Source organism: Sciurus carolinensis, chromosome 3 (assembly GCF_902686445.1).
Source record: "Sciurus carolinensis chromosome 3, mSciCar1.2, whole genome shotgun sequence".
In the NCBI taxonomy this organism is placed as follows: domain Eukaryota; kingdom Metazoa; phylum Chordata; class Mammalia; order Rodentia; family Sciuridae; genus Sciurus; species Sciurus carolinensis.
Window position 1 is genome coordinate 138,588,238 of NC_062215.1, and position 114,510 is coordinate 138,702,747.

The following is a 114,510-nucleotide window of genomic DNA, read 5'->3' on the forward strand; positions in this document are numbered from 1 at the left end:
TTTGATATTAGTGAAGATTATCATAAAAGTAAGCCAAATCTCTGACTTACATGGTTCAAATATGGTGAGAATTCCACTTCCTCTCATTTTACTTCTTGGCATCGAGTGAGGAAAAGGGCTGAAGCTCTGGGCTAACCTTTTATTTTCAGCTTGATAGAAGGTAGGCCTGGAAGAATCAGAGGTAAACTCATGAAATGTCTGTGATTTCAGGTGAGATCTGGACAAAATATATTCTTTCTGGCCCATAAATTGTTCACCACATTTTCCCAAATTTCCTACTGAATTATTAGAAATATGTCAAGTATCAGTAGTAATAACACGAACATTGACAATTCATTTAAAAGTGTAATTTTACTTGCTTTTAGAGTTTGTATTTTTGTGTTAGGTGCTAAGCCTCTAATTTAGTACTTATTTACTTGGTTGTATAGGAGTTATGTGCTACTATCCAGCTGCAACAAGCCAGGTGCTCACAGATCTTCATGTGTCAGGGACTATGCTGGAAATTTCCAAGATTAGGGGTCAGTCCCATTATCATGTACAACTATAATGCACCAATAAAAAATGTGGAAAGAGAGAGAAAAAAAAAAAAAGAGTCGGTGTCCTTGACGTATAGCAAGCTTGACAAAGACAGCAGGTGGGACTGTATCAGTGTCCCTTAGGCAAATTGTCTCCACATAATCACTGGCTTCCTCACAGAACCCTATTCTCCTCATCCTATGTTTCCTTCCTCTCCCAATCATTTGGGAGAACCACCTTCGGCAAGAGTCTATGCAGTAGCTTCTTCCTGCTCTGGTACAGAGTCTGCAGCAGCACAATAGCCCTCATGCTCTATGGAGCACCATTCTGTAGGAGGGGTACGAAACAATAGGAACCCGAGAAAATTACTTTTTGTGTTTATCTCATTTCTGTACATCACAGAAAACAATGCATTTGTCATCTTTAACAGTGTTATTTAAAAACACTCTCTGCTTCCTTTCTTTTTCTGTTTCTAATTCTTGTTTCTTGGTTATTTGTTCTCCAAGGAGGAGGAAGAAATAGGTTCTAAACTAACTAGAAAATATGGGAGAAGGAAAGAGAACTCACTAAAGTAGGGTGCAAGGCTGGAGCTGCCAGAATAGAAATTATTTGTTTGGGCTGGTGTTAGTTCAAAGGCAGGGAATGTACTTACCATGCTGGATCTGATCTCCAGTATTGCAGTAAAAATAACAATAATTGCTTGACATAGAAATGTGTAGCTGCAACCATAGGGCAGAAGTGAGCAGTCCTAGCATGTATTCCCTAGTTCTGGAGACCTGTGTTCCTGCTTCCTGTCACTTGATCAGCTCTGGTGCCCACCTGTGAATGTTGCTCTGAAGGTTAAGGAAATACAATCGTCATGAATTGAGTTGTCTCCCCTCAACATTCTGGTACCTCAGAATATGTTTCCTTATTTGGACATGAGACTGTTGCAAGTGTAATTAGTTAAGATGAGGTAATGAGTAGGGTAGGCTAATAATCCAATATGACTGGCATCTTTATAAAAAGTGGAAATTTGGAGACAAGCCTATATACAGAGAGAATGCAAGGTGAAGACTGAAGTTATGCTTCCACAAGCCAAGGGACTACTAGAAGCTAGGAGAAAGACCTGGAAACAGTACTTCCCTAGAGCCTTCAGAGACAGTATGGCTCTGCCCACAACCTTGATCTTGGGTTTCTGGCATCCAGAAAATGAAGCAAGGGATTTCTGCTGTTCTGTGGTGCATGATCGTCACCCAAGCAAACCAATACAACAGTGTGGCAATGACAGGCTTGTACTAGTCCTGATTAGTGTCCCTGTTAGGGTGCTGGTTTGGTGGAACTAAGAAGTGTGCACAATTTAATCCAAACATCTAGAATGAAACCCATGTATACTGATAACAGGCACATACATAGGACATAAATAAAAACACTGCAACAATCTGAACAATTCCATGACAATAATGATATTGAACCTACTTTCTGTGGTATTTAATACAAAAAATAAAAACCAGTGATCACTGTTGAATTTTTCAATGCCAAAGGATATGAATTTCCAAATAAGAGGGCAATCCCAATAGGTGACCACTCCAGGTCACTTCATTCTATAATTCAGCTCAGTCAACATTTATTAGCCTGACCAAGTTCCAAGGACTCTAAGCAATGATAACAGAAAAAAAAAGCATCAGACACAAGCCATGTTCTTAAGTAGCTTGTTACTTGTAGCTAATAAGGAAGGCAAAATCCTGGGAATTTTTTCATTTATTAACCTATATGGGACTCCATCCATTATACTCTGGACTATTCAACTCTTAGCTTCAGGTGATGAAAACACTACTAAAACTGGCTAAAACAAACACACAATCCATGAGGGGTGGTATTTTAAGAAATTCACTCATGTGCTTATGAGGGAAATGTGTAGGGTAGGCCAGCAGGCTAGAATTCAGATTAAGAGCTGATATTACAGTTTTTAGTTCAAATTCTGCAGGGCATTAAGCCCAACCAAGGTTCTATTGTAGTCTGTAGTATTCTTTCTTTTTTGGGAAACTTTAGTCTTTGCACTTAAGGCCTTCAACTGATTGGATGAGGGCCTTCCACATCAGGGAGAGTTATCTACTTTACCCAAAGTCTACTAACAAATGTAAGTCATATGTAAAAACAAACAATAAAAAAAAACCCAACAAAAGAAACAAAAAGACCCCCAAAACCCACAGCGACATCTAGACTGGCGTTTGACCAAACAGCCTATGCAAGCTGACACATGGAATTGACCATGACAGGGAGAGTGGAATCCAGGGAGTACCATGAAGTCATCAGGGATGTACCCCTCCTCATCTTTACTACTTTTTTGGTGTAGGCTTTGATTGACCTGTCTTCCAGATGTTTCCATTTCTGAACCAATCACTGTGGCCAAGGGAGTACATTTTTCTGGCTGGGCAGAGAATGGAGAAATGGGCTGTGATGTTGCAGAAGAAGGGTTGTGGGCAGTTGAAATCATTAGATGGATCCCACTGACGGGAGATAAGGCAGAGGGGAATGCAGTTTTGAAGGGAACAGAAATATTTTGTGCAAAAGTAGTCCTTGGGTATTTAAAGGTAGGAAGGATAAGAAATAAAGGAAGACTATCTGGAGAGTCCTATATACTCCTGCCTCAGGACGTGGCTGGGATATCACCAGAGACCACTTGTAACCAATGGGATTAAACTCATTACATTTAAACTACCTTTGAATCATATGAAATTTTCCTTTGAGGAAAATTTAGTTTTTTTTTCATTGATTTAAAGTCAGTAATCTCTGTTCTTCTGAGCACAGAATTGCTTTTAATTAGAAATGCATGACATTTAAAATTATTTAAATACAAATATTTTTACACCAAGGGGTGTGGAATGTGGGGTGTGGGATGTAGGGATGGAAGCAATGAATTTTTTTCCTATGCAAAAACCCTGCTGGAAAAATATTTTCCCTTAGTCATCATTCTGAAAATCATCCCTCTCAGGGATGCTTGTTATTTAAAATTAAAAAGAATTGGCATTTGGAGATTTTTGAATAATTTAGCTGGACTTGTTTCAATGATTACATAATGGCTGCAAATAGGTCAGGCCTCAGTTATTTTGGGGAATCTAAATATACTTGTTTATGTGGCCATCACCTCCCCCACCCTCATCTTTTATATGCACCCCTTAACCACCTCCACTTTTTCCGCACTGGAAGCACACTGAGGGCAGAGCTAGCTTTTATTCATCTCACTCCCTGGCATCTCGGTGGTGTCTAGCATCTTGCATACAGTGTCTTTCTGTGTGTTGAATTGCACTGATGTCTGGGAAGCTCTGGCATTTCAGAAGGTTCTGAAATTCTCAGAGAACAAAGTTCTTGGGTTGGTTCTAGGATGCTTCTAAAATTCTCAGAGAACAATGCTCCTTTACAACAAAGTCAATAAAACAACAGCTTCAAAAATTTCTAGAAGTGCGGCTGCCAACAATGGCATCTTAAAAGAAACATCTTACATGCAGCTAATGTCAGTCAAATATTGGAAACCAACTCAGGGCTAAATCTGAAGTGTGTTTTCTGTGTCTTCATTCTTCACTTTAAAAAAACAAAAAACTTCTCTTTTTAAACAACTCTCCCAATCATTCATCTATTTTTACTGTTCATATCTCCCCTACTGTTTTTGTTCCTTCATCTTTTCAGAATAGGAAATGACTTCATTTTTATCATTTTAATTTAATCAGCTGATTATTAGTTAGGAATTAATGAATTTCATTAACTTTTTGTTCTATTATAAAGAGAAAAGATATGTCACACCTGCGAGGAAATCCAGGTATGAATAAGCAGAAAGGGATGGTCCTTCTGCCGGGTTCCTCCCTTCTCATTCTGAAGGGGTTGGAAAAGATCGTAGACAGGCTTAGGCTGAAGACCAGCTCAAACACCACAGTGATTTTACTCCTTTGAGGGTGATGATGGGATGAAATGGAAAAGGTATATGGTCTCTTTCCTACCCCAAGCACCTACTTCTAGAACATAAAGATCCCTTTCTCGAGGAATGGTCATTCCGCCTTGCCTTAACCCAAGCAATTTGAGCGAATAGTCTCTTCCCTTGCTTCTTTTCCTCTTTTAAACACAGGTCAGTCACCTCGCTTATTCTTCAAGTCAGTCATTTCTGACCATAGGGCTTGAACAACAAAAACTACAACATGCCAACTCAGCCCAGCAGTGCTGGGAGCTTGCATACACTATTGCTGATCTGCACACAAACACAAGGTAATATTGTTTCTATTTTGTGTGTGAGGTTCAGAAAGGCTCTGTTCCATCCTCACGTGCTTACAGCACTAAGTGGTAGTCAGGGATCTTGGGTCCCTTGAGTTCTAAAGCCCATGTCCACTGCACCACTCTAAAGGACCACTCTGCCTCCCAAATGTGTGACATCTTGGATCACGTCATCATGCCTACTGTATGATTTCTGTTCCAAGTGAATGTCCCTGGGGCACTTTACATTCCAAGTGATAAAAATGGAATGTTAAACTACGACTATGTTCTTAGTTTTGTTAATTCAGTCAAGTTGCCTAGTTGTTTAAACTAGAAACCTGGGACCCTTGATTGTATTTCTAATCTTTAGATAATTATAATTAATAATTTTGAAATAATCTTTAGAACTTGGTGAGCAAATGAGAAAAGGGAGTGAGAAAAAGAGAACAATCGAGAGTCCCAAGATGTTATAGGTTAGGGAGACAGCAGAATAACGGTATTGTCATTCTTTTTTTAATGACTGCTAGGTGATATTAAGCCATATCTGGGAGGCAGAGTGGTGCTATGGATGTGGAATCTTTGGAGGTTTGAATGACAGAACAATGAGAAGTCTTAGAAAAGGAAAATTGAGAGTCCGGCAAGAGATCTTTCTCTTTCTCTTTCTCCCTCTTCTCTCTCTCTGTTGCTATAGTTTGAGTGTGTCCCCCAAAGTCCCTGTGTTGAAACTTAATCCCCAATGCAATAATGTTAATAGGTAGAACCTTTAAGGAGTGATTAGGTCTTGAGAGCTCTGCCCTTTTGAATATATTAATGCTATTATCTTGAGAGTGTGCTCCTGATAAAAGGATAAATTCCCTCTTCTTCCTCCTTGTCGTCCTCCTCCTCCACCTCCTAATGCTCTCTTGCCCTTCCAACTTAAACCATGGGACAATGCAGCAAGAAGGCCCTTCCAGATACATGACCCTCAACCCTGGACTTCCCAGCTTTCAGAACTATTTGAAATAAATCCCCATTCTTTATAAATTATTCAGTCTCAGGGATTCTGTTACATAAGTACAGAACAAAGACATCTGCCATGATGACCCTGACTCCATGGCTGGTTTCCAACCTACTAGTTTTGCTTTTGCAACTGCTAAACTTTTCATTTTCTCTTCCCATATGGTCACCTATTCATACACCAAGGCCAAGTTCAAATACCATTCTACTGTAAAACCCTCCCTGATTTCTCTGGAAAACAGATTCTTTGTACTTCCATAGTTCTTAACATATACCTTGATTATAAGAATACATAACATTGGGATGGGGACATAGCTCAGTGGTAGAGGGCATACGAGGCCCCGGCTTCAACACCTAGCACTTCAAGAAAATATAAATAAACCATTACACATGGAATATCTTTTGATAGTGTACCTCTTATCCCCACTGGAGTGAGAACTCTGTGGGCAAAGATCTTGTATCATCTGCATGTGGCATAGATGTCTTGCATTGTTTCTGGACACCACAGAACTTCAATAAATATTGTTGGGTTGAATTTAGTTGAAGTGTTACCTGAGGAATGAGTTTCATAATGCCCATCCAGTCTTGTACTTGTACTTAAATAACTACTCACAGTTAAGCTGAAGGCTGAGCAAAATAGGGAAGATGTCAAAGTTTGTCTTTTCTGTCTGTGGCCTCTCCTATTTTCCTATTAGTAACAACAGCCCCTCGCCTCCTTTTAGATTCCTACTACATATTTGCTCTGTCCCCTTCCCCATATCAGGAATCATCACTTATATCTCAATAGAAACTCCCAGCTCTGCTGCACACTAGGGGGATCCCAGTTCTTTACCTGCCTGAATATTTTCTCTTCTAACACGGAGCTAATAGTAACCCTGGCTCCTAGGGTTGCTGTGGAGTTTCAATATGAAATTCCAAGTAAAGTACTTACACCATCCATGGAACATTAATAATGCCCCAGTTAATGGTTTTTAAAAACTGCCTTGTTTATATAGGCATGATAACTCTTCCCAATGCATTTTCTTTAAAAATGCTATTTAATTGTGGAATGAATGATCTCTTATTAAAGAAATCTGTTAAATTAATATCTATTAACAACTTTCTTGTTGCCTGGCTCCTACTTTGTACTCGGAAAGCAGGGAAGACGGCTCACTCCCTGCACTATGATGCATGCAGATCCACAGAGTTCCCAGGACAGGGGCTGCCATGTGAAGGGTATCCAGAGCTCAAAGCAGAGGCATCTGATATAACACATGAGGGTGCTGAGGTAAAGTTTTCCAAGAAGGGGTTCACTAAGATGGAATCAGTGTGAGGAGGGCAATCTCATTACAGGAAACATGAACAAAGGGACAGAAGTCAGATGGGGTTTGACAAAAGAGAAGTGACATCTGGCTCAGTCATAGCTTGGTTGTGTTCAGGAGGAAGGAGTCAGAAAGACGAGTCTAGAAAGATAAGCAGGTGGCCAAATCCTCAGGGGCAATAACAGCAAGTCAGCAGGGAAGGTATGGACTCTATTCTTGTAGCCCAGTAAATCTTCACTGTTTGTATACGGGTATCACCATCAGCTTTTAAAAATACCAAGGTGCCTAGACAATCACATATGAATCACTATGGTATACTCAATAAATCACAAGGCGTCTTCTGTAAAAAGCTTCCAAAGTAATTCTTATATATGCCTAATACTGACACCTGCTATAATTAAACCCATGAAGTCACATTAACCCAGGTCTGGTTGCAAAGGTACTCAGTGTAATCATAGACCTTTAGAATTAGGAAGAAAATGAAAGCACATCTGGTCCTAGGTGCTATTCTTTTTTTTTTTTCTTCTTCTTTTTTTCCTTTGCTCTTGGGGATTGAACTCAGGGTACTCTACCACTGAACGACATCCAAGTCCTTTTTATTTTATTTTGACACAGAGTCTTGCTGAGTTACACAGGCTGGTCTTGAACTTACAATCCTCTTCCCTTAGCTTCCCAGGTAGCCGGGATTATAGGTATCTGCCACTGCACCTAGCTCTATTCTTGTATTTTTTAGATTAAATAATTAAGTTATTATAGCAAAATATACATAAAACTTTTCACTTTATTTTTGAGTGTATAGCTCAGAGGTATTAATTATACACACTGCTGTGCAACATCCATTTCCACAAATTTCATTACCCCAAACTGAAGCTTTGTACCAACTAAACTCCCTATTCCTTCATCCTACAACCTCTTGCAAATACCATTCCATTTGCTGTCTCTCTGAATTTGACTTATCTAGGTTCCTCATACAAATAGAATCACACATTATTGACTTTTTGTGATTGACTTATTTCACTTAGCCTAATGCCCTCAAGATTCACCCAGGTTGTAGGATGTGTCAGGGTTGCCTTCCTAAGGCTGAATAATATTCCATTGTATATACATACCACATGTTGATTTCCCTTCATCCGTTGATGGATATTTGGGCTATTAACCATCTTTTGGCTACAGTGAATAATTCTGTTGTGAAACTGGTGCACAAATATCTGAGTCTCTGTTTTAAATTATTTGGAGAATATGCTCAGAAGCGAAATTGCTGGTTTATACACTAATTCTTTTCTAACGTTTTGTGGAGCCATGCTGTCTTCCACAGTAGCAGTACCATTTTAGATTCTTATCAGCAATGCATAACAGTTCCAATTTCTCCACATCCCAACCAACATTTATTTCCTGGCCATCCCAATGGGTATAAAGTGGTATCTCTTGTGATTTTGATTTGCATTTCCCTAATAATTAGTGATGTTAAGCATCTTCTATGGGTTTATTGGTATCTGTGTATCTTATTTGGAGAAATGTCTATTTAAATCATTTGCCCATATTTTGATTTTTTTGACCATTGAGATGTAGAAGTTCTTTATATATTCTGGATATTAATCCCTTATCAGATATATGGCTTGTAAATATTTTCTTCTATTCCACAGGTTGCCTTTTCACTCTGCTGATAATGTCCTTGATGTGCAAAGGTTTAGATTTTGAAGCCAAATCCATCCATTTTTCATCTGCTGCTGTGCTCCATGTCTATTTTACAGACTTGCACACTCAGTCCCACAGGCTGGGTCTCCGGGAGGCCGGCTCTGGAATGAAGCCTGGTGTGCAGGTCTCAGGAGGGCTCCTGGCACCACCACCTGTTGGAGAGAAGGGAAGGAAGCACAGATAGAGGGAGAAGCCAGGCTGTGATGTAGTCTCAAAGAAAGCCTCAGCTGACCCCACAGTGAACTCTGAAGCTGAAGTGGGTTTTCAGAGATGTCCCATGTTGGGGTGAAGGTTTAATCTTCATATTTGACCAGTCATTAGATATAGGGTGCTACCAGAAAGAGGAGTGGTAAGGGTTGGGTCAGGCAGTTCTCCTGAGCCCAGACAATTCTTGTTTTTTTTTTTTTTTTTTTTTTGGGGGGGGGGGAGGGATACTGGGGATTGAACTCAGGGGCCCTCGACCACTGAGCCATATCCCCACTCCTATTTTGTATTTTATTTAGAGACAGGGTCTCACTGAGTTGCTCAGCGCCTCACTTTTGCTGAGACTAGCTTTGAACTCAAGATCCTCCTGCCTCAGTCTCCCCAGCTGCTGGGATTACAGGCATGCACCGTGGCCCAGACAATTCTTAAGAGGACTGATAGCTGAGTGCTGTAATTAGAGGGAATATATTTTGCATTCCTGGAGGGGATGTGGGTGATCTTTGCAACCATTACAGTTGCAAAGAGTTCTCCTACATAATAGGAAAATAAACCAATCCAAGTGTTTTCTTCTGCCACACTGTCAACATAGAACACTGCAGGTCATCAAAATGGATATGGGGTTTTGGTTTTTTTTTTCCACATTGACAAATTCTCTGACACCAACTGGGTGTTCTATAATTTAACTCTATTCTGACACTAACAAAAGTTAGTCTGTGTGGATTCTACAGGTCAAGGGCTCAGTACCATAAAACTTTCCTCAATTTCAAATGCTGATCACAAGCTCAGATTCTAATCTTGCCTCTGACTGACCAGCTATAAATTAGAAGTTCCTGAAACCTCCTCCTCAGGTTTGATCATTTGCTAGAAGGCCTCACAGAACACAGGAAAATTTGTTTACAAGTTTAGCAAGGAAACCCTTATGTTCACCACCAGTTTATTATCAAGTATGTTACAAAAGATACAGATGAAGAACCATTTGGAAACAATGACTAGGGCAGTATGAGGGAGGGACATGAACTTTCCATTCCCTTTTAGAGTTGTGCCATCCTCCTAGCATTTCTAGCAACCTGGACCTCTCCAAACCCTTTCCTTTGGGTTTTCACGGAAAACATCATCACGATTGATTAAACCATTGTCCAATAGTGATTAACTCAATATTCAGCCCCAAATCTCTCCCCTCTCTGGGGGCCAGGGGATGGGGGATGAAAGTTTCAACCCTTTAATCACACTGTTGTTTCCCCAGGTAACCCAGCCCCCGCATCCTGAGTCTATCAAGGAACTCCTAGTTGTCAGTTATTTCATGAGCAAGCAAAAAGACATTTATTGCTTAGGAAATTCCAATGGGTTTAGGAGCTGTGTGCTAGGAAACAGGGCAGGGGGAATGCAGAGACCAATTGTATATTTCTTATTATTTCACGTCTCCTCTTGCTTGCTTTGCTCTTGTGGAGAGGGCATGCCATTGGTACTCGAATATAATTTAGAGAAGAATCTAAATTACAGGAATCCCACGTCACCTCCCACTTGCCATTTCTGATCTTTTCCTTTCCCATATACAACATTGTAGTGTTACCGTTGCCCTTCTGTTGATATCTGCAATTTTATTTTATGCCCCCGGGGTCCCTGCCATGTTAAGCCTTTCCTTGCCCAAGTCATACGCAGCAGGAATGGGGGCAGAATGCAGCTGCTCAAATCCTCAAGCATGGATGGGGTGAAGGAAGAGTAGAGACATGTTGGTATAAAATACCTGGATGCAGAAATCCCCGGCCCAAGGGCATGGGCTCAGGTACTGAGGGGAAGAAATTGAATCACACAGATGATGAAAAAGTTAAGGAAAAAAAGAGAAAAGGATAACAGTGCTATTGTTTGTATGTGGTTGGTCCCCCTCCCCCCGCCCGGGGTTCACCGAGCCTTGGTCCTCTGTGTAGTGGTATAGAGGTGGGAGGACGTTAAGCAGTTGAGCCTAGTAATGGAATATCACTGAGGCAACACTCCTCTGAAGAGATTAAGGTAGTTCTTATGGGAGCCCTTGATTAGTTTAAAAGAGTGACTATAAAATTAACAAGCCGGGCTCCACTCCTTCTTTTATCTTCCTGTCTTGCCTGATTACCTTTCACTCTTGCTAGTGCGCCTGCTATTATGATGCTTTTCTTCCAAGAGGCATGTAGCTGGGAACCCTCACCAGAGTTGGTGCCATGCTCTTTGGATTTTCAGCCTCTGAAACTGTGAGTGAAATAAACCTCTTTTCATTTTAAATACCCAGCCTACAATATTTTGTTATGGTAACAGGAAACAGACTATTATAGATGGCTAAGAGATATTTGGCATCAGAAATATAAACTGACCTTGGTTTTAAATATTTAGGAAATGACAAAATGAGAAGAAAAACATTTAAGTGTAATATTTATGTCTAATTATCATGCAGTATAATAATTCCGTATATAATAAAATGTGTTAAAACTTAAATGGTTAAAACCGAATTCTCTCTTGAGTTGTTTGATTGGAACAGTATACTCTCACATAATAAATAATGAGCTGCATAAATTGTGGCTCACACGGTATGAGCTCTTAACACAACCCCACAATATCAGAGGAAATGCTCACTGCAGTGTATCCTCTTGAATAAAAGGAAACTGTATTTTGGGATCCTCTTTCTCCCCCTTAGAGCTCACAGATACAGAATCCATGTGTTGAGTTCCTGACCCTAAACCCTAAGACTTGTTTCTGATAAAAATTTCTTGTTAGTCAGATGTGGTGGCCCACACTTGTAATCTCAACTACTCAGGAGACTGAGGAAGGGGGACCTCAAGTTGAGACCGACCTAAGAAATTTAGCCAAATAAAAAATAAAAGGACTGGATGTTGATCAGTGATCAAGTGTTTGCCTAGTATAATGAGGCCTTGGGTTTAATCCCTACCATCTCAAAAGAAAAAAAAATTCTTGCTAATAATCTTAATGGTATATTATAACTATATTTTGTTATATGTATTCCTAAAAAATTGAATTTTAAATTTTCCTAATATATTGAAATTATTGCATTTATAGATACTTCTATTCCTACTTTAAGTAACCCACCACACCTCAGTTTCTATTGAAGTCCACTACCCATGGCTCTTGCCAAGTCCTATATGTCATCTGAAGTCAAGCTCTATTTGGAGACTAATTTTTTTTTTTCTCCTGAGAAATATTCCTGAGAAAGTATCTTCTGTTTGGAAATGGTTCAGGACAATCCATATGGAAGAACAAGAGATGGATTTTATATTCTTCATTTCCCTCTAGTTTCATGGTTTTAAGGACACTAGAATTTCCTTCAACCTCCAACCTACCATATTCTGTTCCCATCCCTGCCCCAAATTAAATTATTCCTGTCAGAGAGATTGGAAAGATTCACTGAACTAAAAAGCAGTTCACCTGCACAGACTTTCCATTTGACCCCTATTTTATTTCTGGGTGTCATTTTCATTTCTCTCGCAGACCCTATTTATACACTCTACATCCTCTGATGTTTCTCTGGGGAAATTTACTCAGAATAAACCCACAAACGCAAATTTCCTCAAAAATAACTTAACAACTTAAGAAACAAGTCTTGACATTCCCTTTGGGCTGGAGCCTCATTTTTCTCAGAGCACCCATGTGAGAACTGAAATGACTTTTTGGTTGCAGTACAGTCTTCTCTATTCTCATCTGCTTGATCATTGCTATTAAGTATTTAGCCTACATTTTTATGGTTCAATCTTGGAAATGGCTTTTAGAGTTTCATGATTATTTCCTTAATTGTTTCCATTTTTCAGCTTTTACTCTGACATTAGCTACTGCACATTCTTTAAACTGCCCAAAAAGTAGGACCTGAATTGCATTACCAAATGGTACAATGGAAAATCCCTTTCTCTGGATTCTTAGGGAGCCACAGGAGAAACCTCAAGGATGCTGTCTCACCACAGAGCCGGCTAAGAAGCCGGAGACCTGAGCAAGTTCTCTACTTTGCTCACAACTTATCAGGGTGATATCTCATTAAAATCATCCTGCCTTTTGATTGTTTTGCCTCATTGTTTAGCATAGGACAAGTTACAAATCAAGTCTCATCTCCCTTTGCTTTCAGTTCTTCCCTTTTGCCAAATATTCCAAGCAGTTCCTCAGCTATTATCCTGTTTCTAGTGGTTTCCTGGATTCTCCAGGCCAGGATGGAACAATATATCTTTGTAAGAGATATATTGATATCAATCAGTGTGATCAATGGCACTTGATGAAAATCACCTAAACACCTGACAAAGGTACAGCACTGTTGTGTATTTCCATGTATCCCAATCCTTTCTGTTTTCCCCACCCCTTCTCCTCCCTTCCACCAGTCATTAGTAGTTAGGAATAGATTATATCATTTGGGGACAAAGGAGATAATTGCTGATTATCTAACTTTACCTTACTGTGTTATTGAGTTACAGTTTCACCTGAAACGGAGGAAGACCCTTTATTATTCTAAAGTTCTTGTTTCCCCAAAAATTCTTGCCTGAAATGTTGGAGTTGGTGGAATGGAAATAAACCAAGAATAATTTATTTTCTATCACAAATAGTAAAGCTAGTTTTCTAGTCAAAGAGGGGAACTATTAAGACTCACTCACAGCAACCCATTTATTACTTGGCTTTAAAATCACATGAGATGGTCTTTTAAAGATTTTTTAAAATGTTATGGTTTGCTTTTCAGATTGTGATTGTCATACACAAATAATGCAAGACTGAACAGAGTCAAACCTGGGGTGTGTGCAGGGCCAGTTCCAGAAAACAGGAGACATGTAGTGTTTTTATTCTGTTATCTAAGGGAGAGATTCATGGGGCAGCCAAGGGCAGTAATTATGGGTCCCTAGGCTTTACATAAAGCTAAAAGCAAAGTGCTCAAAGTTGAGAGTGGGAGATGAATACAATCCATTGGGGAAAATGGCAAGCTAACAGGCAACAAGTTGGAGAACAGTCACCAACGCCATTCAATGAACTCTTCCATGCTGTGTTTTCCTTGGCTGGAACTGTTTTTTACCTGGGTGGCCAGTCCTCATCGGCTCTTGGGTCTCAGATTCTTAAAGGTACTACCTAGCATCTGGCAGTAGATTGGTGCATCATAATCATCATCAATCAGTAATTCTTTTTCAACAGTGCTGATCAAGTCCTAATATGCCAAATATTCTGGGAACTAAATTCTTAGTTGGATTTGATAAATGTCTTTTCCTTTTAGAAGTTTGTTGAGATATTTTTCTGGAGTTGACACCCTTCCTGACTTCCTAAAGCTTATTTCACATAACATCCATGGCATATGTTGGAACAAAATTCATGCACAATGTACTGCATCCTACAAGCATAAGGATAGAATGGAAAGACGCTATTATATTTACCCACCACAATTGATTGATTGCTTTCTTATGGGTAGTGATAAGGGAGAATGCTTGGGAGAGAGAAGAGAGAGAAAAAGAGTTTCTTCTGTAACATCCAGTCTTTTCTGGGGGTGGGAGAAGAGAACACACACACCTGTTTCTAGGGGGCATTGTTTCCAACCTTATTATAAATAATGGAAAGAACATGAAGTCCCAAAAGAACTTTCACACTTTGTGGGAAGCTGTTCTTATTTAGCAGAATCAGACTAGGTTGAGCCATGTGAGGCAGAGGCCTGGCTTCCAGGAACTGTCGGGAAGTATGTGGTGCTATGTGGGAGTGATACCCTGTCTCCTTCTGGACTTTTCCCCCTAAGAGGATGGGTCCTCTAACTTCACCCTATTCTGTCCATCACAGAAGCAACTCCTCCCAGTCCTTGCCTCCTTTTACCCACATATTATAAATAAAGGAGAGTTGGGTGACTGTTGTTGTAAAGAGGCCAGAGCTGGTATGGCCAGACCCATCACACTCCATCTTTCATAAAAAGAGTGTTGGCTCTTGTGTGTTCATTGAATAGATAAATTTTTTGGGTAAGAGATAGAAAAACTGCTAACATCCTCCTCCAGCAGTTAACCGTTTCCTCCTCCATGTGGGACGTGGCAGAGAGGACCCCCACAACGCTTCATTCATTTTAACACTTCAGCCCTGTCCACCAAAGCCATTTTAAGAGAACCATTCAGGGGAACTGATAAAGGTCATCTATAAAAACCCCAAACTAACATCACACACAGTGAAAGACTGGCTTTTTCTCCTTGTCAAGAAGAAAACAAAGATGTCTGTTCTTACCACTTCTACTCAACACTGTACTGGAGACTCTAACAGGACAATTAAGCAATAAGAAAAAATAAAAGCATCCAGATTGGTGAAAAAAAAAAAGTAAAACTATCTTTATTTGTAGCTGACATGATCTTACATAGAGAAAATACTAAGAATCCATTTAAAAAACTACTAGGGGGTGGGGGGGAAGGGAAAAAATAACAGAATGAATCAAACAACATTGCCCTATGTAAATTTATGATTACACAAATGGTATGCTTTTACGCCATGTACAAACAGAGAAACAACATGTATCCCATTTGTTTACAATAAAAAATAAATAAATAAATAAAATAAATACTAGAATTAATTAACAAATTTAGAAACTTTACAGGACACAAGATCAGTATACAAATATCAATATACTTTTATATTCTAGCAGTGAACAATGTGAAAATGAAATGTAAAAACTTTCATTTAAAATAGCACCAAAAAGAATAAAATGGGAATAAATTTAACAAAATAAATGGAAGATTCATACACTCAGACTACAAAACACCATTGGAAAAAAAATTAAGATCAAAGTAAAGGAAAAGACACCCCATGTTCATGGATTGAGAGACCTAAAATCGTTAAGACAGTTGTAACCCCCAGATTGATCCACAGCTTGATTTTAAATAGGAATTTTAAAACTTACTACAAAGCTGCAGTAATCAAGACAATGTGGTAGTGGCATATTAGATCAACATATAGATAAATGGAATAGTATTGAGAATCAAGAAACAAACCCTCAGATTTGTGGTCAACTGATTTTCTACAAGGAAGTCAGTCCAGACAGTTCAGGGAGAAAGAGTGATCTTAACAAAGGGTGCTAAGACAACTAGGTATTTACATGCAAAAGAAAGAAGCTTGATCCTGTTCATGTATCTTATATAGTAATTACACAAATTAAAGACCTAAATATAAGAGCTAAAATTATAAAACTCTTGGAAGAAAATGTTAGAACAAATTTTTGTGGCCTTGGATTATGGGTATGACACAACACCAAATATAGGCAACAATAAAAATTGGACACCATCAACATTAAAAAAGTTTGTACTTTATTTCAAGAAAGTGAAGACAGGGCTGAAGCTGTAGCTCAGAGGCACGTGCTTGCCGAATATGCACAAGGCCCTGGGTTAAATCCTGAGCACTGAAAAGGAAAAAAACAAACAAAAAACCCATTAAGAAAGCGAAAAGACAAACCACAGAATGGGACAAAATATTTGTAAAACAAGTATCTGAAAAGGAACTGCATGTAAATATATAAAGACTTAACACTTTTTAATATATTTTATATATTAAATATATAATATATTTAATATATTTTAGTAACTATAAAAGAGAAATAACCCAGTTAAAAACTGGGCGAAGAACTTGAACAGATGTTTCTTGAAAGAACCGTCTTGAAATGGATAATAATCACGTGAAAAGATACTCAGGCATCATTACTTGTTAGAGAAATGCAAATCAAAACTGTTGAGGTACTATGTCACATCCACTAGAACGGCTATCATCAAAAAGATGGATGATAACAAATGTTGACAAGGATGTGGAGTAATTTGAAACCTCATTCCTCATTGGTAAGAATGTACCAACTTTGGAAACAGTATGGCAGTTCCTTGAAAAACTAAACATCGAGTTGCCATATAACCTAGTAGTATTAGTTCTAGCTAAACACCCAGGAGAACTGAAAACATATGTACACACAACACTTGTATACCAATGTTCATAGCAAAATAATTGGTAGTTAAAATGTGGAAACAATCTAAATGCTCACCAACTAATGAATAAATAAACATAATGTGGTATATCCATACAAAAGGATATGATCCACTCATAAAAAGGGTGAACATTGAAAGCAGTATGCTGAGTGAAAGGAGGCACATTCTATATGATTCCACTAATATAAATTTGCCCAGAACAGGCAACTCCATAGACAAAGAAAGTACATTAGTGGTTGCCAGTTGTTCCAAGGAGGAGGAATGGGGTATGACTGCTAATGAGTATGGGGTTTCTTTTTGGGGTGAAAATGTTCTGGAATTAATGCTGATAGTTGTACAACTTTGTGAGGATGCTAAAATCACTAAATTTCACATTTAGAAAGGGTGAACTTTTTTGTATGTGAATTGCATCTCAATAAATTATTATTATTATTATTATTTGTGTGTGTGTGTGTGTGTGTGGTGCTGGGGATTGAACCCAGGGCCTCATGCTTGCAAGGCAAGCACTCTACCAGCTGAGCTATCTCCCCAACCAAATAAATTATTATTTTAAAAAGTGAAAAAGAAGGAAGAAAAGAAAAAGTAACAGAGTCAACAGAAACTTATCTAAGATGGTTTAGGACACCATTGCCATACCTGGCTGCTTTAATGCTATCGGGTATTTGCATTAAATAGCTTGTGTTTGTGCTCTTTCTAGTTTTATTTCTTATTTTAATTTGAGGCTTCAGTGCAAGTTAGCAAGCCAAACTGATTTCTAAACATGGGTTTTTGACATGTCTGATTCCATGGCTAAGAGATCTGGATTCAGATAGGAAATCATGAACAAATTAATTTTAACCATAAAGTAACAAATAGTTGGTGTTGAGAGACCCAAATTCTTCTCTAATCCTTCTCTAATTATAGTGTTATTTCCTTGGTAAAACACAGTGATTGTCTTAGTCCATTTGGGCTGCTGTAACAAAAATACTATAGACTGGCTTAAACAACACATATTTATTTCTCAAAGTTCTAGAACTAAGAAGTCCAAGATCAAGGTACAGAAAGATTCAGTGTCTGGTAGGAACCCACCTCCTAGTTGACACATTGCTGTCTTCTCTGTGTCCTTACACAATGGAAACTGGTGAGAAAGCTCTCTGGGGCCTCTTTTATAAGGGCACTAATCCCACTCATAAGGGCTTAACCCTTGTTAGTTAATCATCTCCCAAAGACTTAACCTCCTGATACTATCACATTGGGGTTTAGGATGTTAACTTACGAATCTTGGGGTGGGCACATGCAGCCCATGGTAGTGACATATCAAACTGATGATAGGATCCCTTTAGTGCCAGGTTAATATCCTAGAAATATTCATGTAAAGTTGGAATGAATAATAAATGGAATAAAACACACAGAAATTTAAATGAACCCTGAGGAATGTCCTTTTATATTGCCATATTAAGAATGTTAAAAAAAAAAAAAGTTGTGCCTGTAGGTGTATAATGATTTGGTAGTTAGGCAGCACCCTCCTTTTGAATTGCTCACAATGCTTTATAGCATTTACTTCAGCAATTGTCACAACACCATTGTGGGTGGTAGGCATTGTGCTAACAGTGCAGTACAACTGCAGGTCAGACAACCAAGGGACACACAGTTATCACATGAGCAGTGGAGAGCCCAGGTAGGCGTGCAACCCAGATGGTCCATCTCATAATGCCTCATCTACATCTGACCAAAGTGGCTGCTTCTTACACTGATAACCTCTCTAACAAATAATAGTTTTGAGTTTCCATTATTCTGGATTTTCCAAGTGTGTCTGCCATATCTTAAACAGATGGTCAGTATCACACAATACGACTGTTTTTGATGGTAATAGGAATCACATGGCTTAACACTTCCTGAGAAAAACTGGATTAGATGTTGAAAATTGAACCCCAGCTTTTGAAAAAGTTTTGATTTCATTTCCAGAAATACTGAAAGCCTGAAAAGAGTATTTTGAAATAAATTAGTGTCTACATTTATTATGTCATACAATTTGAGAATTTTAAAAGAAACTATAAGACAAAAAAATACGACGTCCTTCAGAGAACAAAAATTGGCCAAGAGTACAGACTTTATCTATACAATATTTGGGGTCGCAGTTCCTTCAGTGTAAAATAAATGTTTGGACTAACCAATGTTGTATGCCCTGTCTACTAAATGCTTAATTTGGTGATTATGATATTTTCCTCGCTCCACTTGGGCAGGGACATGCATTGCAAGGACAATACTCATTTTTTAAAATAAATTTTTTTAACCAGTATATTCCCCCTACTTAGAACAGTGCCTGGCACACAGCATGTGCTCAGAAATATTTTTTGAATAAATGAATGTCATAATGTTTTGTTTTGTAAGATTTTATTCTTTGGCACACTAACAGTTCAAGTTAAATTTATCATAACAACCCCTCTCAGGAACATATTTGTTGGATTGGTAATGTGTATTTTTCCAGATTTCTTTAATTCCTAGTTTACTGACTGACCCAAAAGGATATTATGCTTTAAAGGTTTCCAAACACCTCTGGGGAGGGAATTCTACACGTGTTCACAGGTTTCTTAACTAAATTTAAAAAGTCTATATCTGCTGTACTTTTAGCATTTAACAAATAATAACATCCATATTACATCAACTCTTCACTGTTTATCTTCTAGAAGTTCTTTTTTATTTTATTTTATTTTATTTTATTTATATCTTTCCTGATTTTATTGCCCTCCTCTCCAGTAGTTATCAGTGCTGACTGTTCTCTTTAGCTCCAAGATTCCTCTAGAAGACTTAGAAGAGATGACCTGTTTGTCCTTGATTTTTGCTTCCAAGGTGCACCACCAAATAGGAACTTCTTAGAGAATGCATACGCTTTAGGGACATCTGTCTCTGTCTCTAACTTTAAAAAATAAAATAATAAAGTTATGTGTTTCCTTCACATATTTAAAAGCCAGAAATAGATTTAGACGTACATGTTTCAATCCGAATGCCAAGCTAATAAGCAGAGCGCAACAGACTGCGGGAGCAGGGCCGCGCCGCCCGCGCCCGAATAGCCGCCCGCGCCGGGCTTTTCCTCCGCCGCCTCCCGCTGCCTGCCCGCGGCCAGCAGCCCTCCCGATCCCCACCAGCTGCTCTCCTGGCAGCTGCGCACTCGCCTCTGGGTCGGCCGTGACGCCTCGTGTTTCTGGGTGTCGTTAAGATCGTAGAACCGCAACATTTTAGACCTGAGTGACTGGATGGATTGCCTCCTAGTACTCCGAATTTCTGCAGATTGTTCACCAGGTTTAGACTCTTAATGCTTCACCATCCCGCACGGCAGACAGTCTGCTCTGCTGGGTTATCTCGGGCGTATTTTGAGTCCTCTTGAAGCAGAGGTCAGTTCTAGATGCCCAGAGACAAGCCTAAGGGGGAACGCCCGCTATGGGTTAGTCTTGCTTCAAGTACAAAAATCTCCTAGACTAGTAATAATGTAGAACCTAACAGTATAACGTGCTTAAACTAGCAGTGCATGCGACACACGTTGTCTCCTAGCAAAGATACAATCCGTTCTGCTACTGTACTCCAGCCTGTTACATACACTGTTGAGTGAAGAGTAGTATCCCTTGGTCTAAATTGTGCCATCTGAATCTCTACCGGGAGATGGGAACTGAGAAATGCTCCTCTCAGTCTGTCCTGGTTTCTCTAACAAGAGAAGATATGCACTCCCCTGAGCTGTGGATTGGCAGTATTTGGAGTTGTGTGCCCTGGGGCAATGAAAACACATCTGCAGGTCTTGCAGGCAGTGAAAAAGGGAAAGAAAAATCTATAGAGAAAATATTGGAAGCAGAAAGAGCAAGGTTCCTGGCTTCCTGACTTATGCTTCTAGCTTCCCAGATTGGGCTGCTCCTACCCTGGTCTTAAGTTCCCTCCTTATGTGCAAAGAAAGTTCTTTCCTAAAACACTGACTCCACAAGTTTTCTGACCACATAGCATAGTCATAATTCTTTCATTGTATCCAAGAATTTGAACTACAATTAAGAACCAGAAGTAATCAGATAACAATATTCAAATAATGGAAGCTGTTTTTGGTCCATAATGGTGCACACATCATTGTCGATTGTACCTCTGACTCTGCTATCTCCTCAAAAAAACCCAAAAAACAAAAAAACCAATAATTCATCAAATACCTATGGGGTAGCTGCTATATCCTTTGTTAAATGCTATAGTTGAAGGTCAAGTGTTGAAGTCTTGAAAGTTCTTGCTTCCTAGAAGCTTTCAATCTCTTAGAAAAGCTACTCTAAAGAATTTAATGGTCTTTTACATTGCTCTCCATATAAACCTCAGTGTTGACTAAGAAATGAGAATATTATTTATTTAATATTTCAAGAAGCCAAGCATGACCATCAGCTACAAAAATCTGAAGAATTTTTAAGACATAATGGGCTTGCATTCTTTTGATGATGTTGGATGAGAGCTTCAGAGTTCTAGATGAGGAGGCAGCAGTGTCTTCTGACGCTTTCCTATTCAACCAGATGAAGCAGATTAGAAACCAGCTGACCTATCAAGCAACCTAACTTCTTTCTGCTAGTTGTGTGAAATAGGTCTTACAGGACATCGACTTCGAAATAATCATGTTGCATTTTTGACTAGGTTTTCTACTTTGACAATATAGCAAAGTCATTTTGATCCAGGAAACAAATCTTAGACAATGTCAGAGACCAGTTATATTATCAAGTGGCTTTATAAGATTCATGTACTGAAATATCTATATTAATATTTTACTAATATTGTATTGATTATATATCAAAGATCACAACCTATGTGTTTTAACATGAATTTGGAGTTCAGAATAGGGTTTATAAATAATCATATATATATTACATATAAAACTCCAGGTACTATATTTATAAACTTAAATTTAGTTTGAAAAAGTTCTGATGACAAAACTTATATAGAATAATAAATACATATCCACCATTCATATTAATAATACATTACTCATGTAATTAAAGGCCTACATACCCCATCCTGAAAACATCCCTTTGCATCTATATCATAGTAAAGAAAATCTTGAACTCTTCTCAAGCATTTATTTATCATATTACATGTGTATTTTGTGCTGTTGTGATCAAAATGCCTGACACAAACAACTTACAAGAAGAAAGATTTATTTTGGCTTAACGGTTTCAGTCCATGTCTTCCAGTTCCATTGCTGTGGGCTTGAGACAAGACAGAAGTCAAGGTAGAAGACTGGCAGAGGAATTATGTTCACCTCAGGCAGCTGGAAAGCAGAGAGAAAGTGAGTCCTTGGGGGCATACCCTTGACCACTCCTTTTAACTAGGCCTTACCCCATATAGTTTCTACCATCTCTCAATAGTTCATTCATATTATTAATTCAAAGAGTGGATTAAATCACTGGTGAAGTTAAGAGCCCTCTTGATGCAATCATTTCCTAAAAGCCCCACCTTTGTACACTGTGCCACTGGTGACCAAGCCTTCCACATGAGTCTTTGGGGAATACTTCATATCCAAACCATAGTGTATTTACAATGTATGTTTGCCAAATTATTAAAGCATATTCAATTCTGCTATAGAAAATAAGAGAAATAAATACATAGGGAGAAAAAATGAAAGTAAGAATCCAAGCAAGTAGCATACAGGACAAGCCAAATTTGTAAAATATGTTAAAGGAGAACAAGTTAGTAACTTGTGAGACATGTTAGACATATGTAGAGTGGAATATTTGTGTAAGGAACATAATTAGAATGAAATGGTGAAAGCAAGGAACACCTAATAGTCATGATACACTAAATATACACGAGGCCCTGAATCATCAAATTTTCATGACATACTGAAGATACTTAAGGCATAGAAAGTATTTGCTATTTTCAAGGTCTTAATTTGGCCAGCCATTGGTTCCTCACACAAGGAATGAATCTTCTGTACAAGAAGTGTAAATAAAACCCATGGTTGCTCATGAGGCTAATTGTTAAGCTCCAGCTATCAGTCAGGTGCACTTGCTCCCAAGACTGTAGAGCAAGCATGTGTTTGATCCAAGCACCTTCTGCCTGTTGGGCTACTTTGCTTAAATCTCAATTCTGGTCCTTGTGAGCATATGCTCAATAAGGTAGGCTGATGTGGAGGGAGGAAAGGAGAGTTGGGTGGTGAGATGGGACCAAGGATTCATGTAGGGTCATTTTTCCATCCTGCCAATACCAGATCTTAAATGGGTTAACCTACCCCCATAACAAGTCATGTGATTTATCTTGTTTTGGTCCATGAGCCTTTCTGTTCTGTGATCTCTTGAATAACTTGCCTGTTAGTATGCTTACAGGCTACCATTGCAGTAAGGTAGCTCCTACCTTTTATAAGTTTTTAATCCACATGTGTAAATATATTCTATACCTTCATCAGCAAGTTGATTTTTTAAATTAAGATATTTGTGAGATTTTTTTTCCATGGTAGATAACATAGATCTACTTTGTTCATTTTCACAATTATATTCACTTACATTTCTCAATTTATTAATAAATTTGGTTGCTTTAATATAGATTGCTCTGGATTTTTTACTGAGCAATCAATGTTCCTGTGAATATTTTTGTATATATCTCCTTGGGCACAGGTGAGAGAGCTTCCTGGAGAATATATCTATGACTGCAGTCTGAGCCAAAGAGTATGTACAAATTGCACTCCAAAGTGTTTGCACCAATTTATACTCTTACCAGGAGTTTGAGTTCCAATGTCTTTATCTTAGCCAATGCTTTGTTGTCAGTTTTTAAGATTTTTGCTGATGTGATGAATAGATGCAGATGCACTTTGCTCACATAGAAGTAGTAATTGTGGCAAGTGAAAAAAAAATCTTAGGGCATATCTTTAGTACTTTATGAAGAAAAAATGTGCAAATTTATGTCAGATTTTTGGACTTTTTCATTCTCTATTTAAGTCCTAATAAGGTTTCCCCTTTCTATTTCCAACACTAGAGGAAAATCACTAGAGGAAAAACAATTCTGCAACAAAATTTGTCATACTTTTTCATAGGGATTAGGGTTTGGAAAAATACCATGTTGGATGCTTTATGTCGAAGAAATATCCTCTGATTATACTGAGACACAAGAAAAATAATTCAGCTGCATCTACGCAAATCAATCATCACTAAGAACATGTCATAATGATAATGATGGTGGGTCAATAGTAGAACTGCTATTACTCACAGGCTGAGAATGCACTTGTTTTAAAAATTCTAGAAAGTTGCTCCCTGTCCCAGAATATCTAACCTAGAGACTTGTTCCTTGCTTAAATTTGGCCATTAGAAGTTAATGTGCTGAGGTTAAAAAAAAATGTTCATATTTAAGAAAACTCCAAGAGAAAATACATCTCTAAGAATACATTTAGTACTTAAAAGTCAGTAGTACCTTATTCATCTCATCTTTTTCAAAAGCACAAAAAGAATGGACACACACCTGCCATTACTAACAGGGTGTAAGATAAAGACCATCCTCAACTTCATTCTTTCCCTTTAACCTGCACATTTTTACAGGCAAATCTCTGTTTATAACATCTTGGTTTTATCTTTTGGAACACTAAAATCCTAACAATATTCTTATGATGTGACCTAGGAAGTCGGCTGGCTTCAGATCCCTTAAGGTAACTGCTTTAAAAAATGCAGATTCCTGAGTTCTAGTATAGGCCTACTCAATCAGTAGTCTGAGAATGAAGCCATAGAATCTTCAATTTCAACAGACAACCCAGCTTGATGTGTTCTTAGTTTTTTTCTAACATTGAGAAGTATAGCATACAAGAGGTACAGAAAACATAAATGTGCAATTCAGTGCATTATTACAAAGTGAACAACCATATTACTATGGCCCAGAACAAGAAGGGAAGCCTTGCTAGCATGTCAGAAAGTTTCCCTTCCACTCACCTCCCTCTCTCTTCCTTAACATTGCTCTGGTGTCCGATGCTCCCAGCATGCTTTTTTTCACTGAAGATGAGAACTTGAGCAACAGTATAAAGTTCACATTGCTTAGCATGTCAGATGAGGGCCCTGAATAATTTGGTCTGTGCAACCTCATCTTCTGCCCTCTTCACATCTCATTTTCAAGTCATTTAGGACCAGTCAAGTTTCACTTTGCAATTATTTCCTTAATTCACTGCTCATGCTGTTTCACTGCCTTCGTGCTTTTGTACTTGCTGAGCAGTGCATACACCTGTCTTTCTATTAAATCTACCCTTCAAGAGCTGTTTAATTGCAGCTCTCTTGTAAGACCTTATGATATTCACCCCACTGCTCCATCCAACACAGAACCATTTCTTTCTTTCTTCCTTTCTCTTCTTTTCTTCCTTTCTTCCTTTCTTTTTTCTTTTTCTCTTTTTAAGGAATATCATTAATGTGTGCAACTGCTCATTTATGTGTCTATTTCCTTTTCCAGATCAGAAATTGGGACGGGTAATTTTTTTTTCTGTTTTAATTCTCTGGTGCATGCGTACAGGCTTAGTGTGTCTCCCTGAGCTAGTGCTTAATTGTTGAACTAGTGAAATCTCCAGGTAGAAATGTCTTTGGAAAAGAATCACACTACAATCCTAACACCTCCAGGTATATTTGGATCAGATCATGTTCTTCCTTATCAGGAAACAAACTTAAGACATCAGGAGCACACTAGGTGCCTGTAGAAAGAGGTGAAAGCAAGTGAAGGAAGAGGGATGGGACACTGCAGAAGGTGGATGAGGGAGCTAGTGATGTTGCCCAGAGCTCTGCCAAAGCCCTGCAGACAGAAGCAGTGGGAGTGCTCCAGGCAGCAATGAGCCCTCCCTCCTTGCCCAGAGGACTCCCAGTTGTCAGATGACTGTGCTGTGTAGAAAGCATGGACTATTCTAGCTTTTTAAAAAATCTTTTCTTGCCTGTAATTGTCTTCATTGGCTGCATCTGCTTCTCTGAGTGTCCATTCTTGCCTGAGAAATGCCACCTTGTAAGTCAGTAACCTGCCTATTTCTTTGACCCTAGCATCAAAACTCCTACCCATCCATAGTATGTGTGAGTAGGAGAGGAAGGCGATAATGAGCCACACAGAGGGCCCTTTTGTAACTGCCTGGGTGCTCAGAGGATCTGATCATAAGCATCTGGGCAGCTAGCCACAGGAAACTTTGAAGCAGTGTCGACAGTCCTTGATGCAAATGAACTCACTTTTGGGCAGACTGAGAGGTTGGAAAGACAGAAACAGGGGAAAAGGCTTGAAATTCATTAAAGTCCAAAAGGATGCCATAAACACTATAATACAGAAAAATCGTCAATAAATTCAAACCCTTTCTATTGTGAAAGTCTGAAAGAGAAAATCATTGGTGGTTTGATTCCTGGGATGTGGGGAGGTGGCTTTGGGTCTGGAGATGATCAAGGTTGGTCTGGAGTCAGCACTCTTGGAAGATGGCTGTATTTGTGAAATGAATGCTAAACCTGCAAACTGCAGTTTTGAAGAGAATGGGCTCCTCTGTCCTCCCCTAAAGAAACACAGTGGCCCATGGACAGGTTCTGCTTTCTGTAGCCAAACAGGGCAAGAAACAGAGGCATCAGAGCCTACCTAAAGGCCAATTCTGTCACTGGGTATGGACACCCAGTGAACATCAATTTATGAACTATAATAGCCCTGGGAGTGCATAGGTTCCTGGAGTAGGACACTCAAGAAGGAGATACAAGCAGACACACGCTTCAGTGATGAATCAGGGGAAAAAAAAGACTAGTTATGGCATCAGATTAAAGTAGTTCAAGCAAGATATACACATATGTATGTATATGACACATGGTAGACTCTTTAAGACATGTAGTTATTGAATGGATAAAGAAACTGTGGCATATATATACAATGGAATATTACTCCGCAATGAAGAATGATAAAATTATGGCATTTGCAGGCAAATGGATGAAATTGGAGAATATCATGCTAAGTAAGATAAGCCAATCTCAAAAAACTAAAGGACGAATGATCTCGCTGATAAGCAGATGAAGACATATAATGGGGGGTGGGAGGGGTTAGCGTTAGGTTTAGGGTTAGGGATAAGGAGTGTGGTAAGAATGAAGGAAAGAAGGACTGTATAGAGGGAAAAGAGGGGTGGGAGGGGTGGGGGGGAAGGGAAAAATAATGAATCAAACATCATTGTCCTATGTAAACGTATGATTACACAAATGGTATGCCTCGACTCCATGTACAAATAGAGGAACAACATGTATCCCATTTGTATACAATAATAATTAAAAAAAAAAAAAGACGTAGTTATATAGGGTTGATTACATACTAGGTGGTCAACACATACTTATTGGGTAAGCTTCTGATTTTGTTGTCCTCTTCAATATTCAATATTGTGGATATAGTACAATTTTTAAAAACATTTTAGTTATATATGGACACAATTAATAAAATGATTTTATTAATTATACATGATGTTGAGGATAGAACCTAGTGCCTCACATGTGCTAGGCAAGCACTCTACAACTAAACTATAACCCCAACCCCAGTTTTGTTTTCATTTTTAACTCATTGTAAACTGCTTTTAAAGCAGGATCTTTGTGAAAGGTAGCATTTAAAGTTTCCCAATTTTTGAAAGTAATGCATATTTATTAAAATTTTGAAAAACTGAAAAAATATAAAGAAAATAAAAATGATCTATAATGTTATCACTCAGAGAAAACTACTGCTAACATTTGGTAAATTTCCCTATTTATTTAGGTAGAGATATTATAGATTTTTCGTCTATTTTAGTTTTACCTATAATATTGAGTATTTAACATAATATCATTACATATTAATTGAATATTTTCTACCATATAGATGTGATATAACTGGTTTAACCAATTATTTTGAATGTTTCATGTTTTAATTTTATAACTAATGTTGTGGAAGATATTCTCTTTAATGTTTATAAATTTGGTATAATATCCTAGAAGTGAATGTTGGATCAAATCCTATGAACACTTGGTTTGATTTGCCAAATTGTTGTTCTAAAGGTTTGTTACTTTTTATCAGCAGTTAAAAGCCCCTAACCTTACCAACACCAAGATGATCTGTAACACTGTCTTTAATGAATATATTTTCCAGTTGGAAAAAACCTCTTTTTGCCATTTTGAGAGATTGATATTACAGTAGGAAATGAAGTAATACAATAAAAGATAGAAAATGAAGAAGTCTGAGTCCTTAAAAGTTTTTACTACTACATATTGTTGTCAATCCTGGGCAAGTGGGAGTCATGGTGTATAAACTGGATAAGCACAACAGTATAATTCAAATGGTAATCATATAACTTCATGATGATATGTGAACATAATCATGTTTGATATTCCTTTATTTCAGTGGTTTAAGATCTCTTATTGTAGAATATGTGTATTGTCCTTTCAAAGTGCTCCTAGTCAGTATTGAGTAATTCGTTGTGACATTTAAATATTTGGTTGTACTTACTGCCTAATATTCTACATTTCTGCTCTTCATATTAGCAGTGTTCAGTATAAATTCATAACCTACAAAAGTCCTCCAGATTAGATGACTTCTAAGATCCTATGTAGTCCCCCCAAAGTCTATAATAGACTATTTTCCCCCTCATAAGTATTTGTGGTTCATCCTGGGAATCTACCATTTCATTTGTTGCTTTTTCTTCTTCTAACAAGGACTGCAATATAAGTTCAAAATTATCAATTTACATATAGAATACTGGAAACTAAACTAGTTGTATATCGAATTTCTGCAAAGTATTTAAACATACTTTGAAAATAAAAAGGTTGAACTAGGTGAACTTTATAATCCTTCATATCCTAAAATTCTATAGCATCTGTAATAAAATGCAATGCATAACAATTTGCTTGACTTTTTTAGAAGAGCAGCTATTTTTAAAGTCACTGCTCTTGAAATAATTATTATATATTCCAATTAGTTTATCTCTAAAAAACTTGTTTTTATCTCCATATATTTAAAAGATATTAAAATTTTCATACACTAAAGATCTATTTAATCTGCAATACAATTTCAAAGTTCAAATTTCATAATACAAAATGAGGGAAATTTTAATTATATTTCTGGTAATATGAATATTTTTCATGACTCAGTTAATTGTAGGGCCACCACCACACAGAGTGGAAAATTTGTTAAGTACAGAATTGTTCTAAGGCAAGAAAAAAAGAATGTGATGATAGAATTATATTGTATTTCAGAGCTTGTAGATCCTAAGCCATAATGTTATTCTTTCTTTCCTCTAAGAACCTTTTAAATCTGTTATGCTTTCTTTTGTTTTGAATCACTGAAGCACTTTAAAGCAAGGAATCTTTGTGAAGTAATAAATTAATGTGCCTTCAGTGAACTTTTCACTCAAATGTCAGAACCACTACTTTCTACATTTTTCTTTCTTATTAACTCTTCAGTTTCACTATGTGGAAATTTTTTTTAAAGAAATTATTTTTTGCAAATGTATTAATCATATATATACATACATATATTTTCTTTCTTTCTTTCTTTTTTTTGGTACTGTGGATTGAACTCAGAAGTGCTTACCTGATGAGTCACATTCCCAGTCCTTTTTAATATTTAGTATTAATCAATGCTTTCATAATAAATAATAAAATCTCCTCTGTAATCTCATATTTTGAAAATCCAATCCCAAACCAATGGACCACATAAATCAATCAATAAATCTAAATGATATTCTGAAACAATTAAAAAAAAACCCAAAATATTTTATTTAGAGACAGTCTCACTGAGTTGCTTAGGGCCTTGTTAAGTTGCTGAGGCTGACTTTGAACTTGCAATCCTCCTGTCTCAGTCTCCTGAGCTGCTGGGATTACAGGCATGCACCACTGCACCAGGTGACTCATTAAAATATTTTTAATGATAATTCTTAAAAAATTCTGTTAAATATGTGTTCACTGAATTCGAGAGCATAAGACGTAATATAGATCTTCTTCCCAAAGGATTTACACTATATTTAAGAAGTTGAACACTAATGAAGCAACTACAGATGCATAAATTACTGTGGGCTTCCTTATGGCACAAAAGAGTACAATAGGAGTAAGGAAAACAACATATTGAGGGACATGGTGGCCAGGGAAGGTGCAGCTGGATCTTCAAAGACAGGATAAAGATATGAGGTAGTGTTTCTGAAACATCCAGAACTGACATTTTTTGGACCTATTGGCATAATAGCTGACACATGGCCTTTGGGACAGAATACTTGGTCTTGTACTCTCGCTCTCCCCTGTGATTCTGACAGTATTTCAGTAGCTCTCATTTCAGTTTCCTGACAGCCATAAGAGATGATGATGTGGGTAACATTATGTGCTCCACAGCACTGTAGCAACGATCAAATGAGTTAACACTTATACACTGCACAGAGTGGTCCTCAATAAATGTTAGTTATTATTTTCTTGCACCACCTAAATAATATTTACTTATAATTCTTATTTTAAATGAACAGATGTTGTATTTATTATGTACAACATGATGTTTTTAAGTATGTTTACATTGTGTAATGAGCAAATCTAGCTAATTGACACATGCATTACCTCACAGTTATCGTTTTTGATCTACTCAGCATTTTTCAAGAATACATTATATTGTTAATTATAATCATCAAGTTGTACAAACTTGATCTTAAACTACAAAATAAAGGAATATCAAACTTATTCCTCCTAACTGAAGATGTATATTGTTTGACCAACATTTTTTTAACTCCTCAACCCCCAACCATCCCAGTCTCTGTTAACCACTATTCTACTCTCCATTTCTCTAAGATCAACTCTTTTAGATTCCACATGAGCAGATCATGTGATATTTGTCATTCTGTGCCTGGGTTATTTCACTTCATGTTCTACAGGTTCATCGATGTTTTTGCAAATGACAGGATTTTGATCTTTTTAAGGGTTGAAGAGTATTCTGTTGTATATGTACATATCACATTTTTTTATCCATCCATTCATCCACTGGACATTTAAGTGCTGCAATAAACATGAGAGTGCAGATATCTCTTTGACATATTGATTTCATTTCCTTCAAATATATACCCAGTAGTGGAATTGCTAGATCATATGGTTGTTATATTTATAATTTTTTGAAAAACTTTTATAGTGTTTTTCATAATGCCTATACTAATTTACAGTCCCACCTTAGTACTTTTCTTTTAAACATTCATGTTCATTTTACTTAAATAAGCCTATTAAAATAATTTCGATATCATTATTTTAAATAGGTAATTAATCCACTTGCTTCAATAGAAGAAAACCATAAAAACAAATACAAAGAAAACAATGGTGTTAAGTTCTAGCCATATACTGAAGCTCTGAGCAGAAGCCTGTCCTCCCTGTTTAAAAAAAAGAATTATTCAGTGCATGTTACAGGGATTAGAGACATACTGGCACCAACTAGCTTTCTTCCTTTAGAAGGACTGAAACAGAACTTGCAAGGGAATAACTTGCTCAGTATGTAATTTAGTGCTATTTAATGCCACCATCCATTTCCATCTTGAATCATCTTAGCATGCTTCCCATGTTTTGGGAGGGCTATTAGAAGATAAAAGGAAGAAACACTGTTCATTTACTATCGACCAGTCTTGCTTTTAAGGGTGTGTTATATGCACTGATTGCCTATTTTCAGTGGCACACATTACATTATATTCTCTTATCGATTTCAACTCCCATTTAAAAGGTCTAGAAAAATATTATTCTTTTACTCCAATTTTTATATTCAAGAGAAAAAATTTGGTTTTCTGAAAGGATAAATAAAATCAGATTTGGTTGTACACCAGGACACATTCCACTGTATTGGTTAAAATTAGAAACAAAGCTGTAAAACAGGCTTCTCTTAAGTCCCTATCTATACGGTAAAAATAAAACCTAACATAACAACCTGGAAAAAGGCCTTCCAATGTTTAAAAAAGTGTTTTCAAAATTTAAAACTGTACTAGTAATATTCATTTAAGCCATCAGAAGGAACTCTGTAATACCCTTGCCTTTGTAGATATTGAATTAAGCCTGGGATGATATTTCTAAATGGTGTTCCTAGGAATAAACATACATTAATAACGGATAAGAAATAATTTGATATATTCCTTAGGCCACTTTTCAAGTGATGTTAAAGTTTAAAACTTGGTATATGTCTTAACCCTTTGTAAATTATTAAAAAAAGAAATCTGTGCCTGATATGTAAAGTGAATTATTAGTAATATTCTAAAAGCAACACCTCAATTTACATACTATTCTATTCTCAGTACTTTATTGGAAATGTTATATGTTTAATAAGAAGTAGATGTACCACACATTTTAGAGACTTCTATTAGGAAATATAATTCATATCAAGAACAACAACAAAATACATAAACTCCATTTGCTAATCAGTTCATGTTGTCCATTTTGTTCAGTAATTCAACAAATATTTATTAAGTAACTACTATGTGTCAACTACTGCTCTAGACACTGGAGATACAGCAATGAATAAAACACCACAATAGGCAAAAACACCTACCCTGTTAGAAATTACATTCCAGTGTCTTTTATGTTTTTATTGAAATGTAGTGTGAAATGTGTATGTTTCCATTTTTAAGAAAATTTATTTTATTGTGATTTCAATTTAAAGGAGTTTTAGGAGAACATCATTATCTTATTCCTCAATTAAAATTAGTATTATATGAAAAAAGCAATAAAAGCAGTAAAAGGAAACAGAACATTTTCCTATGCCTTTTACACTTCTTTTTGTCTTCTTTGTCTTTGCTATTTTATAGAAAAGCCCTGGAACCAGAGAACCATTATATGTCTTTCTGTTCAAGGACCCAACCTTAAACCTACATTTAACTGGAACTCAACAAGTTGTACTGGATAAATGAATAACTTATATAGGTATTTATGGTAACATAAAATCAGGAATAACCAAAACCATTGCATAAATGTTTAACAAAAGATACCCAAATGGTCTGAGTAAGAACTATTTCGCCTGTCCAGGATTGCTTCCAAGAAAATTCTAAAACACTAAAACCTTTTTATCAGAGGCCTTTAGAAAATCAGGCCCTGTAATGTAATTGTTACCTTACAGAATGAATTTGAACCTTTTCCATTTCCTTTAACAAATCACTAGGCCTGGGAGTGGGGAAGATTGTGTGTTGGAGTGGGGAAGGTGGTGTTTAGGAATGAGATGGGTGACAACAAGTGGCAAGGTGAAAATAAAAATTGGGGCTTCATCTGAATTGTCTCATATGCTTCAATACTTTGGAGCAATCATGTTGACTAGTGTTGTCACACAGACATACAGAACTGGATGCCTAAAAGCTTCAAATTTTATATTTTCTTCATTTTCCTTCCTCCCACCAACTCCCCCAGCACCACAGGGCATTTAAGCAAGCAAAGTGGGCCCAAAATGCCATTCTTAATGTGGGAAGAATACACTATCTAAATGTGCCCAGAAAACAAACAAGGAAAGATTTCAGTGTTGAACTGTAGAAACAACCAGTTGCAAGTCAGAGGAAAGAGTAAATGCCCCAACACATTTCCTTTTCAGCATCAAGTTCAGCCAGACATATTCAAGGCCAGGAAGAGGATTTAATGTCATTACTTCCAACTCTTGAAACAATTCCAGTGGAAGGCTCAAAAGTGCAGGTAAGACCACTCATTTCATGACCCATAAATCACTGATTGTACGTACATCTTTATGGAAGAAAGGTCTTTTTCTCTAGCTGTTCAGAATCAACAATGTTTGCAAATCATCAGGATTCCAGAGAGGAATTACAAGAATTTTGCAGATTTCATTGCCTGAACATTCATTAACCTCTACCTTTCCCAAGCAGCTGAGAAATTGCCTACCCTTTATTGTATCATAAAAACCTAAGTTAACTTTCTCTTTAGGATTTACAACAGCAAAAAACATAACAAAACAAAGCAAAACCAAAACCTCTCACAATTATAAAAGCAAAAAGAAATGTTTAGCAGTGATTTCTTCAGTTGAAGAATTTGAGAAAGCAAGCAGGCTTACTAATTTGAAATAATTCAACCACTCCAGACATCCTGTCACTAACGTGAAGAAATTTAACTTTAATGAGGTATATTCCATTATGACATTACTCATTCTTATTTTTGCAAGTTTGAAAAAAAAAAAAAAAAAAAACAGGTTCAGTGCTTTAATAAGGTCTTTTTCTTCCAGTACTGTCATCATCCTATCCATCGCTGCAACAAAATGATGTGGTTTGAAGAATTTCCATCTCAAAGAATGCCTTGTATCCCCATCAGCAAAGTAGGCACACTCTGGGAGACCAGCCAGGATGTGGGAAATGCCTCCTATATAAAACTGGATTCTTAATATGTAATTTGAAAATGGATTCTACCTGTATTGCAGTTGTCTTGTATTAACTAGTGCTCTCTATTCTTCAAGAATATATTAAAACCTGAAATCTTTCATTTTTTCATTCTTCCACAAGAAAAAAAAAATAAAGGAAAACCAGATTTTAAAAGTATTCTAAATATTTAAGCAATAGCTTAAGCACATCTTTGGAGGTGCTTTAGTATTTTCTTTGGCTAAATAAGTTTATACAAAACAAACTCAAAAATTCTGTATTGTGCCTTGGGAGCTCTATTTTGACACACTCCAAGACAAGACAGTAGTCAAAGCAGTACCTCTGGTTAGGTGGTTCCCTTTCCTCCCCTCCCCCATCTCTCCCAACGGTGATGGAGAGAGGGCAAGAAAGGCGAGGCAGATATTCTGTCTGAACGGCGGGTTCTTCCAGCTCCGCGCACCTGCCGCCCCTCCTCCTCCATTCGGTCGCAGCCAACTTCCCGCGGAACACCCAGGCCCACTGCCTCACCTGGCCCACCTGTCAAGCCCATCGCCGCCGCCAGCCTGCGGGGGGCGGGGCGAGCCAGGCGCCCAGATGTGTGGGCGGGGCGCGCTATTTTATTTTGTATTTTAAGTCTGCCTCCTGACTTGGATGTTGGATTTGGCGGGGTGTGCTCTTTGAAATACTATATTGGGAATCTCACACTTAAAAAATAATTTTTTTAAAAAGAATCGCAAACCTTCCGCTCCACTCCGCAGCTTGAGCAGGCCCGAGGCGCGTCCCCTCCTCGCCGCCCCCGTCCCCCTCCATCTCCACAACTCCCCCCTCCCGCCACTGCCCGGAGCGGGACTCGCGGGAGCCGCCCCCTCCCTGGCGCCCACTTGGTTCCTCCCAGCTGCCCTGTGAATGGGCCGCCCTCCGGATTCTGCGGAGGGGGGCGGCGGGAAGAGGCCGAGTCCCGGCCCCGGCGGCCGTCGCCCCCGCCCCCGCCCCGCGGCAGCCCACGCCTGGATCTGCGTCACTCGGCCGCGCGTGGGCGGGAGCCGGAGCGGCGAATGTAGCAAGAGCGGAATCTCCCAATGTGACAGTGCGCGGGGGGTGGAGGCGGCGGCGGAGGCGGGCGGGGGAGGGGGAGGGTGCAGCGCGCGCGGGGAGGGCGGGGGAGGCGCCGCCGCCGCCGCCGCCCGCGCGTTTGAGCCCGGAGGAGCCGCCGCCACCGCCACCGCGGCGGAGCGAGCGCCGTCGGGGCGGGCGGGCAGCAGCGGCGGGCCGGAGTTGGGGGGGAGCAGGGAGAGCGCGCCCACCACCTTCCCTTCCCCCCTCGATGGGAGCGGGGGCGTCCCGGCCGCCGCTGCCGCCTGAGGGAGAGCCGGGGGCCGCCTCTTCGGAGTTGGGGCTGAGCAGTCCACGGGGGAGAGCGCGCCAAGACTGCTGCAGCTGCGGGCCAAGTACGTACCCCAGCCGACGTCCGCAACTCGGGTCGGCCGGGTGCGGGACGCGTTCGCGCTGTGCGGCCGCAGGGCGGGCATCCTGGGGAGCGGGCCCTGCGCGTTCGCCTCCGGAAGGAGAGGGCGGCCTCGGCTTGAGTGGGCGATCCCAAGGATGGCGGTGCACGGGCGCGGGGTGGGCGAGCGCGGCTGCAGCCCCGACTGGTGCGTTTTCCCACCGAGGCGAGAAAGCTGGGGCGCCTGTCCACTCTCCTAACCGGGCCGAGGTCGTAGCGCGGCGCCCTCGGGCATCGTGGGCCGGTGTGGGGTGGTGGCGTTGTAGGTGCGCGCGCCGGCCCCAGAGTTTCAAGCCGTCTTCCCTGGGGGGCAAACTCTTTGTTTACTTTACAAAAGTGCTGCACTTACAGTCTTTTTCCCTTGGGTATCCCCTTCTTCCGAATGTAGTTTTCTTTTTAAAAGAGGAAGGAGAGTTTTGTTTGGAATTGGCTTTCAGAAACTTGGCACCGAGGTGCAGGCAGTGGAGAGACTCAGTGTGCCCCTAATGCCGAGTAAGGGATCTGCAAACATGCTGGATGGAGAGGGGTGCAGAGGTGTGTGACCTTATCGAGGAGAAACATTGAAGTACTACTATCAGATATTTGTGACCTGCAATATCGGGGTTCATAAGCTATGAAACGACACTTAATGTAATATGCCTAAATTGCAGGATCTTGTAGAAAAGGATAGTCGGATTTAGAATATGCATATGTGGATTGTGCAGACCAAGTTTTGCAGTAGGTGATTTGGAGTAATACTAGTTTTGCATATACTTACCCTAGTTCCCTAAGATTCTAGAGGCTTGGGAAATTTGGGGGGTGACCGTTAATTTTCAGTTTCATCGGATAGAGCCGATTTGGAGTAACTTGTCACTTGCCAGTTGGTTTGCCTGTGACGTATCTGGCAACTCTTAAGGAGTGCAGAGATCAGAAGCAGAGAGGGAAATTTTCAGATCTTGTTTGAAAATATTTTGGCAGTTTTAATAGATAATAGATTGCATAGGAACAGAGAAACCGAATTTGAAATAGATTCGTCACATACGAAATGCCTTAGTTAGAAGAGTATACATATAGTGAATTATCTTCTTAGATTTTCACTTTCTGAAATTTCTTCTTGGTTTTACATTCCCAGTTATGACTTTTTATGATTTTCTGTGGGTTTTGAGAAATATTGAAGAGAGAATGCAGAGTACTTACTTTCTGTTTTGGATGGAAGCTCTTGACCTGAAGAGCTACTTCCAATTTAATCAAAGTACCAGTAAAAGTGCCTCTTGGATTCAAGGTATATCCTTTTTTCTTTCATGTGTGTATTATTTGAGACATTTAATATTGTTCTTTCATTAAGTTTAAGAAATTATTTTGTCCCAATAGGATAAACGGGGCTAACATGCAAATAAGGATACAGTTGAGAATTTGTAAATGGCTGGCAAGGTCAACCTTCTTTATTTCTGTTTTGGGTATTAGATATTGGAACATTAGGTCTTGAAAGAAAATAATTTCAAGGAAACTTTGGGAGCTTTCTTGTTTTAATTTTTTAAAAATTATCTTTCACTGAAGCTAATATGCCATCCTCTATTGAAAATACTTTGGTTTTCCTGGAGCTAGTGGTCTCCTGTTACACATGAATGAATCATTAATAGCAGTAATTATAAAAACATGGAGGCACTGTAGATTTTTATTTCATTCTGTCACTTGTGGTTGTAATTCAGATGATGAAAATCCTTAGGAATACTATGGCAGATACAGGTAATTTAGTGCACTTATATGTCTGTTCAATAATTGAATACATCTAATAAATACTTTGTCATTTTTAAAAAAATTATTAATACAGTTGCATAGTTTTAGCTAAACTAAAATTACATCAGAATCATCCTCTGCATTATAGGAAAGTTAGTAGATTTTTGTTCTTGTTATTACTTAGAGAATTGGTTAAAGCATTAGATATTTTCTTGTAACCACATTGTAAGAACATACTGGCTTATTAAGATTTTGGGTGTCTGCACTGTGGGTTCTTTGAATGAAGAAATTATAAGGTCAGGGAAACCTTTGAAGAATTCACTGCTTGAACTTCGATTTTTAAAGTAAAAGACTGGGTTAGAAACAGAAGTATGTCAAGTTTTTGAATCTGTTGACTTAGACTCTGTCCTGAATCTTAGGTCTTATTTATTCAGTTGTAATAAACCTGCAGTGTTTTGTTTTGTTTTTTGTTTGCTATTCAGGTGCATTTTTGGAAATAGAATCTGTAAGATTTACCTTTTAGTATGAAGCTGTGTTCTGCATACCACAGAACCATCATATTTTTGTTACTTTCAAAGAAGTGTCCATTTAACAGTTTAAGATTATGCTATTGTGTAATCATCTCATTTATGCAAATATGTAATATTAAACAGAATAAATAATACCCATTTGAGCATATAAGGTTGCTAGCTCCTTTGCTTTGAATTTATCTTACCTGATTTTTCCATTCTTTTGAACAGAAGGAAGATTAGTGCAGTTATTATACTAAATGCAAATTTCTTTTCTGATCTGACATGTTCAATAACTAATACAATAGTAGAATGTACTTCCTTAAAATTAATAATGGAACAAGTGGGAAATTTGAGAAGTTGATGCTGTGCAAAAATATTAATCTTCATCTTGTGAGAATTCTCACAGCTAAAACATACCATTTAGCTTTCAAATAGTTTGTCATTTCTCAATACTTTGTATTTAGGAGATTGCATGTTAATTTGCATGTTATGTTAATTTTTACGGAGAAACTTCTGAAAAGGTGGCAAAATTTATATAGATTGCCTATGAAGTCTATTTCCAGAGTGCTTTTAATACCTGTTGAATGACTTGACTGTTGGTCGATTGAAGAATTTGTAGCCATTATATGAAATGCTGGTATTTGCTTACAGGTATTAAATTAATGCATAGTTAATGTTATTTAATAACAAAATAAGTCTGATTTACTTTTTAAAAATTTGATATATGAATTTAAACTTGCCCATTGAATACTTTTATTCATTCATAAGAGGGAAGGTCTCAAAGTTTTTTTCCAGCTAAATGATCAATGGAGGTGGCACATTTTAAGTTGCCCACAAGTACCATTAATTAATTAGAAACCATATATCTAATTCACAGCTATAACAGTAAAAAGACCCCAAAGTGGCTTGATTTAAGACATTCCACTGCATGCTTACTAATAAATGTGCCTAGGTAAAAACTTCTTGAAAAGGCCTAGTACCCAGGCCATTCCTGCAGTGTTAAGTAACTCATGAAATTTAACCATTTTAGCTTGAGTTCTATGTTGTAGGAGTAGAATAGAAGTGTGAATTCATTTCCTGGAGTCTCATCCTTTCCTAAGCCAAATTCTGTCTTTGTATAAACCTTTTCAGTTTCAACCTTTAGTGTACCCATTGCATCTTTCTCCCAGGCCACTGTACCCTCAAGCCACATTCTCCTATACTTGGCAGTACTTCAGAAGCTTTAAGTGTAGTCTGTCCTCAAATTTACTTCTTCCTTTGTCCCCATTTCCTATCTTAATCTTTAATTCCCTTAGTATACAGCAGTTCTCATCTAGATGTTAAGAGAAAAACAGTTCAGTGGAACTAATTCACCTTAATCTGTTAATGATTCATGAGCTCCTAACCAAGGTTTTTTACATTTCCTAAGAGTCTTCTATATAAGTCAGGTCTTAACTGGGATTTTGATTTTGATTTCTCTCTGCTTGAAGTCTTTTTTCCTTCATTCTAGGAGTGTCACAGACTTTGTAAAAGTTTACACACACACATATACACGTATGTGCTAAGTTTTTGGGTAATTAGCAATGGTTCCTATAGCATGAAAGGGAAAATATTTAGTGATTATGAATCCATTTAAGTATAATGATTATTTATAAGATAATTATTTGTTGTTTGGGACCAATTTATATTGAATTAATTTTAGAAACACAAAAGGATCTAAGATATTATGACTAAACTTAAATTCTTAAAAATACTGGTCTTAGCTGGGTGAGATGGTACACACATACAATCCCAGTGCTGAGGAAGTTGAGGCAGGAGGATTGCGAGTTCAAAAGCAGCCGTAGCAAAAGCAAGGTGCTAAGCAACTCGGTGAGACCCTGTCTCTGAATAAAATACAGAATAAACCTGGGAATGTGGCTCAGTGGGCAAGTGCCCCTGAGTTCAATCCCCCGTACTCACCCCAAAAAAATGCTGGTCTTGGGTCTGGACTCAGAGATGATGTTATAACACTAACCATGTGCAGTTCCTATATTTGAGAGCACATCCTTTGACCTCCTGGGAAAATAGCCATATTATGAGAATCTATCCAAAGGCCTTCTAAGAAAGAGAAAGTGTTGGGAATGAGAGAATGAGAAGGATTATAGGTAAAGTAACAGGATGTAACAGAATGTACCATTATTAGATTGGCATTTCACTGGGACACCAATTTACCAATTTGTCCCTTTTGAAATATGAAAGGAGGCTTCTGATCAGATTCTGACTCAAACATTGGGTTTCATTAAACAACAACATTTATAGAGATACATAGAACACTTTGTTGGGAATAAAGGTGAATAAAAGATTAATGAGATCTAATTCCTATCCTCTGGATGCTTGTAATTAATAATAACTTGTTCTTCAGAGGTAGATTAAGTCATCTTTGTTCTGTGGCTCCCATGTATGACATGTTGCATAGTGTTTATCACAGTATTTAAGTGTCTGCTTGTCTATCTCCTTCTTAATTGTGTTCTTTATAAAGGATGTCTTTACTCTGTATCCCCAGAACTGACTGAGTGCCTGGCATACTTGAATAAATAAAAAAAATGAGAAAGAAGGAAGAATTGTGGGGTTCAGAGAGGAGAGAGGACACCTACAACCAGGTTGTGTGTGAAAGGTTTTATGGAAAAGGTTGTGGAGGTTGAAGGGAGGATGTCTGGCATTGGGCAGGGAAATGGAAGACACATTTGAGGGATGCCCAGTGGTTCATTTTGGCCTGAGTATAGGGTCATGTTAAGGAACACAGAAGATTTGAAAGATAGGTTTGGATCTGAGATGCCTATCTAAGTAGTTTGGGTTTCTTTTTCTAAGCAGCAGGGAAATTTTGCATAGTTGAGTGAAGATAGTCCTGTGGGAGATAAAGTTGGTATTGCAGTGTGGGATGCATTGAAGGTGAGAAAGCTGTTTTCAAAATTGGGCAAGAAACAATGAGAATCAGAATTAGGTGCTTTTGAAACAAAGAAAAAGGGTGGCATGGCCTAAGGACATGTATATTTGAGGATGGAAGAGGAAAAAGCAAAGATGGAATCCACATTTTTATCAGTCCAGGAAATCAGAAAAGTAGTGTTGCAACTAAAATTGCTGAGGAAGGTGTGAAGAGTAAAGTTGGGAATCCAGAAAATGAGAAGAAAAATGAGATAACGTACTTGCTTTTGTACATACCAAATTTGAGATTTTGACAATCCCCAGGTGGAATTCCATATTCTAGTTCACAAGAAAAATTGGTATTGATGATTCTCAAACTTCTCAGATATGAGGATCACTTTTTAAATGAAAAAAAAAATGCAAACATGATGATTTTACTTTTAGCATTTGTTTATTGATAATACACATACTCTACAAAAAAGCCAAATTTAATTTCTTTTAAATGAGTTTTTATTTGGTTAAATCACTGAAATGTTATTTTACCTTCTTGTGTAAAGTAGACATGTGAGAGGTATCTTTTCCACTACCAGCCAGAGCTTGGTGTACGTTGGGTTTGAGAACATTTTGCAGTAACTACATAGCCCCTGGTTTTGAACATTTGTCCAAACTGTAAATAGAGATTTGGAAGTCATTGCATATAGTGATAATTGAAGCTAGGAATGCTAGAGATCATCAGGGAAGAATATGGACAGATAACAGAAAAGAGACCTAATGTAAAACCTTAGAAGCTGGGTTCATTGATGCACACCTGTAGTCCCAGTACTCTGGAACTGAGGCAGGAGGATCACTTGAACCTAAAAGTTCAAGATCAGCCTAGGCAATATAGCAAGACCCCTGACTTCAAAACAAAACAAAACAAATTTTAGTAAAATTCTTGCACTTAGAACATAATCAAAGAAGGTAGGGAAAACAAAATGATACGTTTACCACAGTCAAATGAAGAGCATTTCAAGGAGTAATTTGCAGCAGAAAGATTAATGAAAGAGGGAGAGACCAGGTGACAACTCAGTAGTTACTTGAGATTGATAGATTGGTGGGGTCAGAAAGCTGACTAGATTGAAGCATCTTTGAAGGAATGATTTTTCTTTTTCCTAGGGACCATGAAAGAGGCTTCTGTCCTATCCTAAATCCTCACATGGCAGCTTGGAGAACATCATAGAAAGGTTTTGTTTCACACAGCAAAGAAGGAGTTGACCAATAAAGTCTTTCTGTATAAAATAGCTCCTTATTTCACTTAGCATAGTTTGAATCTTGCAGTTGACTGGTACTACCTTACAAGGACCCAAAGTGAGATATATTTGTTAAAGTTTTGGAACAAATCATTACCATTTAAAATAGGTAAATGAATAACAAACAACATCAACTGATCTAACTAATCTGTTGTTTAACTCCCCTAATATTGGTCTTTTTATTGGACTGACCAGGATGAGGAATGTATAAACTGGTGTAAATGGAAGTTTGCTGTGCAGGAATAGCAAGGCCTCAGGTTATCTTTCAAGTGTGACAAGAAGGAGTAACTTGTTTCTCTTAATTTCGGAATTTATGGAAAAGTCAGACTCAGCATGGGGTTTCGGGATGTCTTGGAGAAATCAGGTAATAGTTTTCAGCTGAGCAGATTTACTATACTATAAGCTACCTGTATATATTGTGTTAGGACCCTTTATATTTACTTCAGACAAGAGAGAAGATGCAGGTTGAAATTTGCTTTTAACTTATTTGACCTTTATGTTGAAGCATGAATTGTTACAGGTTTTATGAAAACAGAAAATCTCATAAAAGTTTTCTTTTAAATTGAGTCAAGTTAATGTATGAAATGGTGGGTGTTTAAATTATCACAGCAGGCTTTGAAAGGAAACTGAAACATTCTCCTAACAGAAAAGCTTAGGGAAAAAAAAAAAAAAAAACTTTTCCCATCAGTGTGGGCCTTTAAAAAGTCTCCTGGGACTCTGAATAGTTTACTTATTTATCTTTCATCTGTTATCTTGACTTTGGAAATGTATACTTGGTCCTATCAGGCCTTATGGAGTTAGTATAATCCATAACTACTACTTCCTGGTTCATGAGTGCTTTCTCGTAGGAAGTAGGGGGTTTTATTTTTTCTGTGTAAAGAGGAAAAAGAATAAAAGTTAAAAATTGTTGTTTTCTAAAGTAACTACCTTATCTCAATAAGTTTAGGTCTTTTAATTCTCCTTTTATTAAGTTTCTCTTTTAAATTTATCTACCATGTATTTTTTCTTAGATGTTCATTAAAAAATTTCAAAACTATTCTAGATTTTTATCATGTTTTCTATTCCATAATAAAAGGAGTGAGTGTTGGGAAGTTAATTGATCACTCCATAAACCTTGCATAGCAGTTCTTATTAAAAAGGTTATCTATGTACACGTTTATTTATATGTGTTTGTGTGTATTTTTTTTTTCCTATACTCCAGTTGAAAGCATGTGGAGTGATTGTATTAGGTGTATGATGAGAAAGTAAATTTCTTCCACCTCAGACATTTTTTTAGAAACTCTTCTCTTAGGTTTAATGTAAAGGTCTGTAACTCCCAAGGGCTGTGTTTTTGTGGGCTCACATCCAACAGGAAGATAGACTCTTCCTGAATTGGGAGGACAAGCAGATATCATTTAGGTGATTTAGAAAATACAAGGATATTTTTGTCCAGACAACTGAGATGGCATGAACATGAAGATGAACCTAAAGAATGTAGATGATCACAAAATCTGTGGAGTGTGTGTGTTGCTCAGAGGAAATACTGAATAGGGATCTTCTTGTGCAATGTACCTCATTTACTGAAGCCCCAGAGTCTCCTGAGACACAGCCCAGGAACTTGGGAAACTCTTTTTCAGTAGCATCCCAAGGAGAAGTTACTGGACTCTAATTTGATCTTTTTTGAATCTTTTGGAAAGTCAACAGGCCATGTCCATAGTAGCCCTTGAAAATAAAAAAATTTGAGGAGATCACTAGTTGATCAAAACAGATTGTGGATGATAACAAAGGTTCTTGGAGATGGGGCATCTCAGTCCCTTAGTCTTTAGAGTGATGAGGACATGTGTTCTCTTGGTTGAGGTGAGTGAAACTAGAATTTTGTGTAACATTCTGGTTGGTGGCATTTGAAAACAAGTCCCAGGTTTGGTGACTTTTTTGCTTTCAGGGGTGTTCCTTATATTGCTTTGCTTCCATTATATCTTAGTTAACTATTGCTTTGAACCATTTGAGTTGAGAGTGGGTCTTCCATTTTCCTCTGAGGCATGTATTCTTTTAACCTCTGTCATTTTCTCCATAGAGAGTTTCAGGATCCTTTTAATCCTAAAGGTGCATTGATTACAACAAGTTTGTTTCTCTTAAATGGAAGTACTTGGCCAACTCTTTGTATGTGGGAGGTCTCCAGGCAACTGAACAACTTTTGAAGACTGCTAAGAGGTCAAGAAGTACTTTGCTGGATCTTGTTCTGTTTCTTTAAAAACAGGTTTCTCTGTCTTGCTTGGGCTCTAAAAGTATGTTTCTTCTTTGTTTCTGCCCTGGGCTCTCTGTTGCTACTTTGGAGGGCTTACCTACATCTTTAAACCTGATACACACTTAGATTCTATTCTGTTATTTTACGTGCAGGGCAGTTTTACGAAAGCATTCCATTCTGCATTTCACTGCCATCCATTTGGAAAGGAATCCCATTATCATGATTTTTCTGTATGCCAAATACCTGTCATAATTCTAGACTCTCATATGTAATTGCATAGTCACTTCTAACTCTGAAACCATAGAAAGTATCAATAAATGTTAACTTTATCTTCTTTATCATTTATACCTAATTGATCACAAGTCTTGTAACTTATTTGAAGTCTTTTCTTGGTTTCTAAATATATCACCTTCTGTTTTCTTACCTCCAATTCATATTGAAGTTTATTTTCCTTTACCTGCCAGACTAATCTTGGTAATTTTTCTTTATAAAATATGAATACCTATACCTATCTCACAGAGGCTACTGTGAGGATTAGACATGATGTAAGGTAAAGTGTTTGTCATACAGTATAATTCTTACCTCCTGCTAATTTTGACTTATCTTCACTCCACATCTTGGAAACAGCAAAGTGTATACCCTAAAATATGGGCGATGAGCCCTGTGAGCCTTCATCTCCTGCTGACTAGTTATTCTCCTTTAGAAAAATAGGTTAGTTTAGTTACTGATGGTTAGGGTTGTTATAAGTACAAAATAGATAAAGTTAGTATATATAGAGAAAAGTCAGTTGCTGTGCAAATACTGCCTTGTTTTTGTTCTTCTATATTCTTAAATCCTGTAGTGTCTAACCTATTTGGTTTAAGAAGTTTAAAGCAAGTGTGGTAAGTTTTTCCTGTCTTCTTTTTGTAGGTTAAACCCATCCACAGTAATGGCTGCGGCCTTACCCAGGACCCTGGGAGAGTTGCAGCTATATAGAATATTGCAGAAAGCCAATCTGCTTTCTTATTTTGATGCCTTTATCCAACAAGGTGGTGATGATGTCCAGCAACTCTGTGAAGCTGGAGAAGAGGAATTTTTGGAAATCATGGCACTTGTTGGCATGGCTAGCAAGCCCCTTCATGTTAGAAGACTACAGAAGGCTTTGAGAGACTGGGTTACAAACCCTGGCCTTTTCAATCAGCCACTGACTTCCCTTCCTGTCAGTAGCATACCTATCTACAAATTACCAGAGGGATCACCAGCATGGCTGGGAATATCCTGCAATAGTTATGAAAGGAATAGCAGTGTCCGGGAACCTCATTTAAAAATTCCCAAATGTGCTGCCACCACCTGTGTACAGAGCTTGGGACAGGGAAAGTCAGATGTGATGGGAAGCTTAGCACTGCAGAGTGTTGGTGAGTCTAGACTCTGGCAAGGCCACCATGCTACTGAGAGTGAACACAGTCTCTCCCCAGCAGACCTTGGCTCTCCAGCTTCCCCAAAGGAAAGCAGTGAGGCACTGGATGCTGCTGCTGCCCTCTCTGTGGCTGAATGTGTGGAGCGAATGGCCCCCACGCTGCCAAAAAGTGACTTGAATGAAGTGAAAGAGCTGCTAAAAACCAACAAGAAGTTGGCCAAAATGATTGGTCATATTTTTGAGATGAGTGATGATGATCCACACAAAGAGGAGGAAATTCGAAAATACAGTGCAATATATGGCAGATTTGACTCAAAGAGAAAGGATGGGAAACATCTCACACTTCATGAGGTAAGAAGTGTGTCTTTTTCTTTCTGTGCATGTGGTGTGTTGTCATTCCTTAAAGGGAAGTTTGATAATGGTTTTATTTTATTTATTCTTGCATTGCTGGGGTTCAAACCCAGAACCTTGTGTGTGCTAGGCAGGTGCTTTACTATTGAAATACATCCCCAGCCCAAGTTTGGTAATTAGCTTGCAGAAAAAAGATATACTTCCTAAAAGCAATATTAAAAACGGCTTAGGCGTTAGCAAAATAAAACTCATGAAATGAGACTGTATTTATTGTGTGAGGGTTGTTTTGTGTTGAACTCAAACATGTTTGAGCTTTGAAACTACAATGTAAGTTTTAGAGAAATGTCAGAATTTAAGCAGAAGCATAGAGTCTTTGCATTTGTAAGGAGTTTGCTTTTTAATTATGAAATAAAATAGTATTTTAAATATAGTGATGTTTTAAAAAACACCTTTATAGGCTTCTACTATAGAATGTATTCCAACATATAAAATTACTGAATCAAGACATATGTAGATTTTACTCTTAATATTCTGCTAAAATACCTTCTAAAAAACCTGCAACAATTTATACTTCTGCTGTTATGCAAATGTTTAGTTTTCCACATACTTGCTAATAATGCATTTTACATTCTTTTTTATCTTCTATTCAATCTTATAGATGAAAAATTTGTTGCTTAAATTAGTGAGGATGAGTATCTTTCATATGCTTAAGAGGCATTTAACTTTATGTTCATATTCTTTGTTTTGGTATTATAGTTGTCTTTTAAAAAATTGGTAAACATTTTTTATATTTTAAGGATATTAAGCTCTTGTCTTACATTGTAACATTTTCCCAGATTATTGTTTGCCCTTTGACCTTTCAGTGTTTTACCATGTGGAAGTTGACTTTTATATAATCATATTTTCTGATCTTGTCCTATATGGTCTCATTAGTCTTAAGTTTCTATTGCTTCTCTTGTATAGAGTTATTTTAGTTAATGTAGCTTTATAATGTGGTATGCTTTTTAGAAAAGGAAGTACTTCTTCATTAGTATAGTTTTGTAGCTTTTTGTTTTGGTTTTGGTGAGGTAATTTTATACAAATAAAATTTTAGATGCATTTGTTAGATTTATCGAAATGTTGTTGTTTTGATTAGAAATGCCTTAAATGGTAGAAATTAACTTATTTCCAATGAGACCTATATAGGAATACAGTATATGTATTTATTAACATACTTTGTTTTCCTCATTTATGTTATATTATTATTTATTTGTGGTATTTGGGATTGAACTCAGGGTGCTCTACCACTACATCCCCAGCCTGTTTTATTTTTAATTTTGAGACAGGGTCTTGTTAAGTTGCCCAGGCTGACCTTGAAATTGTAATCCTCCTACCTCATTCTTCCCAGTTGCTGGTATTATAGGTGTGTACTATGGCAGCCACCTAGAAATCTCTTATTGACATATATTTTGTACATTTCTTGGTAGGTCAGATATTAAATGTCTAGTATGTATGCTTTTAAATTTCTTTGATTTAAATAGGACATACAAATAAAGGGATATAACCCAAATGAGTTTTTTTCCCTGTTTTTTAAATGACTATCACTGGTTAAGATTTGTATATTAATCTTGTTTTCAACAATTTAACCATTTGGTCTTCTAAATAAACGATTTTATATATGAATACCGGAGCTTAAGATCAAAGAATTAGTTAGCAGAATGACTTAAATCATACTAAGTTTGTGGCTGTATATATGTGTCCCTTTGCAATTGTTAAATTATCATTATTATTTCTACAAAATTGCCTCACTGAAACCTGTGAGTGTATCTACAAGGCATACCTAGCATTATAGTTCAGATGCACTTCGATGCCTTTTTTTTTTTTTTTTTTTTTTTTCTAATTACCTATGAACTGGTAGAGGAATCCAGTTAAAAGGCTGTCTGGGGGCCTGGATTTGTGGCTCAGTGGTAGAGCACTTGGTTAGCATGTGTGAGGCACTGGATTTGATTCTTAGCACCATATATAAATAAATGAATAAAATAAAGGTCTATCAACATCCCCCCCCAAAAAAAAAAAATTATCTGGCTGTCATTAATAGAAAACAAGAGGCAAAACATTAGCAATTTTAGTTTCATGTTTTAATGCAATTTTCATATAATTCTTAAAACAGCACATAAAACACAAAGTTGAGTCAAAAGACTTGTATTTTTATCAAAGTAAAAGTATTTTCAAAAGATTACTTGAAATAATCCAGTCATCCTCACTATAAAAATTCTATTTATAAATATATATATGATTCTATAAATATTTATAAATTTTATAAATAAATATGTATTTATAAATTCTATAAATATATTTTGGTACCAGGCAATGAACCATGGTCACTTAACCACTGAGCCACATCCTCCAGCCATTTTTTATTTTTTATTTTGAGATAGGTTCTCAGGTTCTCACTAAGTTGCTTAGAGCCTCACTTAAGTTCCTCAGAGTGGCTTTGAACTTTTGATCCTCCTGCCTCAGCCTCCCAAGCCATTGGGATTACAGGTGTGTATGGCTGGTCCTGACAAAAAATTCTATTTTTAAAAATATTTTAAAAGTTATTTTTGCACTTGACTTTTCCTCTTTTCCTGAGGGGCTTTTTTTTTGCTTCTTTAGATAAATAGGTATAGATGGTATTTAAGTAATGAGACCATCCTGGGTTTCCTAAAATAAGGTAATAGTCAAAGTGAATGCCAGTAGGCTGAGATGTGTGGGAGTGGGGTCTTTGAAAAATGTGGCTTGTGTTTTCAAAATTTAACTTAGACCACTTGTTACTTATAACTAAAGTTTGTGAATCTAATCTGGTAATATATTTAAGGATAGATGTTTATGAATCAGGAAACTTTTTAAAAACTAGTAACTATTTAAGACTTTGGATAAAATTATAAAATCCTGAGGGAATTTAAAGAATTAAGTGTAACTTTGAGGTACTGGGAAAATTTCTCTTATTTTCATCTATTTAAACCAGAAAGACTTTTTTTTGTTTTTCTAAATTCCTAAGATTAAAGAATGTTACTAGTTTGCCCTTAACTTCCAAATAAGGAAACATGTGACTTAATTCACTGTTGGCTTAATCTCACTGTTCTGAGAATTTTCTTTATAGAACCCTATGGATACTGTTTTTCTTCTTTCAAGACAAAGGACAGTATGTAGATGTGGATGAAAATCAGGAAGTTATCTACTGATAACTTCTGAAGTTATCTACTGAAAATTTTTTTAAACTTTCACAAGTACCTGTGATTTTTTTTCTTATACACTTTTATATTTGTTTCCAAATGTATCATACACTGTTTAGAAAAGGATCATAGTGTGAATCATGTTAAACACATTTTTAAGCTAAAGAATTAGTGATAAATCTTAGGACTTGGCTAGATGTACTCTGCTTTATAGGAGTCACACCATAAAGTTAGTGTCAGGGGTTGATGAGGCTTTAGAACCACACAAGTAGTTGGTGTGGAACAAGTGCTAAAGGACAAACCCAGATGTAGTACTAGAAAGAATTTGCAGCAGCCAGAATATTTTATTTATCCAAAGATAATGTTAACAGACAGTAGGTGCTAAACTAGGTAAGCAGTGTGTCTCGCGTCTTAAGAGAGAGAAACTTAACAGTTGGGAATAACAAGGCAGTAAGGAATATATGCCTGTTGAAATTATACAGGAACTGGGCTGCAAACTGGTTACCAAGACAAGGACCCAGGCCCATAAAATAAACAACCTTGCCAGGCTTATGTTGATTGCCATTATAGTTTTGAGAAGTAAAGGCTGAGATGTTTCAGAGAAATTCAGCTATTTCAGCTTTGAGAGAAGAGGAATCTGGTAGGCCCAGTGACTGAAAAATATTAATAAGTTCTGATGCTGTATTCTGAATTCTTGACTTAGAATGGATAGTTTTTATTTTTTGTTTTGAGAGAGGCTATAACTTGCTTATGACCTCGCTAAGTTGCTGAGGCCAGTAATTTTTAAAAATAAGCTATAGGACTACTAAGGTAGTCTTAAATCACTTGATAAGTTTACAGTTTTTCTCACAATATGCCTGTTTTGTTTGTTTTCAAACTTACTATCGTGAAAGTTGTTTGTTTTTTAGGAACTAATTGTGTCTGTGCATCTGTCTCTTTTTTTACCCCCAAATCAACCTTGCCAGAGGTTTCTCAGCTTTGTTTTATTTTTTTCAGAGATCTGCAAAATAGCATTTGTTTTTGTAAATAAACTTATTGAAAAATAGGCCTTGCCTGTTTATGTATTGTCTGTGTTTGCCTTTAAACTACAGTGGCAGAATTAAGTAGTCGTGACATGAACTAGCCTATAAAGCCTAAAATATTTACTCTTTGGCCTTTTATAGAACCATCCTGCCAACTCCTGATCTCTATGAAGAAGCAGCTTTTAGCTTAGTAGATACTCCTTGTTGTACTATGTGTATGTTTTACTTTCCTATATTTTATTGTTCTAATTTGGGTGTTTAGTTCATCAGTATTCCATCATTCTTATATTTTTAATACGAGCAATCAAAACTACAAATTCTCACTTTGTGTTGATGTATCTTATTCCCAAAGTTTTGGTATGAGGTTATCTTTTTCAGTTCTGATTATTTTTTGTCTTATTATTTCTTTTCTGACCTATAAGTTGTTTAGAAGTGTTTCTTCATTTCCAAATAGGAGCATCCTCCCTGCCAGTTATTTTTCTATGATTTCTAACTGAATTACATTCTGCTCAGGAGATCATGGTTTGCATGATGCCAGCTCTTTATAAAGTTTTTGAGATTTTAATTATGATCCACAGTGTGTAGTCTGTTTTTGATATATGTGGAACAGAATCTTTTGCATTTGTTGGTGGGGTGTTCTCTATGTGTCTATTCTAATAAGCTTATTAACTCTGTTATGCAAATCTCCTGTATTCTTTTGGGGGGGGTCTACTTGCTGTATCAGTAAATAAGAGTTGTGTGTTAAAATCTAGTGTGTTAGTGAAGTTGTCTCTTTTTGCATTGTACAATCATTAATCATTATTAATGCATTTTGCTATAAAGTCTGTTGTTTGATATTACTGTAAGTACATGAGGTCTCTTTCTTAATAATTACCTGTTAGATCTTTTTATCATCCTTTTATGCTAAGCCTTTCTGAATCCTTGTTTTCTCTTGTATCTTTAATAAATACCAATGGTTGAATTTTAAAGAATCTAGTCTGACAATCTTTGTTTTCTACCTAGAAAATTTGTTCCATTTATATTTATTATAATAACTAATATTTTGGACTAATTTTCATCATTTGTTTTCTCTACCTCTTCCTCCCCCACCACACACACACATTTTATATCTTACATCTCAGATTTGTCATCTGGGAGTAGTTTCCTTCTGTCTCAGGTGTATCATTTAGAATTTTCTTAATGAAATCCTGTTGGTGAAAAACACTGTCTTCCCTACCCCACTAAAAAATATCTTTATTTTGCTCTCTTTCTTAATGTCTGTTTATACAAGGTAAATTTTATATTGTCTGTGTTTTTTCACAGATATCATTTTATTGACTTTTAACTTTGTTTAGAAGTTAGTGGTTATTCTGTTATTTATTGTTTTTTAAGTTTTCTATTTGTTTTTGCCCCAATTTCTTTCTCCTGTCCTCTTTGAGTCTCAATTTTACTATATTGCTTTCTAGTTACATTTAGTCACATTTTGTCCCATCATCACAGAAGGGGAACACATAAAAACCTATAGTAGATAATATATAATTATATAATAATAAGGATATAATTATAATATAGTAATTATAATATTAATGTTTATAACCTACAAGCTCTAGATTATTTTTTCAATGTATTTTAATGCACCTGTGTTAATTTCATTAAAATATGTACAGAATTGAAAACTTGGAGTGTAATGGGTTAAATCATGTTTTTGAGGGTTTGATTCAGTTGTTTTTCTGCTAGTTTTCATTTTCGATGCCTGTTTTATGACTTCTGTCCAAGAACTTATATTTCTTGGAATTTACTGTGGGAATGTTTAGAGGCCTGGGAAGAAAGTGGATTCCCTTAGAGGTTATTTGCTTTTAGTTCTACCAGGCAACTAGAGACAATACAACTCTAGGACTTTGAGAAAATAAATCATCATCCTACTTAGTGTGAATTAAGGCCAAAGATCTATTTAAAGGTAGATTCGTTTTTATGAAATCTCAAGAGCATATTTTCTGTTCTCTTAGCACCAAAGTTCAAGACAGGTAATTTTCCTTGCACTCCTCTGGGGCTACAAATGGTTTTCTTATTCACCTATACGTTTTTGTGTGGTGCTTTGAGATTTAGTTTTATGGAGATATATTTTTGTGTAGTGCTTGGAGGTTCAGTTTTATGGAGGAGGGGTCTTAGACCTTTCCTTGTGGGAGGCCCTAGACTTTGCCTTTTTGTCTCTTCCTACACACCCAGCCCTAGGCTATGAAGATTGAAGCTCAGGTTCATCCAGTTTAGCACTTGTATTGAACTTCATCCTTTGAGATACCGCCTTCATTCATTTTGCTTATTCTTTTTCCAGCTCATACAGTATTTAAGATAATGTTTTTCCCCACCCCTATTTTATTCACCATTTTTGGTTGTTTCTTTGCAAGGGGATGGTGGTAATGGTACCTAAGTCTCTGAGTACCAGAAGTGGAAGTCCTGATTGCCTTTGACCCTCCCTATGACACAGCATTTACATAGTATTTTTATGCCAACAATACTTAGAGTTATAATCATTTGATTAAGATTATAATTTTAACTAACCATAAAGGAATTGTTTCCATGTTACCATCCTTTCTGAAAATAAAGACAAGTATCATAAGTTCAGTTTTTAGATTCAGTCATAAATGATAAAAAGCTTACTTTAAAAATTCTTTTACATGATGATACAAACGGAATTTTGGTATTTGGGACCATGAAAATAGGAAGTAAGAGAAATAAGTAAAAACAGTAAGGGAGAATATTATTGTTCTTGAAAAGCTAGCATAGTGTTACATATGGCAACTACTCCTGTTTTGGAGTGTTTTTATCATTTTTTCAAGTATATCATAGTAGTTATTGATTGTTAATTAACCACTAGGGTCCACAAAAATCTAGATAATCCTGACATGCTTTTTAGGGAGATACTTCATAAATCAATTTCTTCCTACAACTTGGGAGTGAACTAAAATGATTTCTCTAGCCTTAGTTTTCTACCAGAAGATTCCTTAAGGGTGGGGAGATTCCAGTCTAGTCTTTTAGTCTGTGGAGCCTGAATGCAGTGACAGTGAATGTGTTATGCTTTTTGTTTGTTTGTTTGTTTGTTTGTTTTCTGGTAGATGATAGAAGGCATACTACTAGAACATTGCTTTTGGTTTATGTTACAAAGTTCTTTTCTGGGGTTGTGCATAAGCTGGTACTTCTAAAATGTTAATTCAAATCTCTTACAGTCAGAGGTTTTCTATAGTAATTTAGATTGAGTGCAAAAAAGCAATTTGAGAAGGGTCTTCAAGGTCACTGTAGCTACTCTCATGCTAAAATTGAAGTTTACTTAGGTTGTCATTCATTAAAGTATATGTTACTTTTAGCTCCAGTAACATTGCACCTTTCAAAAGCACTTAAGGAAGGAATTGATCTCTGATGGTTCTTTAGGAGGAGGGGAAAAGGCTGAAAATAGATTTCTTCCTTCATTTACACTTTTGTATTCGGATACGAGCTTAAAATAGGAAGCTTGGGCTTATTATAACTTTGCTGTCAGTAGCCAAATTAATTGTCTCAGAACAAACCAGTACAAATTATAGTTGGAAATTTGGGGATAAAAATGTTAGATTATCTGTATCATGCCATTGACCATAACACATTTTAGGTGCATTACTTAAGTGAAAAAGTTAAACTATTAGATTAAGTATTGGAGAACATTTATATATTGTTTGTGTGCAAAGAGTGTTTCTTAACATGGCATATAAGGCAAAAACTAATAAGACTAATGTCAGACTGGGTGGGGAGGGAACCACCATATACGATGGAGAGTTAATGTGCTTAATATGTTGATTCCTGAAGTCTGAAGTCTGTAAGAAAATGAAAGAGGCAAATGCCATAAGCAAGTAGATTTTAAAATAAGTCAAAACCATAAGAAAAAAGTTCAGTATTATAGCAGATAAATGCAAATTATAACCAAATGTCTATATTAAAATACACGAAATTGGTAAAACTTTTAAAAGATAATAACCCATGTTGGACAAGATTCTAGGAATGGGCTCTTGATAAAATTGTAACATTATGATGTGGGGTAACTTTTCTGAGGGGTAATTTGGTGGAATGCATAAATTTCTTAAAATTTAGTTCTGTGACCTAACAAGTCTCTGTCAAAAAATAATTAGATATATGTGCAAAAATGCATATGTATGAATATTCTATGTAATGGTGTTTGTAGTACACAGAAAAGTGGAGGTAGTTTAATTTCTAAAGTGAGATTGGTTCAAATAATGTATTTCTTTTTCCTAAAATGGGATATTGTATGTATAGTAAAAAATAATATTATAAAGAACTTTTAAATTTATTTATTAGTCAACAAACATTAAGCATCCAATCCACACCAGATGCATCTGCCAAGTCTCTGCCTTAATATATGATAAAAATAAAAACAAGCATAAGTAATTGAAAATAGAATATTGCAAATCTGTGTATTTCATATATACTTAATGTTTATATGTGTATGGAGAAATATAATTAGATTATATTAAACTATTAGTAGTCATTCTGGATGGAAGGATTACATGCTTGATTTATTTTCTTCATTTATTTTCAAAAAACTTAAATAAGAAAAATTATCATCAATAAAAGTGGGATGCCTGGAGAAAAAGTGAGTATCTGATTTTTTTCTTTAGTGAAAGAAAAACAAGACTAACACTGACTGCCTTGTGCAGGTGTTTCCTCATTTCTTCTTGTTAGAGCCCTTTAAAGTAGTGCTATCATCCCATATGTCTCTCAGAAGACTCTGAGCAGTTTTTGCTTGTCCAAAGTCACATTGCTAGTAAGTGATGGAGGACTTACCTTTTTTTTGGGGGGGGGTAGGGAGTACTGGGGAATTGAACTCAGGGGCACTTGGCCACTGAGCCACATCCCCAGCCCTATTTTGTATTTTATTTAGAGTCATGGTCTCACTGAGTTGCTTAGCACCTTGCTTTTGCTGAGGTTGGCTTGAATTCACAATCCTCCAGCCTCAGCCTCCTGAGGTGGGATTAGAGGCATGTGCCACCATGCCGGGTCTGATCATGTCTTGATTGAGTACATTTCTTGCTTTTAAAGAAAGTTTGATTTTCTTCTTGGTAGTTCACTATATTTAATTAAATGACAAAATTTTCTAGTTTAAATAATTAAAGGTTTTGAGTTTAGGATGATATTATTTTAAATTTTAGTACAAGGTGTTTGGTCAACTAGCAATTCTCTTGAGTATCTAACAATTATTGAATTATGGAAAGGTAGAATTAGATTACTCTTACTAGAGATTAGTCTCCAAGACCATGATTTTTCCAGGATAGCCCAATTTTTGATAACTTTGTTTTACTAAGTGATTTGATAAAAAGTTTAACTAAAATCATTTAATTTTGAATCTAAGAATTTTCATTTCAGTTCACACTTAAAAAATACTGTCAAACCATGTATTTTTAACTTTTAGGAAAGTATTATCACCATATCATACCATCAAATCCTTTGGTTTTTCAAGAAAAATAATGCAGAATATTTTTTACTTTTATTTTTCTTATTATCCATAAACTATATCTAGTCAAAAAAAAGAAGAATAAGAAGAAGAGGAAGAAGATATATAAATAAGTAAAGTAGAACCATGATGACTATTCTGAATAGTTTGGGCTCTGCAAAGTGGTAAATAAGTTGGTTTTCTTCTAAACTTTGGCATTAGGAGTAACCATCCTGATTTTTGTGAATTATGATTTCATTATACAATGATGTGAAATACTTATATTCTTAAGTGATACCTTTTATGTATTGATGAAATATAAATGTTTATGATTTTTATAACTTTATTTTGGATATCTAGCTCACTGTTAATGAAGCAGCTGCCCAACTCTGTGTGAAAGATAATGCCCTGCTTACAAGAAGAGATGAACTTTTTGCCCTGGCTAGACAGATTTCTCGAGAAGTCACCTATAAATATACTTACAGAACCACCAAGTAAGTGTTAACTAATTGGAGGTATTTTTGTATTGCCTGATAGAAGTTGTTCAAAACACCATCCATTGATTGAATATGAGGATTTTTGAAAAGATAGAATTGTGATTTTAATGTTTTTCAAAACATTATTATCAAAACATTATTTTTCAAAACATTGTTAAAAGTGACTTTGTAATTAAATTTAGTCTTTTAACTGGCACATAAAAAGATAAAAATTATGCATATTAAGGGGTGCCATGTGGTGCTTATGATCATTGAATAATGTTTAAATCAAGCATTTATCATTTTTTAATGGTGAAAACATTTAAAATTATTTCTCTATTTTTTGAAATACACAGTACATAATTGTTATTCATGTATCCATAATTGTGTCTACTACCCTACTGTGTAAGTACACACCAGAACTTTTTTCTTCCAACAAAGTGATTTTTGTTGTTTTAATTCTCCTTGTCTTCCTTTCTTTTGAAAGACATAGTTTCCTCGTATGATAATGTTGTTCTTACAGTGGTTTAAACATTTTTCTTATACATATTTTGGGTTTGAGTGTGATGGAATTTAGACAGCTCTTTAGACTTATTTGCATACCCATAACTAAATGAACTTGTCGAACTCTCTGAGGAAATGAAGTGATTCCTTTTGCAAGGTACTTACAGTCTTGAGATTACCTGAATATGAAAAAAGACTATTGGGCAATATTTTAAGGGAGACTGGAATACTTTTACTATTAGTAAATAGAATAATAGAATGAGTTTGAAATAAAAAAATATGAAGTTGAAAAGAATGGTTGGTTTCAAAACTTATTGTAGACACACCATATTCTTCAGCTTATTCTCACTTGATACCTAAGCGTTTTCTGTAGTTATAGGATCATTGTTATTTTATTCACTCGGTGCTATATGAAACCTAATTTCCAGTGCATTGTTTGCTTCTATGAAAGGATGCAAATGAACACTTGTATTAGTGTAACTCTGATTATTTGCTAAATTCACATTTTGAACACCCCTCCCAACCTTAATAAATCAGTCTTTGGGGATGGATCCTTGGAATCTGAAATTTTTAGAAGTATTACAAGTGATTATTATACATTCTGAAGTGTGAAGTTTACTACTATATTATAGGCATTTGGTGTCATTTACCATTGTTTTCTCAAACTCACAGTGGCTTCATTTTCTGCCCTATCTGGGCATCTACATATCTGCCAACAGACATTAGGTAAAATTATATAGACTAAATGAATAGGATAAGAATATACAGCAACATTATAGGATTATTTCCAAGATTTTTTCTTGAAGTTGGATAATCAAAATTGATTTTGTGATTTTTTTTTCATTTCAGTACTGCATTATACAAAACTTTCTGAGTATTTCATTTAGGTGATTTTCTTTAATCAAAATAATGCATGTATATGATGTAAGAAGTCATATAGTACACAGGGTTTATCATGAAAACAGCAGTTCCTGTCCTCCACCACCTTCCCATTTCACACCACAGAAGCAACTGCCTTAAATAATTGTAGCTGTTTCTTTTAGTGTTTACATTTATATTTCTTTTTTAAGTTAAATTTATTTTAAATATATTAATACTTTAATGTAATTTAGAAGCCAAAAATGTAAAAAGTTTGTATAAAAGTTGTACTTTCATTTCTTCCTCTTTTACTCTATTCTACACTTCCCCAGTCTATGAGTTTTAATAGTTTTATTATCATTGTTCCAGTGTTTGTTTATGCATTTACAAACAAATACAAGTAATGCTATCTTTTCATCTTTTTTTTCCAAAACATAAAAGCACGTATCTATGTTGTTTTTGATTTTTATTTAAACGTTTCCTAGAGATCTGTCTATATTAGTACTACATATATATATATTTTTCCTTATTTTTTATAGCTATAGGCATTAATTGTGTGAATGTACCATTTATTTGGTCCAGTGCCCTACTGATAGGCACTTGAGTTGTTTTTAGTCTTCTATTATTAGAAATAATAACATAATAAATGACATCATACATATCATATTTTGTTGATTATGAGATATATTTTTCCACATTTTCACATCTTTTATATTAAGGTATTAATAGTTGCTGACTAGTCATAGTTTAATTGGCAAGAATATTTCAGGGTGGTATAGGAAATAATTGTGTGTCTTAGAATTGATGAAGTGCCATTTCATATGTGTGTTTCTGCCTCTGGGATAGATTCCCCAGCAAAGCGATTTCTAAGAGTAAGTACATTTGTAGTGTCAGTAGATAAACAAAAGTGCATTTTAATGTCATATAACCTTAAGTATTCATATTACATGGTCATTTTAAAAAAATTATTTGTACTGAATTATAAAGGGATATCTGCAGTTTTTAAATTTCTTGGTTTATAATCATTATGAAATATTGAGTGCCTATTCTGTGTATGTGTTTACATTCTACACTTGAAATATAAAATTAATAATAATGGTGTCTGTGTATTCCCCTAATATTAATTTGAAAATGATGAAAAAATACATTTTATTATTTTAATGTTTGATATGAGTATGCCATTTCTTATGTTGGGGTTTTAAGATTTTGTATTTTGGGAGAAGGTTCTAGGCTAAGATGCCCTAGGAATAAAATTTCTTACCTTTTAAAGTTCTTCTCTCCTCTCCCTTTCCCCTTAGGTCAAAATGTGGTGAAAGAGATGAATTATCCCCAAAGAGAATTAAAGTAGAGGTATGGTAACATAGAATATTTTCAGATACTATTAATGTTTACTTTTGTTTTAAGGTGATTTAAAAGAGAGTTTTACTAGTTCAGACAAAAAAAAAAAAAGATGGTCCCCAAAACTAGTGAAAAATGCATTGAAAAACAATATAGAATTTTGTTCTCTGAAGTATATATAGTAATTTGAACCAGCAAACCAAGCAGATTCTTAAAAGGAAACTATTTTGACTACATCGATGTCCATTCAGTGTATCAGGGATTGCAAATTTGTGTTTCTTACAGATTTAAAACTTTGTGGGTTAAACAGTTACTTTTATAATCTTCCTTATATCATTAATCATCAAATGCATTCAGAGGAGCTTTTAGTTCTTTTATATTAACTATCTGAGGGAAATAATTCAGTAGTTGCAAATTATAGAGACCTTAGTGTAACTGAAGCCTTTTGTAGAGGACCATGGTTGAAACTTCTTATTTTAGACTTGCAGGTGGTAAGGTAGGAGTTGAGCAACAAGAATGTGTTTTCTTTGTAGGGCTCTCAGAAGTATAAAATGGTTTCAGAACTATTGTTCTGAAAATCTAGTCTACAGCAGGATGGAAATTTGAAGTCAGATGACTCCTTCTTCCTTTTTCTCTTGGGGTTTGGCACTCTCTTCGCCATCCTATTATTTAATTTCAAGTAAAAGCAAGTGAGTTATGCTTGACTGCCTTAAATTTCCATCATAACCCAATACCTACTATCTATTTGAATGGCAATGATCCTTTATTTATACCAAAGCCAGAATTTTCCTGTAAAAACATGCATTTCTCTCTTGCTTAAATCTTGCCAGTGGTTTTCTCCCGTACCTAGAATAAAATCTAAACTTTTTGGAGGTGTCTAAGATTTTATATGATCTGACTCCAGCTTGCTTCTCTTACCTTGTTTGCTTCTATACTTCCCTATTCTCTTTGTAGTCTAGCTATACTGATCGCTGTTCTGTTCCTGGAATGTGCCATATGTGTTTGTGCCTCAGTACTCTCCTTTGTTCCTGTGCCTTGTTATTGTCTCTAAGTAGCTATAGGTTGCGTCTGAGTTTCTGCTGACTTCTCTGCCTCCCTTTCTGAAAGGGCTTCCTCACTGCAAAAATCATACTCAGTCTATTATGAGGGTTTTTGTTGACTTTCAGAGCACTTACTACTGTTTGGTGGAACTGTTACATATTTGTGTTTAATATCATCTGTACCATTAGATGAGAACAGGGCTCTTATCTGTGTGACCACCATGTATACTGAGTTTGTAACAATGCCTTTCAGTTAATAAAATCTGTTGGATGAAATAATGTATAGGTGTGGATAAGCACATCCAACTTCTAAAAACTGTCCTAAAGCAATAGTTCACAAAGAAGGGAAGCATTTTGTTCCCCAAAAGGCACATCTTTAAAAAATTGTTCTCATACTTGTCATCTACTTTGCTGTTAGCTGTAGAATAAATGTTTAAGATGAGTTAATCTCAGATACCAGTTGGAAAATTTGTTGAAATTGTCCAAAAAACTACATTGAAAATATTCTAACCAGTGAAACACTTCTATCCTATTGCACCTGGGATAAGATCTAAGGGAGTTCTCTGTGCACTTAGCAGTTAATGACTTATTGCTGCTGACAGAGAAGGAAGGTGAACATAGTGAACTTGATGCTGCTAAGGTCTGTGCCATTATTAGAGGGTTTAAAGGAAGGAGATATTAATCCTTCCTAGTGGCCAGGAAGAATAATCATCTGCTAGACCAGAAATACATCCACAACAATTTTTCAGTATTGGTCTTCAATGTGATCATTATTCAGGCTGCTCTCACACTTAACACCCCACTTTTCCTTTTTTATCTAACTGTAGAGATCACTATTGAACACTGAAATTTGTGGTCATGGATGGTTTGAGCTACTTTTTTTTTTTTTTATTTGACTCTATTTAGTCTTATTCTCTCAGTGCCCCTGATCTGAAATTTAAGCAAATGATTTCTTATATCTAGTTGGAGTGTTTTGAATTTCTTATTAGAAGCAGAGAATGTTAGGTTATAGCATTAGATGTGAGCCTTCTATTCCTTTGAAACATTCCACTAGAGAGCTTTCAATTATAGTTACATATGGTTAGTTTGTTATTTTACTAGAGTTCACAAAGTCCCTTGAACAGTTTTGGATTCATTATTTAAATAAAAGTGTTTCCTTTTCCTGTGAATAACAGTTTTAACCCTTCCTAAATAAGACAAATGACTAATCAGTCCCAAACTTCTTGTATATTTTTATAAACCCTGCACTCTTGGTTTTGTTTCCAAGAAATAAAGACTTTAGCTTTGAATTTTGGTTCAGTTTTTGTTGTTGGTTTGTTTTTAATTTTGTTTTGATCTCTTTAAACTGTGTGTGTGTGTGTGTGTGTGTGTGTGTGTGTGTAATGTGTATAGTGTAATCTTCTACAAAATATAGTCTCGGTTTAAACCCTTATCTAAATTTTGTTGTGTTGTCCTCTAAGAGTTTTAGGTACTGGAGTTGATCATTTGATTTTGGTAGCTGATACTGAGGTAGCTAGTATCCGCTATTGAAGGGTTTCCATTCTTATGATTTCTCACTGAGTGTTAGCGCTTTATTTATGTATGTCTTCCATGTGACTACTGGGGAGAAGGAAACTTTCTGGCAGGAGAAGGGGTTTGGGTAGGGGTTGTACTGGGTAGGAATTTGAACTGGGTTTTAAAGGGAGGGAAAATTTAAGAAGTTAGGGATACCAGTGGGAGTTTGGGGTAGTGTTAACAACAAAGGTAGACTTATGTTACATTGGACAAAGATACAGAGGTAAGAAAATACTAGGTATGTTTAGAGAACAATAAGTAGAATAGTTTATTTAGATATGTGATCGACACAGGGAACCACAAAAATAAAACTAGAAAGATTTTAGAGCTCTTCAAACATACTTTTACTCTTATTTCATTTTAATGTTTCTTTTTTGATTCTCAGCTTATTATTTTTTAAAGAAAGTAATATAAAGATAAGCTTATGATTGATTCCTAATTACTAGGTCCAAACTGAAACAATTTCTTCTCTAATCTGTCAACAACCAGTAAGAATACATGCCAAGTTGCTCATTTTTTCCATCCTAAAAAGATAATTTTTACAATAAACAGAAAGAAATGTAATGTTCAGTAGATAAGATAGAAATGACGTCAAAATAATATATAAGGGAAAAAGAAACATTTTCTTGCTTGCAATTATCAGTACATTAGAGTACACTAATAAAAATAATGCATTGTTCAAGCCCAGTATGATCTTTCCTTGTTGGTAAATGCTATATTTCCCTGGTCTGTACTTGAAGAGTTGGGGGCAATGAAACTTTAAAATATTTGTCTGATTTTTCTTCCTGGAAAGCACTTATGTAGTATGTTTTTCTCCTTTAAGGATAGTTAGCTATTGTTTGATTTTGTCTTTTTAATATAAGTAGTATACATTGTACAGAAGTACTAAGGATAATCTGTTGTCCTTAAATCCTCCCTACAGGGTATTTTAGACATTTAAAAAAATAGAGATTTTTAACTTTATATCCTTAATTCCTATAGTAAATGAGATAGCCACAGAGAAAAAAAGATAACCTGCCAACTTGGGTTAGGGCTTAGGGAAATAACCACTTGTAGGAAACCTCTAGGGAAAGTACCTTTTCATCCTTGTGTGTTAGTAAGTATAAGGCTTGGGAATACTCTGCCCAGAATAGATGAGCAGCTTGTGTGAATCCACTTTAAGCCAAGCTGAAAACAAAGTATGTGTATTCTTATTCTTTTTCATCAGGGACTCCAGATCTAGCTGTGGGGCAGTTATAAAAATAATTATTTTTTTATTCACTGTTATGTACCAGTCTGTGCTAGGCATTGAAATTCATTGTCACAAACCTTCTTGTCTATTCTCTGTAAAAGCTCTATGATTTTCATTTTACAACTAGGGTTGACCTAGAAAGGCCCAGTAACTTGCCCAAATTGTTACTTTGCTATCCAGTGGCAGAGCTAGGGTTTCCCATCTTTGTTTCCCTTCTCAACTTCAAGGAAAAACCACCTTTCTGGGTAATAATGAGTATTCACAAAGTACCTAAGGAATGCAAAAACACTATTGGGTTTAGACTTGTCCTACTCATAGGGTATGAAGGGCAAAGTATACATAGAACTGGTGGTTTCTGAAGAAGAAGAGGAGTGGCAGTTATTATTTTCTAATCCAGAGAAGCTTTTGTGGTAAACAACTGTAAGTTTTGAAAAGAAAATTTTAACAATGTAAATGACAAAATGTATTATATGTAAGATATGTGATTTGCTCATTATTTAGAATGAGTAAAAGCTGTGTTAGCAAGATACAGTAAATCAAGAAACATTAGTCCAATTTGTTTATACACTACCTACGACAGAATGTTTTTAAGATGGCTTGACAACAAGTTAAAGGAATGAAAAATCAAGAGCCAGAGACCATGGTGTTTTATTCTAAATTTTTAAAAATTTTAATTAAAAATAGATTTAGTTGTCTTTTTTTTTTCATTAATGAGATCCATGAATAAACTCATTACCTCCGGTGTTTCAAGGAGCATCTTAGAAGGGATGAATGGTATGTACAGCCACTCAAGACTGGTGATAGCAGCTGACTAAATGAACTAATACTTGGTTCATATCTCATCTATCAGTTTTCTTCATTTACTGGAATTGCTAGAAATGAGGCAGAGGTGGGAGGTGACAGCTTTTTTGACCCCATGGGGTTAGGGGAGCAAAGCAGTTAGAGATAGCCAGATGATAGAAATGAAATTTGTTGATAGAACCAAGAAAGTCAAAAAACTGGAGTTTGAAGAAAGACTTAAAGGAAACATCTGCTAGCAGGTTCCAGCAGGGCGGGGGTGGGGCTGTGAGAAGCAGGGTCAGAATATCCACCTACACCGTTACTAAGTTGTTGGGAAAAAAAAAAACAAAAAAAAACTGGTCTGATTTGATGAAGATTCTTCCTCTCTGGATCAGAAAAACAGAAGCTTTACAATCTGCTATTCATACAGAAAGTGTGAGTAGAAAAAAGGAAAATGCACATGTGGCGTTGAGAACATCTGCTGTAACAAGTCATTTAAAGATAGTTAAGCAGTGACTTTAAAGCAACTTGCTGGTATTTGTTGGAAAAGATGAGGATAATAGAGGTAAAGACTAATGGTATTCAAGTAATTAGGTCACAAACAGCCTTCCATCCTATATCTTTTATTTTCTCAGTCTCAGACCTAAAGGCCCATCAGGAAGGGAACACTGATTAATGGCAGCAGCCAAGAATATGACATGGAGATAAATTGCTCATAGCATGGTACAGCTGGTGCCTGAGGAAAAATGCTTAAGAGGCTTCAAACTAAAGTCCTGCACCGAACATAATATGAAAGAGACCAGTTTCTTGGGAATGTTCTCACTTTTATTTCTAAGTCACATATTTTGAATAGCTTAAACCTGTTGTACATCTCATGCAGTGATAGCTTCTCAGTCCTAGTTTTCCTATCCACGATGAAGACTAGAGAAGAAAATCGTCTAGATTAATGTACTTGGTACAAATATTATTGGTTACTTGGATATTGTTATTAATGACTCATTGTGAGCTGTTATTTCTCTTTATTAATGATTGAGCAGTACACATTTTCAAAAATTTTTCACATGCAGAGTTTGGCGTTCCCTCTTTCCAACTTTTCGGTATTCTCACAGCCAAATAATCCTGACAATGGTGACACCGTATATTTATATAGCACAATTTGCCATTTGTGCTGCTGTGTTGAATCAAATCATCACAAATCTCTCCTGGGCAGTATGTGGTGTAAGTTCCATTTAAAAATTGGGACCACTTGAAAAATGAGGTTGATTTTCTTTCCTGAGATCACACATCTGGTTCCTCACATGAGAAGACCAGCCAACTCCTTTCTCCTTTTGCAAGCTTCTTCAAAGATAGTATTGAGATATTGGAGCATCTGGGGATTTCTGGTTGGGTACACTCTGCTCAGAGACTGCTGATTGTCTAGTGACTATCTGATTTGGGTTTCCAACCCTGACGTTGCCCCAAGCTCCTAATTCACTACACTTATTTAGCTGTCTTATATATACAGAAGTCTCACCAGCCTTTAGATTTAACATGTCCCCAAATGAATTAGTTGATTTTTTTGGCTTCACCCCAGACCTTCTGGGCCAGAGTTTCATATGGTAGCAAATGTTACTACCAGACTCCCAGTTGCCTAATCTCAGGAACTTATTTCTTTGCCACATCTGCTACTGTCCAGGACTAGGCTGCTATTCTCCATCTTTATCATCGCCCTCTAAAACTAATCTCCCTACCACCATCTTTGACACTATCACATTCAGGTTGACCTTTCTTAAATGCACATTTTGCAGTCTTTTCTCTAAGACGTTTAACCACTTATCTTGCATTTGGATAAAACCTAAAATTCTCTTTTTAAATATATGTATTTTTTAAATTTATTTTTACATGGTGCTGAGGATGGATCCCAGTGCTTCATGTGTGCGAGGCAGGCGCTCTACCACTGAGCTACAACTCCAGCTCCTAAAAGTCTTAATGTAGCTTAAAAGACCTCACCAAATGTGGCCCTGCATTTCCAACTTCTTTTTTTGCTCCCTCTTTCTCAGTAAAATCTCTGATTTAACTGTATTAAATAGATTCCATCTTCTGGAGTGTATCTGGTTCGTTTTGTCTCTAATCTGCTCTCTTTTACTAGAAAATTCTCTTCTTTCAAGTCTCAACCTCTAGGTTCTTTCAAGTCATGCCCTCTAGGGAGCCTACTCTGCCACAGTGCCTCAGCTGGGCCCCGGATGGCTGTCTGTTTCCCTGTCAAGACTGTGTTTGTTAAGGAAGCAGAAGGCATATCTCTTTTGTTTGCCATTGTACACCATGTGAGCAGTGTGTGAACCAGTTAGGTGACATTTTTGTTAAGTGAATAAGCATGTTTCTAGATTTCCAGAGTGCTTTTTTTTTTTTTTTTTTTTTTAAAGGTAGTCCCCCACCAATATGATCAATATTCTCTTGCTGGTTTTTAGTATTAAATATCTAGTTCATATTCATTCTAAAATGTCCATACTATGTACATATCCCTAAAATTTATCCTGTTCCCTCTGTATGATAGAGATATAGTACATCACTATAACATGCTGTCTTCTTTGACTGAATCTGGTGACTTTTTGGATAATCTTAGTTAAATATCAATAACAAGCATTTATTAGGTAATACCTATGTGCCATGCATTGTGCCAAGTATTTTTCATGTACTTTTTGTTAGGTATTATTGTCTATAGATGAAAAAACAAGTAGGTGAAATAGTCTGCCCTATATCTGAGGAATAAGTAGTAGAATTGGGTTTCAAATTCAGCATAAGTCATAGATTTAAAGCCAACTCTTATAAAACAGCAACAGTAACAACAAAAAACAAACATATAAGAGAAATGCCTGTTATTGCTATTGTTTCATAAAGGTAGTAAAGTGATAATTGCTCTTATTGTTGATCTTCCAAGTCTTTTACCAACTTATCTCATTGAACTTTCAAATTTAAATGAAGGTTTACTAAAGAGTAAGTTGGATTTTTAGAAATAAATTCCTAGAAGAAAAATAGATAAGAAAAAGTATATTTTTCCTTTAACCTAAACTATATACAATTAAATAAAGTTCATTCTACCTCACCTAATGATAATGTTCTATACATTCTTATTATCAGTGTAGGGACCTGGAAAGCTGACTGTTCTTAGTACTTTAAAGGTAATGATTATAACTAAAACCACCATGAAGGTTATAAGGCTATCTCAAGATGGTAAATGTATTTGCTTTTGACTTGATTACATTATTTCATGTTTCTGAATTAAAAAACAGCAAATTAGTTGTTATTTAGGAGATAAATTTTGGTAGATGAAATATTTGAAAACAGGACTCTGCAGTGGAGAAATAATTTTTTGAAAAGACCCTGATGGAAAGAATTTTTTGAACCACTATCTTATATCTCAAATAATGGAGGGTATTTTGTTATTATTGCCTTTTTACATATTTTTCTGCTATGTTATTGTAAGAACTTTGATTTTTTTTTTAGTGATTCACCCTCAGTTATAAATATATAGCTTATCAAATAACAGGAAAAACGCATGTTTTGGAGTTAAAGACAGTTTCTGTGAGGAATCCTTCAGTAGCTTTCCTTAAAGTTACTAACACCATCATGATGTTTTGTCATTTTTAAAGTTCATGTGGAGCAGTAAACAGGAAACTAAAAGAAACTTGAAAGTAGTAGGCGGATTCCAAATACTTGTCAAGTATCAAACAATTTAAGTTGAAGTGTTGTCCAGGAATATAGTTCCTACAAATAGGCCCTATTTATCTCATTTGATCCTCACAACAACTCTGGTAGGTTCCATTGTTCTCATTTTTTAATAAGAAAAACTGACATTCAGGATGGTACATTGCCCATGCAAAGTCATATAGCTCCAAAGTGGTGGAACTGGAAAACAAGTGCAGTTCCAAAGGCCCATTACCTGTCCCAGTCTGTGATAAAGGAGAAATCACAAACCAACATGGAAAAATTCTTGGTAAATTTAGGTTGGGCTTATTGGATAGTACTTAAATTTTTTTTTCTTAGTTTGGATATTTACTACATTACTTATTAACAGATAAATTTCAGATAGATTGGAGAGTTATATTTAAGAAACAAATAAGCAAAAACCAGGACTGGGGTTATGGCTCAGTGGTAGAGTGATTACCTGGCATGTGTGAGGCACTGGGTTCAATTCTCAGCACCACATATAAATAAATAAAACAATGGTCCATTGACAACTAAAAAAAATTAAAAGAAACAAAAATTGCTTTATAAAAACTAGAGTAGATTCAAGTACAAAGCAGAATACCTTCCTTTCAGAATTCTATAGCATTAGAAGAAATCACAAAATAAAAAGTTCAGACAACTGTAGTATATAAAATACAAATTTTTTGAGTATCAAAATAAAAGTAAAGATGAATTTGCAGTTTTTTAAAATCCAACCGTACCCAGTGCTGACAAAGAAAATGTCATATACTGCCTATATTTTAACCTAGTTAAAGACCTTTTTGGCATAGTTTGTAAGAAGACATAAAAACAGTATCCTTTTGCAGTAAGTCTGCTTCTCAGAACTTTTTATAATGACTAATCTCAACTAGAAGATGCTATTTCCTTAAATTTTGCAGTGTTTTTAATACTAGAATTTAGGAAAAGAATCTAAAATGTCCAATATGAGGTTAGTAGTTAATTGAACAACTAGTTGAAATTTTATGTAACCATTATAATAATTTATTAAAGTTTGCTGATGGAAAAAGTAGCAATGATTACATTCTTCATCTTTTTCATTTTTTTTTTTTTACTGAAGTTACAGTTGTAGAAAATAAGGTATCTGTACCATAAAAAACTGAAAATGAAATACTGTACATTAAAACCTTAACTATAATTATATTGGATTTAAGGTGGCTCCCTTTGCTTTATTATCTGAACTTTTGATATAACAGTTACTTTGTTTTTTACAAACCTGAATATAAAGGATATATTCTTTACCCACAGGATGGGTTTCCAGATTTCCAGGATTCTATGCAAACACTATTTCAGCAGGCTAGAACCAAGAATGAAGAACTCACAGCTCTTAGTTCTCAGGTAAATGAACTACCCATTATTCTATCATAATAATATCTATAAGTTAAAAATTAAATGACTGCTTCTACTAGTTTCAGAATTTATTTCTGGTTGTTTTTAAAATGTCATTTGAGTCACAGTTGTAGCCACAAGATAGCAATAACGATTTGATTCGGTTCGTTAACATAATCTGATGTGGGACTACTTATTTATTCTTCGTGGTTTGTGGGAAGTTAGAGTCCCTACTCAAGAAAACTCAAAAGAAGAAATTTAGTATCAGAAAATCAGCCATATTGATTATGGCTCCATATAATATAACCCAGAAATAAAATAGCATTAGTTCTCAAAAAATATTAGTAATCAGTATTGTAATTATTGTTTTAACTCATTTAAATTCATATATACTGAAGAAACATTACTATGTAGTGTCATGTGCTTTTGCTATTATTTATGTATGTTGACTGAAATGAACATTTTTAAAAAGTGAATCCTTCAAACATCTTTTAGAAAGCACTGTAAGTTATAACCTTTGAGCTCCTTCCTAGTGACTTGTTTTTAGTCAAATTTAGTACTGCCAAATTTTATATTTTCATGGTAACAGGATGAAAAATATATTTTCCCTCTCATAAATGCTTACTGAAATGTTACCAATAGGTAAGTTTAAATGAAATGAAGTTATAGTTACTTTTGGTCTGATTTATTTTCATTTAGAAAAGTAGTATGAGGGTTTATCCTGTTTATTTGATGAATTAATACATTCTACCTATTGGTTTTTAATATTATGAATCATGACTTTTATAACCATTTTATATAGCATCTTTCATGTAACACTCTCTTATGTAACTAACATGGTAATGAGCATATCTGTCCATTTGGGCCATTACCTCTTTAGAAACTGTCATAGAGATACTGTTTTGAATGTCACATACAAATAATTCAGAGCAGTGCATAGAGAATGAACTTACAAAACACAGGCAAGAGATAAATTTATATGCCAGCTCTCTAATTTTATATTTCAAAACATGTCTCTTTATGATTGCTTGGGAAGTGCTGCAGTTTCATTCTCTGATGAAGGTGAAGATCATCACTGGCTTTGCTTTTTTTTTTTTTTTTTTGCATAATTTGCATTGTTTAATTTTAGTGGTGGGTGTGTTTGTCTTGTTCTTCTAGACAGCCGTTTTACACCTTTTCTCCCCCAAACATACTGTCGCCATATCAGAATCTTTGTAGTGCCAAATCCTAGAATAAAAATGCCAAGATTTCACCCTGTGTTAGAAGCAGTTGATAGCAGATGTTGCTGTTGCTCTTAGGTTCCTTGTTTAAAAAGTTCTTTAAAGAACTTGCTACACCTTGGAAAAATAAAGCTAGGTTATGTTGCTTTTGAACTGGAATGGAATTCTCTTTATGTGATTGAGAAGAACACTGTTTTCTTTTATATAAAATCCAGCATTTTATGTTGTCACATGATGTAGACATTTATTCATATTTATGGAACCAAGTGTACCATGTAAAGAGTGAACTAATTTTAATGAATACTAAATATATTTGCCAGAGTCTGAAATAGATATCTTTAAACCATTAAAAAATGTAGAATGTTTTAGTTGCTGATTTTATTTTTTGCTGTACTTACTAGCAGCCTGAAAAGGTGATGGCAAAGCAGATGGAACTCCTCTGTGCCCAAGCTGGCTATGAGAGACTGCAGCATCCTGAGAGAAGACTGTCTACAGGGCTTTACAGGCAGAGCTCAGAAGAGCACAGCCCTAATGGCTTGCCTTCTGATAACTCAGATGGACAAGGTACATCTTCAGAATGTCCTTTGCCTTTAGAGCCCTACTATGCATACTTCAAAGAGAAACTGAAAACAAATTGCTGATTTTTAAGTGTTGATATTGTATAGAGATTGTTTTATAGATTGAGTATTAATTTTTAAATTATCTTTTTTTAAAAAAAGAATTTATCCTGCCGATTTTAATTCATAATTTTTAAAAATTTTATCATTCCTATACCATACTTGGCACATGCGATTGGTGTATATTTTGTACAGGGTAGTTAAGGAATATGAATAGTGTGCAGATCATTTTCCCCAAAGAAATGAACTCCATCAGAGATGTTTCTCTGTGTGTGTCTCTTGTTTGTTTTTCTTTTCTTGCAGTGCTGGGAATCAAACCCATGTCTTTGTGCATGCTAAGCAAGCATTATACCACTGAGCTGTACCATTAGCTCTTACCTTCTTTAAAAAGATCAAAACTCATGTTTTTTAGATTTTAAAACTAGATTTGTCTGAAATTTATAACGTTTGTTTCTTAAGAGAATATGGTAGTTGCATTTGAAGCACTGTGAAAAAATCTAACTCAAGTTTAGAAAACTGGGTGATTCATGAATATTTTTACCATTCTAACTGAATATTACTTAATTTTTTTCATGTCTTCACATGAAGAAAATGCCAAATCATTGTTATTCACTCATTCAACAGGTTTTTTGTTTTTTAAGCATTTTGTACATGCTAGGCATGCTTCTAGGCACTGAGGATACAACAGTGATTGAAACAATTCCCTATTCACTTGGAGCTTACACTCTAGTGGAGGGAGATGTACAGTATATAAGTATGTAAACACATCTTCCAATTTCAAATAGTAATAAGTATTTGAAGAAAAATAATAATTTTATAGTATCATCATTTATATATTATTTTTATACCTCTCCAGAGAGTGATCACTGTTGTCAAAAAATAAGACTTATTTCCAAGTAAGAATACCATCTTAACAAGCATTTTCCACCACCGGAATTACATAGTACCTCTGTTAGCAGTTCAGAATACTGGAGGATAAAAAAGTTCTTCCTTCTTAAAATATGTCAGAAACTTTTTATATGTGGTCTTATTTAACTTCTCTAATCATTCTGAACAGTTAAGATTTAGCAGTTAACAAGCAAAGGCAATTATGAAAGATTTTATGACTCTAATTCGTGATACCAGGATGATTTAGTGTGGGGTAGCAGTTTGCTAATGTGATGGATTTAGGTTTATGACAGATAATATGATTCGGTTTATAAAGTTTTTTTTTGTCTAACTGTATCTGTACTAATTACATTTTTTCATGTATTTTGCTGTGAGTTTTTTTTTTTTTTAATTTGTAATTGGCTTGAAGCCATCTCTGTCTCTAATATGTGTTATTATGTGATTAATGACATGCCTTGGTAAAATAGTTGCACTAATAAAAAATGCTTTACAGAGGAGATACACTATATACCAAAGCTGAAATGTATATTGGAATTCTCAGTCTTTTGTTTGGTTCCATGTTAGCTCTTAAAAATGCCCTCCTAGAATTATGTATACCTTGGGGCTAGCTTGAAATGACTTGCCTTTTTCTTCTTAAATTATTATTTAAAAACTTGTTCCACAAATTTTTACATTCTTCAGTGCCTGTTGACTTTCTATCTTTTCCTGTGGAGTATTCAGGCAATTTGTAAAAACTTGTTTTTAGGAAAAATGACCTTTTTAAAATATCTATATTTATTTATTTATTTTCATTAGGAGAGAGACCTTTAAATCTCCGAATGCCTAATTTACAGAACAGACAGCCCCATCATTTTGTGGTGGATGGGGAGCTGAGTAGACTTTATTCGAGTGAGGCAAAGTCCCACTCATCAGGTGAGTATGTGTTATATGGTCAGAGAGTAATAAAACTTGAACAAAGCATCTTTAAATTCTGTTTTTCTACTCCACAACTGTCCCTCTTCCCTCCCCATGAAAAATGTTAGTGGTTGGTTTTTCTCCCCTTTGAAATAATAGGTTCTATAGTTTTCGCTAGTTATTTTTGAGAATATAGTATTTCAAATAATGAGAGGGAAAACTCGAGAAGATTGAGATTACTTTTGATTGACTGTTACATGAATAGTCTATTTTAAATCTTTAAATTTTTTTATTTTTTGAGACAGGGTGTTGCTAAGTTACTTAAGGCCTTCTAAATTGCTGAGGCTGGCTTTGAACTTGCTATCCTCCTGCCTCAGCCTACCAAACCACTGGAGTTACAAGCATGCACCACTGCACCCAGCTGATTGGTATCTTTTATATGAAAGTTTGAATAATAAATGGCTGATTTGGGTTTAATTGGTTCTTTTTTGGTAGTAACATAATATGAAATTGGTGGATGGTATATTTGCCCTCATGCTAAGAAAGCTTATGTACCAAAATCTAAATTTTTTATGCAGATATATTTTGTGGATGATATATTTCAGAAGTAAACTGAACTCCATAAGACGATAAGCAGTTCCCACTTAATTGCTTACATACTAGTACTCAAGTAAAGTGAGTTAGAGTTGAATTATAAGAGATCACCATTTGAAAGAATCTAATTATTATCAATTTTTAAGTTAGAGTATTGTTAAAAGTCACTTAATCAAAGTCACTGATTTTACAGGTGAGGAAGCTGAGACCAGATAAAATAATTGATTCTAAATTTGTATTCCGAGTCAGTGGGGAAAGTAGTGTTACAAATATTAGAATTAAATATGACTTTACACCTGATAGCTTGAGTTATATATTTGCTAGGAAAAAAGTTATCAAGAGAGTCTTTGTTTTTTGTTTTCAGTTTATGCTCCTAGTAGCACATGCTAAAGAGGTCAAAGTCCTAAATAATATTCTGATCTGTGACTGTTTTATACTTGATTATAGCTGCTTTTAAGACTGTCAAAGAGGCTAAGAAATTGTCCTAAAATGGTAACATATGAGTCTCATGTTTTTCACAACATGTTAAAGTAATTTGCTTTTAACTCTCTTAGGAACAAAACAAAGCTAAACATTTTCTACTAATTTATTATTCCTTTGCAGATACTCTATGAAAGAAATATTCATAGAATATTCAAGAATATTGTGTCTTACCATGGGGGATATACTTTTTGTATTTCTATACATAGAGATACAGTTGAGCTGGAATTTTATTTGGAACAAAACAGAAGGGTGCCTTAAAAAGCCTTTTTCCTTCTTTTTTAATTGAGTATAAATAATATGGGTTACATATAGTGCACACTTGGCTCCAGATGTTAGCATTATACTTGACTGAATAACCCTAGATTAATCACCCTCAGTTGCTTCATCTGTAAAATGGGAATCATTTTTATCTTATAGGGTACTTGTGAAAATTAAATAAGATGATCTGTATGAATTGTATGACTGTCAAGAATTTAGTAAATGGTAGCTAGTATTTTTATTATTCTCATGCACAATTTTAAATTCCTTTCTGTATAGAGAGGGTGGATTCATAAATTGAGGTACCTAATTTCAGATAAGCTTTTATCTGAAAGGTAAATTTTAAAACTAGTTTCATATTTAAACAGTGAAGATGTTTTTCCGTCATTTCTTCTTTGATAGTAAATATTCTAACCAATGATAATTGTATATAAGTGATCAATTTTATATATCTATTTTGTTGGACCAACCATTCAAAAAATCTAATGTTCTGTATGCTCAGTGTTGTATGTACAATTCATGATTTAACTCTGATGCCACTTTACAATGTAGATACTGTTCTTATTTAACTCTGATGCCACTTTACAATGTAGATACTGTTCTCATTTTATAGATGAAGACACAAAGGCTTAGAAAGGTTTATAACTTGCTTAGCACTGTTTAAAACTAGTAATTGGCATAGTTGGAATTTAAATCCTTAATCCAAGTTCTTAATCACAACTCTGTGAACAAAATGTTATATGGAATTGCATAATTATGAATGCTACTTGCCACAAAGTTTATAGGATTGTTGTATAATTCTTTGACTTTGTAATCCCATCAGGTTGAAATATCAATACACTTTGTGTTTTCATTTTTATGCAGAGAACCTTGGGATTTTAAAAGACTACCCTCACTCAGCTTTTACTTTGGAAAAGAAAGTCATCAAAACAGAACCTGAAGATTCAAGATAGCTGTGATTCTCCTCCTGTTCTCTAGAAATGGCATCAGATGTAAGGATAATGCTCCATCATAGAAATAAGCCTTAATAACCAATGTTGCCTCATTCAGCTCAAACAGATTTCATAGCCAAAGCAAAAGGACTCCTGCAGTGGTCTGTGGAAACCAAGAAGACAAAACAACAGCCACAAAAGAGAAAATCAAGAGAGAGTTGCAACTTGTATCAGAAATATTGATCCATGCACATTCCCTGTGTAAGTCATTTTATGTGGAAAAGCTTACAAGTTAATATTGTAAGCATTCATTATTTCAGAATGTACAATGTATTTGTGTAATTTATAGAAGTAAAATCTAGATGTTGAGACCCGTTTGGTCTAATAGATGTGGATACAGTTTATTTTACTTGAAATTTTGTTGTCTACTTTAAGTGTATTTAGCATAAATATTATTATCAGAGTTTAGAATCTTTGCAGTCATAAAAAAGAAAGCTTAAGTAATACAGTTATTGGCAAGGTTGCAATGACTTTAGAAAAATGAAAAGCAAATTCTCAATTTAAGCCAAGGAAAATATTGTGTATTTAATATTTGATAAAACTGACTTTGTTTACCAGGAAATGTATAGCATTTATCCAGTAATATTTTTGCTGTTTCAATGAGTGCACATTTACACAATTAATTAGAGAAAGGTTAAAAAGATGAACAATAGAGTAGAAACTCTCTCTTACCTAGTTGACCCAGATTGAATTATATGCTAGCTATTTAAGATGTTAACAAATAATAGGAAGCTATTCCTTGGACAGAACTTGAAACAAGTGGACTAAAGTGTAAAATCCTTGATTTAAACATTGGTATATCAGAATATGTTAAATAGATTAAGATGTAGTACATTAACCCTAAATGTGATAAAGATGGTGACTTAACAAAGGCTATAATAGATTGTTAGATTTTTATATTCAGAAATTCTTCTTCATGTATAGGAGTCACATTAGGTGGCTCTCGCTGGAGAAAGTCTTCCCACCCAATCATCACAAGTGTGGAGTCACTGATCCATATTTGCAGGCATATTTCTATGGAAGTTCAGTTGACAGCTTTATTATTTATTTTACAATTTCATTTTTGTACACCTTTCAGATTTTTGAATGCAGTTTTTTGTAAGGTTTATTTTAACTTGAAAGTATATTTTTAATTTCCCCTATTTAATTAGTAGACTGTGTGTGTGTGTGTTCATACACACTATTAAATGTTAATAATGTATTGGCATACTTGTAAGAATTTCACATTGGAATCATAGTGGGTTAAAAAAAAAAAAAAAGGAAAATCCAGCATCTGCCAGTATCCATTTTTTTCTGCTGATTGAAGAGAAGATATTTGACAGTTTACCTACTTCCTACAGATTCATCTAAACCCAGATATTGCTGAGAAGAGTATATGGACATGGAGTATGTGTCTTTCTGTTTTTAGTTCTGCCTTAGATCATAACTGTGGAATAAATAAATATTGTCATAATCTGTTATACTAAAATTTGTCAGCCAAATGTTAGATGAAATGTCTGCACTGTAGTCTCTGATCACTGTCACATATATAATTGCTTTTTCATTTTGATTTGTAGAAGAGCTTTATGGTAGAAAACACCAGTAAACAACTTTTATACTATTAAAAGGCTTTTTCCCCTTCCTAAATGTTTTAAATGTACCCTAGTATTTTGCCCACTGAAGAAGCTTTTTATGAACCTTGCAACTTTGTTGCTAGCTTGAGGTTGATTATTGTGGTTGTATTGTTCACTGTGTGTAGAACTAGTATGAGTACAATTTAAATAGAATGTTCAGTTTTTAATATTAGCCATAGCACTGGTTAGTATCTCAGTAGTTTCATGAAACGTTTCCTGTATTCTAATCTATTTTGAGAAATTTTGTGGTTTTTTTTTTTAATTGCGTCTTACAGTTCAAGTTTATAGATTTTAATAAGCAGCAGTTTTTAAAGATGCAATAATATTCCAACTAGTACTTATCCATCTTCCATGAACTCACAAACTGCATCTTTAAATCCACAAGTAGGATTCCTTAATCATACTTTTCTGCTCTTTCAAGCTTAGTGATGAGGAAGCACAAAATTTCAGTAGAAAACAGTTTTTATTTTGTAAACACTAATGTATTAAACTTGCTATACATTAAAGCAAATAATATATATTTTTATTTGAATTGTATATATGAATTGGATGTTATAACTAGTTTTTTTTCTTTGTTTTTTTTTTTTTTTTCCTGTTGTGTTAGAGGTATTTTCACTGAACAAGGGCAATTGGTTACCTCAGTATTACAGCCAATATAGTCCAAGGGACCATTTCTCCCCAAGTCTGTGTTATACTTTATTGTGTGAAGTCTGCATTTTTGTGACTCTTACAGCTGTTGGTGAGGTGGGATGAGTGCACTTGCTTCCTGTGGCAATAAAGATTTTCTTTGCCTCACATATTTATGTTCATAGCACTTTGTGCATAGCACTTGCCACAGTGGGTACTATTAACTAGCTGTATCTCCCTTATCTGATTATTTGGGCTGGGCTTGGATGTCAGGGAACAGGAGCTTAAGTCTTGAGTTGTAACTAAATATTATTGCCAACTCCCTTCATTTCTAAAAGGTTATTTGGCAAATGGTACTAGGTTGACTCTGGCCTGTCAGAGAGAGATGTTAAGTATATATTGTTCTCACTCATGAGAAGCTTATAAAAACATTTTTAAAAGTCTTCATTTTGAACCAACTAAACTAATAAATAGAAGGAGAAACATTAGAATTTGACATTTATAATATATAATATATATTTGTAAATATTAATATGATTTGGCCTCAGTGTTACGGGATAAGTGTGCAATCATACTGAACTGTAGCAAAGAAGTTTTAATTTATAAGTTCTGCAGATGAATCTCAATGAAGAGCTTCAAGGTGACAAGCACTATGCTAGATGCCAGGATATGGATGAAGACCACCAAAGATATAAAAGATAGGATTCTTGCCCTTTGTGAACTCATACCCCTCATATAAAATACAAATTTTAGTGTTACCAAATTGGGAATAAGGAGCTGACATCTAAGTGCACTTTGTATTATTTAGTCATTATGGTAGTAGGCATTTTATAGGAGGAAGCATTTCATGAATGAGATATAGAAGAGATCAACCAGGACTAAAGCAGTTAACATTAAGAGGTGAGATTTGATACAAAGTCACAGTGGTAATATGTTTCATTTGGAGACCACCTTTGTTTTTGTTTAAAAAAACCAAACAAAAAAATAAAGCAAAACATGTTTTCCCCCTGGTCCTTAATAAAATAACTTGGGTAAAATCTTTACTATTTGGTGATTATGAGCTTCCTAGCTCCTGTGTGATTTTACAATTATAATTGATACTATTAAAGCCTAAAACCTAAATAATTGGATGGGTATTTTACTAAAATGGCCCACTTAGCTGTGCAAGTGGTGAAGTATTATTAACAACACCCATTTTCTTATGACTTAACTTAGTACTGCATTGAGTCTTCAAAAGAAAGTCTACCAAGGTATTAACCTAATAAACCAAGAGGTCTGTCTCTTAAGAAATGAATTTAAATAGCAAATATCTGAAGTTAGAATTGAGTAAACATTTTGTGTTTGTATCAGCTATTAAAAGATGACCAAACATGATAGCTGATATTTAACTGAAAACCACCTTATGCTCCAGCTGTGCATGGGCAGTGTTTCAGGGAATCCAGGCTTGCTTATTATTATCTGCAGGTGTCCTCATAAATGAGATTCTCAACTAGACTTCCAAAATTAATAAAAGAATGATCCAGTGTCCTGACATTTCTATCAGAAATACAAATTTATCTCAAAAACCTTGATGTTAAACTATTATTGACTGTGAGATTTTTATTTCCCATAGAAGTGATCAAAAGTTAAATGCTAGAGCTAGGATTTTTCTTACTTTCCAAGTAAGTGATGGTTACATCTTTAAAATTTCTTTAGCTTTGGTTTCTTCCAACTTATAGAAATAGAAAAATTACCTTGAAGGTGTTTTTGCTTTTTGCACAAAAATGCTGATCAGAAATTTATTTTTTAAAACTCCTATTTATTAAAGTTAGAACCCCAAAACTGTGTGTAAAATTTTAAGTTCAACTTAGAAATCTTTGTAAGTTTAACAAATTTTAAAAATCATTTTCAAAAGAACTATGAATAATTAGAAATAGAAAAAGCAATCTTGAAATTTATTTGGAAAAATAAGAGACCCAACTTAGCCAAGGCAATCCTTAGCAAGAAGAGTGAAGTAGGAGGCATCACAGTACCAGACCATAAACTATACTACAGAGCAATAGTAACAAAAAATAGTATGGTATTGGCACCAAAATAGACATACAGACCAGTGGTACAAAATAGAAGACACAGAAACAAACCCACAAAAACACAGTTATCTCATACCAGACAAAGGTGCCAAAAATATACATTGGAGAAAAGATAGCCTCTTCAAGAAATGGTGTTGGGAAAACTGGAAATCCATATGTAACAAAATGAAATTAAATCTCTCTCTCTCACCCTGCACAAAAATCAACTTAAAGTGGATCAGAGACTTAGGCACTAGAACAGAGACCCTCACCTAATGGAAGTGTTGGTCCAAATCTTCATCATGTTGGCATAGGAACTATCTTCCTTAACAAAACTCCTAAAACAAGAAGTAAAATTAAGAATCAATAAATGGGATAGATTCAAACTAAAAAGCTGCTTCTCAGCAAAGGAAACTATCAATAATGTGAAGAGAGAGCCTACAGAATGGGAGAAAATCTCTACCACACCTACCTCAGAGTACTAATCTCCAGGATATATAAAGAACTCAAAAAACACCAAAAACAAACAAATAAATAATAAATGGGCCAAGGAACTGAACAGACACTTAAGAAGAAATACAGTCTATCAACAGACATGAAAATCTTCATCTCTTGCAATTAGAGAAATGCAAATCAAAACTACTCCAGGATTTTATCTTACTCCAGTCAGAATGGCAGTCATCAAGAATACAAGCCACTGCATTCGACCAGGTTTGGATTTGACTGTTGCGTTGGAATTTGGTTGTGTGGATCCAGCAGACCCCACCTGCCCCGCTCCTAGTGTGAATGACTGACGGTCTCTTTCAGCGCAAACCTGGGGTACTGACTCGGACCCTGAGTCCAAAGGCCTGTTTGATAAGCCTCCCGCAGAAGAGCCTCCAGCTGCTGGCACACCCAAGTAGGCATCCACTGCGGGCAAGAAATCTGGTTAGCGCGCTGGAGACCAGCGCTGGAGACCGGTACTGGGCAGCCTCCAAAGGCCGGAGTGCACCTCTCCATCTTTTTTAACACTGCTATCACTTTCTGCATCACCTCCTGCATCTTTACCTATATCCATTTAAAGTTTGCCTAAGTGGCCAGGGCGGGACTGGGTGGGGACAGAGCCGAAGGTGGGGGAGGGAAAGAAGGACTAAGTAATTTGTTGTGGAGACTAGCTAGCCGCACTGTTTCATCTAACTTTTGATGGTTTCTTCTCTGTTGTTGCTCTCTTTTGTCTAACTATCCATTAGTAGGAAGGTTCAAAGTAGCCATTGGCAATGAAATAACGGTGCTGTTTGCACCCGCAGATGGGTTGGGGGCATAGTCCACCCTTAATGTTTAGAATACTGGGGTGCACTTGAATACCATTTATAATTAGAATAAAGTAGCTGTAACCTACCACTTCGCGACGTGGGGTATGCACAGCGAGCCCCGTATTTTGTGTTTGGTGGACACAGAGCGAGCCCAATCTGTTCTTCAAGGAATGAGCCAGACCCGGGTCTACAGTCTTTCCAGAGGGTCCCGTGGGAAGGGTTGGCATCCTGACCGGGATTGAACTGAAGTCCTGTGATGCCTCGCCCCCAGAAGGACCCAGCTGTGCCTTGGAGCTGGTGGACCTGGGTGAGCAGCAGGCTGCTGGAACCCTGGACAAGTTTTGTTGACGCTGCCAGGCAGAGCCAAGAGCTATAGCCAGAGAGCTGTCTTACCAGAAAGCCACGCTTAGGATGTATCTGAAACTGCGTGGGACCTGCAGCTGCACACGTCCCAGGACACAGGCCGATTTCACGTGCTCCCCTGTATGAGACTGGAGGCCCTTGCTGGGGTTCACTGGAGATCTGTACTCGGGGACTCTGGGGTGACTTTACTCTATTCAGTATCCCTTCCGGAACCATAGGACCCAAGATGAAGAGAGTGGAGGATGTGTCCATAAGAAGAAATCCTGTGGAGGATTTGTCATCTCAGACCCAAAAGCCTTATACCAGAACACACCTTGGCAGATTATTCACCCATTTACTTGCTTTGTTTTCTCATAAATGTCAAATGTCCAAAAGCACAAATGCAGCACTCTTAACACTGCATATACCTTATGGAAATATGTGTAATCGTGGCACCTCTGATGGAATAAAACTTTTTTAGTCTCTTTAAAAAAAAGAATATAAGCAATAATAAGTGTTGTGGAGGATGTGTAGAAGAAGGTACACTCATACATTGCTGGTGGAACTGCATACAACCTCTGTGGAAAGCAATATGGAGATTCCTCAGAAAACTTGGAATGGAACCACCATTTGACCCAGCTATCCCACACCTCGATTTATACCCAAAAGACTTAATCAGCATACTACAATGACACAGCCACATCAATGTTTATAGCAGCTCAATTTACATTAGCTAAACTATGGAACCCACCTAGCTGCCCTTCAACAGATGAATGGATAAAGAAATACATATGCACAATGGAATATTACTCAGCCTTAAAGAAGAATGAAATTATGGCATTTGCAGGTAAATGAATGGAACTAGAGAGTATCATGCTAAGTGAAACAAGCCAATCCTAAAAAGCCAAAGGCCCAATGTTTTCTCTGATAAGTAGATGCTGATACATAGTCAGGGGTGGTTAGGGAAGAATGAAGGAACTTTGGATTATGCAGAGGGGAGTGAGGGGAGGAGTGGGGCAGTGGGACTGGGAAAGATTGTAGAATGAGACACATTATTAACCTATATACATGTATGAAATTTTTTAAAAAAATATCAATGATAAGAATGAGGAAATAAGAACTATGAAGAATAATTGGTTCCATTATAAAATTGGTTCATTAAGCTCCTATGTTATTCTTTCATGTTCTTATGTGTTAAGGCCACACAGTTCTTAAGTATTAAGACCAATATCCTCTTGAACTCTGGGTCTTCTGCCTGTCTGATTCTTTAAACACAGTTTACAGGGTGGATGTTCTGTGAGCTAAGTGAGTGCCTTCCAAAGAATCACTCTAATAATGTTAAAGGTGCAGTTTCTACCAGTTCATCTTCAACCAAGGGAAGTTCTTATGACATTTAAGTACGTGATTTATATATACACATATAAATAAATATATATAAATACATACACAGACATTGAATACTTACTGCCATAGTCAATAAGACACCAGTAAGAAATCGCCTCCTAGTTTTAGTTTTTCCATTAAATACACTGATCCATTTCCTTAACTTTCAGTAAGATGTTTAAAATATTCTATACCAAACAGTTCTACATTGATATAAATTGAGAAAATGCGAGGACCTGTACTTCTAAGTTCCAGAATTTTCTGTATTTCTCAATTTTATAATTGAGTTAAGAACGGCAAATTTTGTGTTTCTTGGTAGTCCAAACAATTTGGTGAACAACCCAAGGTAGTGTTGCTGTGGGTGAGCCCCAGTGACGGTACAAATTAGATTGCGCTTCATATTTACACATCCCGAAACCTTATGAGTCATCTTTGCATTAAAAGTTCACACCTCATAAATTTATGTTTAAAGTGTCATGTTCAACACCCACACATAATCCTAAGCAAGCAAGGCCATTCTCTCATAACTGTCACAGATATCCTATATTGGCAGGTCATTTAGGCTTGAGTATGTAGGAAGATATTTAAGTAGCGCATACGTAGGTGGAATCTTACTGGTAACTGACTCAGCAGAGGCATTTTCGAGACTACCTACTATCCTCAGCTGTGAATTGTTAAACCAAACATCTGTGGTCTCGCACCATACCCTGCTGTTATCCTTCCCAGAAGACAAAGGGATTCTTTGCTAACATACTCTCATGTTGTAGATTCTCCTGAGTCTTATGATTTTTAGTTGTGCTTCCTCTTAAAGCACACATTTCATCCTCAGGGCCCTGACAATATAAGGAGATTTTTCCATCAAGAGTTAAAATGAACTAGGTCACCCTTTTCCTTTCTGAATTCAGCCAATGTTTCTATCATCAGAACATGTCCCTGTATTTTGTGAATTTCTCTTGTGTACATCAGCTAACTCAAATTGGACTATTTCTAATTTTTATAGATGAGACAGTAACAATGAGATGGTATAATGAGATAGGGATTCATAGAGCTAAGTTCTTAACTCCATTTTTTAAGGTATATTAAGAAGTAATTTCCACTTAAAATTAACACTGAAGATGATATAACTGGAGGTTATCCAATTTAAAGAATAATTTTAATGTAATATTCAAAAGTGAGAAGAGAGAAGGATGCTATTTTTCCAAGACTTTAAGCATGTATATGATAGTTGGTTTATATGAGAAATAAATCACTTTTTTCTCATGGCTCCTTATTAAAAAGAACTCGTTCTGCCAGAATGGGGATGTGGCTCAGTTGGTAGAGTGCTCGCCTCACAAGCACAAGGCCCTGGGTTTAATCCCCAGCACTGCAAAAAACAAAAACAAAAACAAAAACAAAAAAACTGGTTCTGCCTTTTTCACAAACCTCATAAAACTGAGGCTTATTTTCTTAATCTGTTAATAACTGCAGTAGTGCCTATGTTAAACCTACCATTTCCTAGCATGGGGCCAATTGCTTTACATTTAATCCTCCACAAACTCAGGAGGTGAGTATTATCACCTGCATTTTACAGATGAGAAAATGGAAATCTCAACATGAATAATCGTTATTACATGCTAGTAATTAGGAACTTGGGCCAGTACTGTCCATATTATGGGTTAGATATTAGGTGTTCCCAAAAGCTCAAGTGTGAGAAAATGCAAAAAAGTTCATAAGTGAAATGATTGGATTATAAGAGCTTTAATCGGTGTATTAGTGCCCTAATAGGGCTGAACTGGGTGGAACTGGAAGAGCTGGGTAGATGGGGATGTGCCCCTGGGGTTTATGTTTTGTCTGTGGTGAGGGGAGCTATCTCTCTGCTTCCTGGGTGCCATGTTCCCAGCTGCTTTTGCCTGCCACACATTTAGGCCGTGATATTCTCCCTTACCTTAGGCCCAGAGTAATGGACCCAGCTGTCTGTGGACTGAGACCTCTGAAACTGTGAGCCCCAAAATAAACTTTTTCTCCTCTAATTGTTCTTGTCAGGTCTTTTGGTCACAGTAGCAAAATGACTGACTAAAACAATCTACTCGCCTGATTTCAAAGTCCACATGCACCCTGAACTCGAATATCTTTTAAACTGAGTCATCCAGGCTGTATATGAACATTTTACAAAATAAGCACTTAATATTCAGATAAAGCATAAATATCCACAAGTGTAGAAACAACTAGGGCATATGTGAAAATGATTGTATTAATAACTAATAAATGTTGATCAACTGGGTTAATAGTGGTGTCTAGAATCCAGTAGAGGCTTCTTGAAGCACGTCTATCAAGCCATTCTGAAGGCAGGATTGAAGCAGAGAAGTGAAAGGCATCACATGGCTTTGGAACATGTTGGAAAGACCCAAGTAGGGGAGCAGAAGAGTTATTCTTAGATACCATCAGGAAACCAATAAACTTGAGCAGAGAATTAAATTAAAATTTTAAAGATGAAACATCTAGGGAAAAGAATGCTTACAAAATGAAATTCTTTGAAATTTCTTTATACAAAGTTCTCCTTTAATTTGGAAAGCAATTGGAAGTATGAGGAGTAAAACAGTTCAAAAATGTTTTGAGTGTAATCCCAAAGTAATACAAGTTGTATCCATAATATAAGGTGTTCCAAGAAGGTCCCCAGGGCTTGATTTGGGCTATGATGTGTGTGAGGAGGGATGGAGTGAGTAGGCTGCTGTAACAATTAACAGTTCACTGTGGTCACAGTGAACTCAGCTGCACAGTGAGAATAAGTATCAAGAGGGAGAGTTAAGGGGATGCAATCATTGAATAATTAGTTCAGCAAACATTTGTAAGCCTTCTGCCTAAAAATATTCAGGTGTAGTGTTAGGAACTGGGACTGGAAATAACATAAGACGTTCCTACCTTTGAGGGACACCCGCTGAACAGTAGAAGAAGACTGTGATTGCTGATGATGAAATGGTAGTTCTGTACAGAACTCCTGAGAAAGGAACACACTGATGAAAATTATCCATGGTTACCACCCTAAGAAAAGGAGAGCATAGTAACGCCACTTTATCAAAGAGAATTTAAGAAGAAAGGAGAGTTTGGTGTTCAACATTTTGTTTGGGATGCTTTAGTCTGGGATTGGTATATGTGAGTAGCACACATGTGAGCAGGCAGCAAGAAATAACTGACCAAAGAGCATGTGTATCCAAGTTGGAGTTCAAGATTTTTTAAAATTTGAAGTCATTTTCTTGAGAGACCCCACCAAGAAAAAAGTTATACACTGACAACCTGCGAGAAAACCTCAGAGATCCCTGATTAAGGATTGAAGTGTTTTGTGTGTGTGTTATTTAGGGGGCAGGGAGGAAGAAGGGATTTGGAGACCTAAACAAGTTAGGTAACCATGATTCATTTTATCTTCATTTGCTTCTCCAGATTTCACCCACAAATTATTTTTTAAATACAAATGGGAAAAGTTAATATTATAATCGTGAACTTTGTTCTTTCCCAAACTGAGTGAAAAAAATTCTACAGTACCTGAAAGTTAGTATGCAAGTCTAACTTTATCACTGCAGTTGTGACTTAATTAATTTGATTTACAAGCCAGCAAATTTGGCATTACTATACTCATGTTTTGAAAGGAAAAACTGTATCAAGACATTTAGGGGCTTGATACCTAGAAAAGGAATTAGTTGACTTGTGATATGTTGTTTCTGTTCTGATTTTTGTCTATAATTAGGAAGGGAAATCAGATTTCATGTTTAAAAAATATAGATTGCCTCCAGCTCCTTTATGTGGGCCAACGTGAGTCCATTGAGAGAATTGTGCAAGAGTTGAAAATAAAGCAATATAGATACTGGTAGTTTGAGATAAAATTAAATATCAGTATTGTTCTTTATCTGTTTCTTCAGTTGAGAGTCTCTCTTTTAAGATGGAGAAATAGTGTTTTTAAAAAATGTATTTTTAAAACTTGTTCTTAAGAATTACAAAATTTTCATCATTAACACTTTTCAGGCACACTTTTAGAAGAGGCAACCATAAGAATAAATGATAAAATTCTTGTGCTCTTGAGCTTGAATGTTGATAATTGAACACAGCATTATTTGGAACAAAAGTAAAGAATAAGAGAAAATTGCCAATTATGCCCAGTTTCTAGACCTATTCTCCCTTCACTCAGGGATATAGAATACCAGGCAATGGGGATCATTGGGGAATGTCTTGGATGCTGCCTTCCACAGTGAGGGACAAGGGCTCTGTTTGGGACAGGGTGAGTTTGAGAGGGCTTCAACTTATCATAGTGGAGCTATTTAGGATTTATTTGGAAACACAAATTGAGATCATAAAAACGTGGAGTTCAGGTCAAGATTGGAATCTTAGATTTGGGACTAATAGGAGTCTCATAAAAGATGATTGAACCTATATGAATGAATGAAAGAACCTGAAAACAAGAGAAGGTGGTTGAGGATAGAACCCTGTGAAATATAACTCATATGAGGTAGGTGGAATGACAAGAGCCGTCAAAAGCTACTAAGAGCAGTTAGCTGGAAAGACAACTGAGAAGGAGCAGCATCCTGGAAGCCAAGGCAGGAAGCCACAGAGTTGAGGTGATTAGTAATGTCAGAGTAGGTAAAAGTGGAATAAGATGAAGACAGGCCATTGGACTTATTATTAAGGAGGTTTTCATTCGCTTTCAGAGAGTGCTACAAAACAATAATTGTGAAGAATAATCAGTGTAATCATTTAATGTAATTTGCTAAAGTAAAACACAACATACTGATAAAAAATACAAAAATTATTAATGGACTTGATATAGGCATCTTTTATTCACATCTGGGAGTTACCTGTTCCTTGATAAATGCCACATCCCTCCTTTGTTCACAGGAGGGGAGATTTACTTAGAGAGCTGTTTGATACATCCAAACTCATATGCAAGCCAGAATCATTGAGTGTACCTAGAAAACTTAAACTCCTCACCCCAGTCCCTGACAGTCTGTATCTCCAAAGTTTGAAGAAGAATCCATCAAACAACTGATTGGGTAACACCTAAGTTTTACATCTGCACAGATTGGCATAAAAGAAAATATTTAAATTTTTTTTCTTGGTTTTTCTAAATGTTTCTGCAAAATAACTTTTTAAACTAATGGTTCTTAACCCAAGGCACAGACCACCCTCATAGATATCTGGCTGGGCTTTCTTAGGTTTAAAACATTTCATTTATTTTTTATCACCGCTTATCTGCAGTTGTTATGGCTTCAAAAATAGGTAGTAATAATCCAGGCATAAATAGAATTTTTAGGACACAATAGTAAAAGTTTATCAATATTTTTTAAAAAGATATTTAAACCCCTAAAATGTATTTGTTTTTCTCACCCTAAGGTCAGCTTTCAGTTACGACTGGAGCGCTGAAATAACTAGAGTTCGGTCTAAACAAGTTCTCCCTGATCTCCCTGAAATGGATTTTGATGACTTAATGCCATGAAAATGAATTTGCTACATCTGCTCTTAGCTTCTACTAAGAGTGTGACTGTATACAACCAACCTAAAAAGGAATATGTCCCCAGCCAGTTATCTAGGAAGAAAATACCTGCCCAAATGCAAAGACCATCAGAACTGGGAATACTGAGATTCGAAGTCTTAAGATTTAGGTATCCTACAACCCAGTATTCTTGAACTGAAGTACAAAGTAATTAACTTTTATAAAGACTTCTGAATTAAGTAAGTTAGACTAATTGGACTTATCCTTTGTAGACCTGTTTTAACTAAAAGTGGCTTTTTGGGTTGGAGTTGTGGCTCAGTGGTAGAGTGCTTGCCTAGCATGTGTGAGGCACCACATATAAATAAATGAATAAAATAAAGGTCTATCAACATCTAAAAATATATATTTTTAAAAAGTGACTTTTAAAGTTCTCTTCATTCTCTAAATCACTTACAACGTATTTTTTCTGTCGTTTGACAAGTGAGACACCAGAATTCTAAGGCAGAGGTTATCAGAAAGGCTATGATACATACAGATAGAGGACCTTTTAATTGAAGAATGTTATTAAAGAATCTTTTTATTGAAAGAGCATAGGATGTTGAGATCATCTGCCCAATTCCCAAAATGAACCCAGGCTCAGTCATTAAGTGACTTAAAGGTCTCATAGCCAACGGGTGACAGAGCCAGGGTGAGACTCCAGGTCCTATCTCACTAACCTGTGCTTGTTCTTCTGCATCACCCTTCCTGTCTGCTAGGTGAGATTCTGATTATTTAATAATAACAAAACCATGAAAAATACCCAACTTTTTATTATTGATGGTCAGGGAAAATTCAGGAAATATGAATTTGAGTCCTGGCTCCATTTATTTGACTACCACCAAGAAGTCAATTTTTCTCTCATCTGTAGTTGCATTTCTCTTGCCCAGAGAAGTACTCTTTGATAGTTCAAAGCCATATGCCAAAGACCAAAGAACTGAGGTTCAAACAGCTTCCTTTATGCAGTTGGTTGTATTTTGGGGTGATGAGGCTTTTAAGTAAGCTATTGAAGTCTTTTGACCTTCAGTTTTCTCATTTGTGAGACATGAATCATAAGAGATGATCTTCAAATCCCAGGATTTTGGTGGGACATAAAAAACAAAGATGCTCTAAGCTTGTCACTGCCCTCTAAGAGGTAAATATGTTCTTACCTGATTGCATGCATATCTCCAAGAATCCATGAGGCTGAATCATAAATGTTTAAGTAATTGCTAGTACTTACTGAGGGAAAAAAATCTTAGCATCTCCAACCTTCTCCTGCCATTAAAAAGTACGCTTTGCCTGTTACGATCTCTCTTTCAACCGGCCCTTATTGATAGCACTTGGGAGTGCTATCATGCAGACAAAGAACATTGACTAAGGTTCCACAACACCTGGATTCCAGCCCTTGGCTCTGCCATTGTCTTTACAAGTGACTTTATCAAGTCTTATCTTTGCTGTACCTCATTTTCTTCCTATATTAAAAGGGTGCTGGACTTTCACTGGTTGTTAACTGTGTTATGTGCCCCATGGGAAAGCTGATGAAGCACATTGACCCTCTCATGACAATGTGCAGACTTCAACTTTTACATAAATTTCAGTATGATCACAGTCTTACTTAATATATAATGGACTCCAGGTTAATAAGCCCTAACCTAGTTGATCTCAACTAAAAATTATCGAGGGTGCTACAACTAATCAGTCTCTATCATTTTGGACAAAGACAGAATTTCACTTCCAGTTAGCTTTTTTAATCATTAAAGTTTAACTGAACTCCTGCTGCTGTTAGGAACTTTCTCAGGCAGTCCTAAGGACAAGGTCACTTCACAGATGGTTTAAAGTTGTGTGAAAAAAGATCTGAGCACCTCAGTAGTATTTAAAATGAGAACTGCTAAGTCTGTCATCCCATATCTTAAGGATAGACAATTTTTTGGCTCTCACTTCTAGGCCTACAACTAAAATATACTGCTACTTTGTAAAACAAATTCTTTAATCTCTGTTCATATTAAAAAAGCAAATTTAAGAGATGGAAATTCCATTTTTTTGCTCTGAAAAGATACATAGAAAAAGAAGAAATAAACATATCTTTTTCTTGATATGACCTGTTCTGAAAATCAGATGAATGGGAGACAGGTTATACATTCTACCAATTGATGACTGACCCCTATAGAGAACTATAGGCTAGATGTGTGGTGATTGACTGGAATAGAGAGCTTTCAAACTAGTTTAAGCACAAAGGAAATTTCCTCTGAAGAATATGAGGATGTTTAAAAGAACCCAAGGACAGGAGGCATAGCTCAGTCTCAGAAAGAACTGGAACTAACAGGCTGGGAAATTGAGAAGCAATGGTTATTTTCTTCCTCTCTCTAGGAGACTGAATGGTCCCTTATTTCCTCTTCCCTCTTCACATCTGCTTTGTTTCTCAGATGAGCAGTGTCTGCTTCAAGATGCTTATTCTCACAGCTACTCAGCCCAATAACGACTTTCTGTCTGAACCCTAACAAAGACTGACTGAGTCTTTAAAGCCCAATTCCAAATTCCCTGCAGGGAGTATCTGACTGCTCCAGTTTAAGGCAGGAATGTGTTCCAATGAACTGAAAGAAGTTGGGACATATTACCTACTGCTCAATAACAGCTGGAGGAGCAAAATTCCCAAAAATCAGGCTTGCATGGGCTTCCTTAAAAGAGGCTATCAGGGCAGAGTGAAAGTAATAGGATTCTGAAGGACTTATCGCTAGTATATGGCAGACAGACCTCAAATAAAAGCAAAGAAATCATCAGGAGCCTTATGGTGGCCAGCTGAGTATGGAGCTCTGATGCTTGTTCCCATGGGATAGTTTCTTCCTGCTCTTCCTCATGAACAGAGAGGAAGCCTTCATCTGGAGAAAACATCCATATCCTCGAAACTGCCACATAGCATGGGAGGGTGGAGGTACCATGTAGTCTTAGTCATATCTCATTCCAGATGGATTCCAACACTGAAGACTTGAAGTTGCCACAGAGTGGCAATGAACAATACAGACTTTCATAACAGAAGTCCTTCGACCATTTAACTACTTATTAATCTATATAGTTTTTTTATTTTTAAAGATGATTTGGAAAATGTAGCTTAGCTTGGAGACTCTAAAACTGTATTAATTAGCAGGTTTGGCTTCTAAAAATACAGGCTCATTTGAGTTAGCTTAAGAAAAATTACAAATCTATTTCAAGAATACAGTGATGTTTAAGGACATGAAGATAAAAGGGCAGGTTGAGTTGGACTGAAAAAGAGAACCCCAAAAGTATCAAGAACCAAGATATCCTTCTTCCCACTAATTTCTCTGCATGTCATTTTGAGTGTTGTTCATCATTTTCTCTGCACACAGGTTCCTACCTGCCTCCTAATTCATAGTGTGAAGTATGACTGCCAGCAGTAGCAAGTTTCTAGAAATATTAATGTGTGTGTGTGTGTGTGTGTGTGTGTGTGTGTGTGTGTGTTTCTGCTTGGTACTTCTTACTGCTCATCCAGAATCTTCCATGTTGCCTAAAGAAGATATGGATGGTTTCAGCTGGTGGAAGAAAATGAAGAAACAGTCAATGCTTTTTCGTTTTTACTTTTATTTTTTGGATTTATGTAACAGGCTCTTTTGTAAGAGCCAACCAGAAACAAAAGTTCTGAGAGTCAAAACTTTTGATTTAAATGAGGTAGACTTTGTTGAGAGAAAAAAAAGTGTCGTGAGGAATGAAAGGCCTTGAAGGAAGCAGGCATTAGAATTTTTGTCCTAATAACATTGAAAAGACTCAGACTGTGATTCCCCCTCCCCAGAGAGAGGAGGCTGTTAATCGGAGCTGGGAACAAAGGAACAGCTAGAGACTGAGGAAGAGGTGGGAACCGAGAGCCTGCAAGCGCACCCCACCCCCAGGCTAGGATAAGGTAGCCTAACCCAGCCTCTTGGAGTTTCCCTGATCCTTTGTGTCACAATTAACCCGGGTTCGTTGCCTTCCGGCGTGTAACCCTTCCTCCGACAGAAGTCAGCTTATTACCTTGACCTGGTTGGGCAAAAGGGACGTCCTAGACTGGGGCATTTGTGTATCCGCACCTGCTCTGCCCTTTGTAGACAATCAGCCTTTTCAACAGAGCAAGACACTCCTAACACTGTCTGAAGAGGGTGGCGCCAGACCCCAGAGCAAAAGGGAATGGGTGGGTAGAGGTAGTCAGGAAGGGCTGCCCCTGTCCTGTGGATAGCACTGGAAGCGGGGAAGCTGGGAGGATCTCCTTACATCGATTGCTACAATCTCCAAGCCCAATTCTTAATTCCAGGGGAGGGGACTTTGATTGGCTTAGCCTTGGTTAGGTGTTCACTCCAGTCCAACCAACTGTAGGCAATGAGGGCAGATTTATCCGCTTTGGAGAGGGCAGGGAGGAAATTTAAGGAGAAAGCTTGAAATTATGCAGAGACTCCAAAATGGGTGCTTATGGAAGCATTTACACAGTTTTAATTCATAGAAATGAATCATTTACACGTCTTAGTTTTCAGACCCATAGAATTTAATCTTTTATAAACTATCATGCAATCTTGGACCTAATGTTTCTATGCCCCAGTTTTTTAGTTTTTTTTTTTTTTTTTTTTTTTTTTTTACTTTAAAGATACTGGTAAAAGTAGCTCTAAGATTTCTTAAACTAAGATTCTATGATTCTCTTTATCTCACTGTATCTTTTGATAGTGAAGGAGTTAAAAATATATCACTCTGACATATTGACTATTTTGCATTAAAGACAAAAAACAGCAGGTGCAAGAAGCTCCTTCTGACCTATTTTCTGTTTCTTAAATGCATATGAAATTCCCATATGAAAGACACTCTCCCTATACTAAAAGCCAAAGCAACATTCTTATCCTCAAAGACTAGAAGTTGAAACTGAGAGAATTTTGTACAAAATAATTCATCTTTTAAGTGTCCCAACATAATTTAGTTTTTTTCATAATGTACTGTTCTTTGTCCAATTCTATTTATAAGAAACTGACTTTAACTGCTTCTTTGGGTCTTCACTTCTTTATGAAGGCACTCATGTCATGTAAAACTTGCATTAAATGAATGTGTGTGCTTTTCTCCCATCAGTATGTTGTGTCAATTTAATTCTCAGACCCAGCTGAAAAGAAATTCTAAAGGAAAAGCTTTGGTTCCTACAATAGATCCAGTTTGAGCATTCAGGGAGCTGTATTTAAAAATTAAATTCTGTTCTGAAACAACCAATACAGGGCTGGAGTGTGGTTCAGTGGTAGAACACCAGCCCATCAAGCATGAGGCCTGGGCTTTGATCCCCAGTACTGCAAAACAAACAAACAAACAAAAACCTTCTATACATATCAACACCACACCGCCCATACTATAAAAAAAAATTCTTTTGAACATAAAGAAGTATATGATTTTTTTAAATTGCCAAATAATGTTATATATGTTATATATTTGTGAAGAAGTGTACAACTCTTGTTAATAACAATCAGATCACCACTAAACATATTGAACAATATCTAAAGAACATTGCTTTGACATAGGGTCAATACTCTTAACATACTAGTGCAGGCACCAACGTCCTTAATAAAACTGGTAAAACACAAGAGGTAAAGAATCAGTAAGTGGGATTGTTTCCTTTTGCACAACAAAGAAAAGGACTAAGAGGGTGAAGAGGGAACCTGAAGAATAGGAGAAAATCTTTGCCAACTACTGTTCCGACAGGGAATTAACATCCAGAATACACAAAGATCTCAAAATACTTAACACCAAAAAACAAAACAAAACAAAACCAAATAACCCAATCAATAAATGGGCAAATTATCTAAAGAGACATTTCTCAAAAGAAGAAATACAAATGTCCAACAAATACATGAAAAAATGTTTACCTTCCTTAGCAATCAGGGAAATATAAATTGAAATGACACCTAGATTTATCTCACTGTAGTTAGAATAGCAAGCATCAAGAATACAAATAATAATAATTGCCAATGAGGATGTGGGCCATGCATTTTGGTAGGACTACAAATTAGTACAACTACTTTGGAAAGCAGTATAGAGGTTTCTCAAAAGACTAGGAATGGAGCTACCATTTGACCCAGTTATCCCTCTCTTGGTATTTATCCAAAAGAACTAAAATCAGCATACCATAGTTATAAATACATAACAATGTTAACAGCAACACAATAGCCTAACATGAAACCAGCCTCGGTGCCTATCAACAAATGGATAAAGAAAATGGGGTGTAAACACACAATGGAGTTTTACTTAATCATAAAGAAGATTGAAATTGTGTCATTTGCTGATAAACGGATCAAACTAGAAGTCATCATGCTAAATGAAATAAGTCAGACTCAGAAAGTCAAGAGTTGAAAGATCTCTCTCAAAGCAGAAGATAGAGAGAAGGAAGGAATTTTTAAAAGGATGAATCTCATGGAAATAGAAGGGAGAACAGTAGAGTAGAGAAAGGGGACCCAAGTGGCAGGAGAAGGATTGGGAAAGGGAAGGAACTGCAGAATGAAACTGACCAAACTATGCTGTACATATATTACTATATCACAATGAATTCTTTTATGTGTGACTGTAATGCATCCATTGAAAATAAATAGAAGGGGGCTGGAGTTGTGGCTCAGTGGTAGAGTGTTTGCCTAGCACATGAGGCCATGGGTTCGATCCTCAGCACCACATACAGCTAAATAAATCAAATAAAGAAAAAAATTTAAAAATAACTTAATTAAAAATAAATAAATAAATAAGCAAATAAACAAACAAATAAATAAATAAATAAAAGGGAGACCAGGAAAGTAGAGGAAGGGGACCAAGAGAGGGAAGAGGGGAGGAAAAATGTACTGGGAACTGAAATGGAGAAAACCATGTTATATGCATCTATGAATATGTCCTAACGAACCCCACTATTATGTATATCTATAATACACTAATAAAAACATTTAAAAGGATGTTTGTTTGAAAAAGTCATATCTTGGTTGGGCTCTCCTAATGCTATCATTCCCGTCTAGTTAGAAGAAATTCATAATTGGAAAAAGGGTTTATTATTTCTCTACCCTTGCTTAATTTACCTGATGCAAACATTTTTATCTTATCAGCTTCCATAATATAAGCTGTTCCCACCAAAATATGCTCCGGAAAAGTTGAAAGGGGACATGACAGAAAGGTCAACTACTTACTTCTAACTGGTGCCAACATTTTCTCTTCACTTACACTTGAAGCCCGAGTCATCTTTGAAGCTTATCTTTCTCTATTTTTCATATTCAGTCAGATACCAAGAAGCCCTGCTGGCTCTTCATTTGTGTTTTCTCACAGATGTACACATCCATTCCTTTCTAGTTCCCCCACAACCCTTCAGTTCAGTCCCTTTCATCTCATGCAATTCCAGCCTCTATTTTTAAAATCTTCCAAACCATTCTGTATTTTGTTTCCCATATTTTCCCCCTCCACACCACTTTTCTCTGCTAAAGAAAAGCAAAACAACACAATCAATGATTTCAATGGCTATTGCCAATTGAATAAAATCCAAATTCCCTAAGCAAGTATTTTTTTCAGAGCAAGTCAGTCAGTACCCCTAAGAGAGTTCTCTACCCAGATACCAGAGCCCCTATCTCAATAGAAAAATTAAAGTATGTGCTTTGGCTCAGAGGACTCTCTTACCTGGTACTTCAAACCTCTCTTATGCCTTGTCACCAGATTTCTCATTGTCTGGTCTTTTCAAATTGGTAGTGAATTTGAGCATCTGCTTGGCTTTGGATTAAGCTTCTAAAAAGGTGCTTTTGGGATCCCACTTCATGCAGTGTGGCCAAATATGTCTTCTAACAAACTTGACCCAGCTGAGGAGCAACACCAACTGGGAAAGGGCAAAGTAACTTTTAGTGGTCTTTTTAAAAAAATTTTTATTTTGTAGTTGTAGATGGACAGCATGCCTTTATTTCATTTGTTTCATTTTTATGTGGTGCTAAGGATCGAACCCACTACCTCATATATGCTAGGCAAGTGCTCTGTCACTGAGCTATAGCCCCAGCCTTATGGTCTTTTCAATATGGCCTTCACACAGATTTTCTAAAAACCACTCCTTATACAAATGTTTATTTCAGCATAGATTTCACCTATGCTACCCTAAATCTCCCCCACCTATCCTAATTTACCAGCTATGATAGTCCAGAGAGAAAATTCCCTTATCAGAATTCCTATTACTCATCACAAAAGAATGGAGAGGCCACTCCTGTCAGATTTCTAAGGCTGTTTTTTGCTAACATACAAATCAGGGAATCCAGTGGGACCATCTCTGTCCCTCAACATGTTCTCTGCTTCTGTGGACTGTGTTTCGCCTCATCACCAGGAATATTACCAGGAACAATCACTCCTAGTGATCCAGTCAGAGTCAAAGTCCCTTCCAACTGTCTCTACCTGACCCATTGGCCTGTCAGTCTCCACTTGACCAAACAGAGCCTCAATGAAAATATGTGGGGGTTTGCGTTACAGTTGTTTCCTATAGGAGAGTTGGATCTCAGGATAGTGGGCAGTATGAGAGAAACACTTGTAGTTTTCCCACTTATAGGATTGTTACAGGGGAAGGAATATTTTAGTTCATTCACTTTTCAGTTTTGTGCGCATGTAACAATTGCATAACTTCTCCATTTGCACAGGAGATAGGTGTGGACTTGATGCAATGGTTGCAAATAAACAGAACAATCAGAATTTCTAAGTATACAAGCTAATGGGCAACATCACCATGTCAGCTACTAGTCAGGATATACAAAATGAAATGACTACATTAACTGAATGAAAATGATGGCAGGATGTCAATTTTTGTTACAGGGGTTGATTTTGATCAGAAAACACTACTCAGAAGCAGTGTCATTCAATGCAAGTGGGGTTTTCATAGGGGGACAATAATCTTATGATCAAACTAAATTACACAAGAAAGGCCTAGATTGCTAGAGAATATGGCATTCTTGGGGGTTCAATATGGATAAACAATCAGACTAGGGATTTCTAACTTTGTGCTAAACACAATAAAAATATCTTAGTTTTTTAGAAGAATATCTTCATGTAAATTTTTTTTTTTTTTTTTTTTTTTTTTGTAACAGGGATTGAACCCAGGGACGCTTAACCACTGGGCCACATCCCCAGACCCTTTTAAAAACTATTTTATTAGAGACAGGGTCTTCCTGAGTTGCTCAGGACCTTGCCAAGTTGCTGAAGCTTGGTTTGAATTCATGATCCTTCTGCCTTAGCCTCCTGAGTCACTGGGATTACAGGCATGCACCACTGCACCTGGCTCTTCCGTTAAATTTTGGTGGAGAAAAACAACTCTAGTGTTAGTACGAAGGCTAGATTGGAAAGACCTATTTATCAAATGCTTCTTTGCAGAGCTGGTGAGCTTTTCTTGGACACGTTGTGCTTCCACAATACCATCTATAGCTAGGAGAAATTCAGCCCTGGCAATAAGATGCCTCGAAGGGTCTTCTTTGTTGCCTGAGGCCTTTGTCTCCCCCATCAATGCCATTACCCAGTCTCAACTACCCTTAGTAATCTATAGAGAGGACTGAAGTTCCTCTTTATATTGTATTACACTAGAAATACCCTTAAAAGTACATAATATAAAATATGTAAGTATAGAACAAAAGGAAAAACCAGTAAAGCAAATGTATAATGTGCTGATACCATTTTAGTATTAAACTTTATTATTCATGATGGTTATTTGTATGTTTGGAGATCCATAAATCTGATTTTCTACCCACTGGGGAATAAATGGGCTATTTAAAACAATAGGCCCACTAACAAATCCCCTGAGGTGCACGAGAGCACATTTTCCTCCGTATAATCGCCCACAATTAGAGCAGATTCTTTCAGATACATAAATTAAAGCAATAAAATGAGGTGACTATAAATAGCTGTGCTTGTTCACACTGAAGGAATTGAGCTGTACACTACAAATCCTTGCCCAAAATAACTTTGTTCTGTAGTTTCAAGCACTGATAAGAATAGGTTATGGAATCACCAGATGGGAAGAAATCTTAGTCTAGAGAAAATCTTTTCTTCCAAACTAGATTGGATGGAGCCTCCCAGAGCACAAGAATCTATCTTACTCTGCTCTGATCATCAATATCAGTGAATGTCCACAGATTAGTCGGGGGGGGGGGGGGAGGGGGAGGGAGAGAGAGAGGGAGAGGGAGAGAGAGAGAATGTCTGTGGGTGTTTCTTACAGCTCCCACCTACACAGTATCCCTCCCCAAGGTAGTGAGAATGGGATAAAGCTGGCAGACTGCACGTGCTGTAGTGAATGCTTAGGGAGCCTCTCTTCTTATCTCTGGTTGAGATGCTTTAGGTCAAATGAAGACCTAAGAATGTTATCCTAAAGATGCTTCTGAGATGCTAAGTTCAAAATCTGGATGCCCATCTGGGGGTTTGAGGGCAGACTCAGAGTCAAAGTATGGAATTAAAGTAGGGCAAACAATCAAATCAGGGGTTCAGAAGGACTTGGGTGTATGGGTAAGGTCCCTTTAAAAGACTTGAAGTGACATGGACTATACTTCCATTCATGGTTATTAAGTAGAGACACTTCTTCCTCAGAATAATTTTTTTAACATGAATTTCTTGAAAGACAACTGGCTAAGTAGGGAATGTGGTTTGCATGACAGATTTCTTTTGATTATACCAATTATAATCAAGATGGATCACCAAATTAAGAAAAATGGAAAAGCTACAGTTCACACAGCTGCCTATTCATTTAATTCTGCTTTATTTTGTTTATCTCTTATACCAATTTTATGTTTTGTTTGTAAGAACAATGAAGTTGATAAGAATTATGTAAGAGACTCCCCAGATTCTAGTTCCATCATCCATGGAAGCAATTATGTTTAGAATAAAGTACTCCACTGAGTACAACTATCACCCTATGGCAGAATAGACATTTTCATTTTTATTTCTTTGCTTTAAATTTAATACTAATCATTTCAAAAATCTGAAAAATAATAAAAAGTGAATCTGGAAAGACACATCCTTGAGAAACTGGAAGTCCAGTTAAGATGAGACCTGCTCATTTCTCTAGCCATTTAATCAACCATGTTTCTCAAGAAACTAATGTTTTAAAAATCATGTTTTAAAACTATCAAGTCTTAGAGATGAAATAAACTCAGAATTCATCTGGCTCCAAGTATTCTCTAATGTACCTTTAGAATTTTACTAACAACCAGAGAGGAATTAATGCATGAAATATGAGAAACCAGGAGTAAAGGAAATGCTGGGGCTATAGAGAACTCAAGAAGAAATTGCCAATATTGGACAAGATTTGGGGAAAGATTCTCCAGGGCATTTCAAAGGTGCAGGCAGAATGGGATGAGCCTCTTGATTGTTCCAACTTTTATCAACTTTGTGTGTAAATCCCATCACTTTCTGTGATGTATTTCTGCTACCTACCTGCCATGTAGATAATCTTTATCATTCATTATCTTTTTATATGTAATCTTTTTACTTGTCTTTAAAGCTTTAAATTTTTTTTAGTTGTCAATGGACCTTTATTTTATTCACTTATATGCATTGCCGAGAATCGAACCCAGTGCCTCACACATGCTAGGCAAACGCTCTGCCACTGAGCCACAATCCCAGTCCCCTTTAAATTTTTGATGAAGTACAGCATTTGCCGATGCAGGGTACATGCTCAAAGAGCTTCATGATTGTGGACTGTGCTTGAAAATTTGAAGAACCTTGAATTTTGATCTCAAAATCAAAATTGTAATAAACTCTATCTTCAGGCATATTTTAATGAGGCAATCTGCTTTTTTATGTATTTCTTACCAACAAATATAGCAGGCTTATAAAGTAGAGATTATCTTAGAAATGAAGCTATGGGAGTCCATCTGGGTATGTGGTCTTCCTGTGGTGAAGCAGCTAGATACTAGCTAAGCAAGATCTAACTGACTCCAAGTCAAGAAAAGAATTATGGAAAAAATGGTTGTTCTTTCAATTTCTATATTCATCTTAAGAGAAAATCTTTTTATTTGCTTATTTTTAAAGTTCTTCAATAGAGCCCTCGGGATCCTTAAAATGAAACCTGGGGAAGCTAATCTAATCATTCCTTATAAATTGAAATTCAATATTCTTATTGTCTTAATATTATCCAGAGACTATTTTATATAAAATCCTACAAAGAAGAGCTACCAAAAGCAATTTAATCTTTCTTCAAAGTATAATGCTAAATTTACTAATTTAATCATTTTGACATTTCAAAATATGAATCATTCTTTTTTTCATTATAATACAATATAACCATATTATGTTTTTTAAATGTAGAAACTAGGGAAGAAAGAAATCAGCTATGGTCTCACCAGTTTAAAAAGCAGTTACTTGCATGCTGGTGTGATTTTTTTCATTTCTCCACATGAATAGTTGTTCTTATGCATAAAAATTAATGGAGAACTAAGATCTTTTTCCAACCTGGATTTATGGGCATTTGAAGAGGGGTGAGGCAGGAGATGTTGGAAGTCCATTGTGGTGACTGATGAGAACAGACAGGCTTGCCGAACAGACCCCATAGTGGTGCCTCACAGTTATGATGGAGCGAGACTAAGAAGCTGGACTCCCCTCAGTGCGGTGCCTGCTGCTCTTGAGATTCTCTTGAATTGTTTTATAACCCTAACCTCCTTGGAGATCAACAGACAAATTCAATCATTCATTTGAGGGTAAGCCTAGGCATTTTAATTTAAAAGCTCCCCAGCAGTTTGTGGGTCACTGGCCTAAAAGGAGAAGCACTAGTATGGTTTTCCCAGTCAGCAAGCTCGTTCTGGAAGAGAAGGACGAGAACTGAATGGAGGCAAAAGAATTTGAGCAGCTCTCTACCTTCACCTCTACCTAGTAGTCCACTGACCTTCATCTTGGAATAAATCCAAAAGTTTTTGAGGCCTAAAGGGAAGACTTTGTTTAATACCTTTTCTACCAAGTGTGAACGTGAATGGAGAAGACACAAAGAAAGCAGAAGCTGAAGGCAGGAGAGGAAGAAGGGAAAGAAAACATGGGGAAAAGTAAACCCTATGGGAAAGCAAGAACTCTCCTGGTCTTTAAATAAGTTTTTAATGTACTGCTTAGTATCTGCATCAATGAGAGAATCAGGTGAAGGGGATGGAGATGCTTAACTTGGAGAAGAGAAACCATAAGGACCAGAATAACTTTCTTCAAATATTTGAATGGAAAGTCACAATACTCTGGTCTCCTAATAAAGCCTTACACATGCCAAATTTTAGAGCAAATAGTATCTACAACTCTGGCATGAAGAAGAATTTAGACTTCTGTACAATAGCTACAAAAGTAGAATTAGGACTGCCAGATTTAAATTTCTAAGGGTGCAGTATTCAACTTGACCCCCAAAAGAACTTTCTATGAGAGAGTTTACAAAGGTGGAAGGGTTTTAGAGTCTGAGTCTAAAGTCTTGGGCTTCTATTGTGTGATCTTGAGAAATGTACCTAAACTCTCTGAACTACCATTTCCTCAACAATAAAATAAAGGTAATAACATAAGATTTGAGACTTATAAGATTATACATATATATAAAGGCTCTATTACATGTCTAGTGTTTGGTAGTTAAAACACAATGTTCATGGGCATGTTCCTGTTACTCTGGAATTGACAACTGGAATCCAAAGCTGAAGGCAAAGAAGCATCAAGGGCCCAAAAGATAAGTACAGTTGTGCCTTGCTCCACAACATGGATACCTTTTGAGAAACACATCATTAGGCAGTTTTGTCCTTGTGTGAACATCATGGAGTGTTCTTACAGAAACAAACCTGGAAGGTAGAGCCTACTAGGCATCCAGGATGTGTGGACATGTACATAGTATAGCCTATTGCTTGTAAGATCATGCTGAAAGCAACATGAACTTAAATGGAGCACAAGAGAAAATGATGCAGTCAAGAGCTGTGGCACACAGATGTGTGAGGTTGCTGCTGGCTAACACAGCATTCTGTGCGGTAGCAGTTTTTTTTAATAAGTGGAAATACAGTGTAAGTAATGATAAAATGGGTGGCATAGTATATGCATAAACCAGTAGTCATTTATCATCATTATCAAGCATCGTGTACCAAACGCAATTGTATGTGTTATACTTTTACACGTCTGGCAGTGCAGCAGGCTGTTTCCACTGTGATGTCACATCGGCTATGGTGTCACTGGGGATGGAAACTTCAACTTCATTATGATACTATGGGAGCACTGTTGCATAGTGGTCTGGCATTGAACAAAGTGTTGTTAGGTGGTTCATAACTATAATAAACAAGCAGCAACCAAACATCCCTTAAAGGGCGTATCAAGAAGTAGCTGAATTTGTTCTGCTTTTCCAGCTTTTATTATTACCACGTGCTTGCTGTCCATATAAGCAGACAGGGCCTGGGATGAGAGAATTCAGGGAAGTCCTCTGCATTCTTGGGGTACTGTGCAGAGAGGAGTTGCTTTTCTTTTTGGGGGGGCTGGTGGTACTGGGGATTGAACTCGGGAGCACTCAATGACTGAACCACATCCCCAACCCTATTTCTGTATTTTACTTAGAGACAGGGTCTCACTGAGTTGCTTAGCACCTTGCTGTTGCTGAGGCTCCTGCCTCAGCCACCTGGACCTCTGGGATTACAGGTGTGTGCCATCATGCCTGACTGAGAAGATGCTTTTCTGTTCCCTCCTCACTTTACCAATTTGCTGTGGGCTTATGCCACAGATGGCCTGGTTTACCTCTGTCCAATCTGTCAAGTAAAGCAGAGAATTTGAAAGGAAAGGCAGAGAGAAAGGGTAGAGTGCCACAGCTTCCATGCTTAACATTAGCAGTTGGTGATGAGAATGTGATTTTACCATGGATCAAAGAGATGCAATGGAAGGCAGCCAGGCTTGAGCCTGGCTCATCAGTATCTCACCCAAGAGAACTGACTGCCAAGAAAGTGGACCCTGGTAACAAAACACAGAGGGTGAATCACCAAGGCTGGGAGCAGATGGTGGAGATTGTGAAGTGGGAGGTTCCCTATGGGGTTTCTAGAAAATCACGTAAGAACCAATGAGGAAGCTAGCATTTGGATGTCTGCCACTGAGAAAGCACTAACGGCTGGCCAGCATTGGCCAGAGAGGTCTCAAACCATGGGCAGGTAAGAAACAATTGTCTATCCCCCTGTCCCTCTTCCCAGTCTCCTCACAGAGAGAAGAAATACAAGTGACAGAAGAGGAGACCCCAGGAGGACATACACACCACTGCATTCTGGGGCTAGCGGAGAGGACATGTCATTGAATAGGACCAAAATTAAAGTTTTAAAGTGCACTAGATTAGGTTGTGCTTTTTATCTCTGGAAGTGACTGGAACCCTAAATGTGGCTCTACCAGAGCTGTTGTTAGGAGACACAACAGAGAGATTGTGAACGTGGCTGAGTTGAAGGCAAGAGACTGTAGAAAAAGAAAATCATTTCATATTTGTATTTCCTATGAACTAGGATTGTTCCATAAACCAGATGTGGTAGCCACTATTTTCATTAGCAACAAAGTGGCAACAGGCGAGTCTGAATGATACCTCTTTGGGGAAATGCACTGGTGATGAATCACTGTGTGATTATGCGGGTGGGGTTTCCCCTGAAGGGACTAAACTGCTCCCTGCCAGCTGTCCTCAGAAGAGGTCATTCATGGGGCAGGAAATCAGAATTCTGGGACCCAGAACTAGTCTGCCTAGCTCTCCTAGGGAGAAAGACTCTGGGGCCCTGGTGTGCTTCCTCCTGGTGGGGACAGGGCCTAGCATTGGCACTGACTAACTTTGTGTTCTGTTTGCCAGTTATTGCCCCTGACTTTTATTGTGATTTGATCAATGTTTTGAATACTCCAACCTCTGATGTCCTGGAGAAAATTAAAGGAAAAAGTCCACAAAAACACTGAGAGCAAATTAGTGCAGCAGAGGGCAGCAGCTGTGGACACCAGCTGGGAACAGCCTTGCTGGAAGTGACATCTCACAACAGCTGATTATATCAGAATGGGACTTGAGGGATGGGTTCCTTAATACACACAACAGGGTGCCCTGGGAGAGTCCAAGGTTCCTAAGCATGGCAGGCGACACTGGGAGCAGGGGATTGAGGGCTGCCAAATTCTGTCAAGTCATTATCATTTTAGTTACACTATAATGAGTGATCTAATAATGGAATGAGCTCTTTGTCACTACAAGTGTTTAAAGTATAAATTTTTCTTTTTATAGTGTGTTCTAAGTGTATTCTTCTTATGATTCCACTGGGAATACCACACTGTAAATTAAAGTGCATCTGTATGCTAGAATGTGCTAGTCTAGCAGAGCAGCATTGACACAATTACAGACAGTGATTCGTTGCTGCAGGTGTGCTTTAGTTGTTTCAGAGGCACAAGCATTAGTGTCACGGGAGGGGAAGAATGGAATGGAGGGAGTGGTCAGGGAAGGCACTATCGAGGGTGTGCCTCCAAGGCTGAGTTATAAATGATGGAAAGGAGTTAAAGAAGGAGGGAGTACTCTGGGGGTGAGGGACTGGGGCAGACAAAAGGGCCAGCACTGTGATACTCAGAGAGGTAGTTCAGTAAACATTCACTGAGTAGTTGAATGCCAGCATGAGCTAAGTCTCCAGTCAAGATCCCACATAGCTTTGGGGGCAACAGGAGGTTGGGGAGACTCCGAGCCTGTTGGCATGGAGTGCCAGGGGCAAGATAGGCAGTGCCTGAGACTGCAGACATCAACAGACCAGGAACCAGGTGGTTAAAAAGCAGCTGTGGGTGTGGCAGAAGTGTTTGGAGGTTGTTTTCTGAGAGCATACTTTGTATTCTAAGGTTTCTGAAGTGGAGCACTTCCAGATGATAAAATTCACGCCTGGGTGGGACTGCTGGCCAAAAGGAACAGGGTCGAGGGTCATTGGCATTAGAAGAATGTTCCAACATTCTGAGGCTAAGTAGATTTCTTGTAACTCTGAGAATCTACCATTCTACTAATTACTTGACTTTTCCTAAAATGAATGGGTTTGTTAAGGGCTTTAGCACACGAAAGTTGACTGTCTCACTAAAAGTTGCTGTTTTACTCAGCTTTTTGCAAATGCAATGCCAGGGTGTTACGATCAAAACCTGTGATTTTTGTAATAGTACTAATTAAGCATTTGGGGTTTGTGATGTGTGGACGGAGTGTTTATTTGTGATTCCACCCCACAACCTGGTGCAATGAAAGTATACAGGACCAGTTCATTGGTCTGGAGGCAACTGATCAAGCCCAGATGTGTATTACCATAAGAAACAAATGGTCCACCTAACTCTAACGCTACAGGTAAGCAGCTTAACTAGAGGCTTCGAAACCTTTTCAGTCACCAGAGGTATTTCAGGTGTTTGTAGAAACCTCGAGAAGCTTCCACTGGTCCCATGCATCTCCTTAGACACCTTCCTGGTGTGTGAAGCATGTTGACGATCATCAATATGAAAAGGCACCTTTGAACCATGGTCATGTTAAACTGAGCACATTGAAACACTTGAACACTTACCTTGAACAACTGCCATTATAGAGTCATGACTTCTTGCCCCATGAACTTCTAAACTTTGTTTAAAAAGGATTATTGCCAAATAAAATTTTATAGCTTGCCCTTTGTTTCTCCCCAATAAGAAGATAGCATAGAGACAGATAATTTGAGTTGAACTGAAAAGGCTAATTTTTAACACTAGCAAAGGTAATGTGACAGAAATTGGAGATTGTCTTTGACAACTAAATTGGGGATGGTCTTTGTCAATTGCTATCTGTTTCTATGCAGCTCCATAACCTCTGGAAAAATGATAATTCTGGGTTCTTAAAAATCCCCATAATTTTTGGGTCTTTGGATGAAATTCCAAAAGACAGTTCTAAGAGGTATGCTCCCAACCCAATCTCAGTCCTAGAGATGGAATTCTTCATTATGTTTTATGTCTCACAGCCACGTTCCTTCCCTCCCACTTGCTGGGAAAGGTCAATTGATCTCAACACTGTCATTTGAGGAAAATGTTCTGTCTTAAATTTTTTTTTTCTTTTGCCTCAAGTTTCAACTAGTGGTGAATTTTTCTGGTTGAATTAAAAAGGGCTCAAAGACCAAGAGGCAACATGAGAGGTTCAGAATGGAAATGCTGACTGCTTTCTGAATGCTGCTTCTGACAAGCATCTACTGTACGTAAACTGCACAGATGCAGACACGAATCTTGCACTTCTGGGTTTCTTGTGGGGTTCTTGCTGGGAGTGATAGTAGACATGCTGACTTTGGTGGAAATTCGGTGATAGAATGACCCTTAGTAATGTTTTGAAAATTGGATCTCCAAGCTTGGATTGCCTTCACTGATTGCCACAGTGATGCACTCCTGACCAATCTAACCTGCTATAATGAACAAAAAGAAATGAACCTTCTCCCTTAACATCTGGCCACTTAATAGGAAGTCAGTGCCTGAAAGGACATGGGGGCTTTTCAAGTACCCTAATTGTCTGGAATTTAAGGGGAAGATCTGGTGCCAAACAGGGCAAACCAAAAGCTCTATGCCTGTCCTGATATTCCTAAAGTTCTGCCCTTAGACAACACTTCTTTGAACTTGGAATAAAAAGTCTCTATTATTTGCTCTTTCAGGAAGTGATTCATGGTATTTCCAAAATCAACAGAATCTCTCTCATAGGGCAGAATATTTGAATTCCCAAAGCAGGGTTTACAGACCTCCACAATCTCCTTGTTCATTAAGTTTATGTCCGTTAGTGTCTCATTTGCTTGAGATTCTGGTAATCTGACCCTGAATAAAGCAAGGTAGAAACTTTAAGTTTGGATTCTTTTAATTAAAAAAAAAAAAATTGTAGTCTCCCTGAAGTATACCCAGGGTCCTGGTTCTATCTTCTAGGACAGCAATTTGATGATGATGCAGAGGGGATGTGTGTGGGGACATGGGAAGAAGGCCAGAGACCAGACTCATCAGATCTTAACTCAGCATCAGCAGCTTAGTGGCAACAGGACTCTTGGTTTAGCCCACAACCTCAAAACCTCAATTTCTTTAATTATAAGAATTATAATACTTATTCGGGAGTTTACATGAGTTCAGAAGCCCTAATGTTTTTAAAAAGATATGAAAAAAAAATTATGTCTGAATGTCATTGTAAGTATAATTACTTGGAAACGGGGCACTTTCTCATTTAAAGGACACGATACTACCTCTCTGGCAGTGAGCGTACCCCTTGTAATAAGCAAAACATTCTAACTCAGAATTCCTCAAAGTGATTGGGAGGATTAGTAATAGGATTTAGGCAGATGTCTATCTTCATAGAGTCCACTGGGGGGGGGGGGGGAAAACAGGGATGTTGTGTGGGTTCCTAGGCACCAAATATTCTGTCCTATATACCCTTATGCCCTATATACCCTATATAATCCTATGTCCTATACATCCTTATGTCCTATGTACCCTATACACCCCTAAGCCCTATGTACCTTTATTGCTTGTGTTTAGACACTGTAGAACCTGAATTTCTTCCGTTAGAATTCAAACATCTTCAAAGGGGTTGGATCCCCCTGAAAATGGATGCTGGAGTATGCTGACCACAGAACTGAAGCTCTCATTGACCTAGCTTTCTGGAAGGTTACTCAATTCCTTCTGCTTTCCCTAGGAATTGTTTAAGAAGTTGCTTCCCCCAGTTTTAGGGAGCTGTCAGTGCTTGGTCAATGTAAGTGTAGCCTGATGTCCTGGTCTCAACTTAGCACATCTTTGAAGAATCATCCGGATCCAGAACTCTCTGTGGGAGTGCCTGAGGTAGTTGGTACATCTGCTCCATGGTTCTGTTGAACCATTTTTCCTCTGCCCATTCTTGTTTCCCTCCCTTCCACATAAGTGGTATTTCTAGGAGCATGCCCATGCTAAGACTTAGCACAGCAGCCTGAGACTACTGTCCTCTAAAGAATTTGATTACAAGTTTGACCTTTGGCTGGTGCACAGAATTGGGATTTCAGTGGGGTTTGTACTATTCCCAGAACCAATAAGGGCAACTTGTGGTGACTAAACTGTTTATAAAAACAATGTGGTTCATATTGAATGGTCACTTGCCTTCTGGGAGTCCAAAATTTTGGTACATGCTAGGCCAAGGATTCCTACATGACCAACCCCCAGTAAAAACCGTGGACACTGTCTCCCTGGGAGGTGGCTATTTCCTAAGTGTTGCCACAGATGTCCTAAGTGATTCCACTGGAAGAAGACTCTTGGAAGCTTGCGACTGGTTTTCTCTAGACTTGTGATTCTATTGGAAGAAGGCTCTTGGAAGTTTGCAACTAATCTCCTCTAGACTTCATCTCATGTATCTTTTCCCTTTGGTGACATTTCTTGATATCATTTTGCTATAATATATCATAGCTGTGAATACAACTATATGCTGAGTGTTGAATCCTGCCAGCAAATCAGCAAATTTCTCAATGAACTTCCTGCATGCAATGTGCTATCATCTCAGAAGACTTGGCCTAGTAGCCTTTCCTGATCTCTTACCCAAGACCTAATCTTCCCTTCAGCTCAATTGCAATCAATATTGACATTCTTTCAGTCCAGTCCCCCAATCTTAGAATCTCAGAATCAAAGGCAGTTCAATTGACTAAGTCCTTCCAAAACTCTCTCTATAATGTCTTTGGAACGTGACCTCTGCCTTCTCACCACTTCACTGCCATCATCATAATTTCCATCGGACAATTGCATCAGTTCCTTAATTGTTCTCTTCCCAGTCCCACTGACACACTGTGCTGCCAAATGAATCTTCCTAATGTAAACTTTGGAAAAAGTGAGTTTCTAGCTTTAAAACCAAAACAACTTCAGGTTTTTTTCACTGGCGTCAGAATAGTGTTAAACTCCTTACCAGGGCAGTCAAGGTTTCTGTGAACTGTCCTCAGTCACGGTGCCAGTCAACCTCCTTTCTACCCTCTGTACTGTGCCTTGTGGCCATATGAAACCTTACACTGCTCATCAAAGAAGTCTTGTGTTTTGTTTTGTTTTGTTTTGTTAACTCTTTTTTCTTTATTTATGCTACTTCTTCCTTTTCAAAAGGTCCCTTGCTCATCTCATGTCAGGACTTTTCACTGTTTTCAATGCCAACTGTCTTTTGAGCAGCTTCTTCTATAAAACTTTCCCAGTCTGCCTCCTCATGGTAGAATTGAAGTCTTATCCTCTGTTCTTCTATGGTAAAAATAGATTCCTTTTTCCTACTCCCTTTTGATGGGTGTCTCTGAAAATAATATCAAGGCTCCCTCTCCTTTCTCTCTTCAGCTAGATCAATAGGCTCTTAAAGAAGAGCCAGAGGGAACTCTTGGCAAAACTTTTTTTTCCCACTATGGGATAGGGAACCTTCATCCATAGTTTGTAAACTAAGCATTCTGAACCAAATGTCCTAGGTCATGTTGCCCTAAAAAACTGAACCTGTATCTGCTTATTGTGTGTACTTTTTAAAGTAATATTTTATGAATGCATAGAACACACAGATAAATAGTAATGTCCAAAGGTGAGAGAAAAATACATGTAGAAAGTTCTAATAGTTTCATCCCATGTCCCACTGAATCCCTTTCAATGAGGTGAGTACACCCCTTCCTGGAGCCCCTTGCTTCACACTCCAAAGGCTCTGTGTGTTCAGGTTCCTCTGTTGTGAATTTCTTGCCTTGACTCAAAAAAACTTTTCTCAGTTATGCTATGAGAAAATCTAGGAAATACTAACTGCTATGTTTGTGGCCCAAAATCATCTGCTCAAAGGAAAGATAGATTTCATAAACAGAGCAAGTTCCTTGTGGTTTAGCCAGAGGTTGCCCAAAAGGAATCTGAGTCTTAATTTATTAAAGAAACCATGGTGTCCAGGCCGTCTCTGAGGATTTCATTGTGCTTGTTGTCATCGGATGGTTGTGTTTAAATCGTATCCTCTGATATGCCCCATGATTAGGAGGACTTTTCAAAGTCTGGGCTGGGCTGAAGGTAAATTGTGGCAAATATTTCTTTCTTGTGATGACAGATTCAGTTTCATAATACAGAACTTCAAGTGGTAGTGACCTTAAAAAATGTGAAAGTGTCACCTCACTTCTTTAGTCACAACAGACTTGAGCAAACCTAGCAGGAAAATAGGACAAAAAATACGTAAAAGAGAGTGGTACAAAAATAACTATAGAAAAGTTTTGGGAAATATGATCACATGCAAATTAGCACCAACCATAAACTTGAGACTATAACACAAAGTGAGGCTCAGAAAGAAAACATATTGCTAAAGAACATTTATACAACTTTGAATTTAATAAGATCTTTGACGTGAATTATTAAGGAAAGAAAGCCCAGAAAGGAAACTTCTGTTGTATAAGAAAATCTTTGGGCTGGTATTCTGGAACATTTTCCCCACATAATTTTAATGTGATTACATTAAGATTAACATCAAATGAAACCTTTGTGTTTATAAATGGGTTCTCTTTCTATTTCTGCAGCACAGCTTATCAAATGAGTCTTACTGGAAACCACTACGCCAGAAGTCATTGAAAACATAGATTCCACAATACCACAAAATGCAAGCTGAGCATCATTAGTTACTGTTCCACACACCACCCTCCCACAGACACACTCACACATGGAAAGACAGCCACAGTTCATTCTGTCTCTGAGTATAATGTTCCAAACCCAGAGACCAACCCACCACCAGCAATGGACAATGTGGGGATTAAAACAAAATGAACCTTTTTTCTGGGGGAAATTTCATTTCAATTAAGGTAAAAAAAATGGTACATAAAGAGTGTACAGTTGCTTTATTTTCCCCAGTGATGCAGGCATATTCTGTGTCTACCTGGTTCCTCTAGGCAGAAGTCTTTGCTTTATACACTGCCTCATTTTCACATGGCTCCAAGGGAGGTAGAAGCAGAGAAGTGGAGAAAAATCTGTCCTACTTTCTGTCAATCACTGTGATGCATTATGAAGCAGATGTAGTTCCTGAGGGTGCAACCTGCAGCTGCTGACTGTGTTGGTGGTGTCCAGTTAAGCTTGGGTGCACATAAGCGAATGTACATCAAGTGATGCAGGTGATTAATACAGTTTTATTTTCCTCTTCTACAACCATTTGAGGAACATATGAAATATGGTCACATGACATTTTATCCAATAGCCGACATTTAAAAAAAATGCTACAGAAATCTTGGAATACAACTCATCAGCTAATACAGAAATTCTGAAAAGAAGCTATTTTTATGTCTCTTGAGTGGACATGTAAAGTATATTTTAAGATTTTTTTTTTATTCTGTTGATCTTAGGTCAAATACAGAATGAAGAAAGCACCTTATTATTCAATAGCTGATGAGCCAAGTAGAGACACATCAAGACATTGGCTCTTTTCTAGTTCTTGGGATGTGATATTTGTAATTTAGAGTAAATGTTCATGATAAATGACTAACAGTGCCAATTAGATATGCTGATTCTCTAATGAGATGGAAAAACCAAGTAAAGAAACACCAAAAAGAAGTATAGATTGTAATTAAGAGGCAAGATCTATAGATTGCATCTAAGAGAAATCAGCAACAAAGAAATTTCTTTTCTGACACCAAGGTAAATTTTGAAGGAGGGTTCTCTTTTAGTTAATCAAGAATTGCCAGTGGTTGATCTGTAAGCAGTTTTCTGCCATGGGACAGTTTTCTTCATCCACTGCCCATGCTCAGGGCTCTCTCTCCATGTTTTATTGAACTTCTTATTGGAAAAAAGACGACAATCGGAAAGTGACACCTCTTCACACGTACACTCATGGACCTTGACTCCCTGAACCCTAATCTCACACCTCCCTTTCTAGGGAATGCCAGAGACTTTTGGAATAGCAAAGAAATTCCTCCTCACCTAAAAGTCAATATACTATTCCATATTTAGTCAGGAAAACAGAAACCTTGGTAGGTATTTCCAACATGAGGGATTTAATACAGGGAAATGTTTAGAGTGGTGTTGGAAGGACTAAAGGAGCAAAAGGAAGAAGGGATCTGAAAGCTCTGATGCTTGCTTCTAGGCTGACATCCATGATCCTGTTCCTGTTACTGGGAAGCTATGGGTGCTGCTGCTTCAGTACTAAAATTGTCAAAATTGACTTTTCCTGGCTCAGGTCATAATCAGAAAATTGATTTGCTGCTCCTAGGCTGCTGTAGTCTGCAGCTACAATGCTTTCTGTACTGTGGCAGCAGCTGCTGTTGAATTTGGAAGTAGAAAGTTTCTCTTTCCCTTGCACCCGCTGATCCTTCCCAAGGCTTGCAATTGGCAGATACTGATGGGAAGCCACTGGCAAGAAGTCTGAGAAATGTAATTTGCAGAATTCTAACCCTCAGCAGTACAAAGCAGATTATGAAAGATGAAGTATTAAGCTGAAAAACAACAGATAAATAATCAATGGTCTGACAGTTTGTTGTAAAGCAAAGCTTCCTAAACATTTTATAGGTCATGGTTCATTGTGAAATTAGGATAAATTGGAGAGGCTTTGGGAACCTTTATGTGGGGTTTGATAAAACATGTTACACTTTATTTACATTATAATTATATGATTAATAAGTGCAATAGAAAGCATAAGGGGAGATTTTAGATATCAAATTTGTCTGGAATTTTCAAGTAAAATATTTTGAAATTTTAATGATAAACTTCAGCTTACTTCCTTAACATGATTTTATTGTGTTGTGATTTGTGCTTGAAATGACTACATGTAATTCTTACCAATATTCTTCAGTGACGAGTTTCTCCAATTCTTCAGAGTCCTTATTGATGTTCACATGTGGGTGGTAGAAAAAGTGAAGACTCATGAAAATAACAATTCAAAAATTCACTGCCATTGAACACATATTGAAAGATGAACGGCTCTTCCTTTATTGACAAATATAATGTTGACATTTCTTGTGATAATACAAAGGTTTTTGAATTCTATGCAAAAATTGCAAATCAAGTTAACGTGTTCTTATCATGTGTAATTTGTCAGCATGATTAAACAGCACCTGTCTTAGATACTTTTAAAGGTCATACTGGCTGAGAAGAGATGGAAGGATTGAATAAATGTGAATATGGAGATTGAGGGATAAGGCTGAGTTGGAAGTTACAACAGTCAGAAGCCCCTGACCAGCCTTCCCAAACCATCCTTTCTGCTTCTTGGCCGATCAGGGCACAAACTCCCCCTGCAGGCCCACATCCTCCTCATTCATGTTTAACCCTGGTGGTGTGCTCTAAGTGGCCTGGTGAAGGAAGTGCCAGGTAGTAAAGCACCCCATGAATGCAATTCTTGAGTCTTGGCAGAGTAGAGGTAAGGAATGTGCTCTGCATGCCATCCATAGGAATCTTGGGGCACAATTTCACAACTCACCCCACAATACAATACACATCATAATATAATAGAATCCACTCATGGCACACAAAGTGGACCAGCAATTGAATCAGAAAGCTACTCTCAAGACCAGCAAGAATCACATAGTTTTATCTGCTATGGTTTTCAAAAGTTTGAGTGTAAATGTGCCTGAATTTCCTTTCACTGATTTGTAAAAGTCTATATTCATCCTCCAAATAGAGAGACATTCCTTGACAAAAATTTCCAACAGATTTCTATAGCTCTATAGAGGAGCTTTGCATTGCAGCTCTCTCATAAGAATACTGGAAAACCATTCTTTGACTAGTATGGTAAGTAGCTCTTTGATGGTTTCCAGGGATCCTAGTAGTCATTCAGGTTACTCTAACAAAATAACCCAGACTGGGTAACTTTGAAACAACAGAAGTATGTTGCTTACAGTTCTGGAGACTGAAGAGTTCAAGACTGAGGTACTAACAGATTTGCTGTTTGGTGAGGGCTTGCTGTCTGCTTCAAAGATGGCAACTTCTTCATGGTAGAAGGGTCAAGGCAGCACCCTTCGACTTCCTTTTTAAAGGCATTAATCCTATTCATGAAGGTGGAGCACTCATGACTTAATCACATCCAAAAGGCCTCATCTCTCAATATTATCGTATTAGGCCTTAAGTTCCAACATATAAGTTTTAAGGGGATATCATATCATATCGCCACCAAGATTAGACAATTAAAAGACTCTGGTTTCCATCTTGCTTACTCTCTGTTGATCTGTCACTTACTCCCCTGATTGAGGCCTGCCTGTTGTCTTGTCTTATGCTCTAAAGAGAGGCCCTTGGGGCAAGACACTGAGAAAGGTCTCTAGCTAACAGCCAAAGAACTAAGGCCCTTTGTCCTACAATGTGAAAGAAAATGAATCCTGATAATCCTGTGAGTGAGTTGGGAAGCAGATCTCCTGCGGAACAATGAAATGACTGCAGTCCCAGCTAACACCTTGATTTCAGCCTTGTAAGAAATTCAGAGTCAAAGGGCTTCAGTGAAGCCATACCCAGATTTCTGATCACAGAAACTGCAAGGTAATGTTTATTGATTTTGTAAATTTTGCCTAATTCATTACTCAGCAGTAGATAACAAATACGGTCAATGGCCTTCAATGAGCAGAATTAAATTCATAAAACTTTCGATAGCCTTTTATAGTATACCAGGAGCTCATTAATTGCACAATCACAAGATTACTGAAGAATACCAAATTTTGAAAGTTAGGAAGGAAACCAGCAGTAACTCTCATAACATAACTTTTCTTCTATTTCTTTCGTAGATTTAGGATTGTTTTATAATTCATGAAAATAAATGCCTAACATAGATTTGGTGAAAAATACCAAATAAATCTTAGAAAAGAAGAATACAGACAATTCAAATTACTTTGTTGCAAAAAAGAACTGAGTTTTATCTTACAATACTCTTTTATTGAAAGGAAGCTAATAATTTTTAATAAAATTTAAGGCATTTGCTTGCTCAAAATAAATGAGTTTATTATCAAACCACTGGAAAACACAGAAGAGTTCAAAAGAGAAAGTTAAAATTTCCTGTTATAACTAGCAACATTTTGGTGTCTACTTCTAGTCATTTTTCCCTGTACAATATGTGTCAGTGTGTGTGTGGGGGGGTTATGTATGCATATATATTTGTAGCATTTAGTTTTTGAAAATAGGACTATACTGCACATTTATTTTATAAACTGTTCACTTAACATCTGATGCATATTTTCAGTCATTCTATACACTTCTTCAAGTTTCTATGGCTACATAATATTCCATTGTATAAATGCACTGTAATTTTATTTAGTTGTTTCTGTTATTTAATACATTCTATTCATTTTTTCACTGCTATGTTTTCCTGGAGTGTTTGAGTTTGTACAGTATGAAAACGAGAAAGAAAATACAAAATACATAGTTCTATATTTCCTTTATTGTTCATGATGAGTCAAAAGCAAACATAGGGATG

The 114,510-nt window shown here is 36.7% G+C and overlaps 1 protein-coding gene and 1 long non-coding RNA gene across 6 annotated transcripts; one reads left to right on the forward strand and one right to left on the reverse strand.

Moving 5' to 3' along the window:
• Positions 1–20,017: 20,017 nt before the first annotated feature.
• Positions 20,018–34,640, reverse strand: LOC124979766 (uncharacterized). The gene is made up of 4 exons (XR_007107687.1): positions 34,462–34,640; positions 21,996–22,121; positions 21,028–21,360; positions 20,018–20,262 (listed from the first exon to the last, which is right to left on the reverse strand). It is a non-coding gene; the product is annotated as an uncharacterized LOC124979766 (long non-coding RNA).
• Positions 34,641–35,277: 637 nt separating this feature from the next.
• Nab1 (NGFI-A binding protein 1) lies at positions 35,278–76,850 on the forward strand. 5 transcript variants are annotated; one of them, XM_047544432.1, is made up of 9 exons: positions 35,278–35,569; positions 36,737–36,886; positions 45,156–45,993; positions 56,022–56,155; positions 58,798–58,849; positions 68,414–68,503; positions 70,116–70,278; positions 72,015–72,131; positions 74,313–76,850. In XM_047544432.1, exons 3-9 carry the CDS (start codon positions 45,175–45,177, stop codon positions 74,399–74,401), a joined length of 1,464 nt encoding a protein of 487 aa, XP_047400388.1. In that variant the 5' UTR covers positions 35,278–35,569; positions 36,737–36,886; positions 45,156–45,174; the 3' UTR covers positions 74,402–76,850. The 5 variants fall into 5 exon arrangements, with proteins under 5 accessions (XP_047400388.1, XP_047400387.1, XP_047400386.1 ...); XM_047544431.1 differs by lacking the exon at positions 36,737–36,886 and adding an exon at positions 44,076–44,212; XM_047544430.1 differs by lacking the exon at positions 36,737–36,886.
• Positions 76,851–114,510: the final 37,660 nt, after the last annotated feature.

Coding starts and splice junctions, on each gene's coding strand:
- Nab1 (XM_047544432.1), top strand. CDS start 45,175: ATGGCTGCGGCCTTACCCAGGACCCTGGGAGAGTTGCAGCTATATAGA. Junction 56,156..58,797: donor TATACTTACAGAACCACCAA/GTAAGTGTTAAC, acceptor CTTTCCCCTTAG/GTCAAAATGTGGTGAAAGAG. Junction 72,132..74,312: donor GGCAAAGTCCCACTCATCAG/GTGAGTATGTGT, acceptor ATTTTTATGCAG/AGAACCTTGGGATTTTAAAA.